Here is a 112,602-nt window from a genome sequence, read left to right on the forward strand (position 1 = left end):
TTATGGAACCCTTTTTTCTAAGAGTGTATACTGTAGGCCTACATTTTGTTTGAAACTATGCGTACCACAGTGGAGGCTCCTCAGAGGAGGAAGGGGAGGACCATCCACCTCAGTGAATTTCATACAAATAAAAATAGTGAAACATTAAAAAAGTTATCCTTTTTAGATAAAACTGTACTAAATATATTCACATCACCAAATAATTGATTAAAACACTGGAATGGAGGTCTACAGTAGCTTCAACTGCACTCTGTAGAGTAGCACCATGGTGTAGCCGGTGGACAGCTAGCTTCTGTCCTCCTCTGGGTACATTGACTTTAATACAATATCTAGGAGGCTCGTGGTTCTCACCCGCTTCCATAGACTTACACAGTAATTATGACAACTTCCAGAGGACGTCCTCCAACCTATCAGAGCTCTTGCAACATTCTCTGATCACAGGATCAGAGAATTAATCTAGTACTGAAAGCATAAGTTACAACTAGCTAGCACTGCCGTGCCTAACACATGGTGAGTAGTTGACTAAAAGAGAGAGAAAGACAAAATTTGAATAGTTTTGAACAAAGTAATTTCTTCAAAAATGAAGAAGCAAGAGAAAAAGAGAGAGGGAGAGAGATTTTGATATATTTTGTTGTGTCGTTTTTCACTTTCACTTACTTAGCTAGTGAATGTAGCTAGCTAGTTTAGCATATTCAAAACCCCGCCTCAAACAGAGAGGGATGCTATGTTAGCTAACTGTCTATAGCTATCCAACACTGGAACTTCCAAGTCAAGGTAAGCTTTTGGTTTTATTAATTTATTGTCACCAGGACCTGCAGGTGTAACTGCTAAACTGCTTGCTGCTGACTGTAGACTGTACTGCATGATTGTAGCGGGTTTACTAACATGTTTGTTGTAGTAGCTATGTTGACTATAAAGTTATTGTGGTGACAACAATGCAGGCTGTGTGTAGCGGTTAGCGGTTATGATATGGTTTGGCTTGGAAATGTTTTTTTGCCTGGTAACTGTCACGTTCTGACCTCTATTTCTGTTGTTTTGTATTTATTTAGTATGGTCAGGGCGTGAGTTGGGTGGGCAGTCTATGTTTGTTTTTCTATGTTTTGGGGCATTTCTATGTGTTCGGCCTAGTATGGTTCTCAATCAGAGGCAGGTGTCATTAGTTGTCTCTGATTGAGAATCATACTTAGGTAGCCTGGGTTTCACTGTGTGTTTGTGGGTGATTGTTCCTGTCACTGTGTTTGTTGTCACAGGATAGGACTGTTTTGCGTTTTCACATTTCTTGTTTTTGTTAGTTTGTTCATGTGTAGTGATTTATTAAAACATGAATAACCACCACGCTGCGCTTTGGTCCGCTTCTCTTCCTCCTACAGACGAACGCCCTTACAGAATCACCCACCTACCAAGGACCAAGCGGCGTGGTAAACAGAGGCAGCAGCAACAGCAGCAGCAGGAGAAGCGACTGGTGCAGCAGGAGCAACAGCAGCAGCAGCAAAAGCAGCAGCAGGAGGAGCAACAGCAGCAGCAGCAAAATCAGCAGTGGGAGAGGCTGCACTACTTGGAGAGATGGACTTGGGAGGAGATTCTAGACGGGAAAGGACCCTGGGCAGAGCCAGGAGAATATTGCCGCCCCAAGGCCGAGCTTGAGGCAGCAAAAGCAGAGAGGCGGCATTATGAGGAACTAGCACGGCAGAGCGGATGGAAGCCCGAGAGTCACCCCCAAAAATTTCTTGGGGGGGGGCACAGGGGGAGTGTGGCAGAGTCAGGAGTCAGACCTGAGCCAACTCCCCCCGTTTATCGTGAGGAGCCAAGGAGGAGCTCAGAACCAGAGCTGGTGTTGGAGGTGAGCGAAGCAGAGACTGTGAAGGAGTTAATGGGGAAATTGGAGGAGAGTGATATGAGGGACTTGCTGGTTTGGTGCATGAGGCACGACATTCGCCCGACGGAGCGTGTCAGGGATTTAATGGCACCGGGGTCAGCTCTCCATACTCATCCTGAGGTGCGTGCGAGGGGTCTGGTGAAGACTGTGCCAGCCTCACGCACCAGGCCTCCTGTGCATCTCCCTAGCCTTGCACGTCCTGTGCCATCTCAGCACTACAGTGCTCCTAGCAGTGCTAACTGTGGCGGGCGTGGTGCTGGTCAGGCACCGTGTTATGCAGTTGTGCGCACGGTGTCCCCAGTACGCGTGCTTAGCCCGGTGCGCTACATCCCAGCTCCCCACATCTGCCGGGCTAGGGTGAAGATCCAGCCAGGGCGGTTGGTGCCAGCCCTGCTCTCAAGATCTCCAGTACGCCTTCACGGCCCGGTCTATCCGTCACCACCTCCACGCACCAGCCCTCCGGTGGCAGCCCCCCGTACCAGGCTGTCTCTCCGGCCCATCCTTACAGGGGCTTCCTCCTCTCCAGCGCTGCCGGAGCCTCCCACATGTCCGGCGCCGCTGCCGGAGCCTCCCGCCTGTCCGGCGCCTCTGCCGGAGCCTCCCGCCTGTCCGGCGCCTCTGCCGGAGCCTCCCGCCTGTCCGGCGCCGCGTCCGGAGCCTCCAGCCTGTCCGGCGCCGCTGCCGGAGCCTCCCGCCTGTCCGGCGCCGCTGCCGGAGCCTCCCGCCTGTCCGGCGCCGCTGCCGGAGCCTCCCGCCTGTCCGGCGCCGCTGCCGGAGTCTCCCGCCTCTCCGGCGCTACCAGGGCCTTCCTTTTCTCCAGCGTTGCCGGAGCTTCCCGTCTGCCCAGCGCCAGCTGAGCTTCCCGTCTGCCCAGCGCCAGCTGAGCTTCCCGTCTGCCCAGCGCCAGCTGAGCTTCCCGTCTGCCCAGCGCCAGCTGAGCCTCCCGTCTGCCCAGCGCCGCCAACGCCGCCCGTCTGCCCAGCGGCGCCAGCGCCGTCCGTCTGCCCAGCGGCGCCAGCGCCGCCCGTCTGCCCAGCGCCGCCAGTGTCGCCCGTCTGCCCAGCGCCGCCAGTGCCGCCAGTCAGCCAGGGGCCGCCAGTGCCGCCAGTCAGCCAGGGGCCGCCAGTGCCGCCAGTAAGCCAGGGGCCGCCAGTGCCGCCAGTCAGCCAGGGGCCGCCAGTAAGCCAGGGGCCGCCAGTGCCGTCAGTCAGCCAGGGGCCGCCCGAGCAGCTGCCCCTCTGTCCAGAGCAGCTGTCGCCCCTCTGTCCCAAGCTGCTGCCGCCCCTCTGTTCCGAGCAGCTGTCCCTCTGTCCCGAGCAGCTGCCCCTCTGTCCCGAGCAGCTGCCGCCCCTCTGTCCCGAGCAGCTATCGCCCCTCTGTCCCGAGCAGCTATCGCCCCTCTGTCCCGAGCTGCTATCGCCCCTCTGTCCCGAGCTGCTATCGCCCCTCTGTCCCGAGCAGCTGCCCCTCTGTCCCGAGCAGTTGTCCCTCTGTCCCGAGCAGCTGCTTCACCTCTGTCCCGAGCTGCCCCTCTGTCCCGAGCAGCCCCTCTGTCCAGTGGGGTCACTGAGAGGGGTGGCCATGGTGAGTAAGCCAGGGAGGCGGACAATAAGGCGGACTAAGACAATGGTGAAGTGGGGTCCGCGTCCCGCGCCAGAGCCGCCACCGCGGACAGACGCCCACCCAGACCCTCCCCTATAGGTCAAGGTTTTGCGGCCGGAGTCCGCACCTTTGGGGGGGGGGTACTGTCACGTTCTGACCTCTATTTCTGTTGTTTTGTATTTATTTAGTATGGTCAGGGCGTGAGTTGGGTGGGCAGTCTATGTTTGTTTTTCTATGTTTTGGGGCATTTCTATGTGTTCGGCCTAGTATGGTTCTCAATCAGAGGCAGGTGTCATTAGTTGTCTCTGATTGAGAATCATACTTAGGTAGCCTGGGTTTCACTGTGTGTTTGTGGGTGATTGTTCCTGTCACTGTGTTTGTTGTCACAGGATAGGACTGTTTTGCGTTTTCACATTTCTTGTTTTTGTTAGTTTGTTCATGTGTAGTGATTTATTAAAACATGAATAACCACCACGCTGCGCTTTGGTCCGCTTCTCTTCCTCCTACAGACGAACGCCCTTACAGTAACAGAAAGCTGATGTGTTGTGCACTGAAGTCCACAAGCGAAGGGAAAAGGTGAGAGGAGAGTGTGTGAACTTTGTTTGCGTGTGATCAGGGGTGTATTCATTCCACTAATTATTTTGAAAAAAGTTTCTTAAACAGAAGCAAACGGAACGAAACAGGGATGAACATACCTGAATTTGTCCAATAGAAACTCTCATTTGCAACTGTTGGACTAATGATTACACCCTAGATCAGCTAGAAGCAAGCAAAAGCGTGCAAGGCAGTATTGAATGTGTCAATGTCTGTCACCTTAATTACTCTCATTTTTAGGTGTAGACACACCTACTCATACAAGGGTTTTTCTTTATTTTTACTGTTTTCTACATTGTAGAATAAAATAAATAAAATAAGTTGTTTAGCTCGTTTAGCTCAGTTACCTTAGCTTTCTTGGGAACAGGAACAATGGTGGCCCTCTTGAAGCATGTGGGAACAGCAGACTGGTATAGGGATTCAATCAATCCCTATACCAGTCTGCTGTTCCCACATGCTTCAACAGGGCCACCATTGTTCCTGTTCCCAAGAAAGCTAAGGTAACTGAGCTAAACGACTACCGCCCCGTAGCACTCACTTCCGTCATCATGAAGTGCTTTGAGAGACTAGTCAAGGACCATATCACCTCCACCCTACCTGACACCCTAGACCCACTCCAATTTGCTTACTGCCCAAATAGGTCCACAGACGATGCAATCTCAACCACACTGCACACTGCCCTAACCCACCTGGACAAGAGGAATACCTATGTGAGAATGCTGTTCATTGACTACAGCTCGGCATTCAACACCATAGTACCCTCCAAGCTCGTCATCAAGCTCGAGACCCTGGGTCTCGACCCGGCCCTGTGCAACTGGGTACTGGACTTCCTGACGGGTCGCCCCCAGGTGGTGAGGGTAGGCAACAACATCTCCTCCCCGCTGATCCTCAACACTGGGGCCCCACAAGGGTGCGTTCTGAGCCCTCTCCTGTACTCCCTGTTCACCCACGACTGCGTGGCCACGCACGCCTCCAACTCAATCATCAAGTTTACGGACAACACAACAGTGGTAGGCTTGATTACCAACAACGACGAGACGGCCTACAGGGAGGAGGTGAGGGCCCTCGGAGTGTGGTGTCAGGAAAATAACCTCACACTCAACGTCAACAAAACTAAGGAGATGATTGTGGACTTCAGGAAACAGCAGAGGGAACACCCCCCTATCCACATCGATGGAACAGTAGTGGAGAGGGTAGCAAGTTTTAAGTTCCTCGGCATACACATCACAGACAAACTGAATTGGTCCACTCACACAGACAGCATTGTGAAGAAGGCGCAGCAGCGCCTCTTCAACCTCAGGAGGCTGAAGAAATTTGGCTTGTCACCAAAAGCACTCACAAACTTCTACAGATGCACAATCGAGAGCATCCTGGCGGGCTGTATCACCGCCTGGTACGGCAACTGCTCCGCCCTCAACCGTAAGGCTCTCCAGAGGGTAGTGAGGTCTGCACAACGCATCACCGTGGGCAAACTACCTGCCCTCCAGGACACCTACACCACCCGATGTTACAGAAAGGCCATAAAGATCATCAAGGACATCAACCACCCGAGCCACTGCCTGTTCACCCCGCTATCATCCAGAAGGCGAGGTCAGTACAGGTGCATCAAAGCTGGGACCGAGAGACTGAAAAACAGCTTCTATCTCAAGGCCATCAGACTGTTAAACAGCCACCACTAACATTGAGTGGCTGCTGCCAACACACTGACACTGACTCAACTCCAGCCACTTTAATAATGGGAATTGATGGGAAATGATGTAAATATATCACTAGCCACTTTAAACAATGCTACCTTATATAATGTTACTTACCCTACATTATTCATCTCATATGCATACGTATATACTGTACTCTATATCATCGACTGTATCCTTATGTAATACATGTATCACTAGCCACTTTAACTATGCCACTTTGTTTACATACTCATCTCATATGTATATACTGTACTCGATACCATCTACTGTATCTTGCCTATGCTGCTCTGTACCATCACTCATTCATATATCCTTATGTACATATTCTTTATCCCCTTACACTGTGTACAAGACAGTCGTTTTGGAATTGTTAGTTAGATTACTTGTTGGTTATTACTGAATTGTCGGAACTAGAAGCACAAGCATTTCGCTACACTCGCATTAACATCTGCTAACCATGTGTATGTGACAAATACAATTTGATTTGATTTGAAATAACACCTATGGAATCATGTAGTAACCAAAAAAGTTTTAAACAAATCCAAATATATTTTATATTTCAGATTCTTCAAATAGCCACCCTTTGCCTTGATGACAGCTTTGCACACTCTTGGCATTCTCTCAACCAGCTTCATGAGGTAGTCACCTGGAATGCATTTCAATTAACAGGTGTGCTTTCCTAAAAGTTGCTTTTGAGCCAATCAGTTGTGTTGTGACAAGGTAGGAGAGGTATACAGAAGATAGCCCTATTTGGTAAAATACCAAGTACATACTATGGCAAGAACAGCTCAAAAAAGCAAAGAGAAGCGACAGTCCATCATTACTTTATGACATGAAGGTCAGTTAATACGGACAATTTCAAACACTTTCTTCAAGTGCAGTTGCAAAATCCATCAAGCGCTATGATGAAACTGGCTCTCATGAGGACCACCACAGGAATGGAAGACCCAGAGTTACCTCTGAAGCAGAGGATAAGTTGGAGGTACCAGCCTCAGAAATTGCAGCCCAAATAAATGCTTCACAGAGTTCAAGTAACAGATACATCTCAACATCAACTGTTCAGAGGAGACTGCATGAATCAAGGCTTCATGGTAGATTGCTGCAAAGAAACCACTACTAAAGGACAACAATAAGAAGAAGAGACTTGCTTGGGCCAAAAAACACGAGCAATGTACATTAGACCGGTGCAAATTTGTCATTTGGTCTGATGTGTCCAAATTAGAAATTTTTTGTTCCAACCGCCTTGTCTTTGTGAGACGCGGTGTGGGTGAATGGATGATCTTCGCATGTGTATTTCCCACCGTAAAGCATGGAGGAGGCGGTGTTATGGTGTGGTGGTGCTTCGATGGCGACACTGTCTGTGATTTATTTAGAATTCAAGGCACGCTTAACCAGCATGGCTACCACAACATTCTGCAGCAATTCGCCATCCCATCTGATTCACACTTAGTGGGACTATCATTTGTTTTTTCAACAGGACAATGACCCAACACACCTCCAGGCTGTGTAAGGGCTATTTGACCAAAAAGGAGCGTGATGAAGTGCTGCATCAGATGACCTGGCCTCCACAATCAACTGACCTCAACCCAATTGACATGGTTTGGAATGAGTTGGATCGCAGAGTGAAGGAAACGCAACCAACAAGTTCTCAGCATACAGTGGGGCAAAAAGGTATTTAGTCAGCCACCAATTGTGCAAGTTCTCCTACTTAAAAATGTAAGAGAGGCAAGAAAATCACATTGTAGGATTTTTAATGAATTTATTTGCAAATTATGGTGGAAAATAAGTATTTCGTCAATTACAAAAGTTTATCTCAATACTTTGTTATATACCCGTTGTTAGCAATGACAGAGGTCAAACGTTTTCTGTAAGTCTTCACAAGGTGTTCACACACTGTTGCTGGTATTATGGCCCATTCCTCAATGCAGATCTCCTCTAGAGCAGTGATGTTTTGGGGCTGGTGCTGGGCAACACGGACTTTCAACTCCCTCCAAAGATTTTCTATGGGGTTGAGATCTGGAGACTGGCTAAGCCACTCCAGGACCTTGAAATGCTTCTTACGAAGCCACTCCCTCGTTGCCCGGGCGGTGTGTTTGGAATCATTGTCATGCTGAAAGACCCAGCCACGTTTCATCTTCAATGCCTTTGCTGATGGAAGGAGGTTTTCACTCAAAATCTCACGATACATGGCCCCATTCATTCTTTCCTTTACACGGATCAGTCATCCTGGTCCCTTTGCAGAAAAACAGCCCCAAAGCATGATGTTTCCACCCCCATGCTTCACAGTAGGTATGGCGTTCTTTGGATGCAACTCAGCATTCTTTGTCCTCCAAACACGACGAGTTGAGTTTTTACCAAAAAGTTATATTTTTGGTTTCATCTGACCATATGACATTCTCCCAATCTTCTTCTGGATCATCCAAATGCTCTCTAGCAAACTTCAGACGGGCCTGGACATGTACTGGCTTAAGCAGGGGGACACGTCTGGCACTGCAGGATTTGAGTCCCTGGCGGCGTAGTGTTACTGATGGTAGGCTTTGTTACTTTGGTCCCAGCTCTCTGCAGGTCATTCACTAGGTCCCCCCGTGTGGTTCTGGGATTTTTGCTCACTGTTCTTGTGATCATTTTGACCCCACGGGGTGCGATCTTGCGTGGAGCCCCAGATCTAGGGAGATTATCAGTGGTCTTGTATGTCTTCCATTTCCTAATAATTGCTCCAACAGTTGATTTCTTCAAACCAAGCTGCTTACCTATTGCGGATTCAGTCTTCCCAGCCTGGTGCAGGTCTACAATTTTGTTTCTGGTGTCCTTTGACAGCTCTTTGGTCTTGGCCATAGTGGAGTTTGGAGTGTGACTGTTTGAGGTTGTGGACAGCTGTCTTTTATACTGATAACAAGTTCAAACAGGTGCCATTAATACAGGTAACGAGTGGAGGACAGAGGAGCCTCTTAAAGAAGAAGTTACAGGTCTGTGAGAGCCTGAAATCTTGCTTGTTTGTAGGTGACCAAATACTTATTTTCCACTATAATTTGCAAATAAATTCATTAAAAATCCTACAATGTGATTTTCTGGATTTTCTTTCTCATTTTGTCTGTCATAGTTAAAGTGTACATATGATGAAAATTACAGGCCTCTCATCTTTTTAAGTGGGAGAACTTGCACAATTGGTGGCTGACTAAATACTTTTTTGCCCCACTGTATGTGGGAACTCCTTCAAGATCGTTGGAAAAGCATTCCAGGTGAAGCTGGTTGAAAGAATGCCAATAGTGTGCAAAGCTGTCAAAGCAAAGGATGTCTACTTTGAAGAATCTGAAATTTTAAATATGTATATTTGTTTGACACTTTTTTGGTTACTATATGATTCAATGTGTTATTTCATAGTTTTGATGTCTTCACTATTGTTCTACAATGTAGAAAAAAAATAGTACAAAATTAGAAGTTCATAGTGTTCAAAACTCAGTGTACAATAGCACACACATGGCTAACACAAGTTCTGCCGTGCCGGTAACTTTACCAAAGGGCTTTACTTGTCTATAGAATGTTTTTTAAACAACTTCAGCAAATAATATAGATGCCATTCTCCCTTTCTTACTGAACACTTAAATGTATATACAGGTAATAATAGAGGCTATGGTACACAATGACTTGTTTCAATTGGATAATGAGTGGGTGTTGGAGAGGCAGCAAAGAGGGAGAACGGAACTGTAATTGCATAGGCTTTTCCCCCCTTAGGACGTTAGATCATAGTGATCTGAGCTGTACAATACACCCAACTACTCCTTAACATTTTAAATGCCCGAGACTCTGTGGTCAAGATCAGGGCTTAGCGAATATATTATATTTCTTCCTTCCTGTTAAGGTTTTCTTCCGGTGAAGGAGAGGAGGACCAAAATGCAGCGTGGTTATTTCGATACATCTTTAATGAAAGATAAACACGAACAATACAAAACAATAACCGTAACGTGAAAAACCTAAACAGCCTATTCTGGTGCAAACAAACACAGAGACATGAACAATCACCCCACGAAACACTCAAAGAATATGGCTGCCTAAATATGGTTCCCAATCAGAGAATAAACACCTGCCTCTGATTGAGAACCACTCCAGGCAACCATAGACCTTTCTAGACAACCCCACTAACCACAATCCCATAACCTACAAAAAAACCCTAGACAAAACACACGACATAAATAACCCATGTCACACCCTGGCCTGACCAAAATAATAAAGAAAACACAAAATACTAAGACCTTTGCGTGACAGAACCCCCCCCCCCCAGAACTCCCGTCCGCACACCTAAACCCATAGGGCTCCCCGGGTGGGCGTCTGTTCACGGTGGCGGCTCCGGCGCGGGACGTGGACCCCACTCCAACAAAGTCTTAGTCCGCTTAATTTGCGTCCTTAGATTGCCGACCCTCGCCGCCGACCTTGGCCTACTAAACCTAACAAAGGGCCCCACTGGACTGAGTGGCAGCCCTGGACTGAGGGACAGCTCGGGACTGAGGGGTAGCTCGGGACTGAGAGGAAGCTCGGGCAGGTTGATGACTCTGGCAGATCCTGGCTGACTGGTGGCTCTAGCAGATCCTGGCTGACTGGCGGATCCTGGCTGAATGGCGGATCCTGGCAGACTGGCGGATCCTGGCAGACTGGCGGATCCTGGCAGACTGGCGGCTCTGGCGGATCCTGGCAGACTGGCGGATCCTGGCAGACTGGCGGCTCTGGCTGCTCCATGCTGACTGGCGGCTCTGGCTGCTGCATGCTGACTGGCAGCTCCATGCAGACTGGCTGCTTCATGCAGACTGGCAGCTCTGGCGGCTCCATGTAGTCTGGCAGCTCTGGCGGCTCCATGCAGACTGGCAGCTCCATGCAGACTGGCAGCTCCATGCAGACTGGCAGCTCTGGCGGCTCCATGCAGACTGGCAGCTCTGGCGGCTCCATGCAGACTGGCAGCTCTGGCGGCTCCATGCAGACTGGCAGCTCTGGCGGCTCCATGCAGACTGGCAGCTCTGGCGGCTCCATGCAGACTGGCAGCTCTGGCGGCTCCATGCAGACTGGCAGCTCTGGCGGCTCCATGCAGACTAGATTGTGAAACATACCATCTCTATACGATTCTATACGATTCTCCCATGTTATTGAAATATTCTCACTATGTCTCTACTGTGTGTTGTAATGAATTGGATCTATGGCCTTAGAGACTATCAATAGGAGGTTGTGAAATTTACTATTTTGTCTGTACAACAATATAGGGTTTCTAGTGAATCTCCTGACCTCGCCAGGTTCATGCAATCTCTCTGTGACGGGACAGTGACACATTCTGTTCTCTCTCCCCAGGCAGAGCCATTCAGCCAAAGCCTGTGCTGTGTGTGTGTACTGTGTACTAAGTTTATGGATCATGTGGGCCTACGCACCAAACCACAAATTACTTAGAAAAGGAGCATACGAAAACAATAGTACTGTCAGAGTCAGCTGTTAAAGTCTGCATGTTTTAGTCATTAAGTTGAGAAATAGCTAAGGAGTAGCCAAAGAGGACTGCTACTGAAACTTTGTCATCTCCTGTTTGCTGTTCAAAAACGTTCTCTAGAGCCCCGTTGATACCTGCTTCTAACATGCATCCTTGTCTTGATATTGTTCACATTCTGATTGTGTCCACATCTTTATACAGGTGTAGACGATGAAAATACTCATTGTGATTGTAATCAGATCTTCCTGAACACCTCTGAAGGAAGTCAGGCACTCATTGTATCTGGATATCAATCAAGTGTAAACAGATGTGGATGGTCAAACCATATAAATCATCATTATACCGCTATCTAAAATCATTGACAGGTGGCACCATTGACTTATGTCATCAATAATTGTCTTAAAATAAATAAATTCATATTATTTTGAAATAATATCTGTCAAATAATCTGCATACAGGGAGGCACCAGGAAATCAGAAAACCTGGAATCTCCCCCACATTTATTTGATTATTTGATTAAATGTACAGCATTTCTTACAAAGGGCTTACTTTGACCATAACTGACAACATTAATTCCTATGATAGTTGTTTATAGGTCACAAATAAAACTAGTTATTCTATACAGTTGAAGTCAGAAGTTTACATACACTTAGGTTGGAGTCATTAAAACTCATTTTTCAACCACAAAATAGATGGCATTATGAGGGAGGGAAATTATGTGGATATATTGAAGCAACATCTCAAGACATCAGTCAGGAAGTTAAAGCTTGGTTGCAAATGGGTCTTCCAAATGGACAATGACCCCAAGCATACTTCCAAAGTTGTGGCTAAATGGCTTAAGGACAACAAAGTCAATGTATTGGAGTGGCCATCACAAAGCCCTGACCTCTAGAAATTACCTCTAGAAATTGTGTGGGCAGAACTGAAAAATCGTGTGCGAGCAAGGAGGCCTACAAACCTGACTCAGTTACACCAGCTCTGTCAGGAGGAATGGGCCAAAATTCACCCAACTTATTGTGGGAAGCTTGTGGAAGGCTACCCAAAATGTTTGACCCAAGTGAAACAATTTAAAGGCAATGCTACCAAATACTAATTGAGTGTATGTAAACTTCTGACCCACTCACATTCTTAAAATAAAGTGGTGATCCTAACTGACCTAAGACAGGGAATTTTTACTAGGATTAAATGTCAGGAATTGTGAAAAACTAAGTTTAAATGTATTTGGCTAAGGTGTATGTAAACTTCCGACTTCAACTGTAATGAATGTAAGTTTACAAGGGGTTTCTTTACATTCCAGGACCTGCTGGGAAGAACATAACTCAAGCCAACAAAAGAATACAAAACCAACCTCTGACATTAATGCTGGCACAGCTCCCCTCCATCTATATACTGTATTTCAAACTGCACTGTAAGTCACACTCTTTAGGGATAAGCAATGTCTTTAATCTATTTGTATGAGAATAGGTCATTCCTTTATATATAAGAAAGGTACACAGTGTTCTTGACTGCATTTAACAACGCTTCTGTCCAGACTGAAATGTGGACAAGGTACAATATATTTTCACAATGTTCCAGGAAGGACAGCATTTCATGTGCCATTCTCCTTGAAAGAATTTATCCTGGGTTAGTGATTCATTTTCCAAGACAACCAACAATTTCACATTTCATTATGTAACTAATGGCACACGGCTGAATGAAGTTATTAATAGCAACTGAGGTTAAGTAACATTATGCTTCCCAGGCAACACTTACCTAATGTACTGTTCTTTTAAGTGAAAGAGATATACACCTAACAATTGTGAATTAAAAAATACATATTTGGTCCGTTAAGATTAATACATATTTTATCTTCCTCTTAGTTGTATTTATTTCACATGATCAGTTTGCAACAGTGTATCAAACTAGTGAAATCTGTATACAGGATTGCATGAACCTATAAGGCACTGTACACAGAGATGTAGTTTGTCATTTGTATTACAATGGGCTGAACTACACTCCAATGTATTCTGTAACAAGATACTTTCAAGAGCTGTATTGTGTTTTCCTTTTTTATAGCGGTTCACCATTTTGTGGCTCCCTTTCACCTTGCATTGGTATGAGAAGTCTGATAGAAATATGGTGTGATAAAAGCGTCTGCTAAATGAACTACATGAACAGACTTATGGTAGCAGGTTTAGGAGAACTTACATAGCAGGTTAGGATAATTAGGTGAAGCTGTATCCCATCTAGACATAACCCTGAAACAAGGCCAATAACAATACCCAGTGTGCTTTGCAGTTCATTTTGGCATGTGCATTTTCACATATACAGTCAGTGCATTCAACTAAGATAAACAACAACTCATCACAGTCATAGCAAGGAAAATGTTTTTGTAACCATTGCTGAGAATGTTGTTGCTGTTCGGGCTGGCTACTTGCAAATGTATTTCTGTATTTTAAAATATAAAATAAATATATTTTAATTAAAAACATTTCAAAATACAAGTATTTTGTAGTTTATTTTTGATATTTTGATCTTTATGATATTTTGTAATTGTATCTTGTAATTTCTGCCCATCTCTGACTGTACATGCAAGCAGCCCAGACATTTCCTTTCCATTTTGGCCATTTCAGAGTGTACAGTAGCAAACTCCATATATAATACACTATAAACTATATTACATCTCATGAATATACAACTTTTGATCAAGATAATACTACAACAATGAAATAAAAAAGTATTGAAATACACATTATATTACTGTTATAACAAAGGAGAAACATCAACGCGTCAGCACACAGTAAATATCCATTGTACAGTGTATTCACGTATCTGAGTTTTCAATATGTTTGCATTTTCCAGCCCCAACGGTTAAAGTTGAGATAAAGTATGTACAGAGTCATCTCAAGTTGTACAGTCATACAGTATTCAAAGTTCAAGTACAATGCACCACATTTCACCATTGAGTACTAGCAAAATCAAAACAAGTTAATCTAAGACTAAGACTATACATTAACACAAAGAGAAGATGACATACATTGTTTGGTCATGGAAACATACACTATATATGCAAAGGTATGTGGACACCCCTTCAAATTAGTGGATTTGGCTATTTCAGTCACACCTGTTGGTGACAGGTGTATACACTCGAGCACACCGCCATGCAATCTCCATAGACAAACATTGGCAGTAGAATGGCTGTACTGAAGAGCTCAAGAGGCTTTCGACGTGACACCGTCATAGGATGCCACCTTTCCAGCAAGTCAGTCAAATGTCTGCCCCGCTAGAGCTGCCCCAGTCAACTGTAAGTGCTGTTATTGTGAAGTTTTTAAAATGTATTTTTACCTTTATTTAACTAGGCAAGTCAGATAAGAACAAATTCTTATTTTCAATGAAGGCCTAGGAACAGTGGGTTAACTGCCTTGTTCAGGGGCAGAACGACAGACCTTTCGGTTACAAGTCCAACACTCTAACTCTAACCACTAGGCTACCTGCCTCCCCATGGAAACGTCTAGGAGCAACAACAGCTCAGCCACAAAGTGGTAGGCCACACAAGCTCACAGAATGGGACCGCCGAGTACTGAAGAGTGTAGTGAGTACAAATTGTCTGTCCTCGGTTGCAACACTCACTACCGAGTCCCAAACTGCCTCTAGAAGCAATGTCAGCACAATAACTGTTCGTCGGGAGACTTAACGAAATTAGTTTCCATGGCCGAGCAGCCGCACACAAACCTGAGATCACCATGTGCTATACCAAGCGTTGGCTGGAGTGTTGAAAAGCTCACCGCCATTGGACTCTGGAGCAGTGAAAACGCATTTCTGGAGTGATGAATCACGCTTCACCATGTGGCAGACTGACGGACAAATCTGGGTTTGGCCGATGCCAGGAGAACGCTACCTGCCCAAATGCATAGTGCCAACTGTAAAGTTTGGTGGAGGAGGAATAATGGTCTGGGGCTGTTTTTCATGGTTTGGGCTAGGCCCCTTAGTTCCAGTCAAGGGAACTATTACCGCACCAGCATACAATGACATTCTAGTTGATTCTGTGCTTCCAACTTTGGCAAAAGTTTGGGGAAGGACCTTTCGTGTTTCAGCATGACAATGCAGAAATGTTTTGTCAAGATCGGTGTTGAAGAACTTCACTGGTCTGTACAGAACCCTGATCTCAATCCCATCTAACACTTTTGGAATGAATTGGAACGCCTACTGCGAGCCAGGCGGTGTGTTCAGGTGTTCACATACCTTTGGGCATGTAGTGTAGTTCAGAATATTTTGTGCAAAGGAAAAGTTAATCAAAAACAGTAAACCACAAATGGATTTTAAGCAACTCTTGAGTCTTGAGATATAAACAGACCAACAAATATGAAACAGAAACTGTACGTCTGAGAGTGAGAAGTTGAGAACATGTTCACTGACATTTACTCTTGAGGTGCTGACCTGTTGCACCCTCTACAACTACTGTGATTATTATTATTATTAGACCATGCTGGTCATCTATGAACGTTAGAAACACTTTGCCATGTACTGTTATAATCTCCACCCGGCAGAGCCAGAAGAGGACTGGCCACCCCTCAGAGCCTGGTTCCTCTCTAGATTTCTTCCTCGGTTCCTGCCTTTCTAGGGAGTTTTTCCTAGTCACCGTGCTTCTACATCTGCATTGCTTCCTGTTTGAGGTTTTAGGCTGAGTTTCTGTATAGCACTTTGTGACATCGACTGATGTAAAAAGGCCTTTATAAATACATGTGATTGATTTGATAGAGATAATGCTTGGGCATTTTGAATAGGACTGGACATTCTGTATAACACATTACAGCATTAAAAGTACAGTAGTGATACTCTCCACCCTTCATCATTCTTCTCTCCAGTTAAACCCATCCATCCATCGTTCTTTCTACAGGGTGATTCAAGTGTCCTTCATAATGGAAGCTACGTGGCTTTTCTCCCAACACCCAACACACTAACACGACCAGTCACGTTGATTCCTTTCTCGGGGCCCTCCATGTGTTCCTCATGGCCTGGCCCGGGGACCCTCACACCCCAGTAGTGTTGGCCCAGGTAGGGAAGGTGTCTAGGTGGAACATGGCCCTGCCCCAGCTATTGATGGCCAGAGTGATGCACAGGATGCCGATGATGTTCATCACTATACCTGTCCTAGCCTGGGAGCGAGAGAGGGGAGGCACAACTGGGTGTGATTTCAGGGTCTGTTAGCAATCATTCATCATTCATACTGAAATCAAATTAACTATAGGACTGGACAACTGTCCCCAACTTATTAGTAAATGACAATATAAGAAGTTTCCTAAATTGATTAGGATTTGTTTGCTATTATTATTTTTGTTAATTAATAAAAAAAAGATTGACAATGCAGTAGATAATATTATCTTTGTAAAATGGTGTACTCTAACTCACCATGTCAGAAACCTTGAGGTAGCCAAATGAGAAGACGATAGCATTGGGCGGTGTGGCCACAGGTAGCATGAAGGCAAAGGAGGCACTGAGAGTACAAGGCACCATGACGTACAGAGGATTCATTCCAATGGACTGGGACTGAAATAAACACATAGACACAAACACACATTTTTAGCTGTCTGAGCCTGGGCTAAGGGCGAGTCCCAAATGGCACTCGTTTCCCTACATAGAGCACTATTTTTGATCAGAGGCCATGCGCCCTAGTCAAAAGTAGTGCACTATATAGGGAATAGGGTTCCATTTGGAGTGCATACCTAATGACAACACTCTAGTCTTCTGTGCTGCTTTTCTGCACCGTAATCACTGGCTCATAAGTATCTGATTTTAGTGTTTGTAATTCTAGGGTTCAAAATCGTCCATTAGGCGTGTGCAATAAAGATGCAATTAAGATGCATGCTATGTTGTTTGGGATCTGAGTCATGGCAGGCAGAATGGAAACGCACCACAGATTTCTCCAGAACGGTGTAGAATCACAATGTCATAGCAGAACATAGATTAGAATGTGAGCCTCTAAAGAGTTGTTTAGTCTCCCCCAAAAAATTAACACGATAGTAATTATTTTGAAAATGAATACTGGCTGGATCATTTTTCATGTCATAATTCTCATCCCTCTGTCATGCTCTTCCTCGATGGATATAATGGATGTTATATTATATAGTTGGATTCATTTTTGTATTAGTCTGTTACAGACACATAAAACAAGCAGCTAGACCCAAAAGCACACGTCCTAGTAACCTCTCTTTCCCAGACTTCTCTGTAAGTAGTAGTTGGTTCACTAACCCCATTTTTCTTCCTACAGTATTCTTCTCCCTCTTTCACTCACCCTTTTCCACACTTATGTCATCTTCATGCTCTCCTGTTGGCTTTGACCTCAATAAATTCCTCTCTCTATACCCCAGCTTGGAACATTCCGGCATGGCCCAGCTTGGGTCCTCTCTTAGTGCTTGGTCACCGGGCACAGTAATACCATTCGTCAGTATGGATGGGGGTGGGCACCAGTACAAGCCACAGAGTTTAATTGGTGTGTTTGGTAGGGTGGCTATAGAAGGAAGGGCCCAGGGAAGGGGACCACATGTATTAAACCCAAGCAACTACAGGCCAGGGCAGCCAAACAAGGACATGTAGGCTAGATTCCACTGGGAGTAGTTTCAATGCTGCACTCCTATAGGGGAGACTGGTAACTACTGCACTTCACATCAAGGAGCTGTACAGTATTGCAGCCCATTGCAAGTAGTCTACTACTACTGCTTCTGCATGTACTCTACATGTCTGAGTGTCAGAGCAGTTTACCAGACTGGACAGCTATTGTATTCCTGCTTACAGTTGTGTAATACGGTAGTATTGTGTAGTAGTGTAGCACTGTGTAGTATTGTAGTATTGTGTAGTAATATAGCAGTGCAGTATTGTAGTATTGTGTAGTATTATTGTAGTGTAGTATAGTATTGTGTAGTAGTGTAGTATTGTGTGGTGGTGTAGTATTGTGTAGTAGTATTGTGCAGTAGTGTAGTATTGTGTAATATTGTGTAGTAGGGCTTAGTATTATGTTATTAATACAGAGTTTTGTGTTGAGTCTTACCATTGAGGCGAGGACAGGTAGGAAGAGAGTGGCAGTGGCCACATTACTGGTGCACTCGGTGAAGATGGCCATCAGCAGACACAGGATGATAGCGATGGCCCAGGGTGGGATGGTGTGGAGGGGAGTCATCTGGTCCCCCATCCACATAGACAGACCTGACTCCTGCAGGGGCACATACATAACCATACAATGAGTCAAACAACCATGGCACTCTTCTTATGCTGTCGGATACATTACCAGACCCACATACATCTACATATGTACAGGTAACTGCCAAAACAAAGGACATTTGAGTAAATGAGGGATATAAAGTAGATTGAAGGCAGGTGCTTCCACACAGGTTTGGTTCCTGAGTTAACAAGCAATTAACATTGCATTAATATGCAATATTCTCATGGTGACCCAACGCCCTATTAAGACACTTTATGTTGGTGTTTCCTTTATTTTGGCAGTTACCTGTACATACTGTGTACAGTATGCAAAGACAGAAAGGTGGATTTTAGTGTACTCGTTTCCACTGAAGTGACTAAGTAAGCAGCTGATATGTCACCTGTGTGATCCCACATGATATGCCATATGTGTCATCGTATTTGGGAAGTGTACAGGGTGGAGCTGTGTTAGCTAATCAAAAATGGCCCTTTGTCACAAAGATCCTGATGAAATGTAGAATGATTCAGTTCTCAGTGGGGATCTGACTTTTTTGTTTAAAATGTTTCTGTGGAAAGCAAACAAGGATTACACCGTACAGATCTAGAATCTTAATTTGAGCCAGTTTGCTACAGCATAGAAATAATCCTGCAGCAAAAGGAAATGAATTATTATGTGGATTATAATTAATGGTCATTTTAGAAGGGGTTGCTACATTTTTCGTACAAACTTCAGAAGCCTTTTTTAACCTCAAAGTTTGAAATGTCCTGCATGTCAGGAAAGTTCTCCTGCAAGAGGGAGATCCTACATCTGTATGTACATACTGGCCCTTGTCTCTCACCTCGCTGCCCTTGGCCAGGGCGAACCCTCCCCCCAAGAGGAGAACGATGCTCCAGGGTAACTTCTTCTGGGCCACCTTCCAGGTCAGCAGAGCTGGTGTGGGGCCAGCCGGGTGCTGAAGCTCTGTAGAGGGGTTACCAAATCACTGTTACAGACATGCCATTGTAATGGTCTTCAAGTCTTCATATCCTTAGATACTAAAGTAGCATACTGAATATCAGGTACCGTGCTTGTTACATTTTATGTGTGGTTTAAAAACATGGTTTACTAGTGTCAAAGCTTCGGGACCTCCTGCAGCAGAAGCGTGGGGGCTTGGAAGGCAGGACGAAGAGAAGGACAGCGATGAACACTGCCACTGTGGCATCAGTTACATACCTGGAGGGAAGAACAGATAAAGAAAGGGTGGTGTCAGCATTCAGACACACAATTCATGTTTTCTTGCTTATTTTTTCTTGTGAAGTATTCAAGTATGTGGGAAGTGAGAAACATGACGATGCTCGTTGAAAATCTCATCCCAAAATCATGTGCATTAACATGGAGTTGGTCCCCCCTGTGCTGCAATAACAGCCTCCAGTCTTCTCTGAAGGCTTTCCACTAGATGTTGGAACATTGCTGCGGGGACTTGCGTCCATTCAGCCACAAGCGCATTAGTGAGGTCGGGCACTGTTGTTTGGCGATTAGGCCTGGCTCGGAGTCAGCGTTCCAATTCATCCCAAAAGTGTTCGACGGAGTTGAGGTCAGGGCTCTGTGCAGGCCAGTCATGTTCTTCCACAATCATGACAAACCATTTCTGTACGGACCTCGCTTTGTGCACAGGGGCATTGTCATGCTGTAACAAGAAAGGGCCTCCAACAAGTTGGAAGCACAGAATCGTCTAGAATGTCACTGTATGCTATAACGTTAAGATTTCCTTACACTGGAACTAAGGGGCCTAGCCCGAACCATGAAAAACAGCCCAAGACCATTATTCCTCTTCCACCAAACTTTACAGTTGGCACTATGCATTGGAGCAGTTAGCCTTCTCCTGGCATCGGCCAAACCTAGATTCGTCCGTCAGACTGTCTGCCAGATGGTGAAGCGTGATTCATCACTCTAGAAACGCGTTTCCACTGCTCCAGAGTCCAACGGCAGCGAGTTTTACACCACTCCAGCCGACGCTTGCATTTGCGCATGGTGATCTTAGGCTTGTGTGCGGCTGCTTGGCCATGGAAACCCATTTCATGAAGCTCCCAATGAACAGTTATTGTGCTAACGTTTCTTCCAGAGGCAGTTTGGAACTCGGTAGTGAGTGTTGCAACCGAGGACAGACAATTTTTACACGCTACAAGCTTCAGCACTCACCGGTCCCGTTCTGTGAGATTGTGTGGCCTATCACTTCGCGGCTGAGCCATTGTTGCTCCTAGACGTTTCCACTTCACAATAACAGCACTTACAGTTAACAGGGGCTGCTCTAGCAATGCAGAAATTTGACGGACTTACTTGTTGGAAAGGTGGCATCCTATGACAGTGGCACGTTGAAAGTCATTGAGCTCTTCAGTAAGACCATTCTACTGCCAATGTTTGTCTATGGAGATTGAATGGCTGTGGGCTTGATTTTATACACCTGTCAGCAACGGGTGTGGCTGAAACAGCCAAATCCACTAGTTTGAAGCGATGTCGACATCCTTTTGCATATATAGTGTATAACTTGTCCATATAATGTTTTTGTAATGGTCTCAAGTCTTCTATGTATTGATTAGGGCTGAGTCTCAAATGGCACCCTATTCCTTTTATGGCACACTACTTTAGACCAGAGCAATATGGGCCCTGGTCAAAAGCAGTGCACTATAAAGGGAATAGGATGCCATTTGGAAAGCATACTAGGCGTGTGTAATATGCTGTGCATGTACAGTGTAGTATTTATGAACAGTAGACAGCCATACTCTGCATCAGTGTTGAAGATGTATGTGGCCCAGCCTGCCACAAAGCCAGGATCTCTGGTGAACCACAGAACCACCAGACAACTGAACAGACCCAACACACTCAGCTCTCCAAAAGACATGGAGCCCAGCTGACGATGCTGCTCCTTGATCACATTGTACACAGCTATCTCTTTCTCTGTCTTTACTGCCCCACAGCCCCACGTCTTCTTAAAACTGGGAATGGAGGGAGAGAAAGGGGTTAAGACTTAAAGGGTGACTTCAGTAGTAAATTGAATTGAATAGGATGATCTCTGACTGAAAGATAAAACATGTCCTTTTAATCTGAAACTCACTTGAATCCCATGAAGACAAACTGCAGCCAGAGCCAAGCCATGGTAAGCATCAGGATCATGTTGGGGAAAGCAAAGCCGAACCAGGACGCAAAATTGATGACATCTCCATTGTTAGGAAACAGTCTGAGGGAAAACATAAAATATTATAAACATTAGCACATAAAGAAAAATATGATTTGAAAATACATGATTTGAAAGATGTACTAAAATACGCTGAGGACACAATCCATAGCTGAAGGTACCCACTGGTTCATCTGTCCCTTGAGCACCAGATTGGGGCCAGTCCCTGTGAGGGTGGCAGTGCCCCCGATGCTGGCCGCATAGCAGACACACAGCGTCATCCCCTTACACATCTTCTTCTTGTCTGCAGCTTCCTTACGCCAGATAGCCTCCACAAGTGGATCTAAACAGGTCACCACAACTGGGCAAACAGTCCAAATAGGAACATTAACATAGCCCAAGTAGTCACAAAGCAAAGAAAACTCATTTGCATTGCAAACTGCGCATACCTACGTTCCTTGATAAGCTTACTTGATAAGCCCTGAGTTCATTCAATGGATAATAACCCCTTTCAATAAACTCACAACTGAACTGTTCATTAATTTGTCCTTCTCTGCTCAGTGCTCACCATGTCCCTCTGCCTGTTTCTCCGTCTGTTTGCTGTCAGTGGGGTCCTGCGGTTGGGGGTTCTCCTCAGTGCTGAGGATCACAGGCATCTCAGTCTCTGTGTAGTTGTTGAGCTGCTCCAGAACAGCCTGGACGATGGGCACCATCATGGCTGTGGTGGCTGTGTTACTGATCCACATGGACAGGAAGGCTGTCACCCCCATGAAGCCCAGCATCAGACTGGAGAGACAGGAAACCATAAAATGACATAGAGAATCATAGGAATTACAGGATCTTTATGGAGGAAACACAGGCCTCAGCAAAGAAATGTGGAATAAGAATTTTCTGTAACACTTAACTTAAAGCATAGCATACAGGTTTAATGCTTTATAACTTGTTATAAGTAGGTATGAGCTTTTAGAAGTCCTTATAACAAGGCTTATAAAATGGTACATTCTTCTACACTCTTAGAAAAATGGGTTCCAAAAGGGTTCTTCGGCAGTCCCCATAGGAGATCCCTTTTTGGTTCCAGGTAGAACCCTTTTTGTTTCCAGTTAGAACTCTTTTGGGTTCCTTGTAGAACCTTCTGTGGAAATGGTTCTACATGAAACTCAAAAGAGTTCTACCTGGAACCAAAAAGGGTTCTTTAAAGGGTTATCCTACGGGGACAGCCAAAGAACCCATTTAGGTTCTAGATAGCACCTTTTTTTCTAAGATTGTATGCTAAAAAAATTCAAAGTCTCTCAAAGGGCTTTACTGAGATGGATCAGACCAAGTAAAAGGCAGAATACCCTCTGAAACTGAGAGAGTCAAATGTTAGGCAATATTTCCACATCATGTATAATGGCAAGGTCAATACAATATAACAAACCTGTAGATAGTCATAAAGATGAACTGATTTTCCTTATCTAGAGATAGATATAGTCCCACACATAGCAGGGGATTTGTATTGATGGGTTAGTTAGTTAGTTAGTTAGTTAGTTGAGGATCACTCACAGAGCGGGGCGCACCCCTACAAAGAGCAGCACTCGGAGGGCAATGCGTTTGTGCAGGTTCCAGTGCTCCACTGCCACCGCCACCATCAGTCCTCCCACAAACAACATGTTGGTGTCCTTCAGGTACTGCATACACACCTGGAAAACACACATAAGTGACTCATGGGTCCACGGTGCATTTGTGTATGCACATGCAAACATCTACCAATACTGTATCTACTACAACAATGTGCAGACACCATTGCAAAGTATATTGAATGTCAGTAGGCTACTATAGTACAGTTTGATTAGTATTTATTATTGAATATATAGTATTATAATTATTGAATTATATAGTATTTGTTATTGAAAGATGTCTTCACAGGCTTACGTCTTTGGACTGCATGATGCCAAACATGGGGAAGAGGACAGCAGGGAGCAGGGCAGTGACAGCCAGCGGTAAGGCCTCTGTACACCAGTACACTGCCATCAGTATGATCACATAGGCACATTCTGCCTCCTGCACAACAAATACATATCATCCAACAGGTCACCAACAGGTCAGAACATCCAACACCACCACACCTGGGAACGAATACTGCTGGCTCATACAGATGTAATACCCTGCTTCTCACAGCAGGACAATAATCCTGCAGCAACAGGAATTGTGAATTATTATTTGAATGATAATCAATAGATTTTTTTTGTTAGGGCAAATAAAGTTTGACATTTTAAAGTGAAAATTATAAACTTTAGAAGCCTTTTCAAACCTTGAATACACTACAATTTGCATTTCCTGCTGCTCGGGAATATTCTCTGCGACAACAGAGTGATCAAATTAAGATAGCAGAGCTGTACTGTTGTTAGGGACAGAAAAATCATATAACACAAAATTAACATGTCATCCTAATGGGATAGATTATAGCTGATTGGTACTGAGACATGTTGTTTGGGGTTAAAGATCACTGTGTTGTAATCCATGGCAGCACTTGTTTGTCTCAACTGTACACTGATCAGACCACACGTATCACTCAGCAGTCCTCTATGATGTGTGTGGGTGTGTGTGTGACAGATTAGTTGTGATAACGTTAGTATTGATTCGGATACACTGAAACTACACACCAAGGATAAGACAAAGATAACATACGTATAGCCCCATGTGTGATGCAGTAGTGGCAACACAAGGACAGCGTCTCAGTTTCAGAGGCAACAGGATACTCTAGTCAAAAGTAGTGCACTATAGTGAATAGGGTGCCATTTGGGATATAACCTATGACAGGAGGATTCAGTGTAACTAGTGTTCCCAGGCTGGACATGATCTGCCATATAGGATTAAAACAACAGGGAGGATGGCAGGAACAGGGAGGATGGTAGTCTAATGGTTAGGAATGTTGGACCAGTAATCAAAAGCTTGCTAGTTCAAATCCCTGGGCTGAGTTGGGGAAAAATCTGTGAATGTGCCATTGAGCAAGGCAGTTAACCCTACTTGCTCCTGTAAGTCACTCTAGATAAATATATAGATGTCTTTAAAGAAAATGGTTAAATGCTGTAACTCACTGTTCAGGCTGCATCAACAGGTGCAAGGCTCAACAAAACCTATGTTCAATGACTAAATGTCTCTCAACCACGGAATGCAGTTAGACCTGCTTCAGTACCATGTCTAATTGAAGGTTTATGATACATGTAAATATACAAACATCGTTCAAATATAGAAAACTAGTCAGAAATGACCAACTCCTTTGCATTAAACAATATCATTAAACAAAAATATGAAACCCGCTTACAAGATGCATCAAATATATTTTCGTTTAAAAACGTGTGTATAAATCTGTGCAAAACGTGTGACAATTTACATACCTTTGTTCCAATGACTAAAGGCAGCGGGAGAAGAAGTAACGGGGAAGAGAATAGAACGATCTCATTCTTCAGATTCCGAAGAGATTTCAGAAATGCTGCCATCCTTTGACTTAAGGCGATACTGTGGTAAAGAAAGTTGGAGTACTAGGGACGGGTTGTTTTGCGTCGAGCAGCTCAGGGGAAGGGAGGGAGTGAAAGGGGGAGGAACGGGGAGTCCCGCAGCAGATATTCTTTATTTTATTTAACATTTATTTAACCTGACAGGTCGGTTAACAAATTCTTATTTACAATTACGGCCTACCCCGGCCAAACCCTCCCCTAACCCGGACGACGCTGGACCAATTGTGAACCGCCCTATGGGACTCCTGATCACGACGGTTGTGATACATCCAGGGCTTGGACCCGGGTCTGTAGTGACGCCTCAAGCGCTGCGATGCAGTGCCTTAGACCGCTGCGGCACTCAGTATCCCAAAAGATAATAGGAGAGGGATGAGACCTCACGAACATAATGATGGGTAATAGGAGAGTGAAGAGAGCTCACGAACAAAAAGATGGGAGATAGACAGACAGAGAAACAGAGCGAGAGAGAGAGAGAGAGAGAGAGGAGGCTTAAGCTAGGTTTAATGGTGGTGGGATCCTGAATACCTTTACTACAACGTTTTCAATATCACATCAATTAAGATTAATGACGGATTTTGTTTCTCTCTGAGAGAATAAACAACGATAACAATTATGTAGGTAAACTATGACCAGTTATCTCAATATTTATTATATAATTATATTGAACATTTGTTTATAGCTTTTGATTACAGCTTTTTCAAATGGAACTGATAACTCAAATTCTGAAATTAGACCCTTTACTAGCTGTACACCTCATAGATAACAACACATTTACTTGCCTAAACGAATCATGTTTGCAATTGTACATGATTAGCCAAGAAGTGTAATGGTGTTCTGTGACCATTCACTGTGTAGTCCTCTGGGCTTGCACAGACAGCAGAAATCAGTCATGGAAAAAGGCATCTATTGTCAAACTTGAGTAAAAGTAAAGATTTCTAAATAGAAAATTACTGAAATAAAAGTGAAAGTCATCCAGCAAAATACTACTTGAGAAAAAGTATTTGTTTATATACAGTACCAGTCAAAAGTTTGGACACACCTGCTCATTCAAGGGTTTTTCTTTATTTTGACTGTTTTCTACATTGTAGAATAAAATAACACCTATGGAATCATAACAAGTCCATATTATGGCAAGAACATCTCAAATAAGCAAAGAGTCCATCATTACTTTAAGAAGGTCAGTCAATTCGGAACATTTCAAGAACTTTTACAGTTTCTTCAAGTGCAGTCGCAAAAACCATCAAGCGCTGTGATGAAACTGTCTCTCATGAGGACCGCCACAAGAAAGGAAGACCCAGAGTTACCTCTGCTGCAGAGGATATGTTCATTAGAGTTACCAGCCTCAGAAAATGCAGCCTAAATAAATGCTTCACAGAGTTCAAGTAATGCACACATCTCAACATAAACTGTTCAGAGGAGACTGCAAGAATCAGGCCTTCATGGTCGAATTGCTGCAAAGAAACCAATACTAAAGGACTACAATAATAAAAATAGACTTGCTTGGGCCAAGAAACACAAGCAATGGACCGGTGGAAATCTCTCATTTGATCTGTCCAAATTTGAGATTTTTGGTTCCAACCGCCGTGTCTTTGTGAGAAGCAGAGTAGGTGAACTGATGATATCCGCATGTGTGGTTCCCATCAAGAAGCACGGAGGAGGAGGAGGTGTGATGGTGCTTTTCTGGTGACACTGTCAGTGATTTATTTAGAATTTAAGGCACACTTAATCAGCTTGGCTAACACAGCATTGTGCAGCCATAAGCCATTCCATCTGTTTTGTGCTTAGTGTAACTATCATTTGCTTTCAACAGAACAATGACCCAAAACACACCACCAGGCTGTGTAAGGGATATTTGACCAAGAAGGAGAGTGATGAAGTGCTGCATCAGATGACCTGGCCTCCACAATCAGCCGACCTCAACCCAATTGAGGTAATTTGGGATAAGTTGGACTAGAGAGTGAAAGAAAAGCAACCAACAAGTGCACAGCATTTGTGGGAACTCCTTCAAGACTGTTGGAAAAGCACTCCAGGTGACTACCTCATGAAGCTGGTTGAGAGAATGCCAAGAGAGTGCAAAGTTGTCATCAAGGCAATGGGTGGCTACTTTAAAGAATCTCAAATATAAAATATATTTTGATTTATTTAACACTTTTTTCGTTACTCAACTCAGCAAAAAAAGAAATGTCCCTTTTTCAGGACCCTGTCTTTCAAGGATAATCTAAATTACTTCTCAGATCTTTATTGTAAATGGTTTAAACACTGTTTCCCATGCTTTTTCAATGAACCATAAAAGCACCTGTGGAACGGTCATTAAGACACTAACAGTTTACAGACAATAGGCAATTAAGCTCACAGTTATTAAAACTTAGGACACTAAAGAGGCCTTTCTACTGACTCTGAAAAACACCAAAAGAAAGATTCCCAGGGTCCCTGCTCATCTGTGTGAACGTGCCGTAGGCATGCTGCAAGGAGGCATGAGGACTGCAGATGTGGCCAGGGCAATAAATTGCAATGTCCGTACTGTGAGACGCCTAAGACAGCGCTACAGGGAGGCAGGACGGACAGCTGATTGTCATCGCAGTGGCAGACCACTTGTAACAACACCTGCACAGGACCGGTACATCCGAACAGCACACCTGCGGGACAGGTACAGGATGGCAACAGCAACTGCCCGAGTTGCACCAGGAACGCACAATCCCTCCATCAGTGCTCAGACTGCTCGCAATAGGCTGAGAGAGGCTGGTAGAGGGCTTGTAGGGCTGTTGTAAGGCAGGTCCTCACCAGACATCACCGGCAACAACGTCGCCTATGGGCACAAACCCACTGTCGCTGGACCAGACAGGACTGGCAAAAAGTGCATTTACGAGTCGCGGTTTTGTCTCACCAGGGGTGATAGTCGGATTCGCGTTTATCATCGAAGGAATGAGCAATACACCGAGGCCTGTACTCTGGAGCGGGATCGATTTGGAGGTGGAGGGTCTGCCATGGTCTGGGGTGGTGTGTCACAGCATCATCGGACTGAGTTTGTTGTCATTGCAGGCAATCTCAAAGCTGTGCGTTACATGGAAAACATCCTCCTTCCTCATGTGGTACCCTTCCTGCAGGCTCATCATGACATGATCCTCCAGAATTACAATGCCACCAGCCATACTGCTCATTCTGTGCATAATTTCTTGCAAGACAGGAATCTTTTTCTATTTTTCAAACTAGACACTCTAATGTACTTGTCCTCTTGCTCAGTTGTGCACCGGGGCCTCCTCTTTCTATTCTTGTTGGAGCGAGTTTGCACTGTTCTGTGAAGGGAAGAGTACACAGCGTTGTACGACATCTTCAGTTTCTTGGCAATTTCTTTCATGGAATAGCCTTCATTTCTCAGAACAAGAATAGGCTGACGAGTTTCAGAAGAAAGGTCTTTGTTTCTGTCTATTTTGAGCTTGTAATCGAACCCACAAATGCTGATGATCCAGATACTCAACTAGTCTAAAGGCGGGCAGTTTTATTGCTTCTTTAATCAGAACAACAGTTTTCAGCTGTGCTAACGTAATTGCAAAAGGGTTTTCGAATGATCAACTAGCCTTTAAAAATTATGAACTTGGATTAGCTAACACAACGTGCCATTGGAACACAGGAGTGATGGTTGCTGATAATGGGCCTCTGTACGCCTATGTAGATATTCCATTAAAAATCTGCCGTTTCCAGCTACAATAGTCATTTACAACATTAACAATGTCTACAATGTATTTCTGATCAATTTGATGTTATTTTAATGGACAAAAACTTAGCTTTTCTTTCAAAAACAAGGACATTTCTAAGTGACCCCAAACATTTGAATGGTAGTGTATATATATATTTTTTTCTCACAAAATCCATCATGGTGGACTTTATGAGTTTGAGGCAAATTTGTTCCTTGTGAGTTATATGACTTTAGTTCACATAGGGTGCAGGGGCAGACCTTTCAAAGTGAAAATTTTTAATTGCTTGTTATAGCACCACCATGGGCCCTTGGGTCTTTACCATGTTGCTAAATTGCACAATCCTGGGCCTTCAGATCGCACAGGTATTTGCATTTTTTCACCATAATGCGTCACTGCTTTAACCCCTTGCAATAATGAACTGGAACAAATACAGTAGGGTTTCTCCAGCTTTGCTGCTGTTGAACCCCTAATTTTGCATATTTTTTCCCCACCATATAAAATCCATAGAATCCCAGGTCCTTACTAACCCTGAGCTGAATCTCAAATAGATCTTATATCGCCACCTCATGGGTTTTTTGAATAGCTGCAGTTCAGTGATCCTTTGGTAATTTGTTTGCCTACCTGGATTTGTGTGGCATGATTTGTATTCTGAAAATTCCAAATTTTAACAGTAAATATAAGGGAAAAAGCTCTTTGCAATGTTTTGTGAGGAATATTATGTAGGTTTATGCGTGCTAAGTAACACGTTACAATGGCATCTTTATTGTGCCCTGGCTGAGAGCTTGATCTAAGTAACAGAAGCGCAGGACAGAGAAAGCTTGACGTGAATTGACCGTTTTTGTCAAACCCATTTGTTAGTTTCTTTTAATCTAGACATAAAACAGCACTGCAGAGTTGACCTAAAGCATTGATAGGGCATCTTTGTTATTCATAAATTATGCACAAAATAAAATGTAAAATATAGGGCCAAAATGTCTAAAACACCAAATAATCTCACAGGATTTAGACATGTTTAATGTCTCATCAAGTAGCGTAATAAATCCGGACACAATATTGCATTTTCATGATACATTTAATCCAAAACATCAGATAGAAATACTAGTATTTTTAATCAGCAGTAAACTTCATTAGAGAATGTGGGGCACCTCAGTGTGTTGTGTATTTAAAATAAAAGAAAAACAACCGTTGCTTGTTTATATTTGACACATTTAGAACAATTGTTGCATTTCAATCCAGCTGACCATTGGACTGTGGTCATGCATTGGAGTTGCTCATCTGGATTTGCTTCCTCTCTGACAGACAGCAGTGCAGTTCAAGGTCAATAGATAATGGTCTCAATCTCCCCACAGTGAATGAGGCTTCGGCTTACTTGGGTGGCCCACCAAAAGAGTGATGATAATGCTTGTCATTCTTGTCATCAATGGGGAACCGTACTTTATCTAGGTTGGCAGACCCTCCACTACTCTGCACAGTAGAAGCTCCAGGGTTAGGGTTGGCGATGACGCCCAGGAAGATTGGTGCTTGTGTCTTATCGTCCATGAGGGCAAAGAAGAAGGGCTGGTTGAGAGTAAAAGAGGGGTTGGACCGTGAGATGACCAGGCTGGTAGCTGCAGCAGCCTCTGCTCCCTCCTCAGTGATCTCCATACTGGACTTGTGCTGCACACTGGACACCAGCAGAGGGCCCTCAGCTATGGCTGCCAGGTTGGGACTAGAAAACAACTCCCCCATACCTGAGAATAAGACAAATCACACACTTAGGTATAAGAGAAAGAGTGGCAGTTCTAAAGTTTTCAAAAGACTTACAGCTTCTGGCAGTAATTTCAATTAGCGTAGAAGAATAACATGGAACAATTGTTTTAAATCTTTATCTCTCCTTCCCTTGTGCTTCAAGCCTTATTATCTGAGAATGTCTTCACCAATATACTCCCTTCACATATTAATCTATGCTGCTGATGGATCTTCCACTACTTACCAATGTTGGTCAGAGCCTCCTGCAGGTCCTGGCTGTAGTCCAGTTTGAATTTGGGCAGCTTGACCTGCATGGGTCTCTCTCTGGGCAGGCGGTTGTACAGGTCAGAAATGTTGAGCTTTGCTGCGAGGGCTGATACGTTCACCTGGCCATTCATGGGCATCACTATCAGCAGGCTCATCTGATTGTTGAAGGGGAAGCGAGCCACCTGCACAGGAAGACAAGGAGAATGATGAGAAATAGAATGTAATTTAGTGCAACAATTTTGTGCCTCAGGAAAGTAGGAAGGTGAATAGAGAAATTAAAGGAGAGAAATTACAAAAAGAAGACAATATGTCCAAAAAAAGGAGACAAATACCATTTGGGAGTCATATCTGAAATATAATATAACAGTATACAGGTACAGTATATATAAAATGTAAAGAGTGATGGATGGTAAAATGATGAAAAACATAAATAGTCAAGTGGACAAAAGGGATTGAGAGTCTTACCTGAGCTTCCAGATCATTATCAATGAGCAGACTTAAGGGATATTTGGGCCCCATCATCATGTCAACATTGACCATGTGCTTGTCGTCAATGTAGAAGACATCTTTGGAGGTAAATCGTGGGTCAAAGCGAGCCTTCCATTCTCCTATTTAGGCCAATGGGTGATTATGGAGATATTAGGGGGAAAAACATTTAAGGACAGACAGACTGATAATGCCAGGCAGGAAATATAATTGTGAATTCAGTAGATAGATACTATGACAAACCTTTGAAATGGACAGCATTGACGAGCATGAGAAGCAGATTGGGCGGCAGACTGGTCAGGAAGTCAGTCACTTTTCCATTTGTGGCCCTCTCTACCCACTCGTTGACCTCAGCCATCCCTTCCAAAGTCACTGGCTCTGAGTCATATACATCCTGAGACTGATGAATAAACTCTGGTTTGGGCTCAAACCCTGAAACAGACATCAAAAGACTCAGACAAAATCCTAATGTTATCGTGAAGTCATAAAGTCAGTAACACATCAGTACTTTCTTATTTAAATCTGGCCATTTAGAGTATTGTTTCATTCAATGTCACTTGTTTGAACTTCTGAACACTCAATCATAACATGTGTCTATTGTCATTAGCTTCCTTCCATTTCCAGGTCCGTTTCCTTTATGTTCCATTAACTTCCTAACCCTCTTACTCAAGTAACCAGTGAAGGGTTGGGGTCAATACCATTTCAACTCCCTTTCCTGCAGTCAAATGACCAAATTGCCCTCTAGTGGCCTGTTGGGTGGAATGTTATTCATATTTTTCATAATTTCATAATTAATAAACATGATTTTAAACGTTGAAAATCCAGTGTTTCTTTGTCAAATGATTTTGTTATATTTCCGTCTTCTGTGATGTATATAAACTGTAATATTGGGATGTAAAATCAAAATTCACTACATTTCAACTCTATATCTGACATGGTCTTCTTTCTTTTAAGCCCATAAATGTGTGTGAGGTGTATACTTTTGTTTCAAAGTAGATTTGTTTAAGACTACCTAGAAACACTGTGTGACCCTGATTTAGCCCACTGCAGTAAAAGGTTAAGAAAATAAACAAATTCCAATTCCAATGGTTCCTCTATGAAAAGCATTGAAGAGAATTGGAAATGGAATTTCAGTATACTTCATGAACTAACTGGAACTGAAATGGAATTGACCCCATCCCTGAAGTAGAAAGCACTCACCTGGTTGCAGGTAGACGCGTGCGGCCACTTGCAGGTCGCTCTTGCGGAGGCGTTCCAGGAAGTAGTGTAGAGACATGTGGTAGCAGGGCAGAGTGTCTCCATGGAGATGAAGCATGAGCAGCTCCTCTGTCTCATTCATGGCTCCTAAGATACATACATAGACATGATGATGTAACATGCTGCAGCTTATTGATAGTGTTATTGATTATTGGACTGCAATGTTGAGTGAACTAACACACAGGCATTTAGCTGCACATTTTATTCCTGCTGTTATCTGTACACGTGATGAATACAATTTGATTTGAGCTCTTACCATTTACAACAAACAAGTACCTATTCAATTAGGTTATGTTGAGTCTAAACGTGTCCTATGGTCAAAAGTAGGGCACTATATAGGGAAAAGGGTGCTATTTGGGACATAGGCTAAGAGGTTATGATGCTGGTACTGTAAACCATGCCAAGTACAGTTGATACTGAAAGAGTATAGATACCTACATTCCTAAAAAGTTTTAATCACTCCTAAAAAAACACCAAAAACTGAACATGTCATACCCAGAGCCAGCTGGGAGAGTGCCAGGGATATGCTGAGGGGGGATATAATGACATTGGGCTGCACAGGTCCTGTTTTCATCTGGCCCAAAAGCTTCATGCCCAGCCTCTGAATGGCACCAGCTAAGGCCTGCCTGGATTTTGGTCTGCGAGCCTGGGCCCTACAACCCCCATCCTGCCCCTGATTATCCTCCTCAGATGAGCCCCCGCCCAGGGCACTGGCTGTCACGAGGAGATGAGTGATGCTCGTATATGAGGTGGGACTTGTGTTTTGAGGCTCCTGTGTACTGGGGGCAGAAGTCCCTGATTCCTGGAAAAGTGGATTGTGTGGGGTTAAGAGAATGTAGAGTAAAAAGGCACGTGGAGGGTATGCAAGCTGTGTATTCTGCTTTGGCAACAGACCTCTTTAGGGTGGCTGGGCATCAATGGGATGAGAGGGACCAGAGGGATTGGAGCATCATTTGATACTTCTCCATTCTGCTTGAAGGGAAAAACATGGATATGAGAATGCTGCACATCATTCAGAAAAAGCACGATTGATGTTGATGATTAGTTTCAGTGCTTTACAGTTAGTCCTTGTCTGCAGACACAGAACAACAGGAGTGATAGTAGACGAAGGTCCATGTCCATGAACAGCCAGCCTGAAACAACAGAGGGTAACAAGCTATTACTCAATGAGACTGGCCCACTCAATTCCTGTCAATGGAATGAATGACAGGTGAAGGACGACAGGAAACTGACATTTAGGCTCGATAATCCAGTCTTTCGCAATGACAAACACATAACACTTCTATCAAATTCTTTAGCATGGTACAGCAGTGTATCTCATTTGAAAATAGAAAACATTACAAAACAGACTTTTCCCTGGAAGAAAACAGGTATGTACTGAGGTATATCATACAAAACATTCTCACCAGTATAGTTTTCTATTTTTTTTTTACATAATTTGTGAGGCATATTTAGAAGTCTATAATCCCGTCTCTCCCTCTAGCCTCCCTCTCTGTATGGCAACTACATTCTTCATTTAAAAACAACACCTGAAAGATGGTGACCAGGTTTAACCAACAGACCAACAGTTTAACATTTTGGGCTCTCTTGCTCTGGTAAATCTGGTTAGCGAGACCAGCAGCTGGTACCACCAGCAAGCTATACTATCTGTATCTACCTAATGGCAAGCCTTGCCACAAGTACACATTGAGAGGAAACACTTTAATATTTTATAACCAGGGACATTAACCACTTGCTATTTCTTCATAACAGACCAAAACCAGGAAAACAACATTCAAAAAACAGTTTGCAATTAAATGGAAAGTTTGGTGACATTTGGTTTAAATGAACACACATAATCAAAGGGCAACCTCAAGTGTTATACTATAATTATAACTATACTATATGTTACTATTAGGCCTACCACTATTACACCGAGGAAAAGGTTTAGCTGAAACCTTATGACTTGTATAAATGAAAGTGTAAGTCAATGAAATCATAAGCCATGTCATAAATTCCCAAATGTTCGTTCTTACCTTGACAAAATTAAGACGGGAAACCTGCTATCCTGTCTAAAGAGACACACACACACACTGAATGTGTAATAGCAGAATTCTTCCTTTGCAAAAGACTGGGAGTTGCTCAGCAGACTGTTAAATTTCAACTTTTATTGATCTGTGCTTCATATATGTCACTACTTGTTTGTAAATGTAAATATTGAGGCCGATTCAGGGGTCAAACAGTGAGCCTGACAGAGCCTGAAACTTGAAGCAACTCCAAACCTGGTATGAAGCAACTCCAAACCTGACAAAATTGGCATTAGACTGATTGGATGGGTAGAAACTGAACGTAGCTACACTGCATAACAGACAAAAGGTTTTACCACTCAACATAACACAGTAGGTGGTATCTACCAGATCACATGACTGCAGCTGAGCTGACAGACATTCTTCTAAAAAACATCAGGAGGGGACTTTATCCAATAAGAACCCTAAATATTGCGCTCTCTGAGGAGAATAAGAGAGGAGGATTTGGTGAGGACTGACATTATACAAACATTTCTGACTCATGTAAAAACCTGAAACAAGCACATTGTGTAGGTAATATTTTATTAAACCTGTTAAATAAAATGAGAACTTCTCTCATCAAAATGTTGTAATGGACATCAGTTTGACCAGTTCTGCTTATCAAGGTGTTACTTAATTCCTTTTGAAAACAAAATACATTTTTGATTATTAGACAATACAAAAGTCACAGGAACCATTAAAAAAAATCAGAGGAGCGAGCCTCGTGGGAACATGGTGACCCTTGTGGCCTGTTAAACAACTGGATGAACCAAGGTTGACGTTTCTCTCCAAAAAAGACTGTAGGATTGTGTTGAGGTCATGCATGGTAATGCACATCTTAAAAGTGCAGAGGAGCACAGACACCCTTGGGAGCAGAGTAGACTGTCTTAAAGATGGACTATGAACAGGAGTGAAAACTTTGGCAACAGGTGTTATGGTGGAACAGATAAGCTTCCCATTCAGGATAACAAGGTACATACACTTGTTTTTTCTTGCCATTCTTTTTCTTATACTGCCAATTTGTGATTACATATAAGGCATAGTTATTACAATACAAAAGTCAATTGGGTCTTGGCTTGGATTCTTTGTTCCTATGCCAGTTGATGTTATGGACAAATTAGAGTCCAAACACATTGCTTGCTTAATGTCTGAGTGCGTTTCATCATGATACATTACATAAAAACAACCTTTCTTTAATTAGGCCTACAAACGGATTATTTCTAATCGGCAACCATGGTCCAGAATTATTAAAAAGAAATGTTAACGACGCTAATATTAAACCATTAAATTGTAAAATAATCTTAAAATGTGATCGAGAATAGCTTGATAAATGGCGCTCCTTGTTGTGCAGTAGGATTTGACCATGTGACCTTGGCACACAGCAGTTACAGGTTGAAGAATCACATCGTGACTCTGCCATCCCTCTTGTCAAACCTTCAGCTCGTCTGCATTAAGTAGATGCATTAACACTTGTAAAATCAAATGGTCTTGTGTTGGTTTAATTTTTTACAATTCTGAAACAATGTAAGGTGAGAAGGCCTTCAATCTTTAGAAAGACATGGCAAACAGATTTAAAATGTATTTGTATTTTTTTCTCATCTAGAAATACAGCATAGTTATTCAGTGCACCTGATGCATGGTGTGATCTAATGTCAGGGAGATAATAATGACAGGTGTGGGTGTGTGAAATGCGAATCAGTCGTTTTTGCTGTTGGTTGATAGGTATGCATCTATTTGGAAAGTACCAACACTACATCAGAGACATGCAATGCTCCACCTTCCTGAGCACTTCCTTTTGAAAATAATATTGACCGAGTCAAGGATAAGAATCTTATTCATAATATAAGATCGAGAGATAAATGGTAAAAGTCATAATCAAGTGTTTAGTTGCCCCCTACAGTAGATCTATCCTCGAATGAGTGATACAACACTTCATCTTTATTTTGGTCGTTGACTACAGCAGAGCAGACAGGCAAAGTCCTCTCAGTTTAAGGATCATGTAAGTAGTCTTTAAGTGGTCCTCTCTCTCCTTAGTAAAAACATGTTTTGAGGACCTCACCACTTGCCTCATCAGCGAGTCTAGCCTCAATCCCACACGGGGAGGAGCGGAGAGAGGCTCAGGATACAGGCAACACGCTTTAGGAATAGGACACCTTCAGCAAAAGTCAACAGCAGAGTCTACAGCTAGCTGAGCCAGTTTGTTATATGTTAGCCCCTAAGCTAGCAGCCTGATGGCCCCATTCTCTAAACCCAGCAGCAGGAGCCTCTTGGTGGGCAGCACAGCCGGGCTGGTGAGGGTTCCACGAAAGTTCTCCAAGCTGAGCTTGGTGCTGCTGGCTGGGCTGGCAGAGATGTTCATCATGGAGTACACCCTTATCTTGTTGGCCACGGTGCCCGCCACGATCTCTTCCCCGTACAGGTCGAAGGCATGGACCGGGTTGGAGGGTCACTTGTACTGGTGGAGGGGCTTGTGTTCCAGGTCTTTCCACACAGTCAGAGTGTGGTCAGTGGACAAACTGATGACCAGGTTTCCCTCAGCAGCCCACAAAACACACAGGAGACCACAGTCAGAGAGCATCATGTGTGTGTGTACACTCACAAACACCCACACCAACCCACGCTCACACCCACACACCCATGCGCTCACCCTGACATAACTGGATTAGAAAGAGCACTTGTATATTCTTTGCCAGGACATTACACATTTTTATTTTATTTAACCTATTTAACTAGGCAAGTCAGTTTAGAACAAATTCCTATTTACAATGATGGCCTACCAACAGGCAAAAGGCCTCCTGTGGAGACGTGAGCTGGGATTCAAAATAATAAATAAATATAATATAAATATAGGACACATCACGACATGAGAGAAAACACAACACTACATAAAGAGAGACCTAAGACAAAAACATAGCAAGGCAGCAACATATGACAAGACAGCATGGTAGCAACACAACAGCATGGTAGCAACACAACAGCATGGTAGCAACACAACAACATGGTAGCAACACAACAACATGGTAGCAACACAACAGCATGGTAGCAACACAACAGCATGGTAGCAACACAACAGCATGGTAGCAACACAACAGCATGGTAGCAACACAACAGCATGGTAGCAACACAACAACATGGTAGCAACACAACAGCATGGTAGCAACACAACAACATGGTAGCAACACAACAACATGGAAGAAACACAACATGGTAGCAACACAACAACATGGTAGCAACACAACATGGTAGCAACACAACATGGTAGCAACACAAAACATGGTAGCAACACAACAACATGGAAGAAACACAACATGGTAGCAACACAACAACATGGTAGCAACACAACAACATGGAAGAAACACAACATGGTAGCAACACAACAACATGGTAGCAACACAACAACATGGTAGCAACACAACAGCATGGTAGCAACAGAACAGCATGGTAGCAACACAACAACATGGTAGCAACACAACAGCATGGTAGCAACACAACAACATGGTAGCAACACAACAACATGGTAGCAACACAACAGCATGGTAGCAACACAACAGCATGGTAGCAACACAACAACATGGTAGCAACACAACAACATGGTAGCAACACAACAACATGGAAGAAACACAACATGGTAGCAACACAACAACATGGTAGCAACACAACAACATGGTAGCAACACAACAACATGGTAGCAACACAACAACATGGTAGCAACACAACATGGTAGCAACACAACAACATGGTAGCAACACAACAACATGGTAGCAACACAACAGCATGGTAGCAACACAACAACATGGTAGCAACACAACAACATGGTAGCAACACAACAGCATGGTAGCAACACAACAACATGGTAGCAACACAACAACATGGTAGCAACACAACAACATGGTAGCAACACAACAACATGGAAGAAACACAACAACATGGTAGCAACACAACAACATGGTAGCAACACAACATGGTAGCAACACAACAACATGGTAGCAACACAACAACATGGTAGCAACACAACAGCATGGTAGCAACACAACAGCATGGTAGCAACACAACATGGTAGCAACACAACATGGTAGCAACACAACATGGTAGCAACACAACATGGTAGCAACACAACATGGTAGCAACACAACATGGTAGTAGCACAAAACATGGTACAAACCGCACAAAGGGCAAAAAGGTAGAGACAATAATACATCACACACCTGTGTGTCCATGATTGAGTCTTTGAATCCAGAGATGACCAGTTTACAGAGGAGTATCCAATGCAGTGATGTGTGCTACGTATAAGGAGCATTGGTGGCAAATCTGATGGCCAAATGGTAAAGAACATCTAGTCGCTCGAGAGCACCCTTACCTGACGATCTATAAATTATGTCTCCGTAATTTAGCATGGGTAGGATGGTCATCTGAATCAGGGTTAGTTCGGCAGCTGGGGTGAAAGAGGTGCGATTACGATAGAAGAAACCAAGCCTAGATTTAACTTTAGCCTGAGGCTTTGATAAGTGCTGAGAGAAGGACAGTGTACCGTCTAGCCATACTCTCAAGTACTTGTATAAGGTGACTGACTACCTCAAGCTCTAAACCCTCAGAGGTAGTAATTACACATGTGGGGAGAGGGGCATTCTTCTTACCAAACCACATGACCTTTGTTTTGGAGAACAAGTTTAAGGGCAGAGAAAGCTTGTTGGACACTAAGAAAGCTTTGTTGTAGAGCATTTAACACAAAATCCAGGGAGGGACCAGCTGAGTACAAAACTGTATCATCTGCATATAAATGGATGAGAGAGCTTCCTACTGCCTGAGCTACATTCTTGATGTAAATTGAGAAAAGCGTAGGCCAAGGATCAAAAATTGGGGTACACCTCTGGTGACAGGCAGCGGCTGAGACCGGATTTTCTGACTTTATACACTGCCTTCTTTGAGAGAGGTAGTTAGCAAACCTGGCCAAAGACCCCCTCAGGAGAGACCAATATTCCTTAGCCGGTCCACAAGAATGGAATGGTCTACCGTATCAAAAGCGTTGTCCTAGTCAATAAAAATAGCAGCACAACATTGCTTAGAATCAAGGACAATAGTGACATCATTGAGGACCTTTAAAGTTGCAGTGACACATCCATAACCTGAGTGGAAACCAGATTGCATACCTGAGAGAATACTAGACATCAAGAAAGCCAGTCAGTTGATTATTGACAAGTTTTTCCAGCACTTTTGATAAACAGGGCAAAATAGAAATAGGCCTTTAACTGTAAGAATCAGCTTTACTCCCCCTTTAAATAAAGGATGAACCGTGGCTGCCTTCCAAGCAATGGGAACCTCCCCAGAAAGGAGAGACAGGTTAAAAAAAGTTGGCGATAGGCAGAGTAATCCATAAATATTACAGCAATGAGGAGTCTGGGTCATCTCTGGATGGACCAGTGAGACTCAGTATAGCCTTTATAATGAGTAACTCCTGTCCATATTTACCTGAACTTGAGCCTCTAAAGCCAGAGACACAATCCTTGACCCCACCAATCAGGGTTAAGTCAAGTTTGCTCAGCTCTAGTGCTTTGTTGACTGCTTCTGAACAAACCCTCTGGGTACAACTGTCACTTGACTCACGTTAAAATTTCACCACCACCACCACCAATATGGAACAGCAGAATAAAACAGTAAGCTGCAACTCTGCCTCGTGTTTATCAGCTGACTGACTGCTGAACATTTTAGAGCCCTACATACTCCCCTGAGAGGAACATGTGAAGGACTGACTGGCCAGAGATAGTGGCTGCACCTGAAATGACATCCTATTCCCTGTATAGTGCACTACTTCTGACCAGGGCCCAAAGGGAGAGAATATAGTGGCATTTGGGATGCAGACAGCATGTCTAGCAGCAGAAACATGTTGATGGGAAAAGGGCCATTATGTAACAAAGCTCCGCAGGCCAAATAACTGACTGTGTGAGAGAGTGGGAGCAGTCAGTGCTAGGATACAAGGTTCACTTTATATCCCTCAATATCCATTGTTTATGCCGCTGGTGAAATCCAATAGCTAACCACAGTAAAAAATAATCACTATCCAACGGGAACATGAATCCGTATTGATTTGAAACCACTGCTCTAGCAATAGTCAGTGTGAAATTACCAAAAAACATGCACGTGCAGACACTGAACACACACCTACCTCCCCCCACACACACCTCTTAATCTGCAGGATGTCTCAGCACCAGGCCTGTGCGTGCGTCTAGCAGCACGATGAAGCCAGAGGAGAAGCCTGCTGCCACAGTGCGCCCTCCAGGGCTCTGCAGAGGATACGTTCATGAGTTACCAGCCTCAGAAATCAGCAACTAACTGCAGCAATTATACAGTGCCTTGCGAAAGTATTCGGCCCCCTTGAACTTTGTGACCTTTTGCCACATTTCAGGCTTCAAACATAAAGATATAAAACTGTATTTTTTTGTGAAGAATCAACAACAAGTGGGACACAATCATGAAGTGGAACGACATTTATTGGATATTTCAAACTTTTTTAACAAATCAAAAACTGAAAAATTGGGCGTGCAAAATGATTCAGCCCCTTTACTTTCAGTGCAGCAAACTCTCTCCAGAAGTTCAGTGAGGATCTCTGAATGATCCAATGTTGACCTAAATGACTAATGATGATAAATACAATCCACCTGTGTGTAATCAAGTCTCCGTATAAATGCACCTGCACTGTGATAGTCTCAGAGGTCCGTCAAAAGCGCAGAGAGCATCATGAAGAACAAGGAACACACCAGGCAGGTCCGAGATACTGTTGTGAAGAAGTTTAAAGCCGGATTTGGATACAAAAAGATTTCCCAAGCTTTAAACATCCCAAGGAGCACTGTGCAAGCGATAATATTGAAATGGAAGGAGTATCAGACCACTGCAAATCTACCAAGACCTGGCCGTCCCTCTAAACTTTCAGCTCATACAAGGAGAAGACTGATCAGAGATGCAGCCAAGAGGCCCATGATCACTCTGGATGAACTGCAGAGATCTACAGCTGAGGTGGGAGACTCTGTCCATAGGACAACAATCAGTCGTATATTGCACAAATCTGGCCTTTATGGAAGAGTGGCAAGAAGAAAGCCATTTCTTAAAGATATCCATAAAAATTATATGTTAAAGTTTGCCACAAGCCACCTGGGAGACACACCAAACATGTGGAAGAAGGTGCTCTGGTCAGATGAAACCAAAATTGAACTTTTTGGCAACAATGCAAAACGTTATGTTTGGTGTAAAAGCAACACAGCTCATCACTCTGAACACACCATCCCCACTGTCAAACATGGTGGTGGCAGCATCATGGTTTGGGCCTGCTTTTCTTCAGCAGGGACAGGGAAGATGGTTAAAATTGATGGGAAGATGGATGGAGCCAAATACAGGACCATTCTGGAAGAAAACCTGATGGAGTCTGCAAAAGACCTGAGACTGGGACGGAGATTTGTCTTCCAACAAGACAATGATCCAAAACATAAAGCAAAATCTACAATGGAATGGTTCAAAAATAAACATATCCAGGTGTTAGAATGGCCAAGTCAAAGTCCAGACCTGAATCCAATCGAGAATCTGTGGAAAGAACTGAAAACTGCTGTTCACAAATGCTCTCCATCCAACCTCACTGAGCTCGAGCTGTTTTGCAAGGAGGAATGGGAAAAAATGTCAGTCTCTCGATGTGCAAAACTGATATAGACATACCCCAAGCGACTTACAGCTGTAATCGCAGCAAAAGGTGGCGCTACAAAGTATTAACTTAAGGGGGCTAAATAATTTTGCATGCTCAATTTTTCAGTTTTTGATTTGTTAAAAAAGTTTGAAATATCCAATAAATGTCGTTCCACTTCATGATTGTGTCCCACTTGTTGTTGATTCTTCACAAAAAAATACAGTTTTATATCTTTATGTTTGAAGCCTGAAATATGGCAAAAGGTCGCAAAGTTCAAGGGGGCCGAATACTTTCGCAAGGCACTGTAAATTCAATCAGCAATTAATGAGCAGGTGTGTCCAAACATTTGACTGGTACTGTATATAAATTATATTTATGTTCTATATTTAAGGGAAGAGCATTGACTCACTCTGGCATGTCAGGCAGGCAAAGAATAGGAAGATTAGAAGCAATAGGAAAAAGCTATTCTATTCCATAACACTGATAAATAACATGGCATAATAAGTCAGAAAAGCATGGTACCGCCCCAAATGGCACCCTATCCCTTACATAGTGCACTACTTTTGACCAGACCACTAGATTAGCATAAAAAGGATGGAGACTAAACAGGGAAGTGAGCAGGGTAGTTTTTCTCTGGGTTTGGTAGGTACCTGCAGGCCTGGGTCGATGAAGTGGAGGAGAGTCTGCACTGGCAAACACTACACTACAGTGAGGAGCAGGCATGGTGGTCACTGCTGTGATGGCGATCTTCACATCCAGGGCCTCATAGTAGCAGATCTGTTCACCTGAACACACACGGGAAGAGCAGAGCTTTATTTCATACTTCATGTATGTTTGGAAGCTTTCACATTTTATTTACCTAATTTCTTATTATATTTAAATATGTAGTGGAATTAAAATAAAATCACTCAGTTAAATGAAAATCATTCTGTGTACTCCAACAAAACAGAAGCAGAGTCAACTCAACAGGTCTCCTCCCCACTGACCTGTGAACTGGTCCCAGAGGTGCATGGTGGCGTCACAGCTGACCACCTCCTTGAGCGCCTCCAGATGGCTAACACAGAACAGAGACTTCTTATGATCTGTGTAGGTCAGCCTTGGCTCCACCTCCAGCGTCCCGTCGCCGTGGTTATAGAGGGGCCACAGCTTCACTGTTTTGTCCGTGCTACCAGACAGGAAGTATTCCTCCCCAGCAAGTGGAGCCAATCACATGCCCAAATGGTCCAGGAAGCTCTGCAGGCGGATCTGGTGGAAGTCAAAGTGGGGATCCTGCTGGTTGAGACCGATCTCATACTGCCAGCAGGCCAGCCAGTTGCCCTGCAGGGAGAAGCCACCGCGAGGGAGCTCCTGTTTCAGAGCGCTGTCCTCTGGGGTAGGATCCACCACCCAGGAGGAGGAGGAGGAGGAGGGGCCTAGGGATGGAGTGGTGATGGTGGAGGCAGACGAGATGACAGGCTGAGTATGACTAGGCCGGGGGTGGCTCCAGTTGTCTAATGAGCCCAGGATGGGGCTCCCACCCCCCAGGGCCTCCTGGATGTGGTTGCCCACCAGATGGCTGCCAAAGGTGCCTGACTCTGGGAGAATGTCTGAGCCCAGGGGCGTGGAGGAGTAGGGGGCAGGGAAGGGGCGGCCCACATGGCATCCCAGACCAGGGAGGGGCCAATGGAGCAGGTGGTGGGGGGCATCTCTACCCTGTCCTTGGACCCTGCTGGGGGGGTGGCATCAGGACTGCCAGGACTCACCCTGGAGTGGTAGGACTGGGCCAACCTCCAGACCAGCTCGTGGTTGGAAACCAGCTTATGAATCGCTACATCTCCTGGGAGGGCCAAAGGACACAATGCTTTGACAACCATCAAGAACATGCAGTTGAAGTCGGAAGTTTACATACGCCTTAGCCAAATACATTTAAACTCAGTTTTTCACAATTCCTGACATTTAATCCAAGTAAAAATTCCCTGTTTTAGGTGAGTTAGGATCACCACTTTATTTTAAGAATGTGAAATGTCAGAATAATAGTAGAGAGAAAATCATTTATTTCAGCTTTTATTTATTTAATCACGTTCCCAGTGGGTCAGAAGTTTACATACACTCAATTAGTATTTGGTAGCATTGCCTTTAAATTGTTTCACTTTTTCAGTTCTGCCCACACATTTTCTACAGGATTGAGGTCAGGGCTTTGTGATGCCCACTTCAATACCTTGACTTTGTTGTCCTTAAGACATTTTGCCATAACTTTGGAAGTTTGCTTGGGGTTGTTGTCCATTTGGAAGACCCATTTGCGACCAAGCTTTAACTTCCTGACTGATGTCTTGAGATGTTGCTTCAATATATCCACATAATTTTCCTGCCTCATGATGCCATCTATTTTGTGAAATGCACCAGTCCCTCCTGCAGCAAAGCACCCACATAACATGATGCTGCCACCCCCGTGATTCACGGTTGGAATGGTGTTCTTCGGCTTGCAAGCCTCCCCATTCTCCTCCAAACATAACGATGGTCATGATGGCCAAACAGTTCTATTTTTGTTTCATCAGACCAGAGGACATTTCTCCAAAAAGTACAATCTTTGTCCCCATGTGAAGTTGCAAACCGTAGTCTGGCTTTTCTATGGCAGTTTTGGAGCAGTGGCTTCTTCCTTGCTGAGCGGCCTTTCAGGTTATGTCGATATAGGACTCATTTTACTGTGGATATAGATACTTTTGTACCTGTTTCCTCCAACATCTTCACAAGGTCCTTTGCTGTTGTTCTGGGATTGATTTTCACACCAAAGTACATTAATCTCTAGGAGACAGAACATGTCTCCTTCCTGAGGGGCATGATGGCTGCGTGGTCCCATGGTGTTTAAACTTGCGTACTATTGTTTGTACAGATGAACGTGGTAACTTCAAGCGTTTGGAAATTGCTCCCAAGGATGAACCAGAGGTCTACCGTTTTTTTCTGGGGTCTCTGCTGATTTCTTTTGATTTTCCCATGATGTCAAGCAAAGAGGCAGAGAAAGAGTTTGAAGGTAGGCCTTGAAATTCATCCACACGTACACCTCCAATTGACTGAAATTATGTCAATTAGCCTATCAGAAGCTTCTAAAGCCATGACATTTTCTGGAATTTTCCAAGCTGCTTAGAAAGGCACAGTCAACTTAGTGTATATAAACGCCTGTCCCACTGGAATTGTGATTCCGTGAATTATAAGTGAAATAATCTGTCTTTACACAATTGTTGGAAACGTTACTTGTGTTATGCACAAAGTAGATGACCTAACAGACTTGCCAAAACTACAGTTTGTTAACAAGAAACTTGTGGAGTGGTTGAAAAACAAGTCAATGACTGCAACCTAAGTGTACGTAAACTTACCACTTCAACGATGTAAGAAACATATAGAATTCAGATTTTAAGTTTGTATGCATTTAAAAAATAGTTTGTGCGCACGTGTGTCTCACCTATGAAGGCAGTAGAAGGGGATGTGGGAGGTGTATGCCATCTCAGGGTTAAACATGGCCTGCAGCTCCTCCAGAACCCCCAGCTCACACGTCACCTCTGACCCCTCCGCCGTACACACATCCAGCAAGGTGCATTCTCCCACTTCCCTGCAGGGGGAACTCTCCATCTGCGCCACACAGAGGACATCTCAATGGAATTAAATAATTTTTTTAAAGTCTCAGAACTTAACATACGTTAGGAGACTGAGCTCACATCAAAACTGACATATTTTAATTTCCTGGCTTTTAACCAGCCTAACTTCACTTAAAATGTTTTTGTGTTTAATATATACTGTGTCAGAATGCCTACCTTCCAGTAAGGCCAGTGTTTCCCTGTCCCTGTAGGCACTGCAGCAGGGAGAAGACAGTGAAGAAGCGTTTCAGGGTTTCTACCATGTGTTGCTGCACCATCTCCCTGCCGATGCGCAGACAGATGAGTCATCAGGCACACAGCCGAACGTGTCTGCACTCCACTGGGGAACCTGAGGACAGAACACGGAGTGGCAGATTCAATAGAACACTGTTTAACATTATACCCAATGTCTATTTTATTTCAATGTAACACTATGAATTTATGTGGGAAATAATGTTTCCTTGCATGTTTCAGTCTCCAAGGTCTGATGATACACTGAACAAAAATACAAACATGTAAAGTGTTGGTCCCTCCTTTGCTAAGATAATCCATCCACCTGACAGGTGTGGCATATCAAGAAGCTAATTAAACAGTATGATCATTACACAGGTGCACCCTGTGATGGGGACAATAAAAGGCCACTAAAATGTAAAATGTTTTGTCACACAACACAATGCCACAGATGTCTCAAGTTTTGAGAGAGCGTGCAATTGGCATGCTGCCTATAGGAATGTCCACCAGAGCTGTTACCAGAGACCTGAATGTCCATTTCTCTAACATAAGCCGCCTCCAACTTCATTTTAGAGAATTTAGCAGTAAGTCCAACAGGCCTCACAACCATAGACCATGTGTAACCACACCAGCCCAGGACCTCCACATCCAGCTTCTTCACCTGCGGGATCGTCTGAGACCAGCCACCTGGACAGATGATGAAACTGTGGGATTGCAAAACCGAAGAAATTCTGCACAAACTGTCTCAGAGAAGCTCATCTGCATGCTTGTCGTCCTCACCAGGGTCATGACCTGACCACAGTTCGGCATCGTAACCGACTTCAATGGCCACTGGCAAGCTTGAGAAGTGTGCTCTTCACAGATGAATCCCGGTTTCAACTGTACCAGGCAGATGGTAGACAGCATGTATGGTGTCATGTGGGCGAGCGGTTTACAATGTCAACGTGCTGAACAGAGTGCCCACGGTGGTGGTGGGATTACGGTATTGGTAGGCATAAGCTACGGACACTGAACACAATTGGATTTTATCGATGGCAATTTGAATGCACAGAGATACAGTGATGAGATCCTGAGGCCCATTGTCGTGCCATTCTTCCCCCGCCATTACCTCATGTTTCAGAATGATAAGGCACAGCCCCATGTCACAAGGATCTATACACTATTCCTGGAAGCTGAAAATGTCCCAGTGCTTTTACGGCCTCACGCATTTCTGTTTTAACCCTGTAACCACGTGGATTTTAAAAAAAAATAGACGTTCATCCATAATAAGTCGAATTTCAAAGGTAAACTTTGAGATCTAGTTGAGTTGTTAGTATGTACAGTGCCATTCAAAAGTTTGGACACACCTACTCATTCAAAGGTTTTTCTTTATTTTTACATTGTAGAATAATAGTGAAGACATCAAAACTATGAAGTAACACATATGGAACCATGTAGTAAAAAATAACAAAATTAAAAATATATACTTCACATTTGATTCTTCAAAGTAGTCACCTTTTGCCTTGATGACAGCTTTGCACACTCTTGGCATTCTCTCAAACAGCTTTACGAGGAATGTTTTTCCAAAAGTCTTGAAGGAGTTCCCACATATGCTGAGCACTTGTTGGCTGCGTCTCCGTCACTGTGCGGTACAACTCATCCCAAACCACCTCAATTCTGTTGAGGTCAGGTGATTGTGGAGGCCAGGTCATCTGATGCAGCACTCCATCACTCTCCTTCTTGGTCAAATAGCCTTTACACAGCCTGGAGGTGTTGGGTCATTGTCCTGTTGAAAAACAAATGATAGTCCCAATAAGCGCAAACCAGATGGGATGGCGTATCGCTGCAGAATGCTGTGGTAGCCATGCTGGTTAAGTGTGCCTTGAATTCTAAATAAAATCACTGAGTGTCACCAGCAAAGCACCCCCACGCCATCACACCTCCTCCTCCATGCTTTACGATAGAAACCACACATGCGGAGATCATCCGTTCACCTACTCGGCGTCTCACAAAGACACAGCGGACTCATCAGACCAAAAGGACAGATTTCCACCGGTCTAATGTCCATTGCTCGTGTTTCTTGACCCAAGAAAGTAGTGGTTTCTTTGCAGTAATTCAACCATGAAGGCCTGATTCACTCAGTATCCTCTGAACAGTTCATGTTGAAATGTATCTGTTTCTTGAACTCTGTGAAGCATTTATTTGGGCTGCATTCTGATGTGCAGTTAACTCTGGGTCTGAGAGTCAGTTTCATGAGAGCCAGTTTCATCATGGTGCTTGATGGTTTTTGCGACTGCATTTGAATAAACTTTCAAAGTTCTTTACATTTTCCAGATTGACTGACCTTCATGTCTTAAAGTAATGATGGACTGTAATTTCTCTTTGCTTATTTGAGCTGTTCTTGCCATAATATGGACTTGGTATTTTACCAAACAGTGTTATCTTCGGTATACCACACCTACCTTGTCACAACACAACTGATTGGCTCAAATGCATTGAGGAAAGATATTCCACAAATCAACTTTTAACAAGGCACACCTGTTAATTGAAATGCATTCCAGGTGACTACTTCATGGAGCTGGTTGAGCGAATGCCAAGAGTGTGCAAAGCTGTCAAGGCAAAGGGTAACTACTTTGAAAAATCTCAAATATAAAATATATTTAGATTTGTTTAACACTTTTCTGGTTACTACATGATTCCATATGTGTTATTTCATAGTTGATGTCTTCCCTATTATTCTACAATGTCGAAAATAGTAAAAAAAAAAAAAAAAAACAGGTGCCATTAATACAGGTAACGAGTAGAGGACAGAGGAGCCTCTTAAAGAATAAGTTACAGGTCTGTGAGAGCCAGAAATCTTGCTTGTTTTCCACCATAATTTGCAAATAAATTCATTAAAAATCCTACAATGTGATTTTCTGGAGAAAAAAAAATCTCATTTTGTCTGTCATAGTTGAAGTGTACCTATGATGAAAATTACAGGCCTCTCATCTTTTTTAAGTGGGAGAACTTGCACAATTGGTGGCTGACTAAATACTTTTTTTCCCCACTGTACATATGAGATGAGTAATGTAGAGTATGTAAACAAAGTGGCATAGTTTAAAGTGGCTAGTGATACATGTATTACATAAAGATGCAGTAGATGATATAGAGTACAGTATATACATATACATATGAGATGAGTAATGTAGGGTATGTAAACATTATATTAAGTAGCATTGTTTAAAGTGGCTAGTGATATATTTTACATCAATTTCCATCAATCCCCATTATTAAAGTCGCTGGAGTTCAGTCAGTGTGTTGGCAGCAGCCACTCAATGTTAGTGGTGGCTGTTTAACAGTCTGATGGCCTTGAGATAGAAGCTGTTTTTCAGTCTCTCTGTCCCTGCTTTAATGCACCTGTACTGACCTCGCCTTCTGGATGATAGCGGGGTGAACAGGCAGTGGCTCGGGTGGTTGTTGTCCTTGATGATCTTTATGGCCTTCCTGTGACATCGGGTGGTGTAGGTGTCCTGGAGGGCAGGTAGTTTGCCCCCGGTGATGCGTTGTGCAGACCTCACTACCCTCTGGAGAGCCTTACGGTTGATGGCGGTGATAGAGCCCGACAGGATGCTCTTGATTGTGCATCTGTAGAAGTTTGTGAGTGCTTTTGGTGACAAGCCAAATTTCTTCAGCCTCCTGAGGTTCACGACACTGTCTGTGTGGGTGGACCAATTCAGTTTGTCCGTGATGTGTACGCCGAGGAACTTAAAACTTACTACCCTCTCCACTATTGTCCCATCGATGTGGATAGGGGGGTGCTCCCTCTGCTGTTTCCTGAAGTCCACAATCATCTCCTTTGTTTTGTTGACGTTGAGTGTGAGGTTATTTTCCTGACACCACACTCCGAGGGCCCTCACCTCCTCCCTGTAGGCCATCTCGTCGTTGTTGGTAATCAAGCCTACCACTGTAGTGTCGTCCGCAAACTTGATGATTGAGTTGGAGGCGTGCATGGCCACGCAGTTGTGGGTGAACAGGGAGTACAGGAGAGGGCTGAGGACGCACCATTGTGGGGCCCCAGTGTTGAGGATCAGCGGGGTGGAGATGTTGTTACCTACCCTCACCACCTGGGGGCGGCCCGTCAGGAAGTCCAGTTCCCAGTTGCACAGGGCGGGGTCGAGACCCAGGGTCTCGAGCTTTATGACGAGTTTGAAGGGTACTATGGCGTTAAATGCTGAGCTGTAGTCGATGAACAGCATTCTCACATAGGTATTCCTCTTGTCCAGATGGGTTAGGGCAGTGTGGTTGAGATTGCATCGTCTGTGGACCTATTTGGGCGGTAAGCAAATTGGAGTGGGTCTAGGGTGTCAGGTAGGGTGGAGGTGATATGGTCCTTGACTAGTCTCTCAAAGCACTTCATGATGACGGAAGTGAGTGCTATGGGCGGTAGTCGTTTAGCTCAGTTACCTTAGCTTTCTTGGGAACAGGGACAATGGTGGCCCTCTTGAACCATGTGGGAACAGCAGACTGGGCTAAGGATTGATTGAATATGTCCGTAAACACACCAGCCAGCTGGTCTGCGTATGCTCTGAGGGCGTGGCTGGGGATGCCGTCTGGGCCTGCAGCCTTGCGAGGGTTAACACGTTTAAATGTTTTACTCACGTCAGCTGCAGTGAAGGACAGTCTGCAGGTTTTGGTTGCGGGCCGTGTCAGTGGCACTGTATTGCCCTCAAAGCGGGCAAAAAAGTTATTTAGTCTGCCTGGGAGGGAGCAAGACATCCTGGTCCGAGACGGGCTGGTTTTCTTTTTGTAATCCGTGATTGACTGTAGACCCTGCCACATACCTCTTGTGTCTGAGCCGTTGAATTGTGACTTGTTTGATTGCCTTGCGGAGGGAATAACTACACTGTTTGTATTCGGTCATGTTTCCGGTCACCTTTCCCTGGTTAAAAGCAGAGGTTTACGCTTTCAGTTTCACACGAATGCAGCCATCAATCCACGGTTTCTGGTTAGGAATGTTTTAATAGTTGCTATGGGACCGACATCGTCAATGCACTTTCTAATGAACTCGCTCACCGAATCAGCGTATTTGTCAATGTTGTTGTTGGAAGCAATGCGGAACATATCCCAGTCAACGTGACCGAAGCAGTCTTGAAGCATGGAATCAGATTGGTCAGATCAGCGTTGAACACACCTGAGCGAGGGAGCTTCTTGTTTTAGTTTCTTGTCTGTAGGCAGGGAGCAACAAAATGGAGTCGTGGTCAGCTTTTCCGAAAGGAGGGTGGGGGAGGGCCTTATATGCATCGCGGAAGTTAGAATAGCAATGATCCAAGGTTTTACCAGCCCTGGTTGCACAATCAATATGCTGATACAATTCAGGGAGTCTTGTTTTCAGATTAGCCTTGTTAAAATCCCCAGCTACAATGAATGCAGCCTCAGGATACGTGGTTTCTAGTTTGCAAAGAGTCAAATAAAGTTAGTTCAGGGCCATCGATGTGTCTGCTTGGGGGGGGCGGGGGGGGGGAATATATATGGCTTTGATTATAATCGAAGAGAATTCCCTTGGTAGATAATGCGGTCGACATTTGATTGTGAGGAATTCTAAGTCAGGTGAACAAAAGGACTTGAGTTCCTGTATGTTGTTATGATCACACCACGTCTCGTTAACCATAAAGCATACGCCCCCGCCCCTCTTCTTACCAGAAAGATGTTTGTTTCTGTCGGCCCGATTTGTGAAGAAACCAGCTGGCTGCACCGATTCCGTTAGCGTCTCTCGAGTGAGCCATGTTTCCGTGAAAAATCCTTGTCAAGAGACTAGACATTGGCGAGTAGTATGCTAGGGAGTGGTGCGCGATGTGCCCGTCTCAGGAGCCTGACCAGAAGACCGCTTCGTTTCCCTCTTTTACGACGTCGTTGTTTTGGGTCGCAGGCTGGGATCCATTCTGTTGTCCTGGGTGGAAGGCAGAACACAGGATCCGCTTCGGGAAAGTCATATTCCTGGTCGTACTGATGGTGAGTTGACGTTGCTCTTATATTCAGTAGTTCTTCCCGACTGTATTTAATGAAACCTAAGATTACCTGAGGTACCAATGTAAGAAATAACACGTAAAAAAACAAAATACTGCATAGTTTCTTAGGAACGCGAAGCGGGGCGACCATCTCTGTTGGCGCCGGAAGTTAACATCCTTGTAATGTTTCTACAATTTGGAGTCCACCTGCGGTAAATTCAATCTACTGGACATGATTTGGGTTTCCTGAGTGGCGCAGCGGTATAAGGCACTGCATCTCAGTGCAAGAGGCGTCACTACAGTCCCAGGTTCGATTCCAGGCTGTATCACATCGGCCATGATTGGGAGTCCCATAGGGCGGCGCACAATTGGCCCAGCATCGTCTGGGTTTTGCCGGGGTAGGCCGTCATTGTAAATAAGAATTTGTTCTTAACTGACTTGCCTAGTTAAACGATTTTCCCATGATGTCAAGCAAAGAGGCACTGAAGGTGAAGGTAGACCTGAAATACTTCCACAGGTACACCTCCAATAACTCAAATTATGTCAATTAGCCTATCAGAAGCTTCTAAAGCCAGGACATCATTTTCTGGAATTTTCCAAGCTGTTTAAAGGCACAGTCTACTTAGTGTATGTAAACTTCTGACTCACTGGAATTGTGAAACAAACATATTATTTCACTTATAATTCACTGTAATAATTGTTGGAAAAATTACTTGTGTCATGCACAAAGTAGATGTCCTAACCGACTTGCCAAAACTATAGTTTGTTAAAAAGAAATGTGTGGAGTGGTTGAAAAACAAGTTTTAATGACTCCAACCTAAGTGTATGTAAACTTCTGACTTCAACTGTATATAATCCCTGATTTAATAGGGATATCCTCATTTAATAGGATCTCTATCATAAAGCAGTAAAATGTATTTTTAAGTGTAAACTGCTTGATCGTTTCATATTTCAACCAGGACAATAGATAGTGTGGTTACTTGGTGTTTTCTGTAATATAGTATGTAACAACTGTTACAGCAAACTCTCTCAGTATTTGAAAATCCTGTCCTTTCGGTGCCAACTATCCATCAATTACTCACCAATGTAGCAGATGGTGAGCAGCCGGAGCAGATTCCTGGCCACATATCGAGACGTCACTGTGGGTCCAAGCTTTGCAGACAGCCATCTAACGGTCTTGCAGACCGTGTCTGCAGGGAGAAATCAGTTATCAGTGTTATACAGTCAACACAACAATAACAACTGATATTCTCGGCACCCAAAACCAAATCTCTCACTAATCAATTTGGGTTCTGGACGAAAATGCTTTGCAATCTCTCCTAACAAAATCCACCACCTCTGCCAAAGCCCAATCCCAGTGGGGGTGAGATATCAAACACAGTGAGCATCTAAAACATGAAATCTGCTGCCATGACCGTTCATGTGGGGGTAAAGTTCAGTTCAGCATTAATTTGTCCTAGCCTGGGTAAAAAAATATGTTTGTGCTAAAATTCACTCCAAACATTGTTTGGCATAAGACAGAGCACTTTACTCCTACCTACATGTACAAATTACCTTGACAAGCCTGGACCCCGCACATTGACTCGGTACCGGTACCCCGTGTATAGAGCCTCATTATTGTTAGGTATGTTATGTGTGTATGTATGTATGTATGTATGTACGAATGTATGTACAGTGCCTTGCGAAAGTATTCGGCCCCCTTGAACTTTGCGACCTTTTGCCACATTTCAGGCTTCAAACATAACGATATAAAACTGTATTTTTTTGTGAAGAATAAACAACAAGTGGGACACAATCATGAAGTGGAACGACATTTATTGGATATTTCAAACTTTTTAAACAAATCAAAAACTGAAAAAGTGGGCGTGCAAAATTATTCAGCCCCTTTACTTTCAGTGCAGCAAACTCTCTCCAGAAGTTCAGTGAGGATCTCTGAATGATCCAATGTTGACCTAAATGACTAATGATGATAAATACAATCCACCTGTGTGTAATCAAGTCTCCGTATAAATGCACCTGCACTGTGATAGTCTCAGAGGTCCGTTAAAAGCGCAGAGAGCATCATGAAGAACAAGGAACACACCAGGCAGGTCCGAGATACTGTTGTGAAGAAGTTTAAAGCCGGATTTGGATACAAAAAGATTTCCCAAGCTTTAAACATCCCAAGGAGCACTGTGCAAGCGATAATATTGAAATGGAAGGAGTATTAGACCACTGCAAATCTACCAAGACCTGGCCGTCCCTCTAAACTTTCAGCTCATACAAGGAGAAGACTGATCAGAGATGCAGCCAAGAGGCCCATGATCACTCTGGATGAACTGCAGAGATCTACAGCTGAGGTGGGAGACTCTGTCCATAGGACAACAATCAGTCGTATATTGCACAAATCTGGCCTTTATGGAAGAGTGGCAAGAAGAAAGCCATTTCTTAAAGATATCCATAAAAAGTGTAGTTTAAAGTTTGCCACAAGCCACCTGGGAGACACACCAAACATGTGGAAGAAGGTGCTCTGGTCAGATGAAACCAAAATTGAACTTTTTGGCAACAATGCAAAACGTTATGTTTGGCGTAAAAGCAACACAGCTCATCACCCTGAACACACCATCCCCACTGTCAAACATGGTGGTGGCAGCATCATGGTTTGGGCCTGCTTTTCTTCAGCAGGGACAGGGAAGATGGTTAAAATTGATGGGAAGATGGATGGAGCCAAATACAGGACCATTCTGGAAGAAAACCTGATGGAGTCTGCAAAAGACCTGAGACTGGGACGGAGATTTGTCTTCCAACAAGACAATGATCCAAAACATAAAGCAAAATCTACAATGGAATGGTTCAAAAATAAACATATCCAGGTGTTAGAATGGCCAAGTCAAAGTCCAGACCTGAATCCAATCGAGAATCTGTGGAAAGAACTGAAAACTGCTGTTCACAAATGCTCTCCATCCAACCTCACTGAGCTCGAGCTGTTTTGCAAGGAGGAATGGGAAAACATTTCAGTCTCTCGATGTGCAAAACTGATTGAGACATACCCCAAGTGACTTACAGCTGTAATCGCAGCAAAATCTGGCGCTACAAAGTATTAACTTAAGGGGGCTGAATAATTTTGCACGCCCAATTTTTCAGTTTTTGATTTGTTAAAAAAGTTTGAAATATCCAATATATGTCGTTCCACTTCATGATTGTGTCCCACTTGTTGTTGATTCTTCACAAAAAAATACAGTTTTATATCTTTATGTTTGAAGCCTGAAATGTGGCAAAAGGACGCAAAGTTCAAGGGGGCCGAATACTTTCGCAAGACACTGTAGTTCTTTCTTCAGCAAAGACCAGAGATCATATGATAAGCACATATTCAGTTTCTAACCGAATAATAAAACATGCAATCATTATCTTTTCCTGTTTTCTGAACAGAATGAGTTCTATAATTCAGAGAATAATTCTAACAGATCTAGAGCATGTGGTTCTGGTTCTGGAGCTCAGAGCAGAATTCTAGAATGAGACTGCAGGAGAGATGAGTGGTTAGGTGTTGATATCCTCTCACTCAGATAGGCTTATTATACACTCTGCTAAACTCACATCTACCCACTCGCTCTCATACTCACACATACACACAGTGTGGTTATGATATGTTAGTAGAATCTCACCTAAAAGGATCTTCTGCTCTTTTTCCTCCGAGTCCTCACACGGGTCATGCTCTTCCTCCTCCTCCTCCTCTCCCACCATGTCTTTCAGTGAGTCCTCCAAATCCATGCCATTGATAAACTCACCCTCCAGGGTGGCCACTGTCTCCTCTGTGCAGCCAGATAACGTCAGTTCTAGGCTGGGACCACTGCCCTCCCATGTCCCTCTCTCCTTCCCTTCCTCAGTCTGTCTCAGTCTCTTCCTCCAGCTCCTCTCCCTCGCTGGCCTGCTTCAAGACCTGGCTGCTGTCAGCTGACTTCAGACTGGTTCAGTCCCAAGTGGAGTCGGCGTCTCCGATAGAGACCTCGCTAGTGCTGTCCTTGTCGCTCAGTTTCCCCAAGCTCAAATACTCCAGGTCCTGCTCGTTGCCTCCTACTGGTGAGTTCTGACACTGCAGTTTTCCCCCAGTAACTCCCCTGCTCCATTGTTGACGTAGAAGCCATTCTGGAAGTCTTCACCCTCTGAGAGGAACACCTGGTCGTTGAGGCTGACACCTGAGGAGTAGTCCATCAGCCCTGGATCTCCCCCCACCCCTACAACCCCAGCCCCTCCACTGCCCCCACCACCTTCCCACTCACAGAGCCTGAGGATGGCCTGCCTTACTGGTAGTCCTCCTCCTCCTCCTCTCCCAGGTCAAATGCCCCTCCCCTCAGGTCTTTGCTGGCCTCCCTTTGGGGCCCGAAGCCCGAGCTGCTGCTCTCAAAGCCAGAGATGATCTGGAGCACATGTGGCAGGAGGCTGGACAGGAAGGCCTGCAGACCCAGTCTGACAATCAGCTGCAGAACCAAGCAGTCTTTGTAGAGGTAGAAGCAACCTCTGAGGCACCGTGAGATCTAGTACACACTGACCAGGGGCTTCAGAAGATACTTGGTCACGGGCCCTGTAGACATAGTAGGTGATGTCTGACAACACGTCTGAGATGTGATGTGGCACCTGTAGGTGTTCAGACTGCCCTGAACCACCGGCGCCTACAGACCCACCCAGACCCAGGCCTCCTATAATACTGCCTGCCCACCTCCGTAAGCCACTGCTGCTGCAAGGGCCTCTTTGGTCATCTCATAGGTAAAGTCCAGCTGCTTGTCTCCTTTGTTCAGCCTGAACTTGGACCGCCTGAGGTCCTGGAACCTCCCATATGGCACAGTGAAGTCCACCATCCAAGGCAGGATAGGGTGGTAGTTAGGGTCTCCCTCCCGCCGTCCAGCTAACTTGTTCAGCTCCATCAGGTAGCGGAAGTTGCTGACTCTACCATGGACCCAGTCCAGGACCAAGGACTTGAGCTCATCAAAACAATCTCTGCACAGCCTCTTATCACGGTCACACCTGGTCCCTCACCTTGAAGCTTCTTGGGACTTTTCCCTCTGTAACATAGCAGTCAGCCTCTCTGTCCTCCCCCAGCTTTTCATAATGGGCCAGGGTGACCTTGAGGTGGCTGCAGAGCTGCTCGTCCACCGCTATGTTCTGCAGGGAGAGCGCTCCACAGGATAGCCCCGACGCCTGACAGGCCCGCAACGCGATCAATAACTGGTAGAGGATGAACCGCACTTTGGCATGGCTGTTGGTCAGCTTGGCTGGGCTGTAGCTGGCGACGTCGTGGAGTGAGTACTGGGTGTAAGGGAGAACCACGTAGAGCATCTCTGCTGACTCCAGTAGGCACTTAGCAGAGAGAACGTTAGGACACAGTTGGTCTGAGGGGAGCTTAGTGAAGGAGGAAGAGCTGGTTGGGGAGAATGGGTTGTCTTTCTCCTTGTCTCTGGCAGGGGAGAGGGATGAGACAAATGTAGAGCAGAAGAGCTTCTGCAGCACTTGGCACAAAGTATCTATGGCTGCTACATGCATGTGCTCTGTAGCCACTGCATAGGGCTGCACGTGGCTGTGATGAGCCTCGCACCACAGGATTCTGTGAAAGGACCAAAACAGATGAATAGCATAGCGACTCTCAACCATGTTTTATCACACATTATTAAATGCATTACATTTTCAGGACAAAATTGTACAATTCATTTATTAGGAGTTTCACATTTTAACTACTTATATGTAAGTGCTTAAAATACTGTATAATGCTGTTATTTCGCAATTACCCCCTCCAAAAAATGTACGCAATTAACTGGAACGATACCTGAAATAACATTGTGATACCCCCTACATGGTCTTCATGAAAGAATCCTGGGAGACTAATTGGCAGCCTGGGTCCCTTGCCAGCCTGTAGCTCAGCTTGCTTTTCCTCAAGCCCTGGATGCGCACACGGGTCCAGCCAGGAGGCAGCTTCACCAGGGAGCGCTAGAGGTAGGTGCAAATCTCAGGCTCTCTGGCGCTCTCTGAACGGGCACAACGGATGCCCCACCTCTCCCTTAGGCCCATCACCCAGCGGGTGGGGACCAGGGCCACCAGCTCTTGAGGCCGGGCCCTGGACCCAGCTGCCAACGGTCCAACCCTAGGTCCTTCCCTGCAGCCGACACTAGCCACTCCATGGTAACCTACTCATCCAGGTCTGACAGACTGTCCTCCCAATGGCTCCCTCCAGCACAGAGGAGGACTCTCTCACTCTTCCATTGAAAGAGGAAGTGTCTGACGATGTTTCCTGTGAAGACATTTGAAATAGAATATCAATTATCAAGTTGCATTACAATTCTAAACAAAATTCTGGTAAGATGAACCTGGTTAATGGTTTAACGGTTGAAAAAAAAAATACAAGTCTCCATAGAAACAAGACTCATTAATTTTACACTAAACCAACAAGCGAGCTTGTCAAGGGGTGGTGCTGCTGACATGAATGATAAGCTGCTACTGCTTATCATCTACCCTGTTGCCTATTCAACTTACCCCTACCCGTATGTACTGTACAGTGTACATATCTACCTCAATTACCACGTACCCCTGCACATCGACTCATTATCATTACTCATTGTGCATTTATGCGTTGTGGGGTGGCAGGTAGCCTAGTGGTTAGAGTGTTGGGCTAGGAACCAAAAGTTTGCTTGATCGAATCCCTGAACTGACAAGGTACAAAAAAATCTGTCGTTCTACACCTGAACAAAGCAGTTAACCCACTGTTCCTAGGTAGTCATTGTAAATAAGAATTTGTTTAACTAGGCAAGTCATTTAAGAACAAAGGTTTTAAAAAATACATTATCTGCATTGTTGGAAAGGGCCCGTAAGCATTTCACTGTTTGTCTACACCTGTTGTTTACGAAGCATGTGACAAATCAAATGTGAGGTTGTGAATTTTAATGGCTTGTTAGGATACACTCAACTCAAATGATTCGCCTACTGCTGCCTAGAAGAAAATATATCCAGCCAGTTAAGCAACACAAGTGCAACAAGTGAAAGCTCAGTGGAAGAAGACAGTATATGACGATGTGAGCTGCTAGTTATCATGCCACTTCATCTTCCACTGAGCCATTGGACAGGCAGTAGGAGTCATGGGAGCAGAGCTTAGACCCTCCTCGTCTCCCCTTAGGCTATCTGCAGAACGCTTTTACTACATGCCACTCCCACCACGCGTCACTTACTACTGCCATTGAGCTGCTAGCTAGCTGGGACAGGGTTTCCCATTGAGCTGCTAGCTTTGACGTCTCCCCTCTGGTCTGACATCCACTGTTTCTCAGTGTCGGATCCAGGTCGATGCCCCTCCCATTTTGTGGTCAACTGAACTGATCGGTTTTCAACTGAATCAGTGTCTGCTGGAACTTCTGCATACTTTGGGCTGTGCACTCAAAGTTGTTGACAATGTCCAATACTTTTGTCCATGTTAAATTCTCCCGATATGCCATGCTTAACATCTTACCACGCAGCTCATTACTGGCAACTCCATAAACTATCTGGTCTCTCAGCTGCTCCTATTGTGCAGCCCCAAACTCACATGTAGCCACCAGTCCCTCTTAGCGATGCTATATACTCAGCTAACGTCTCTCCCGCTGAATGTTTCCTATTCCGTTCTTGTTGTTTTTTGATAAAGAGCAATTACATATGCATGTAAGATCTCTCGTCCTCAAACCACTGCAGTGTGCGAATTGTAAAGTATTTGGCTATGTTTCAAGTGTGTGCAGACAAACAGAGAATACTGAAGCACGACGGTGTTGCAATTGTGGTGGGGTTCATGATCCTTAGTTCTTGGAGTACACTGTACAGTGCCTTGCAAAAGTGTTCACCCCCTTGGTGTTTTTCCTATTTTGTTGCATTACAACCTGTAATTTTAAATAGATATTTATTTAGATTTCATGTAATGGACACACAAAATAGTCCAAATTGGTGAAGTGAAATGAAAAAAATTACTTGTTTCAAACAATTCTGTGGTGCGTGCATATGTATACACCCCCTTTGCTGTGAAGCCCCTAAATAAGATCTGGTGCAACCAATTACCTTCAGAAGTCACATAATTAGTTAGATTGCACACAGGTGGACTTTATTTAAGTGTCACATGATCTGTCACATGATATCAGTATATATACACCTGTCTGAAAGGCCCCAGAGTCTACAACACCACTAAGCAAGGGGCACCACCAAGCAAGCAGCACTCTGAAAACCAAGGCGCTCTCCAAACAGGTCAGGGACAAGGTTGTGGAGAAGTACAGATCAGGGTTGGGTTATAAAAAAAATATACGAAACTGAACATCCCACGGAGCACCATTAAATCCATTATTAAAAAATTGAAAGAATATGGCACCACAACAAACCTGCCAAGAGAGGGCTGCCCACCAAAACTCATGGACCAGGTAAGGAGGGCATTAATCAGAGAGGAAACAAAGAGACCAAAGATAACCCTGAAGGAGCTGCAAAGCTCCACAGCGGCAATTGGAGTATCTGTCCATAGGACCACTTCAAGCTGTACACTCCACAGAGCTGGGCTTTAAGGAAGAGTGGCCCCAAAAAAATAAGCAAACATATTTGGTGTTCTCCAAAAGGCATGTGGGAGACTCCCCAAACACATGGAAGAAAGTACTCTGGTCAGATGAGACTAAAATTGAGCTTTTTGGCAATCAAGGAAAATGCTATGTCTGGTGCAAACCCAACACCTCTCCTCACCCCAAGAACACCTACCGATGAAAAATATCCCCACAGCATGATTCTGCCACCACCATGCTGTGGGGATATTTTTAATCGGTAGGGACTGGGAAACGGGTCAGAATTAAAGGAATGATGCATGGTGCTAAATACAGGGAAATTCTTGAGGGAAACCTGTTTGTCTTCCAGAGATTTGAGACTTGGACTGAGGTTCACCTTCCAGCAGGACAATGACCTTAAGAATACTGCTAAAGCAACACTCGAGTGGTTTAATGGGAAACATTTAAATGTCTTGGAATGGCCTAGTCAAAGCCCAGACCTCAATCCACTGGAGAATCTGTGGTATGACTTAAAGATTGCTGTACAGCGGAACCCATCCAACTTGAAGGAGCTGGAGCAGTTTTGCCTTGAAGAATGAGCAAAAATCCCAGTGGCGAGATGTACCAAGATACTGCAAGACGTGCAGCTGTAATTGCTGCAAAAGGTGGCTCTACAAAGTATTGATTTTGTGGGCGGGGGATAGTTATACACGCTCAAGTTAAGTTTTTTTGTTTTATTTCTTGTTTCACGATAAAAAATATTTTGCATCTTCAAAGTGGTAGGCATGTTGTGTAAATCAAATGATACAACCCCCCCCCCCCAAAATCCATTTGAATTCCAGGTTGTAAAGCAACAAAATAGGAAAAATGCCAATGGGGGTGAATACTTAAGCAAGCCACTGTATTGGAGAGTTTGGCTGAAGACACTGGTAAAGAGTAGTCGACTGTAATGTGTTAAGGGGAACATTAAATAAATCTGTTCTGTTTATTATAAGTACGCTCTGGAGTTTTCAGTAAAAGATCCCAGCATCTTAGGATGCAACAAACCACACCAGGAATTCTCTTCACGTATTCAACCTGAACATCCGTAGTCACCCCTGAGATGACTCCTTTGACGGGTCCTCTACTACAATGTTCAAAACATAAAACTTCTGTTGTGTGGATTCTTTTGAGGCCCACTGCTATCTTCCTCCGCTTGTCAAAAATGCAATTCATCAAAACAAAACCACTATTGGTCACTGACCGACTCCACTTTTCCAAGCTCATACTTCACCATTTGACACCTCAAACAGTTTCCCGCATATGCATCCTTACCACAGATAACGATAGACCAATGAGAATTAGAACAACTTTGCCCTAACTCAACAACCGCATCCCAACAAGAAGCGATTCATTATCATTTACACACGTATCCTCCACTCCAATTTTCGACAATATTCTTTTTGTTCCAGTTTTCGATTTTACTGTCGTCCATTCAGAACATTCGTCTTCACCAAATTTACTTTGACGCTCTGCTTAATTCTAACTCAATCACTTCCTCGCCAGAGATGAAGCCATTCAATACTTCTGTGTTGTGAAGACAGGCGTAATGGGAGGTCCGTGGACTATTACTTGAACATTTAGGCCTATTTGTTGTGCCTGGTCCCTAATTTATAAACCTGAGATTTCTCAACTAAGTTTTGCCAAAACATATACTGAACAAAAATATAAATGCAACATTTTCAACAATTTTACTGAGTTACAGTTCATATAAGGAAATTAGTTAATGGAAATGCATTCACTAGGCCCTAATCCAGGGACGGAACTTTTTTTCCACATTCTGAAATTGCATTTTTGTCCCTGCCAGTTTTAACATGCTAATGTGATACAAAACGAGGTAAAGGTGTGCTTTAGGACCATGTGGACGCCTTCGAGCGGCCGGGTAGTTTGTTTGGAGTGTTTATCCTATTGGATAATAATTAAAAAAAAAGATGTTCCCACTTCTAAAACCAAAGTGCCACCCCTGCCCTAATCTATGGATTTCACATGACTAGTTAGGGGCGCAGCCATGGGTGGGCCTGGGAGGGCATAGGCCCACTTACTTGGGAGCCAGGCCCAGCCAATAAGAATGAGTTTTTCCCCACAAAAGAGCTTTATTATATACAGAAATACTCCTCGGTTTCGTCAGCTGTCTGGGTGGCTGGTCTCAGACGATCCCTCGGGTGAAGAAGTTGGATGTGTTGGTTACACATCGTCTGCGGTGGACGTACTTCCAAATTCTCTAAAATGTTTCTAAAAGGTTCACTTGTGTAATGATCATGCTGTTTAATCAGCCTCTTGATATCCCACACCTGTCAGATGGATGGATTATCCTGGAAAATGAGAAATGCTGATTAACAGGGATGGAAACAAATTTGTCCACAATATTTGAGAGAAATAAGTTTTTATGAGTATGGAAAATGTATTTTCTTTTATTTCAGCTGATGAAACATGTTTACATGTTGCGTTTATATTTTTGTTCAGTATATTTGCACATTACACTATTTGTTGGATGGGTCGGCAGGTAGCCTAGTGGTTAGAGCATTGGGCCAGTAACTGTAAGATTGCTGGATCGAATCACCGAAATGACAAGGTCATTCTGCCACTGAGCAAGGCAGTCAATGGGAGACACAACTCTCAATGCATTGACTCAAATTGATGTAAAACAATGTGGTTTGTGTTTTAGGAGGGGTGGACTTACCATTAGGCAACCACACCATCAGGGTGCTTCGTGAACTTGGCACTATTTTGTTTAATATTACATTATTTATTGTGGCAAATGAATCAGTTTCACTTTTAACTCCAGCTTTTGAACGGCGGTTGGGACTATTATGAGCCTGTGACAGAAAGCTAACACTCTCAGGGACATGCACGTCTTCGATTTTCCTAAGACGCTCACAAGCCATGCAGGACCCGTTAGAAGGGACTGTGACAAAACTGCAGTGGTGTGAAGTAACTGATAAACAATATATGGGCGGGGCGGATCAATTTATGCTTGATCTGAAAATGTTTATGGAGACTCTATGGACGGTTTTGGCGCATACAGAGGTCAAATTGAGCTTCATACCACATTACTTTCCGCCTCCCAAATTTTGTAACAATGCAGAGGGCTCTACATAGCTCTGCATTGACATGATTGAAGGTTGAAGGTAAGTGGGGGCGTGAGGTCCTGTATAAACACAAACTCACTTCCTTGACAACTTCTTTCACAACATCTCTGCTCAGCGAAGCACAATATATTTGAATGCCCTGACTTCTTCAGAAGCCATATCGCCCGTAAATGATTGACCATGTAGCGCCTTGTTTTCCTTCAACAAAGACAGTTTCATAAATGTTGCAGGATTTGCAGGACATCTAATAAAATGAGCAGCTATTAACTGTTATTTTGTGTTCTTATAAAGCAATTTTTGGCATTGCAATGCCTTACTATATAAACACTTTTTTACACGTTTAACCAAAGTGTCATAGAGGCCCGTTGGCTCGTCAGTTTTTTATTTTACTGCCTGTTGCTAAAGGTGGTCCTAAATCTATAAGAGAAACCGGAAGACTTAGCAGTAAATTACGCGATGACGTCATGAACAGTTCGCGCGTTCAGGCATACATTTGGCGCCACAGATGCAACACTGCCACTGTAGAAGTGAGATTGTCCTTTCTTGAGTTAAAACATACATATTTTTTTTTACCCTAAATACCTATAAACTCAGCTTCAACATGCTAACAAAGGGAGCGATAGAGGTAGGTGGTGGCATTTTATGACATCCCAGAAAGCATGCAAACAAAGTGTTCCCAGCATTGAGGAAGATGGTTTTCAGACGGGGACTGTGCACTGAGTGCTGACTTGCTGCTTTGTTGAGCTAGCCACAATGCTAGCTTACGTTAGGTAGCCATCTATATATATTTTTCATCTCTCTCAAGCTGTGTTCTACTCTTTCAACAGGACCTAACCAAAGGCTCTAATGATTTACCAAACCCCATACTTCAATTAGTGGTGAGTATGAATGGACGTGGAAGTAGCTAGCTAACGTTAGCTCGCTAACTTTAGCGAACTTAACCTGTTAGTTGGCCAAGTTAATAGGGCCAACTGTTGAAGAATGACTACTGGCAATGTCAACAATTAGCTAACTTGGACAGTATGGACATACAACATTTAAGACAAGAATATTCCCCAATATGGTAATACAGATTTCGACCACTGCTAGATTTGTCGACATTGACCAAGATCATTTCGACCGCACTCCTGTATTCATATTCTTTCAGAACATCCGTAAAATTGATGGAGGCAGTGGACCAGCCCGCTTTCGTCTGATGATGAGTGATGGACAGCACTCAATGTCTTGTGAGTAGAACTATTCCAAATCCACTCCACCACCTGTTCAAAGTACACTCAGAAATGGTTGTAGGGCAGGAGGCAGGTGACCATTACAGGTGGCACATTTTTATTATTAGACATTTTGTATTTCTCCTTTCTCTAACCAGGTAGGCTAGTTAACATGTTCTTATTAGCAACTGTGACCTGGCCAAGATAAAGCAAAGCAGTGTGACGCAAACAACACAGAGTTACACATGGAATAAACAAACATACATTCAATAACACAATAGAGAAGTATATTTACAGTGTGTGCAAATGAGGTAAGATAAGGGAGGTTAGGTAATAAATAGGCCATAGTGGAAAAATAATTACAATTTAGCAATTAAACACTGGAGTGATAGATGTGCATAAGATGAATGTGCAAGTAGAGATACTGGGGTGCAAAGGAGCATAAATAAATAACAGTTTGGGGATGAGGTTGTTGGATGGGCTATTTACAGATGGCTATGTACATGTGCAATGATCTGAGCTGCTCTGACAGCTGGTGCTTAAAGTTAGTGAGGGAGATATGAGTCTCCAGCTTCTTTTTTGCAATTATTTCCAGTGATTGGCAGCAGAGAATTGGAAGGATAGGTGGCCAAAGGAGGAATTGGCTTTGAGGGTGACCAGTGAAATATACCTGCTGGAGCACGTGCTACGGGTGGGTGCTGCTATGGTGACCAGTGAGCTGAGATAAGGCAGGGCTTTACCTAGCAAAGACTTATAGATGACCTGGAGCCAGTGGGTTTGGTGACACAAATGAAGCAAGCTAAACGTACATAGCATTGCTTTGTGGTAAAGGCATGAAAAGAAAACTAATGTTTTCTGTTTGAATAAGATATGCCAGTATTTTAAATTAATGCATGGTTCAAATTGTATTGGATATATAGTAAATGTCAAGGTATCAGTTTAAATTAAAGTCAAGGATATTTTTAATGGAGATGTTAGAGACCTGCCAAATGAAGCTGTTGAGAAACTGCACCCCATTTTTGTAAACCCATAGTGCAATCCTGTCGTAATCTGAATTACACCAGGAGCTAGACTTCAAAGACAACAGGGTAAATCAAAAGGGGTTTTAGTCTCTTTCCACAGAAAATATCAAGGTAAATCGCTGACAGGGGCACTTTGGTGTGTTTTGTGCTGTGGATGTGATTTATGCTGTGGATTGCCTAGGGCAAACCAGCAGTAGGTAGTCAGCATTCAGTAAAAGGAATAGAGAGCTGGAAGTCGTCAAAGAAAAAAACATGAATCAATTTCTTCCTTTTAATTTGGCATAGTTTAAGAAGTATTGTGATAACATAGTCATGAAAAAATAAGACCTATTAAGGAACATATTTTTGGGATCTAAATCTATTCTCATCCCAGACTAGACTGAGCTGCAATTGGCTCTGTTCCATGTTTACTACCAAGGATCGCATGTTGTTTGTATCTGTCAGTGATGGGGGTTTAGTTGGTCGATGCATATCATCAGCTGTCATAGACAAAGACAGACTAACACAAGCAATGGGCGTGTGCGGTGGGTGGCCACCCTCTACAGCACTGCCGATGTTTGTGTTGGTCTGTCTTGTCTCTAACATCTCTATCCCTCCTGTAGCGTTCATGCTCTCCACCCAGCTCAACCCAATGACTGAGGACAACCGACTAGCCCCAAACTGTATCTGTCAGCTGAAGAGGAGCGTGACCAATGTCTTAAAGGATGGACGGTATGTTGCTTCTATCTTTTGATCTTTTCATGTTTTCCTGCCTACAGAATGACTAACCCTTTTCTTTCCATTTCTATTGAAAACATGGTTTATTCAAATAACTTTAATGTAGGCTAGCTGTTCATGTAGGTCCTCCTTGTTGCTGCATCATTTTTCTCCTTTCGATAGATTGGCTGAGATGAGTCACAAACTTTTAGAGCTGTTAATATGGGGACACATACAATGGATATGCAGATACACACATATATACCTACATACATATATATATACACACACACACACACTTGAAGTCGGAAGTTTACATACACCTTGGCAAAATACATTTAAACTCAGTTTTTCACAATTCCTGACATTTAATCCTAGTAAAAATTCCCTGTCTTAGGTCAGTTAGGATCACCACTTTATTTTAAGAATGTGAAATGTCAGAATAATAGTAGAGGATGATTTATTTCAGCTTTTATTTATTTTATCACATTCCCAGTGGGTCAGAAGTTTACATACACTCATTTAGTATTTGGTAGCATTGTCTTTAAATTGGGTCAAACGTTTCGGGTAGCTTCCCACAATAAGTTGAGTGAATTTTGGCCCATTCCTCTTGACCGAGCTGGTGTAACTGAGTCAGGTTTCTAGACCTCCTTGCTCGCACACGCTTTTTCAGTTCTTCCCACAGATTTTCTATATGATTGAGGTCAGGGCTTTGTGATGGCCACTCCAATACCTTGACTTTGTTGTCCTTAAGCCATTTTGCAACAACTTTGGAAGTATGCTTGGGGTCATTGTCCATTTGGAAAACCCATTTGCGACCAAGCTTTAACTTCCTGACTGATGTCTTGAGATGTTGCTTCCCTCCTGCAGCAAAGCACCCCCACAACATGATGCTGCCACCCCCGTGCTTCACGGTTGGGATGGTGTTCTTCGGCTTGCAAGCCTCACCCTTTTTCCTCCAAACATAACGATGGTCATTATGGCCAAACAGTTCTATTTTTTTTGTTTCATCAGACCAGAGGACATTTCTCCAAAAAGTATGTTTTTTTATCCACATGTACAGTTGCAAACCATAGTCTCATTTTTATGGCAGTTTTGGAGCAGTGGCTTCTTCCTTGCTGAGCGGCCTTTCAGGTTATGTCGATATAGGACTTGTTTTACTGTGGATACTTTTGTACCTGTTTTCTCCAGCATCTTCACAATGTCCTTTGCTATTGTCCTGGGATTGATTTGCGTGGTCCCATGGTGTTCATACTTGCGTACTATTGTTTGTACAGATGAACGTGGTACCTTCAGGCGTTTGGTTCACTCTTGGGAGCAATTTACAGACTTGTGGGGGTCTACAATATTTTTTTCTGATGTCTTGGCTGATTTCTTTTGATTTTCCCATGATGTCAAGCAAAGAGGCACTGAGTTTGAAGGTAGGCCTTGAAATACATCCACAGGTACACCTCCAATTGACTCAAATGATGTCAACTAGCCTATCAGAAGCTTCTAAAGCAATTAGATAATTTTCTGGAAATGTATACCCTGTTTAAAGGCACAATCCACTTAGTGTATATAAACTTCTGACCCACTGGAATTGTGATTAAGTGAAATAATCTGTCTTTAAACAATTGTTGGAAAAGTGACTTGTGTTATGCACAAAGTAGATGTCCTGACCGACTTGCCAAAACTATACTTTGTTAACACGAAATTTGTGGAGTGGTTGAAAAATGAGTTTTAATGACTCCAACCTAAGTGTATGTAAACTTCTGACTTCAACTGTATATTAAACACATGGTTGATAAGTCTTTGGAATATTATTTACGAAGCAGCTGTTAATCTGTTTTTCTTTTCAGGCGTGTGGTGGTCATACTGGACATGGAGGTGGTGAAGTCTGCTGATGAGGTGGCTGGGAAGATCGGAGAGCCCCAGCCTTACGTGGAAGGTGAGTCTTCAGCCCATACTGCATTTCTAACCATCACCATATCATACGGCTTAGGGGGACAGAAGTTGAACAAATGTTTGAATCCAAACATGGATATAGCCTACCATGTTTAATGTGCAGTTTCCTTGAGTTTTGACCTTTCACTTGCTCCTCTCCCTTGCAGGTCAGAGTAAAACCCCACCGTCAGCCCCCAATCCCTCAGTCCACCCCCTGCAACCCCAGAATGGAATTGATGGTATACAACTCCTGATCACTCACTTTGCTTTTAAATCTGTCTTTTCACATCATGTACCAGGAGTTGAATTGAGAGGTTGGGTCATTAATGGACTGTTTTCTCAAGATAAATTCCTGATGTTTTGCATCTATATATATTTATTTAAAATGATTTGGAAGGTTACAAAACATTTCAATGTAGGTTATTTTCTTTCAGTTTACAGTAGATGGCAGCATTTATGCAAAATGGACAAATGTTGGTTAAAATCCTCAGATCTACTGAACATATGACCGCTGCTGTTCTTGTCAGAAGGCTTAGCTAATTTACATTTGCCTCTTGGGTATATACAGTCATCTGTAACATTATACTTATCCTACTAAGATGGTAGTTGACCCATGTGATGCTGATAAGCACAAAATATTAGGTCTATATTCTGTCTCTTTGTTGAAAATAAGCCAGTAAAATCAGTCTTAGAGAAATGCTGCTGGTGAACCATCTGTACGTCACACAGGTTATTATTTCCAGTAGTCCAGATGTGCTCGTCAGTCAGACTGTAAATTTGGTTTTGAATTGGGTGTGATCTGAGTATACAGTAGTATTGATGGTTTTCAGCTCTTTCGACGGTTCCCTTTTCGTCAGGTAATTAGGTAAGCACTTGGTTATAATTAGTACTGAAATGAAATGGTGATCATGATGAGATGGTACGTGATGGGTAGCCTAATTATCAATAAAATGCTACTGTCATTGATTCCAAAATATACATGTTTTGTTATTCTACTTTAATTTAGCATGTATTTTTACTAATGCTCCCTAAATAGGTCTAAGCGAAAGTGTGCAGGTAATTAAATTAATGCTTAATTCTAAACCCATCTCTTTGTGACTGAATAACCATTTCTAATCATTGCACATTACAAGTGTTTACCCAGTTATTTCATGAAAATATGCAGGGCTAAAGGAAGCTTTTCTTAGTGCTAACCTACAGTATCATAAGGCATTTTGTGAACCATGACAGATGAACTCTTAGCCCAATCTACTGCTTCAGGAGCTTATATCATCTTGTGGTCCAGGTCATAGGTATTCATCCCCCTAATCTGATGTCAGGGAATTGAAGTAGTGATGGTGAGCTGCATCCTCATCAGCACAGTTATTATTGTTCAGTTGTGTGGCTGTGCTGCTGGATCTGGGGGCTTAATTACTAGAAATGCGGTGGTTGGCAAAGTGGACTCTGAGCTGTAATCCAAAGTGTGAGACGCACACAAATCAAATGTGCAGCTAGCGCTTGTCCGGACAGAGAAACCTCAAAGTCAGGCCTCATGCACCAATTTCCTGTGGGAAGAGCAGCTTTGGTTTGTTATTTCACACTTCTGTCTGCTTTGAGTCTGATATGTGAATCATCGTCTCTCTCACAGAAACATCTCATACTCACACAACTTAGTTGGGGGGGTTGTCTCCTCTCCTACTATCCCAAACCTACCGCAATAAATCCACTACTCTTCCTGATTACGTTTTTCTGTGATGCGAGACTACTTTCATGAAGTGAGATAATTACATTGATCAAGGAGTTGTGATCCAAAGAAATTAGATTTTTGAAATTCAGCCCTGATGAATTATAGATGTCTATTCTTTTGAGTTTGCCACTCCATCACTGCTCTCTATATGTACCAATAACGCCTCAGTTCTCTTTTTAATTTCCCTATCTATCATAAGGCTCCATGAACAAAGGTCCCAGCAGAGCGTTTGGGGGGAAGAAGGGCATGCCTCCGTCTGCCATGCCCAGCACTCCTGGGGGATCCTCCAAAGTTGTGCCCATCGCCAGCCTCAACCCCTACCAGTCAAAGTGAGTGGTCTTCTTATACCCGTCTATGGTTGAGTCCCACATGGCACCATATTTCTAATGTAGTGTACTACTTTAAAGTAGTGCACTATATAGGGAATAGGGTGCCTTTTGGGATGCAACCTATCACTTTGATGACCATCTCAAACAACATGGTCTCTTGAGTCATTATAATCCTGTTGTACCATACTCTTTAGTCATATAACTGAATGACAGTCTGATGTGTCTGTGTGATAGTTGTTCAAGGTCTTTTCAAGGACTAGATTTCCATCCAAAAACTACGTTAACATTGGTTATTTTCTGTCAGGTGGACCATCCGAGCCCGTGTCACCAACAAGAGCAACATCCGCACCTGGAGCAACTCTCGTGGGGACGGCAAGCTGTTCTATATGGAGATTGTGGATGAGAGTGTGAGTAAATGCTGACGAAAAGGTTTTCTCGTGTTGGATCGTGTGGAGCTAGTCCGTAGCTGACTGTTGTGTGTTGATGCAGGGAGAGATCAGAGTGACTGCCTTTACCCAGGAGGTGGACAAATTCTACAGCATCATCGAGACTGGCAAGGTGAGAGGAACTGCCTCCTATTAATGATGCTTATCCACCATATGTCTGTCACTGGTAGATTTTGGTGAACTGAGTAATCAATCTCAATGTGCTGAATTGGATATAATAGGATATAATGATACAAATCAAAGATGAATGATTCCCTCCAAAATGAGTCACACGACAGTAGCAACATGATCCTCTGCTTCAGATCCTCTGCCAGGCTTTATTTACTGCCTACATCAGTATTCAGCTGAAATGAATCATGTGTCCAGATCTATTTTAGATTTGAACCTTCTTTGATCCATGTCCAGGTGTTCTACATCTCCAAGGGATCCCTGAAGATCGCCAACAAGCAGTACTCATCCCTGAAGAATGACTATGAGATGACCCTGAATGGAGAGTCCACCATCATTCCCTGTGAAGACACCCAGGACGTACCCATGGTGCAGTGCAACTTCGTCTCCATCGCCGACCTGCAGGCCCGAGAAAAGGACACCATTTTGGGTAAGGTGCAGGTGTAGCAAAGGAGGAGCGAAGGGGATGGGTGGTCCAGGCAGGATTGGCGGGGCATGATAACTGTCATTAATAACAGACTTAGCTTATTATTATTATTATTATTATTATTATCCTATCATAGGGATAGCTTCAATAGAGTAGTAGGGCAGCGTAGGGGAGATGGATGCGCTAGGGAGGTTGGGGTAATTCTAAGAGCAGATATAAAAGTCATTAATGACGCTGATGACAGTAATGGCCTGTGGTGCCGATTGACTTTGGGCCCTATGGCAGAGAGGGAGAGAACTGGTAAAATGAGTTAGTAATAAGCTATAGTCAGCATCCCAAATGGCACTCTATTCCCTATATAGTGCACTACTTTTGATCAGGGCCTATATGGCACCGGTCAAGAGTGGTGCACTGTGCAGGAAATAGGATGCCATTTGGAACTAATCCTAAATTGTAATGATGGTAATATAATAGACTCCTTGCAGCTTGTCGTCTAGCTGTCTAGTCATTTCTCTTCAGGACCAGCAGGCGTCGGCCCAGCCAACCTCGTGATGTTGAAGACATCTTAAGCATGCTTAAATCAGTTGTAACCTAGCAAGGACTGGACGAAAGGGTTAAGATGGCAGAGTATAGGTTGCTCCCAAATGACACCCTGTTCCCTATATAGTGCACTACGTTTGACCAGAGGGCCCTGGTCAAACGTAGTGCACTACACTCTTAACCACTAGGCTAATGAAAATAATTATTTAGGATGTAAAGTGATTTTTAGATCAGTTAGTCAGCAGTGTCCGACTGCAAATGAGTAGAATTCCATCTCAAACATGGCCATAGTCTACTGTGCTCATGATGTCACCTGTGTTGAAAATATGTTCAACTATCTATGGACATTTTCACATAGTGGGGAAAAAAAGTATTTAGTCAGCCACCAATTGTGCAAGTTCTCCCACATAAAAGATGAGAGGCCTGTAATTTTCATCATAGGTACACTTCAACTATGACAGACAAAATGAGAGAAAAAAATCCAGAAAATCACATTGTAGGATTTTTTATGAATTTATTTGCAAATTGTGGTGGAAAATAAGTATTTGGTCACCTACAAACAAGCAAGATTTCTGGCTCTCACAGACCTGTAACTTCTTCTTTAAGAGGCTCCTCTGTCCTCTACTCGTTACCTGTATTAATGGCACCTGTTTGAACTTGTTATCAGTATAAAACCTCAAACAACCTAGTGAATGACCTGCAGAGAGCTGGGACCAAAGTAACAAATCAGTAACACACTACGCCGCCAGGGACTCAAATTCTGCAGTGCCAGACGTGTCCCCCTGCTTAAGCCAGTACATGTCCAGGCCCGTCTGAAGTTTGCTAGAGAGCATTTGGATGATCCAGAAGAAGATTGAGAGAATGCCATATGGTCAGATGAAACCAAAAATATTACTTTTTGGTAAAAACTCAACTCGTCATGTTTGGAGGACAAAGAATGCTGAGTTGCATCCAAAGAACACCATACCTACTGTGAAGCATGGGGGTGGAAACATGCTTTGGGGCTGTTTTTCTGCAAAGGGACCAGGACGACTGATCCGTGTAAAGGAAAGAATGAATGGGGCCATGTATCGTGAGATTTTGAGTGAAAACCTCCTTCCATCAGCAAGGGCATTGAAGATGAAACGTGGCTGGGTCTTTCAGCATGACAATGATCCCAAACACACCGCCCGGGGAACGAAGGATTTGCTTCGTAAGAAGCATTTCAAGGTCCTGGAGTGGCCTAGCCAGTCTCCAGATCTCAACCCCATAGAAAATCTTTGGAGGGAGTTGAAAGTCCGTGTTGCCCAGCAACAGCCCCAAAACATCACTGCTCTAGAGGAGATCTGCATGGAAGGAATGGGCAAAATACCAGCTACAGTGTGTGAAAACCTTGTGAAGACAGAAAAGTTTGACCTCTGTCATTGCCAACAAAGGGTATATAACAAAGTATTGAGAAACTTTTGTTATTGACCAAATACTTATTTTCCACCATAATTTGCAAATAAATTCATAAAAAATCGTACAATGTAGGAGAGAGCTGAGCCCCACTGTACATATTATAAATATTGATCACGTGTCTGGTTCTCCACGGTAATGCTGCTCAGAGTCGACTGTGCTAATGACGTGATTGTGTGTTTTTTTTCCAGATGTGATTGGAGTGTGCAAGAGCGTGTCCGACGTGACCCGCCTCAACACCAAGAACAACCGTGAGGTCTCCAAGAGGACGCTCAACCTGATGGACCAGTCTGGTAAACTGGTGGAGGTCACCCTGTGGGGAGAGGAGGTGAGGACTGGGGGACAGACACTAGCGCAGCCATAGATGGTCTATATGCGTCTGGACACAATGGGACAGTCCTGCTGGATAAAGAGAGGATGAAAGTCACTTTCTCTCATGCTGGTGACATGCTGTAGCACCTTCATTGTGTGCTGTACACACCTGCATTACGTTTGTGTCCCTGTGTCTTGTCAGCCAGAGCCCCAGGTAGGGCTACAGTACACCTCTCCTAATTGAAAAAATGTTGTGAGCCGTGTGCTTCCCTGTGTTTGGAAATGTCTGTTAAGCAGTTTGAAGAGGGAGAGGAGATTTGAGCACTGGGCTCTCTCTCTGTCTCTCTCTGTGTGTTTTAATAGAAGCTGATGTGGTTGAAGTCACTGAGAATATACCCTGTCACAGTGTGATGAAGGAACCCAACTCCTGCAGTTGATTTTATACGTGGCTCAGTGGGGCTATGCTTAGTTTGCCACAATTCTTTCATTCTGACAAGCTACAGCACACTGTTCCCTCTGTTTGTTCTGCAGATATCCCCTATCCGGGGGCACTGGCAGACGTACACAACATGTATAGTTTATAAAGAACAATAAGCTTTAGTAAATACACAATTGCAAGAATATTTTTTCACTTTATTTTACTCCCCCGGTGCTGATACACTACATACCCAAACGTATGTGAGCACCTGCTTGTCGAACATCTCATTCCAAAATCATGGGCATTAATATGGAGTTGGTCCCCCCTGTGCTGATATAAAAGCCTCCACTCTTCTGGGAAGGCTTTCCACTAGATGTTGGAACATTGCTAGAACATAATGGCCCCAGAACATTATTCCTCCTCCAAACTTTACAGTTGGCACTATTTATTGGGGCTGGTAGCGTTCTCCTAGCATCCGCCAAATACAGATTAGTCTGTCGGACTGCCAGATGGTGAAGCGTGATTCATCACTCCAGAGATTATATTTCCATTACTCCCAAGTTCAATGGCTTTACACCACTCCAGCCGACGCTTGGCATTGGGCATGGTGATCTTAGGCTTGTGTGCAGCTGCTTGGCCATGGAAACCCATTTCATGAAGCTTCTGACGAACAGTTATTGTGCTGACGTTGCTTCCAGAGGCAGTTTGGAACTCGATAGTGAGTGTTGCAACCGAGGAGAGACTATTTATACGCACTACTCGCTTCAGCACTCGGTGGTTCTGTTCTGTGAGCTTCTGTGGCTTACCACTTCGCGCCTGAGCTGTTGTTGCTTCTAGATGTTTCCGCTTCACAATAACAGCATTTACAGTTGACTAGGGCAGCTCTAGCAGGACTGAAATTTTACGAACTGACTCGTTGGAGCTGACTCGTTGAGCTCTTCAGTACGGCCATTCTACTGCCAATGTTTGTCTATGGAGATTGCATGGCTGTGTGCTCGAGTTTATACACCAGTCAGAAATGGGTGTGGCTGAAATAGCCGACTCCACTAAATTGTGTAGTTTTGCACATAAAGTGTATATTATTGGTATCCTCAGTCAACCTACCTGTTCTATTTGCAGGCAGAGACCTTTGATGGCTCTGGGCAGCCCATCCTGGCCATCAAAGGGGCCAAGCTGTCGGACTATGGGGGCAGATCTCTATCTGCTTCGTTCAGCAGCACCATCATGGTCAACCCCGACATCCCTGAGGCATACAAGCTGCGGGGCTGGTAAGTGTCTGTCTCATCTCGACCCAAATAGCTTTAGGTTCTAACAGCCTCTGTGAATGTGTTATACAAGAACAGCCTGGGTATCTATGGAGCCACTATTGGGTCATATTTTGGTTTTAAAAGACCTGGAACGAATCTCTCACATCCTCTGCTCCACTGTTGAGAGAATTCTAAAGGAATTTGAATGTTAAATATCAGATACCCCAAACCCTGAGAGGGGTGCGTGCTCTGGCTTGTATCATCTAGATTAGCCTACCTCCGTTTGTGAAGATGTGGGGGGGTTACTTCAATGAAGCTTTACATATGATTGCAAATCATTCTTAAACTGTGGAAAATGCCTTCTCCTACTTATCTGCCCTTCAAAAGAAGCCACAAATGACATGTGCACACATTTGTCCTTGATTGTGGTGATGGGAGCGTTTGTTTTGATCACATTGACTGGGCAGAACATAAATATTTTATTTCATATTAATGTCAATAACTAAATTCAAAAGATATTTGGAAGTAACCCTAAAGCCTATATTTGTAGCCAATCTGTAAATGGCACACCCAACTACCTCATCCCCATATTATTACTTACCCTCTTGCTCTTTTGTACCCCAGTATCTCTACTTGCACATCTATCACCCCAGTATTAATGCTAAATTGTAATAATTTCGCCTCCATGGCCTATTTATTGCCTTACCTCTCTACTCTTCCTCATTTGCACACACTGTACATATATTTTTATTTTCTATTGTGTTATTGACTGTACGTTTGTTTGTAACTCTGTTTTTGTCACACTGCTTTGCTTTATCTTGGCCAGGTCAGTTGTAAATGAGAACTTGTTCTCAACTGGCTTACCTGGTTAAATAATGGTAAAATAAAACAATTTTGTAGTGAAACCTAAAGCCTATATTTTATTGGAACAAATATATATAGGTCCAAGTCGAGTTTTTTATGTGAGAGTGGTTATTTAGGGAAAGGGGTAGTTGGTAGCACATCCACATGCAGTGGTTTAAGATGGCAGACACTATCACAGAGGAACAGGCCCCTCCTGTGTTATCCCTTGAAAACGCCCTATTGGCTGCTCCAGCAAAGCAATGGGGAAACTGTTACTATGACTCATTCATTCATATTTTCTTTGCGTTCTCTTGAGAATTCTTGTTATTCATTACTTACATAATGTTATTCACTGTGTACCATATCCCCAAATAAATACTCCGCTTTTCCAATCCCATATCTAGTTGGGAAGCTAGGCAGCAGTTTAGTTAAGTTGATATCAAAGCAGTGTCTTGTCAATGGCCGGCTAGAAGCATAAAATTGGGATCTTGTAATTCAGTGGGTAGAAGCAGGGTTGGAAAGGCAGTCTGCTAGATGTGAATGGATGGAGGAGGCACGGTGATCACAGGGATCGGTGTCCCTTCCACGGGATGGTTGAGCTAATGTAGGCTAATGCGATTAGCATGAGGTTGTAAGTAACAAGAGAATTTCCTAGGACATAGACATATCTGATAATGGCAGAAAGCTTACATTCTTGTTAATCTAACTGCACTGTTTTAAAGTAGCTATTACAGTGAAAGAATACCATGCTATTGTTTAAGGAGAGTGCACAGTTATGAACAAGTTATTAAGGGACAGCCATTGCTCCTATTTAACCTTCACCTCAGCTCTCTGGCACCATGATTGATCTGTCCCTCCTCCTTCAACATCCTCTTCTCCCACTCCACTCTGACAACAGACCATGCCTGGCCCCCAGTCAGACAATTGAAGGAAAAATGTCTCAAAAGTGGAGATTCAATCGATTCTCACCCAAGGTGCTATTTTATTTACCTTCCAACAGCAACACCGGCCACACACTCCCCAGGGAAATAAGATGAAAGGAGGCTGAGAAATGAAATGGAAGGAGACCCAATAACAATTTCAATTTATATTTTGGCACGTCCTGTGCGTCTTGACATGCTCAAATTCCACTTCCCTGTGCCTTAGAAAAAAAGGTTGGGCCGCTGTAATTATTTTTGAGCGGATCAGAAGCCTTGATCTGCATAATGAGAGCAGTGAAATGTGACTACATAGCGGGAGGGAGAGAGGGGTGGCAAGTCAACAAAATATGCTCATATCTGCCACTTCATTGGGTGTCTGGGTTGTGGTGATTTCTGATTACAGCTTTATCTCTCCCTCACGACTACCCTTTAAAAGGTTGTTGTCAAGTCACTGGATCTCAGACGTTTCTTGGAAACAGTTTTGGTATTATTTGTTTTTTTCAGTATGATAAACACCCTGTCCTATAAACATTTAATGGACTGAGCTATAGAGAATTGTTACTAGTTGGGCATTTGAATGATATTTGGCCATTTGAGGTCATTCCCCAAACATAATGTGGTATTACATGCTTCCTATTCAAGAGAATTCTGTACCATTTGTCTAAGTGGAAACCATTTTGCATTAAATCGTATAGCTTGTTTACCAATATGGCATTGGATAATGATGTGGATGTAGTGGAGCGACTGCGAGAATCTCCCATGTTTCCGCCTGCTCACTTCAACGCAGGTGTTCCACTTCCTGCCCTCTGAGCTGTGTGAGCTTCCTTCATTTTCTCTGATGTCTCAAATGTCACTATTACCTACAGTGGGGCAAACAAGTATTTAGTCAGCCACCAATTGTGCAAGTTCTCCCACTTAAAAAGATTAGGCCTGTAATTTATCATAGGTACACTTCAACTATGACAGACAAAATGAGGAAAAGAAATCCAGAAAATCACATTGTAGGATTTTTTTTAATGAATTTATTTGCAAATTATGGTGTAAAATTAGTATTTGGTCAATAACAAAAGTTTATCTCAATACTTTGTTATATACCCTTTGTTGGCAATGACAGAGGTCAAACGTTTACTGTAAGTCTTCACAAGGTTTTCACACACTTGCTGGTATTTTGGCCCATTCCTCCATGCAGATCTCCTTTAGAGCAGTGATGTGTTGGGGCTGTTGCTGGGCAACACGGACTTTCAACTCCCTCCAAAGATTTTCTCTGGGGTTGAGATCTGGAGACTGGCTAGGCCACTCCAGGACCTTGAAATGCTTCTTACGAAGCCACTCCTTCGTTGCCTGGGCGGTGTGTTTGGGATCATTGTTATGCTGAAAGAACCAGACACATTTCATCTTCAATGCCCTTGCTGATGGAAGGAGGTTTTCACTCAAAATCTCACGATACATGGCCCCATTCATTCTTTCGTTTACACGGATCAGTTGTCTGGTCCCTTTGCAGAAAAACAGCCCCAAAGCATGATGTTTCCACCCCCATGCTTCACAGTAGGTATGGTGTTCTTTGGATGCAACTCAGCATTCTTTGTCCTCCAAACACGACGAGTTGAGTTTTTACCAAAAAGTAATATTTTTGGTTTCATCTGACCATATGACATTCTCACAATCTTCTTCTGGATCATCCAAATGCTCTCTAGCAAACTTCAGACGGGCCTGGACATGTACTGGCTTAAGCAGGGGGACACGTCTGGCACTGCAGGATTTGAGTCCCTGGCGGCGTAGTGTGATACTGATGGTAGGCTTTGTTACTTTGGTCCCAGCTCTCTGCAGGTCATTCACTAGGTCCCCCCCGTGTGGTTCTGGGATTTTTGCTCACCGTTCTTGTGATCATTTTGACCCCACGGGGTGAGATCTTGCGTGGAGCCCCAGATCGAGGGAGATTATCAGTGGTCTTGTAGGTCTTCCAATTCCTAATAATTGCTCCCACAGTTGATTTCTTCAAACCAAGCTGCTTACCTATTGCGGATTCAGTCTTCCCAGCCTGGTGCAGGTCTACAATTTTGTTTCTGGTGTCCTTTGACAGCTCTTTGGTCTTGGCCATAGTGGAGTTTGGAGTGTGACTGTTTGAGGTTGTGGACAGGTGTATTTAATACTGGTAACAAGTTCAAACAGGTACCATTAATACAGGTAACGAGTGGAGGACAGAGGAGCCTCTTAAAGAAGTTACAGGTTTGTGAGAGCCAGAAGTCTTGCTTGTTTGTAGGTGACCAAATACTTATTTTCCACCATAATTTGCAAATAAATTCATAAAAAATCCTACAATGTGATTTTTTTTATTTTCTCATTTTGTCTGTCATAGTTGAAGTGTACTATGATGATAAATTACACGCCTCTCATCTTTTTAAGTGGAAGAACTTGCACAATTGGTGGCTGACTAAATACTTTTTTGCCCCACTGTATATAGTGTACTACTTTTGACCAGAACATGTAGTAGTGTACTACAAAGGGAATAGGGTTTCATTTGGGACGCAGACACGCCAGTCACTTGTCACATGGACAGCCAGCAATAACGAACCTAAGTGTTTTGTTTTCCAGTGCAACGCCTAGCTGCTGTGGGATGATGCATGTCCTCAAGGACAAGTGGGCTCCTGTTGGTTTGCAGGCATCCATCAGTTAGGCCAGGTGAACAGTTCAGAGGATGTTGATATGAGTCCTGACCTCAGCCCGAACATGAGGCTACATGATATATTATTTTTGGATGATATTATACTGAACAAAAAACTATATGCAACATGTAAAGTGTTGGTCCCATTTTTAATGATCTGAAATAAAAGATCCCCAACATTTTCACACAGCTTATTTTGCTCAAATTATGTGCACAACTTTGTTTACATCCCTGCTAGTGAGCATTTCTCCTTTGCCAAGATGATCTATCCCGCTGACAGGTGTGGTATATCAAGAAGCTGATTAAACAGCATGATTATTACACAAGTGCACCTTGTGCTGGGGACAATAAAAGGCCACTCTAAAATGTGCAGTTTTGTCACAACGCAATGCCACAGATGTCTCAAGTTTTGAGGGAGCGTGAAATTGGAATGTTGACTACAGGAATATCCATCAGAGCTGTTGCCAGAGAATTGAAAATAAGCTGCGTCCAACATCGTTTTAGAGAATTTGGCAGTACATCCAACCGGCCTCAACTGCAGATGATGTGTAACCACGCCAGCCCAAGACATCCACATCCGGCTTCTTCACCTGCGGGATCTTCTGAGGAGGGGGAGTCTGTAAAAAAAAAAAAAAGCCCTTATGTGAGGAAAAACTCAATCTGATTGGTTGGGCCTGGCTCTCAGGTGGGTGGGCCTTTGCCCACCCATGGCTGCACCCCTGCCCAGTCATATGAAATCAATAGATTAGGACCTATTTCATTTATTTAAATTGATTTCCTTCTATGAACTGTAACTCAGTAAAATCGTTGCAATTTTATTTTTTTGTTCAGTGTATGTCAATTGATCTAAAGAATTATATTTTACTTTTTTTTATACTGTAGGTAGCGTTAGCTACCGCAAGTCTGCTGTACCTGCACCAAAACTCCTGTATTTTGCCTTCATAGTTTGCATCTTCTTTTTAAATAGTGAGCCAATGTGTTTTCAGCACTTTTATTTCGCTGACTGATCAAAACAAATGTTATCATGCTGTCTTGTCTCTGCAGCAGACATATAATGAGCAATATATTTGAGATCTCAAATTGCAATAAAATCGCAGTGTTGAATCGCAATATCAAATCGTGAGAATCGCAATACATATCCCTGGCAATTCCCAGCCCTACATGATGGTTTGCTGTCTAAGGATGGAATAGCCTCAAATATGAAGTAAAATGTTGTATTGAGAACAATGTATTTTTGCTTTTCAAGTAGTACGGAGCAATACGTTGACTAAAACTAGGTTAGTAGTGAATGATTTAGTGATTTTAGGCCTAGCACATCAGTGCTTGTTTAATACTTTCAGTATTCTGGTAGAGAAGGATGTTGATCATCAGTGAGCCATGCTTTCAGCAGTTTGCATCCTAAATTTCCCCCTGTTCCATATATAGTGGATTCAGGATTCAATTTGGGGTGCTAGCGATCTGTCCACAAATGAAGAGGCCTTTTTTATGTGAACATTTTCATCTTGCAAGCATTGAAAACCCAGCGCTTTTTACAACTGAAGAACAAAGGCAAACTCTGAGCCTTTTGTCAGAGCCAAGCTCTTGAAAACATTATTTTGCAAAGTGTAGGTGTCTTAATTTGATCATTTTTGCTGCAAACTCTTTGGATTTCTGTATCTATCTATCCCACCCTGGGTAAGATGTTGACTGAAACACATGCAGTGGATCAGTGGTTCTGCTCAGCCGATCCCTATGTGTGCTGGACTGAATTAAAAAAAACTGCTGCTCTCCCTTTTTTAATGTCAGACTAATTCATCTTATAGAGAGAAACTGTTTTAATTTCCTCAAACAAGAATGCCACACTACGCAGCAATTATCTTGAGCCTTGATTTGGTTCTGAGCTCCATAATTATATATATATATATATATACACACACACACACACAGTGCCTTGCGAAAGTATTCGGCCCCCTTGAACTTTGCGACCTTTTGCCACATTTCAGGCTTCAAACATAAAGATATAAAACTGGATTTTGTTTTGTGAAGAATCAACAACAAGTGGGACACAATCATGAAGTGGAACGACATTTATTGGATATTTCAAACTTTTTTAACAAATCAAAAACTGAAAAAGTGGGCGTGCAAAATTATTCAGCCCCTATACTTTCAGTGCATCAAACTCTCTCCAGAAGTTCAGTGAGAATCTCTGAATGATCCAATGTTGACCTAAATGACTAATGATGATAAATACAATCCACCTGTGTGTAATCAAGTCTCCGTATAAATGCACCTGCACTGTGATAGTCTCAGAGGTCCGTTAAAAGCGCAGAGAGCATCATGAAGAACAAGGAACACACCAGGCAGGTCCGAGATACTGTTGTGAAGAAGTTTTAAAGCCGGATTTGGATACAAAAAGATTTCCCAAGCTTTAAACATCCCAAGGAGCACTGTGCAAGCGATAATATTGAAATGGAAGGAGTATCAGACCACTGCAAATCTACCAAGACCTGGCCATCCCTCTAAACTTTCAGCTCATACAAGGAGAAGACTGATCAGAGATGCAGCCAAGAGGCCCATGATCACTCTGGATGAACTGCAGAGATCTACAGCTGAGGTGGGAGACTCTGTCCATAGGACAACAATCAGTCGTATATTGCACAAATCTGGCCTTTATGGAAGAGTGGCAAAAAGAAAGCCATTTCTTAAAGATATCCATAAAAAGTGTCGTTTAAAGTTTGCCACAAGCCACCTGGGAGACACACCAAACATGTGGAAGAAGGTGCTCTGGTCAGATGAAACCAAAATTGAACTTTTTGGCAACAATGCAAGATGTTATGTTTGGCGTAAAAGCAACAGCTCATCACCCTAAACACACCATCCCCACTGTCAAACATGGTGGTGGCAGCATCATGGTTTGGGCCTGCTTTTCTTCAGCAGGGACAGGGAAGATGGTTAAAATTGATGGGAAGATGGATGGAGCCAAATACAGGACCATTCTGGAAGAAAACCTGATGGAGTCTGCAAAAGACCTGAGACTGGGATGGAGATTTGTCTTCCAACAAGACAATGATCCAAAACATAAAGCAAAATCTACAATGGAATGGTTCAAAAATAAACATATCCAGGTGTTAGAATGGCCAAGTCAAAGTCCAGACCTGAATCCAATCGAGAATCTGTGGAAAGAACTGAAAACTGCTGTTCACAAATGCTCTCCATCCAACCTCACTGAGCTCGAGCTGTTTTGCAAGGAGGAATGGGAAAAAATGTCAGTCTCTCGATGTGCAAAACTGATAGAGACATACCCCAAGCGACTTACAGCTGTAATCGCAGCAAAAGGTGGCGCTACAAAGTATTAACTTAAGGGGGCTGAATAATTTTGCACGCCCAATTTTTCAGTTTTTGATTTATTAAAAAAGTTAGAAATATCCAATAAATGTCGTTCCACTTCATGATTGTGTCCCACTTGTTGTTGATTCTTCACAAAAAAAATACAGTTTTATATCTTTATGTTTGAAGCCTGAAAGGTGGCAAACGGTCGCAAAGTTCAAGGGGGCCGAATACTTTCGCAAGGCACTGTGTGTGTGTGTGTGTATGTATGTGTGTGTGTGTATATATATATATATATATATATATATATATGAGATTCCCTTGTCTTTGAAATAGACTTTACAGATTGCCATGAAATCTGTGTTCTTTTTTGGGGAGAAATATGAACTATTGTGCATGAAAGAAACATGGATTTGTCTTTAAACAGCATCGAATGTGATTCCTGTGGTGCTCCAGTAATTTAGGGCACTGTCTTAGCCCCACTCTATTGCATAATTGAAATGCTTAAAGATTAATTTAGCTAGATTAATTAAAGTGTTCCTTGCTCAACTGGTGCTGTTTTTTCCTCGGCTTTTTGCAACTTTGGTGCATGCTCATTTAGTGCCCTCATTATTTAGGCATTTAAATGATTCATAACGATAATTTATTTACCTTATCATAAACCACATCTACTTAATTATAGCTTAGTCTAGTCAATTACCCTGCTCTTCCCCAGTATCAAGTAACACCCTGAAAATGCCTTGACTGCTCAGTTGCTATTTGGGAGGATTTAGATAAAATAAAAATAAAATCTAATTTGTTTCTCTAATTTTGTGCTAATTTGTTTCATAAGCAAACGTGAAATGTTTCCTTACTGAGCCATCCGGTGCATACCGTAGCAGCCTTTGTCCATTAGATGGCATCACAGGCTACACAGACACATCTAGAGTGGCTCCTTCTCTCCTCTCCCCCTCCCCTAGCTGTCTGGACAACTGTGTCTCTATCTGTCACTCCATCTTGTCATTCTTCCTCTTGTTCCTTTCGTCTTGTTGTCCTATTGCCATTGCTCACTTAGTGATACTTGGCTACTCTCACTCTTTCTGTTCTGTGTTTTCCTGCAGTCACTGAGTCATCTGATCTCCCTTACACACCACAGACAAGACAGGATGTGTCCCAAATGGCACCTTATTCCTTTTATAGTGCACTACTTTTGACCGGAGTCCTATGGGCCATGGTCAAAAGTAGTGCACTATATAGGGAAATGGGTGCCATTTGGGATGTGGAAATCCTGCTACCCACTAGTGGAGCTGCTCAGCTCACTGCAAAAATTAATTTGTCCTTTTCATCAATTAATAAAATAGCATCAACTTTTTGAGTGCGGGGACCCTCTACTAATGAAACAGCGCACCAGTTAGTGATTTCAAGAACCTTTTGATTGCCCTCCTCTCCTCACACACTAGAAGTGTGCTGTTGCTGTTCAGTCGTTCTGCCTAGCTTGTGCTCAGTGCTCCAACATAACGATTCATATTTTTGATTTTAAACAAGTAGTTTAACTCTGTGGCTATTCTACTTGGTCTCTCTTCTTTTTCTCTTGTCAGTAGTTTGTCCCAGCATTGCAGTGGTGTAAAAATACTTTAAAGTACTACTTAAGTCGTTTTTTGTGTTATCTGTACTTTACTATGTATATTTTTGACAACTTTTACTTCTACATTCCTAAAGAAAATAATGTACTTTTTATTCCATACATTTGACCTGACACCCAAAAGTACATTTTGAATGCTTAGCAGGACAGGATGCCCCTGGCTATCCATACATAAAAAATGGCGCCGTCGGCTTGCTTAAAAGAAGGAATTTGAAATTATTTATACTTAAGTATATTTCAGCGATCACTTTTACTTTTGATACTTTAAGTATATTTAGAACCAAATACTTTTAGACTTTTACTCAAGTAGTGTTTTACTGGGTGACTTACCTTTAATAGAAAGTCACTCAAATAAAAGTATATATACTTTTCCTCAAGTATGACAATTGTGTACTTTTTTGCACCACTGCAGCTTAGTTCCCTCCTGGCGCAAGCTTATCTGTCCTTGTTTTTCATTTCACAAAAGTCTTGTGATTCAGACCATTTGTTATGTTGGAATAGAATACATGGTCATATTTACAACCCTTATCCCATTGGTAATTACCTCCCATGTACTGCGTCATTCAACTTCACAACTACAGAGTGAATGCTTGAGCAGACCTCATGGATGCCTAATCATATCTGCTGTACGTTTTCCGCCAGTCAGAGACGCATCATGAGAGCCATAGCTGGAGACAGGGAAGGAACCGTGCTTACAGAAGGGTTCCTGTCATGCATAGCTGCTCTTTCTCCTTCCCTCTGTCACATGCTCTATGTCATGTCTCCCTGCCGTCCTGTCCTTGGCCGTATGGCTCGTTGTGATGGGGTGCCATGCTATGCACATGAATCTGTTCTTTCCCTTTTCTTCTTCTTGTTGTTGTCTCTCTTCGTTGGTTAGTCTCACTTCATCCACTCTCTGCGCATCTCCCTGCCTGCCTGTCGGTCCACTGTTGTACATCTTCTGTCAGCTCCAATTTGTCCTGATTTTAGTTTCCATCAAACCCACTGACTTACTATACCCTGCCTGTTGTAGCGCTTTCCTACAGAACAATCTTCTGTTTGTCTTCCTTTACAGTCTGCGTTACATAGTCTCCTGGGTACGTTGCTTAGCATTTTGTTCATTATTTGTAACTGTCAAAAATAATGACTTGAAATCAGATATACGTTAATGATCATCAGCTTACCTACCAGGAGTTTGGATTAGAAAACGCCATAAATGTTTAATTCCTTTCATTCTGTTCCAGCCTATTTCTCTTGGTGAAACACCAGCAGCTTCATGAAAGGAGTTGTTGTTAATCAGAAACAAGTATTTTCAGGTGTATTTCAGAACTTGGTTGATGTTGTTTTTAATGCATCAACAGCCAGGTGTCAGGCCCCCTATCAGTACGAACACCAGTAGAATTATAACAAAGCAGGAATGGTAGTACAGAGATGAGGGAATAGGTGCCACAGGAAAGAATTGCACACGTTTTTCGGTGATTGGGTGGGAGAGGAAATTGGCAGAGGCCATAGTGGCCGGGCCACATGCTTGCAGGCCATTAATGGGGATATTTTCAATTAGTCATGCTTCCTAGAGCAAATCCCGCTCCCTGTATTTACAGCCCCTGTCCCCTCACCCCCCACAGCTCTACACAATACCTCCTAGCAATAGATTACTCAGCTCTATTGATCTCTTGCACAATTCCAACCTGAGTGTTTGTTTATTTATTTATTTTTCCCTTTCCCCTGCTCTCCTCCCCCTATTCTCCATCCCTCTCTTCTCTCTCCTTCTCCCTTGTATTGTGTGAATCACCTGGAGGTAACGCTGAGTGAAAATTGGTTTCTGATTCCCCCATCACTGCTGTTGATTCATTTCACAGCCACTCTCTCTGCCACTCAGCCTGGTTTGCCCTCAGCACAGACAATTTTTGTGTCCCAAATGGCACCATATTCCTTATTTAGTGCACTATATAGGGAATAGGGTGCCCTTTTTAGGATGCAACCTAGCTCAGCTTTGTCAAACAGGCATGGCTATGTTGGCCAGGATGGGTTTTGTTAAAATAGTACTAGACAACAGACAATTCACTAGGCTACAAGACGGTGGTCTACGAGGCACTAGGCTACAAGACGGTGGTCTACGAGGCACTAGGCTACAAGACGGTGGTCTACGAGGCACTAGGCTACAAGACGGTGGTCTACGAGGCACTAGGCTACAAGACGGTGGTCTACGAGGCACTAGGCTACAAGACGGTGGTCTACGAGGCACTAGGCTACAAGACGGTGGTCTGCGAGGCTACAAGACGGTGGTCGGCGAGGCTACAAGACGGTGGTCTGCGAGGCTACAAGACGGTGGTCTGCGAGGCTACAAGACGGTGGTCTGCGAGGCTACAAGACGGTGGTCGGCGAGGCTACAAGACGGTGGTCGGCGAGGCTACACGACGGTGGTCTGCGAGATGGTGGTCTGCGAGGCTGCAAGACGGTGGTCTGCGAGGCACTAGGCTACAAGACGGTGGTCTACGAGGCTACACGACGGTGGTCTATGAGGCACTAGGCTACAAGACGGTGGTCTACGAGGCTACACGACGGTGGTCTACGAGGCTACAAGACGGTGGTGTACGAGGCACCTCTGTATTACACTTGACTTCTTTTGTCTTTTCTATTGAGATTGATGGGGTTGTTTCTGCAGTGACATAAAGGTCACTGCATTGCATTGACTAAAGGTGTGTGTGTTTAACTATGTCCATCCAGGTATGATAAGGAGGGCCACTCTATGGCTGGCGAGTCTCTGACAGAGGCGAGGACAGGTGGAGGAGGAGGAGGGAACACCAACTGGAAGACCCTGGCTGACATCAAGACAGAGCACCTTGGACACGGAGACAAGGTTTTTTGTGCACGCACACACTAACATACTCTGTTGTAGACAAACATGTACATCAGTCTAAAATGTATTTTTTCTTGACTTGATTCAAAGCAAGAATATTCAAGGACAAACTGAAAGACAATATCGAATACAAGCGTTCTCTTCTTTGAAGGTGGGAAGTAGACCAACCTGCATTGTGGATCCAACACACAACAGCATCTCTATCTCAGTCACCATGAAACACTGGAACCTTGTCACTTCATCCTGGCTTTCCAAGGATTCTCTTTTCTTGGTTAGCAGTCATGATAAGTCTTTGTAATCAGAGCAATTCATTAAAGGACTGTGCTACTGGATCGCAAGCTTATTTTTAAAGCAGAATGCTAGCTTGCTTCTGTCCAAAATGTGACCCTGTTCCTTACATAGTGTACTACTTTTGGCCAGGGCCCAATGGCACGCTATTCCCTATGGGACCTGGTCAAAAGTAGTGCATTATATAGGGAATAGGGTGCCATTTGTGATGCACCCTACGGTATTCTGATGATCTCCCTCTCGTTAATCACCAACATAGTAGGTGTCCTCTGCTGCCCTCTCCCTACCTAGGTATGTGCTTTGTGACGTCACATTTATCTCCCATATTGATTGTGAAGATAAGTGGCTCCATTCATTAATCTTGGTAATGAAGTGATTGCTCTCATATGAGTCAAGTAAAATATGTGCTTGAAATTTCAGCTTCTTATTTTCATTTTATGAGAAGGGTGGAAAGGTGTATAATTCATCTAAGGTTATGAAAACTGATATATTTAATATTTGTAATGTAAAACTATATTATTTAATCCTGGGCCTTGGTTATTAACCTCCGTTTTGGGATAAGGGATGAGAGGATTTTAATTATGTTTATTTGACTGACTTTGTGAGGAGTTCTCTGGTTAGAAGGGCACTGGGAGAGGGGGGGGGGGGGGTCGACAGGGAGGGATGGGATGGTACAAAAGCTCAGGATTGACTGAGAGAGATGGAGAATCCAAATCAAATTGTATTTGTCACATGCGCCTAATACAGCAGGTGTAGACTTTTCTGTGAAATGCTTACTTACAAGCCCTTAACCAACAATGCAGTTCAAGAAATAGTTAAAGTATTTATTAAATAAACAGAAGTTGATTTAAAAAAATAAAATACAAAAATAACAGTAACAAGGCTATATACAGGGGGTACAGAGTCAATGTGTGGAGGTACAGGTTAGTCGAGGTACAGTTGAAGTCGGAAGTTTACATACACTTATGTTAGTCATTAAAACTTGTTTTTAAACCACTCCACAAATTTCTTAACAAACCATTATTTTATTTCACCTTTATTTAACCAGGTAGGCAAGTTGAGAACAAGTTATCATTTACAACTGTGACCTGGCCAAGATAAAGCAAAACAGTTCGACACATACATGGAGTAAAACAAACCGTCAATAATAGGGTAGAAAAATAAGTCTATATACAATGTGAGCAAATGAAGTGAGATAAGGGAGGTAAAGGCAAAAAAAGACCATGGTGGCGAAGTAGAACACTGGAATGGTTGATTTGCAGTGAAAGAATGTGCAAAGTAGAAATAGAAATAATGGGGTGCAAAGGAGCTAAATACAGTGCCTTGCGAAAGTATTCGGCCCCCTTGAACTTTGCGACCTTTTGCCACATTTCAGGCTTCAAACATAAAGATATAAAACTGTATTTTTTTGTGAAGAATCAACAACAAGTGGGACACAATCATGAAGTGGAACAACATTTTTTGGATATTTCAAACTTTTTTAACATCAAAAACTGAAAAATTGGGCGTGCAAAATTATTCAGCCCCCTTAATTAAGTTAATACTTTGTAGCGCCACCTTTTGCTGCAATTACAGCTGTAAGTCGCTTGGGGTATGTCTCTATCAGTTTTGCACATCGAGAGACTGACATTTTTTCCCATTCCTCCTTGCAAAACAGCTCGAGCTCAGTGAGGTTGGATGGAGAGCATTTGTGAACAGCAGTTTTCAGTTCTTTCCACAGATTCTCGATTGGATTCAGGTCTGGACTTTGACTTGGCCATTCTAACACCTGGATATGTTTATTTTTGAACCATTCCATTGTAGATTTTGCTTTATGTTTTGGATCATTGTCTTGTTGGAAGACAAATCTCCGTCCCAGTCTCAGGTCTTTTGCAGACTCCATCAGGTTTTCTTCCAGAATGGTCCTGTATTTGGCTCCATCCATCTTCCCATCAATTTTAACCATCTTCCCTGTCCCTGCTGAAGAAAAGCAGGCCCAAACCATGATGCTGCCACCACCATGTTTGACAGTGGGGATGGTGTGTTCAGCTGTGTTGCTTTTACGCCAAACACAACGTTTTGCATTGTTGCCAAAAAAGTTCAATTTTGGTTTCATCTGACTAGAGCACCTTCTTCCACATGTTTGGTGTGTCTCCCAGGTGGCTTGTAGCAAACTTTAAACAACACATTTTACGGATATCTTTAAGAAATGGCTTTCTTCTTGCCACTCTTCCATAAAGGCCGGATTTGTGCAATAGATGACTGATTGTTGTCCTATGGACAGAGTCTCCCACCTCAGCTGTAGATCTCTGCAGTTCATCCAGAGTGATCATGGGCCTCTTGGCTGCATCTCTGATCAGTCTTCTCCTTGTATGAGCTGAAAGTTTAGAGGGACGGCCAGGTCTTGGTAGATTTGCAGTGGTCTGATACTCCTTCCATTTCAATATTATCGCTTGCACAGTGCTCCTTGGGATGTTTAAAGCTTGGGAAATCTTTTTGTATCCAAATCCGGCTTTAAACTTCTTCACAACAGTATCTCGGACCTGCCTGGTGTGTTCCTTGTTCTTCATGATGCTTTTTGCGCTTTTGACAGACCTCTGAGACTATCACAGTGCAGGTGCATTTATACTGATACTTGATTACACACAGGTGGATTGTATTTATCATCATTAGTCATTTAGGTCAACATTGGATCATTCAGAGATCCTCACTGAACTTCTGGAGAGAGTTTGCTGCACTGAAAGTAAAGGGGCTGAATAATTTTGCATGCCCACTTTTTCAGTTTTTGATTTGTTTAAAAAGTTTGAAATATCCAATAAATGTCGTTCCACTTCATGATTGTGTCCCACTTGTTGTTGATTCTTCACAAAAAAATACAGTTTTATATCTTTATGTTTGAAGTCTGAAATGTGGCAAAAGGTTGCAAAGTTCAAGGGGCCGAATACTTTCGCAAGGCACTGTAAATACGGTAAGGGAAGAGGTAGTTTGGGCTAAATTATAGATGGGCTATGTACAGATGCAGTAATCTGTGAGCTGCTCTGAAAGCTGGTGCTTAAAGCTAGTGAGGGAGATAAGTGTTTCCAGTTTCAGAGACTATAGTTTTGGCAAGTCGTTGAGGACATCTACTTTGTGGATGGCACAAGTAATTTTTAACAATTGTTTACAGACAGATTATTTCACTTATAATTCACTGTATCACAATTCCAATGGGTCCACCGGAAAGAGCGGTCACGACAACGCAGACAAACATTCCAAATTATATCTATAATGTCCACAGAAACATGTCAGATGTTTTTTATAATCAATTCTCAGGGTGTTTTTCAAATATCTATTCGATAATATATCAACCGGGACAGTTGGCTTTTCACTAGGACCGGGAGTAACAATGGCCGCCTTTCAATTTTGCGCACAACTCACTCTGAGAGCCCCTACCTATCCACGTACGCAATGTGGTCGTTCACGCTCATTCTTCAAAATAAAAGCCTGAAACTATGTCTGAAGACTGACACCTTGAGGAAGCGATAGGAAAAGGAATCTGGTTGATATCCCTTTAAATGGGAGGGTATGGAACATGGAGTTTTCAAAATTGAAGCCACTTCCTGGTTTGATTTTTCTCAGGGTTTTGCCTGCAATATCAGTTCTGTTATACTCACAGACAATATTTTTACAGTTTTGGCAACTTTAGTGTTTGCTATCCTAATCTGTCAATTATATGCCTATTCTAGCAACTGGTCCTGAGAAATAGGCCGTTTACTTTGGGAACGTTATTTTTCCAAACATAAAAATAGTGTCCCCTAGCTTCAAGAGGTTAATGCAAGCATTGGTTTGTGGTCATAAGTAGACGGCTACAAATAATATAGATAGTGTGGTCTACAGCTTATCATGAGGTATTCTACCTCAGGCAAGCAATACCTCGAGACTACTTTAATATTAGACATCGCGCACCAGCAGTTTTTGACCATTGGAAACACACCCCGCCCCTGGTCTTACCAGACATAGCTGCTCTGTCCTGCCGATGCACGGAGAAGCCAGCCAGCTCTATATTATCAATGTTGTCGTTTAGCCAAGTCTCGTGAAACATAAGATATTACAGTTTTTAATGTCTTGTTGGTAGGACAGTCTTAATCGTAGATCGTCCAGTTTGTTTTCCAATGATTGCACGTTGGCCTATAATACGGAGGGTAGTTTTAGTAGGTTTACCTACTCGTCATGCGAATTCTTACAAGGCACCCTGCCCTCCTCTCCCCTTTTCTCCATCTTCATGCTGATGGCGGGGATTTGGGCCTTGTCTCGACAAAGCAGTATATCCTTCATGTTGGACTCATTAAAAAAAAGTTGTCTAGTTCGAGGTGAGTAATCGCTGTTCTGATGTCCAGAAGCTCTTTTTGTTCATTAGAGACAGTAGCAGCAACATTATGTACCAAATTAGTTGCGAACAATGCGGAAAAACAAACAAAATAGCAGCCATCCCCTCCGGTGCCATTATACTAGGAGAGGGGGACAATAGTAGAAAAGCTCAGGCTTGACTAACAGACACATGTGGACGGAGTGAGGTGTTGGAGAATGGATAGAGGATTTTGGGGTATAGACAGGCTTGGGTCAAAGAGCATGTGAGAAAATGTCCTACCGTAGCAAACGGAGGGGAAAATGGGGCATGTTGTTCCAAATATATAGGCCTAGATAAATAATAGAAGAGCAACACTCGACTGGAAACCGATTTGTGGCTAAACCTCTACCTGTTTGTGTGCATGGAGGATGTTGGGGCATTGCTGTCGTGATTGGCTCAGTGGCTGGCTGGGCTCTAGTCCTGGTTCTGCTGCTCTCTCATCTACTCTGCAGCTCTCCAGGGCCTGGTGTCACCAAGTCTCAGTATAGCGCTCTTATTGTTCATTTTTGAATCCTGACGCCCCTCACATTGTAGTGTATGGACACTATAAAGGCTAACCAGTTACTTGACACGCCCCTCACATTGTAGACCTTGTAGGTTACTTGCACACATTAATGCCATTTTTGTGGATTAATATAATAGTTTAAAACATTTCCATGCTTTGGAAGGGAAAAACGATTTCCCTAGAATCACATGGGCACATCTGAAATCAGGCTACCTGATAGATAGGTCAATTCAGAATATCGCTAATCAAAATAGACGTTCTACCACTGTTATTTTGGTAAATCCTTTTTTATTCTGGTTTCGGCATATACATTTAGATGTGTGAACTGTTTTTAAGATGTCTACTTTCAGTTTTTCTGAACTTCTCTCGCGCATAAGAGGGAGGCTACCGGTGCTGGCACATACGCAGACCCATTGTTTTGTTTAACCTTTATTTAACGAGGCAACACATTCTTATTTACAATGACTGCCTAGGAGCAGTGGGTTAGCTACCTTGTTCAGGGGCAGAACAACAGCTTTTTTTACCTTGTCAGCTCGGGGATTCGATCTAGCAACCTTTCGGTTACTGGCCCAACGCTCTAACCACGAGGCTACCTGCTTTCCCACCACTGGAACACTGATTAAGCTGTTTACATGTCCAAATAATTTGAAAGATTGCTCAGAAAACCAGGTGTTTAAATCACCTTATGCTAACTTCCAGTTTGGCCTTTCGCCAATGTTTTTTAAAAATAGCATAGTAAAGTGCCTGTAAACGTTGTCATTATCTCATTGTAGAGTAGGCAGTTGGCAATATACAGGCGATCCAGTATGAGCATTGCTGATTCACTAGTTCCTTTGACCTTCACCAGAGTCCTCCACACTATCCATTAGCCCCCTGTTGGGTTAAGGAGCTTTCTCCTGGCATTAGGCTGTGGTGCGAGAGGAGAGAGGAAGGGAGAGGTGTGACCCAGGGCTCTGGTTCAGCCTGTAGTGTCTGTGTGTGATGAAGGCTGGGGTTGACAGAGAAGCTGACTCGAGCTCAGTCTGTCCTACTCGTACTGTTCCTGCTCAGCCCGTAGAGACTCTGAGACACGGGGTCACAAGGTCGGCCCTCTCAAAGCCCTCCGCAAGTCAGCGGCAATTAATTGTCCCTGTCACACAGTCTCTGTCAGAACCCCCAATTTCCACAACACCGACTTGCCCTGTCGACAGCGAATGGCTAACCCCGTCCACAGTCCGCTCCTTCCCGGTGGCTTGACACTGCCTGCGTATGTAAAGCCTTGTGACAGAGACAAGAGAAAAACGTCTTCAGTAGTCTCTTCTCTCTCTCTGTGGTAAGTGACATGGTAATTGCGGAGGTATTAACTTGGTTAATTAGTGCTCTTTGGGGAAGCTGCAGTGTGGGAAGGAAAATATGAGGTGTTTTAAAGGTAGATTCCATGTGTTGAAAAGGGAGAGATTTTTCTCTCATTTGTCCACTGTCATTGATTACTCCCCAAGTGTTTTTGTGGTCTGAAGTGACATAAAATATAAATTGTCCTTCTGTGCAATTTAATTGTGGCTGAATTCCTTAGGCATATTGACAGTGGCCAGCAGTCAGCCTATGGGGAGAGAGCGAAATCAATTACCACCAATGTGGCGGAAACGTTCCCTTTTAGTTTTTCTATTTATTTCCTTTGAAAACTGGAGGTTAAGACTTTGCCTGGGGCCTCCATCTAGATTGTGAACTATAGAGAGAAAGAAAGAACCTCTTGCATGTGGAATTCTCAATGAAGTGCACCAGGCAGAAATGTCCTGTTTCCTGTCCCCTGCTTTCCTTTCTGTACGCCAGGCAATGTTCCCCTCCATGAATATGAATCAGGACGTCCAGGCTATTACAATCCCCTGTTGTAATCCTACTCTAGGTCATTATTGTGTAAGGGAGTGTTATAGGTTTTTTAAAAGAGCACACCCTGTTTTGTCCTCTGGATGAATCCTAATGACTGACTTATGAAGGTGCTTGGCCTCAGAGGTTTTCCTGTGTGTGTTTCCATAATGAGATATTACTGTGTGGTGTTACCTATAGGCCCTGGTCGAAATGAGTGTACTACATAGGGAATAGGGCGCTGTTTGGGATGTAGACTGTGTTAAGACGTGGAGGTGTCTGCTCCTCTCTCTCCCCTTCAACGTGATCCTGTTTTCACCTCACTGGGCCTCTTGTCACCTCATTGTCACATGGTGACGAGCAGTAGAAGGGGGACTGACACGCAGAGGAGGAGAGAGATTCCACCTGTCTGTGGCAGAAAGGCGTATGAAGTGCTGGGTGGGGGTATCGAAACAGAGCTCTACAACGTGTTGACAGAACGAGAGGCGACCCTGTTGACACTGAGTCACGTCATTATGTTGCTCCTCCCACAGCCCTTTCTGTCCATCTCCATTTATAGATTTTAGGACTCAGCGCTGGGAAATTCTCAGCAGGTGCTTGCTGCTCTCCGACAGGCTAGGAAATATTCTGAAAGGCTGTTTATGTATATTGGGGTTATAAACTTTGCATATGCCCCATAAAAAAAGATGAGGCAGCCTGCCTTTGTGTTTGTGTTTGGAGCTATGCTATGCAGATTGCTGTTGGATTGTTATTCTTGCATCCCACTGCAGTAATGTTTCTCTTTTAATATGAATATTCTAGTTGATGTTCTTTAATGCTTATTAGTTGTTAGTTCTGCGCTGTGTAATGTCATGAACCTTATGTAGAAATCATAGACCAAACCTGCACATTACAATATGGCCTGCCACAAAACATTTACATTTCAAAAGGATTGGCTGAATGATTCTCGTGTGGTTGTGTCCGTCCGGGCGGACTCCTTCAGCTGCAGGTATAGCAGTATGATCTTCCACAAAACATGTGAAGTGTACACTTTTTACAAGGACTAAGAAGTATACTCAGTAATGTTGGCTGTGTCTCTCTCTCCAGGCAGACTACTTCAGCTGCATCGCCACCATAGTGTACATCCGTAAGGAGAACTGTCTGTACCAGGCGTGCCCTAGTCAGGACTGCAATAAGAAGGTGGTGGACCAGCAGAACGGCATGTTCCGCTGTGAGAAGTGTGACAAAGAGTTCCCCAACTTCAAGTACCGACTCATCCTCTCTGTGAGTGGCTCAGCTCTGTCTAAACCCTCTGTCTTTCTGGCTGGATTCAGAACGCAGTCAGAGGACCCACACACACGTTGCTGCGTCGCACTCTGCCACCCTATTCACCCTCACTGTGACAGTTTCTGCCCGCTTCTGACCCTTTCCCCTAGGCCTCTATTCATTCTCTCATCCTCACAGGACCCTTGGTGGGGCTGTGTCTGCTGTGGCCGGGTGTGTCTTCCTCTGGGGGACTTGTATACTGCCTCTCATTACTCTGCCTCTTGCGCTTTTTCTCTGGCATGCACACTTTCGCTTTCTGTCTTCCTCCCTCCTTTCACTCTTCTCGCTCGTCTTCACACCCCTTTCTTTCTTTCACTCTCTCCTTCCTTCTGGGCACAGTTTTCCCCTCTTCTCCCAGGACTCCAGCCAGTCTTCCCCTGTCGTTCTACTTCTCTGACGGTCCTCAACTCTCCCCGTCGGATCTCTTTACACTCATGTTTGAAGATTATTTAAGGCCATTTTGTTCTCGCTGCTGCAGGTGTTAAATAGTGGCTGGCTATTTCAGATTCATGTTTTGTTTTGTTGGAAGTCAGGATTATGTTGAGTTAATTGCTCTATTTCCCCCCATCGATGTTGAGGCATTTTTTTTCTCTGCTTGTTAAAAATAGCAGCATTAAAATACTACCTCAATTAGTCAGCAAACGAGCTCTTGCAGCCAGACATCTAAAATAAGCTGCTTTTCTATTGTTTTGCACCTCTCGCCAGTCAACATATTGCTTCTCTTCACAGAACTGGAACATAAGCTGGGAATATCCTACCACTGCGCGCAGCTCTCATCACACGTACACCTTGGTTCTGCTGGTGCCAAATGGAGAGTTCTAGAATAATGATTTTCCCAGGAGTATAAACTTGTGCAATCGACAATACATTGAATATTCAGCATCAACGTGACATCATTAACAATAATAAACCAAAGTATCAAATAAATCCCTGAGAAGCCTACATTTTTAATAGACTGAATGCATTCCAAATGGCACCCTATTCCCTATGTGTTGCACTTCTTTTGACCAGGGCCCATTGCACTCCTGTCAAAAGTGGTGCACTATAAAGAGAATAGGGTGCTATTTATGTTGCAACCTATGATCAACAAAGCCCAGATGACCTTTGACTTTCCAAAGTACTCACTCCTAACATGTCTCTCTGTTCCTCCTCCTGTCCTGCAGGCCAACATAGCAGACTACGGGGACAACCAGTGGGTGACCTGCTTTCAGGAGAGTGCTGAAGCCATTTTGGGACAGAACGCTGCTTACCTAGGGCAGCTCAAGGACTCGGTGAGCCTGCCTGCCTGTCTCCCTCTCTTCCCGTCTGTCTGCCCGCCTGTCTCCCTCTCTGCCCGCCCGCCTGTCTCCCTCTCTGCCCGCCCGCCTGTCTCCCTCTCTGCCCGCCCGCCTGTCTCCCTCTCTGCCCGCCCGCCTGTCTCCCTCTCTGCCCGCCCGCCTGTCTCCCTCTCTGCCCGCCCGCCTGTCTCCCTCTCTGCCCGCCCGCCTGTCTCCCTCTCTGCCCGCCCGCCTGTCTCCCTCTCTGCCCGCCCGCCTGTCTCCCTCTCTGCCCGCCCGCCTGTCTCCCTCTCTGCCCGCCCGCCTGTCTCCCTCTCTGCCCGCCCGCCTGTCTCCCCGCCTCTCTGTCTCCCCGCCTCTCTGTCTGCCCGTCTCCCTCTCTGGCCGCCCGCCTGTCTCCCTCTCTGCCCGCCCGCCTGTCTCCCTCTCTGCCCGCCCGCCTGTCTGCCCGCCCGCCTCTCTGTCTCCCCGCCTCTCTGTCTCCCCGCCTCTCTGTCTCTCTGCCCGCCCGCCTGTCTCCCCGCCTCTCTGCCCGCCCGCCTGTCTCCCCGCCTCTCTGCCCCCCCGCCTCTCTGCCCGCCCGCCTGTCTCCCCGCCTCTCTGCCCGCCGCCTGTCTGCCCGCCCGCCTGTCTGCCCGCCTGTCTCCCTCTCTGCCCGCCTGTCTCCCTCTCTGCCTGCCTGTCTCCCTCTCTGCCCGCCCGCCTGTCTCCCTCTCTGCCCGCCCGTCTGTCTCCCTCTCTGCCCGCCCGCCTGTGTCCCTCTCTGCCCGCCCGCCTGTCTCCCTCTCTGCCCGCCCGCCTGTCTCCCTCTCTGCCCGCCCGCCTGTCTCCCTCTCTGCCCGCCCGCCTGTCTCCCTCTCTGCCCGCCCGCCTGTCTCCCTCTCTGCCCGCCCGCCTGTCTCCCTCTCTGCCCGCCCGCCTGTCTCCCTCCCTGCCCGCCCGCCTGTCTCCCTCTCTGCCCGCCCGCCTGTCTCCCTCTCTGCCCGCCCGCCTGTCTCCCTCTCTGCCCGCCCGCCTGTCTCCCTCTCTGCCCGCCCGCCTGTCTCCCTCTCTGCCCGCCCGCCTGTCTCCCTCTCTGCCCGCCCGCCTGTCTCCCTCTCTGCCCGCCCGCCTGTCTCCCTCTCTGCCCGCCCGCCTGTCTCCCTCTCTGCCCGCCCGCCTGTCTCCCTCTCTGCCCGCCCGCCTGTCTCCCTCTCTGCCCGCCCGCCTGTCTCCCTCTCTGCCCGCCCGCCTGTCTCCCTCTCTGCCCGCCCGCCTGTCTCCCTCTCTGCCCGCCCGCCTGTCTCCCTCTCTGCCCGCCCGCTTGTCTCCCTCTCTGCCCGCCCGCCTGTCTCCCTCTCTGCCCGCCCGCCTGTCTCCCCGCCTCTCTGCCCGCCCGCCTGTCTCCCCGCCTCTCTGTCTGCCCGTCTCCCTCTCTGCCCGCCCGCCTGTCTCCCTCTCTGCCCGCCCGCCTGTCTGCCCGCCCGCCTCTCTGTCTCCCCGCCTCTCTGTCTCTCTGCCCGCCAGCCTGTCTCCCCGCCTCTCTGCCCGCCCGCCTGTCTCCCCGCCTCTCTGCCCGCCCGCCTGTCTCCCCGCCTCTCTGCCCGCCCGCCTGTCTCCCCGCCTCTCTGCCCGCCCGCCTGTCTCCCCGCCTCTCTGCCCGCCGCCTGTCTGCCCGCCTCTCTGCCCGCCCGCCTGTCTGCCCGCCTGTCTCCCTCTCCCCGCCTGTCTCCCTCTCTGCCCGTCTGTTTGCCCGCCTGTCTCCCTCTCTGCCCGTCTGTCTCCCTCTCTGCCCGTCTGTCTGCCCGCCTGTCTCCCTCTCTGCCCGCCTGTCTCCCTCTCTGCCCGCCTGTCTTCCTCTCTGCCCGCCTGTCTTCCTCTCTGCCCGCCTGTCTTCCTCTCTGCCCGTCTGTCTCCCTCTCTGCCCGTCTGTCTCCCTCTCTGCCCGTCTGTCTCCCTCTCTGCCCGTCTGTCTCCCTCTCTGCCCGTCTGTCTCCCTCTCTGCCCGTCTGTCTCCCTCTCTGCCCGTCTGTCTCCCTCTCTGCCCGCCTGTCTCCCTCTCTGCCCGTCTGTCTCCCTCTCTGCCCGTCTGTCTCCCTCTCTGCCCGTCTGTCTCCCTCTCTGCCCGTCTGTCTCCCTCTCTGCCCGTCTGTCTGCCCGCCTGTCTCCCTCTCTGCCCGCCTGTCTCCCTCTCTGCCCGCCTGTCTCCCTCTCTGCCCGCCTGTCTCCCTCTCTGCCCGCCTCTCTGCCCGCCTCTCTGCCCGCCCTCTCTGCCCGCCCTCTCTGCCCGCCTGTCTCCCTGCCTCTCTGCCCGTCTGTCTCCCTGCCTCTCTGCCCGCCTGTCTCCTGTCTCGCTCCTTCTCTGTCTGGTTCAAAGCCTGGCCTGAAGGGAGGTGCTGAACCCCAGGCACGTCTAATCTAGCCTGTCCCTGCCAGCCTAAACAGGCTGCTGTGCCGTGTGGTCTCTGTAGGCCCTCACACAGCCTCTATAACCCAAGGACTTCTATTGAAATAATCATAAGTGTTTTTTTAACAAAAAAAATGTTGCGCTACATTATTATTTTATTTTTAATTAGTTGGAAAACGGCTTTGATTTAGAACCAGCCATCTTGATTAAAACAATGGCTTTTTAATGGAAACGAGCAAGTTTCTGATTGTCATTAATGTTAAATTGATCCCATTTTGTTAATTTTCAATCAGAATGAAGCTGCCTTCGAGGAGATCTTTCAGCAGGCCAACTTCCACACGTTCGTTTTCCGTAACAGAGTCAAGCTGGAGACCTACAATGTAAGTAGTGTCTGACAGATATGGGATTTTGGGATCCAATACCATGCTTATTTTTGGGAGGCAAAGTAGGCTATACCTGTTCCAATTTATCGGCCGATGCATTGTTTTTCAGACGTGATATGTCTCTTCAAAGATACCTTTGAATGTGATTTCTTACAATCGAACAAACATTATGAAGTGAACAGAAGTACTCAGATTAGCATGTTTTTGTTCATTTGTCAATATCGGTGGTATATGATAGATCTAAAATAGAGGGGAAAAAGCCCAATATCAGCTGATTTGTAATCAGTCAACCGATATATTGATTTGACTCTAAATGTATAAAATGACAGACATCAGGCTTGGGCGGTATCCAGATTGCCATATCTTTACGCCATACCATATTCAGTAATACCGACACTGAAAACAAGGGGCACTCTTTTCAAACCCCACTGATACTCTGTAATCCGAAGGTTAGCAATTCTAACAAGTACATGTGAAATCCTGTAGAAAATGCTAACTAAATGCTAATGAGCACATTGCAAACATTTTGTACAGATTCTGACTTAAATTATACAAGTAACAGTTTGCTGCACGCACAAAACAAATATTAGCTAGTAAGGCTCTTGATCCAGGAGGGGATTCTCTGCTGTTACCAAGCGAGTGCTTGATTTTGGAAGAAGCTAAACAGATGGATAGCTAACTAGCTACTAAATTAGCAAACCAAATGCACAACTGCAGAGCATTTAGCACGTTTTAGACAGTTAACTTAATAGTTATAAGATATTTAGCTGGCAAATATTTAGTTGTGAGTTCTGTAACTAGATCAGTTGGCGCATGCTACACGACAAGGCTCCGGTCTCTTGTCATTGTGTTGTAATAATGTAACAGGTGAAATGTAGAACGCAGTGTTCTTCATCTCCTAACGTATTACACAAATTGACTGTAGGTATTTACTTTAAAAAGTAGCAACAAATGTTCAACTTTATTAAATTGTAAAAAATGATCCGTGCTATTGACAGTATTGAAAAACCATAATGTGGCTTTTTCCTAATGCCCGGGTATACTGCCCAAGCCTAACAGACATTTATTACTTCAAATCAGAGCGTGTTGCCAACAATGAGGTAGAGGTTGTCTGGTTCCATTCCAGTCGTCTGGATGGGAGGAAAAAGAACACAGACACACATCTTGTTCAGAGGTTTGACAGAATGACAATTTATTGAGATCGGTATGTAAACAGCTTCTTTCTATGTTCAGCTGTGTGTGACGTTCATATTCCAATTGGCCTGACAAATATCAGCATTTAGCTGTGGCATTTCTCCTTCTATTGGTTGAATTGCCTCTTCTCTCCTCTCCTTCCATCCCTTCGTCTGTGGATAGAGACCACAGAATAGAACAGACGGTGGGTTTTCTTGAGACGACAGCTCGTTTTCAGGGGCTGTGTGAAAGGTGCACACAGATTAGTTGTGGTCACCCTCTCCTGGAAGCTACACAGATGGAGCCTTGTTTTGAGGGCACAGCATAAAATAATTGATTGGTTTGGGACTGAGAGCAGGGAGAGTTGGAACTCTGCCAGGGAGGCCCATTAACAACAGAAGAGTAGAGACCACTGTCTGTCACAACGTGTGTGTGAACACACTCACCTCAGCTTACAGGAAGGAGCCTGCTGTTTCAAGGATGTCCTGGCCATTGCCTCAAGCAAATGTTTCTTTAACATATCTGGTTATTCTGCTTCAAGCCAATTTTCCTTGAGAGGAAAAATAATCTGTTTTTCTTACTTTGAGTCGCGTAGCTAGGTTGTAGAGCATGTTTTCTGATGTAGGATGAACAATGTAAGGGTCTCATAGTCTCATATTGACATTAGGGCTGGGAATATAGCATCATATGGTTAATGACTCATACGGTTTCTGCGAAAGCAAACAATGCTATTATCTGAGGATAGCACCTCCGTAAACAAAGAGAAACCATATTTCAACCCCCCAGGCGCGACACAAAACGCAGAAGTAAAAATATAATTCATGCCTCACCTTTGACGTGCTTCTTTTGTTGGCACTCCAATATGTCCCATAAACATCACAAATGGTCCTTTTTGTTTGATTAATTCTGTCGATTATATATCCATATATCCATGTCCATTTATTTGGCGCTTTTGATCCAGAAAAACACTGGTTCCAACTTGCACAACGTGACTACAAAATATCTCAAATGTTACCTGTAAACTTTGCCAAAATATTTCAAACTACTTTTGTAATACAACTTTAGGTATTTCTTTACGTAAATAATCGATACAATTGAAGACTGGATGATCTGTATTCAATACAGGAAGAAAACAAACTGTAGCATGCTTTCTGGTCACGCGCCTCTATCTAACAGTACACTTCAAGTGACCCTCGTTCAAGATGGCTGTACTTCTTCATTACACAAAGGAATAACCTCAACCAATTTCTAAAGACTGTTGACCTGGATTCCCAATGAAAACCCATTGAAAAGAGTTACCTCAACAACAACAACAATCTGAATGGTTTGTCCCTAGGGTTTTGCCTGCTAAATAAGTTATGTTATACTCACAGACATGATTCAAACAATGATTCAAATAATATGCATATCTTTACTCAAGAAGCAGTTTGCTTCAGTCATTTGAGATTGTTTTCTCATCTAATTCTGCATTATACAAAGTCGCTGTCAGCACTTCCAGAGGTGACCTTGTGGCTACCTACCTGCTGCTCTGACCACAGACAGACTACCAGAGACATGATATTGTGTTGATGGAAGAGATGCAGCTTAGCCATGTCTGCTGACAATATATTTGATCATTGTGTGAGGAATCAGGTGGTGAGAGAAGCCTAGTTTATAAATAACAATGATTAGCCTATACGTGATCGTAACCCAGCTGTAACTTTGTACAGTGCTCTTATTCCCTCCCCCAAGCTCTCACTTTTCTCTCTTGGTCCAGACAGTTTAGTCCTTGTAACTTGTTTAGTCTGTTTCCAGTGCTTGGTTGTCTGGGTCTCAAGTGGTTGTCTGGGGGACATTGGAGAAAAGAGAGCACATCGGACATAAAACCATGTTAAGTTCTCAAATAGATGTCTGCCTTCCATCCATTTCCAACCCATGACAGGCCGAGCCCAGTGCAGTAGTACTACGAAAGGAGAAGCAGAGAAGTGCTGTGGATTTGCATAGCAAGCAGCAGTCTGATTCTCCTCGCTTTGCCCACATAAATCCTGCCTTTCTGGCAAGATGTGACCAACACTAATCGCTTGACAAACTCTGTCACACTCGCTTGTGGGGCTGCAGTGCAGTAGGCTCGTGTGTGTGTGTGTGTCTGAGAGACCTGTGCGTGAGAGGAGTGTGCTCTGGGGGAAGAAAAGGGAGGTGAGGGTGAGTTGGGGGACTAAAGCAGAGTGACGAGGGAGGGACTTACTCATTAGATGGTAGAAAATGACGAGGGACCATTTCCAGACCACCCTTCGTCTCTGCTGCTGTGTCTGTTTCAGAGCCGCTGCACACAGGATGAAAAGACTGAAGCCCTTTTCATGTGTGATTTGGTTAGTCAGGTTTCTGCTCCCACTATCTCCCATAGCAACGCTGGCACACTTAGTACTATTAACGAAAGGACTCATCGGAACTGCACTGTGTATCTGTGGGGTGTGTGTGCACTTTGTAGGGATGCTGGGCAGCTTATGAAACATGCTCCCCCCTATTGTCAGGACAGCGGAAGTCCCCACCCATCTTTTGAAAACGTCTGAAACCCTACCTCTTTAAAGAGTATCTTAAATATATCCCACAGTGACACCCCCCCCCCCCCCCCCCCCCCCCCCCCTCAAATGTAAAATAGTTGTATGTGTGGTTGGAACAAACGGGGCCTGAGCTGTCTGAAGCCTGAGTGTAGAAGCACAGACACACGATTTGTCACATCCATCACACATATGCTGGTAAGCTAACCGAGCTGAGCCCCCCCCAGCCACACTGTGTCAGCATGTAAACCGAGGTGGGGGCAGCACAGCAGAGCACAGGACTGACACTACACCACAGCCCTGTCAGAACCGCTGTCTTCGGGCTAGTGTCTACACCTGCTGCGACCAAGACCTCTGCTAGAGATGAGGACGTATCTGCTGTAGTATAGTTCATGGAGTGGACTTCTTCTATGAACAGTCACAATGCAACCATGGTTACATCATTCTTGTTTCTTGCTGTAGAAATGAGAAGATATCCATTGCAGCTAGCACTTCAATTCAATGAACAGGGAACAATTAAACCATGGTTCAATCATTTTTTTGGCTGTAAAAATATTACAGTAATAACTAGTATTGTAAACATGGGAGGTACTCAGTGGACCACAGGCTGCAGATGTCTGCAGAAGTCAAACCCCACATGGCTGAGGTCATCCGCTGAACCATAACGTTACTCTATACCTTCTCAAGCGTTCCATCTGGCCCTGGTTAGAGGCAGATAGGAGAGTGTGAATGCACTAACATCCAGACTGCATAAATAGCTTTTTAGCTGAACCTAATGGAGTGAGTGCATCGTAACCACAGGGCAGATCGTAACCACAGGGCAGATCGTAACCACAGGGCAGATCGTAACCACAGGGCAGATGGTCCTTTTTAATCCCATGTGAGAGAGAGGAGTGCTACAATACCTCTTCTCTCTTCTTCCTACAACACCCCCATTTCCTTCTGTCACGCACCCTATGACACCCTCCCTCACCCCGCTCTGCACCTTGCCTCGCCACCTGCACATACATTAGCACAGCCAAGAACAATGCGCACCCTGCTCAGGAAATGGGTATTTCTCCTCTGAGAAAATTCTAGATCAGCAATTGATTGCAGCATTTTGATCTTTTGTGTTCACTGTGTACAATTAGCATTTTAGCAGCAGCATAACTATTACCCTAGCCTGAGGATTGTTCTGTAGAGATCTGCAAAGAGAGAGCGACTGTAGTATGGTGATGACTGTCGAATCTAACCTTCTGCTGGGTCACATTCATTATCCACATAAACAGAATAAAACTGACAAACGGAGGGACTACTTGAACTACCAGTCCAATATGAAACACATATTTTAGCTTTCCGTTGGAAAATGTTTTGCTACGGTGTGCACTTATGCCCTGTGTTTTGTAAGGCCTGCTTAGAAGGATAGGATTCCCTCTTAGTGAGGGGACAAGAAGACGGGGGCTTGTTTTCTCTCAGGCTCTAATAAGAGTGAGTCAATTGAAAGGAACATGTATTTTTGCCCAGGCTCGATGGGGCTCTGGTCAAAAGTAGTGCAGTATGTAGGGAAATGGGAATAGGGTGTCATTTGGGACGTAGCCGGTGACTGTAGCCGCCTCTTTAATGAGTGATGGACCAGGTGGATGACCTTATCTACTCTCGACAGATGCGGAGGTGGGGAGAACATTTAAACGCTGTCTCTGTCGCAGTGCACAGAGGTTGCATCACCGTCCATTTAAATGCCAGGTTTTAAATACTATTGAAATATCACATTTTCGAACGTGTTAGAGAAGTAGGCTAATCTCTCTGGTACCAGGCCGCCTGCCTACTTAGTGCTGCTTTCTCTGGCTGAACCAGTCAGACACCTGTGGTGAATCCTTTGTCCTTGGCTGAACAAGCTTGTATAACATGCATTCCAGTAAAAGTCCAAACAGACCGTGTAGTCCAACAGTTAAAAGCAGCGGGTGTCCGGTCTATTGACCACAGAACCTCGGCTGTCTTTTTCTGTTAATTTGCTAATGGTTCTACATGTTGAATGGCCACTGTTCGTTGACACCCAGCAGGTGATCTACTGCACATGGCCGAGGTTTGTGTTGGTTTGTCTTCCCTCGAACACACTGGGTGCGTCCCAGTAATATACTACTTCCCACAAATCTAAAGCATTGGATTGGTGGAGGCATGGGCTATAGAGAATTTCCTCCACACTTCTTGTACCAGTCATTTACTTTGAAATCAGTGAAGGGAAGTGAATTAGTTCACACTTTGGGAGGAAGGAGAGATAATTGGGAGGTAGCTAGTGTAGTGAATGGACACTGAGGGGGACATCATGTAACATCTATTCCATGTGTTCCCCTGTCCCTTTAGGATGAGTCCCGGATCAAGGCCACGGTGATGGAGGTGAAACCTGTGGACCACAAGGAGTACAGCAAGAGACTCATCATGAACATCAGGAAGATGGCTTCCGCCCAATAAGAACGCTCGCTTTGCCCCCTCGGCTACGTTCAAGCTTCGCCCCCTGATCTGCAGCCGCAGCACTTCCCAACCTGCCAGACTGACTGTGAACCAGTCCTAGGTTTCATCCCAAATGGCACCCTATACCCTATGTAGTGCACTTCTTTTGACCAAAAGTAGTGCACTACATGGGGAATGGGGTGCCATTTCAGACGTAACCGAAGTGTTACTATTCTATACTTTTTATTTAGCTGTGTCCATGTACCTCTGTTACTCTGTAAGTCACTGCACTTTGAACATGTTAACTATGCTGAATGTACTGGAGGTTTGGTTTTGTCTTCTTGGCCCAACCAGTAATCTTGAGAGAGTGCTGCTGTGGCAGGATTATATCGCTCTGTGTTATGGTGATGGGTGGGGGGTGACTTCTGAAACTGCTGACATTTTGGGTTGTGGATTAAATGGAGGGAGGGATGAATGGTGCCTGGGATGGGACAGTCTTAACCACAGAAATCATAGCTGTGTGGTCTGTGTTAAGTCAGCTGTTATTGCATGGGTGTTTTGTATACGCAGAGGGGTCTGTACTGTAGCTAGCACTCTGTCACTCACTCCCACCATCACTATGCCTGGACCTATCCATCCCTGATAAGAGCAGTGATTTTCTAACTCTCTCACACACACAGCAGGCAGAATGCAGGAAATGCGCTGTACTGTATTTATGGTTTATGGTTTAATTTTTGTTATTATTTTCAGTACCTGTTAGAATATTTCAGACAGCAATAATTGGCATTTTTCTTTACATAGATTTGGTCAGTTGATTACATAAAAATAAACCTGTTTGTGACCAAAAGTGAAGGAGTTGTCAGGTGTGTTTTTAAATGAATGTTTTCTGCTTTGTTCTGTTGACATATATGAATAAAGGGCCCAGTTTAATGTGGTGTGTTAGAATGCTCGGCTGGAGTGTAGCCAGATAAATATGTCTGAGTGTAACCATGTTGTACAGCAGGCAGGTTAACCAGGTCTCAGCCCATTTAAAGATCAGGCAGTGGGGTGGGGGCCATGGGACAGGTCTGGAGCCTTAATCTTTGTTGCTGCATTTTAAAAGAATTATTCAGTAGCTGGCTCACAGTGCTCTCTGGACGCATCCCAAATGCTACCTTATTCGCTTTACAGTGCACTAGAGCCCATAAGGTTCTGGTCCAAAGTAGTGTACTATATAGTGAATAGGGTGCCAATTGGGACGAACATCAATCTCCAGAGGTGGAGCTCAGATGTGCCACTGATACCCTCCTGCAGTCTTGACTTCCATGTTGTATTAAAGCAGAACATCAGTAAAGCTCTTCTTCCACATTTTTCTTCTGATAACCATCGCGTTTCCACTGAACGCTGCATCTTCGGCCCATTGTGTGTAGCTGAGATGGATTAAAGCTGTCTTCCCGCTGTTCAAAATGTTGTTCTTTTTAGCTGTGCCTCATTGCTTGAGTTTGTCTTTGTGTCTCCCTCCCCCACCTCTCAAACTGACACCCTCTGCTTCTTTATGTGGTGATTTCCCCCAGGAAGACTTCCTAGAGGTTTCCTCTATATAACGCTGCTGTTGTCATTTGTTGGCTGGGATGGCTGTTGTATTTTGGCTCTGAAGATAACTAGTGTCAAAGCCGAGCGGATCGGTTTGTGAATCCCCCCCCCCCACATACTCTCGGCCTGTCAGTCACACATGTAACGATGGAAATAACCTCTGGGCTCAGTGAGGGGTGAGCCAGTGATTGTCGCTGAGCTCAAACACTTAATTCCGTGACGCACTCACACATTTTGACGGTTTTGTGGAGGCAAGTCTATCACATAAATAGTTCTTACATCCTGCATGTAGACTACTAATTTAAAACATGGTGTTTTACGAATAATATCACTTCATTCAAGCTTATCCTGAGGAGTCGTCACAAGACGCCAGCCTTTTACACCTAGCTAAATGATTTCCATCCAATTTCCTTTATGCCATGCAGACTTCCAATTAGATAGAACATTCGATTTTAATGCAGTTTCACAATTGATTTTACACTCGTTAGCATGACACATATTGGCTGACACATTCAATTAAACTGAATTACATTTCTGTGTAATAATCAGAATTGGTTCCCACTCAACTATTACCTTGAAAACAGATGGGGCCCTGGGGGTTGGTAGGTGAGCTACAGTGGGTATGATAAGTATTCACCCCCCTTGGATTTCTTAACATTTTGTGTTACAAAGTGGGATTCAAATGGATCTAATTTAATGATCGTCACAAAATACTCTAATTTCAAAGTGGAAGATAAAAAAATGATCAGCTTAATGAAAAATATAATACTAAGATACCTTTATTAGATAAGTATTCACCCCCCCGAGTCAATACAATTTAGAAACACCTTTGGCAGCGATTAGTGACCTGAGAGAATTGGGTAAGTCTAAGAGCTTTGCATACATGGATTTTGCAACATTTATACTTACCAATTATTATTTTCACATTTATTTAAACTCTTGTCAAGATGTTTGAGATTATGGTTACAAAGCAATTGTCAAATCTTGCCATAGTTTTTCAAGCAGATTTAAGTCAAAAATGTAACTTGGCAACTCATGAACAGACACTTTCATCTTGGTAAGCAACTCCAGTGTAGATTTGGCCTTGTGTTGTAGGTTATTGTAGTGCTGAAAGGTGAATTCACCCCAGTGTCTGGTGGAAAGCAGACTGAAGCTGGTTTTCCTCTTGGATTTTTCCTGTGCTTAGCTCTAACCAGTTTATTTTTATCCTGCAAAACTCCCCTGTCTTTGCCAATGTCAAGCATACCCACCACCATGCCTCAAAATAAGGAGACAGTTACTCAGTGATGTTGGATTTGCCCAAAATAAAAAGTGTGTTCCTTTGCCAACTTTTTTTGCAGTATTACTTTTGTGCCTTGTTGCACACAGGATGCATGATTTGGAATATTTTTATTCTGTATAATTGTATTCTTGTTTTCTCTTTTAGGTCATTATTGTGGAGTCAGTTTTAAAATCACCAATGGCCTCATGGTGACATTCCTGAGCAGTTTCCTTCCTATCCTGCAGCTCAGTTCAGAAGGACAGCTGCATCTTTGATGTGTCTGGGTGGTTTAATACATCATCCACAGCATCATTATTAACTTGACCATGCTTATAGAGATGTTCAAATCAAATCACACACCAAAACTGGATGGCAAATGTTCAGTGTCAGATGTGTTATTATGACCCGTCTACCAAGCACTGCCCTTCTTTTTGAGGCTTTCGAAAAGCTCCCTGGTCTTTGTATTTGAATCTGTTCTTGAAATTCAATACTTGACTGAGGGACCTTACAGATGTATGTATGGGGGACAGAGGAAGGGGTAGTCATTAAACAATTGTGTGAACCCCTATTTCACACAGAATGAGTCCATGTGCTGTAGCTTGTGTGATTTGTTTGGCCAAACTTGACTTACAAACTAATTTAGCCTAAACAAAGGGGGGTGAATACTTATGCAGCGACTATATTTTTGTTGTTTAATTTGTAATTGTAGAAATGTGTAGAATTTTCATGTCACTTTGCCATTATGGAATATTTTGTGTAGATCAATGACAACAAAAATCACAATGAAATCTATTTCAATCCCACTTTGTACGGCAACAAAATGTGCACAATCCAAGGGGGTGAATACTTATTATACCCACTGTAAGTGGAGAAATCACAATCAGTCGGGCCTCAATGTACTGTAGTGTAAATCAGTCTTTCAATTGAATGAATGAATAAACAAAAACTATATTGAAGCACATAGGAAGGAGTTAGATTGTCATCAGCATCGGAAACAGGACTGTACAGACACACAAGCATCAGACTTGGGATCAGAGGACATTTCCCATATCTCACCCTAGATGCTACACTACTGTTAAAGTATATATATCTGCTAAGACGTCAAGTCTCTATTGAACAGGTCAGACAGATGAGTGGGATCTGTGTAGCACCAAAATGGCTGCTTCTGGCTCCCTGGGGCATGGCATCCCCTACGCTCCACTTGCAGGGTTCAGAGTACCTAGGAGTTCTATCTAAACCTGGTTAAGACCTCAAACCTCTCTGATTACCTTGAAGGCATGTACCGTCTTGCCCTCCTGACTGTGACAAGGCTGACTTTTATAGATAGTGTGTGCAGTGCTTCCAGCCTGGCTAAGCACACTGTGATGGGTGGATAGGATAGTGTTGTAGGGCAGTGCTGTCTGTTATCAACAGCTGCTTGGTGAGAACCTTTGACTGCCAACGCTGGTGCTGCTCATCTGTTTCACTCAGATGGTAAAGAATTTGATGAGTCTCTGTTCTTATAGAGAATTTTGATTTGTGAGATAAATTCTAAATAAGCAGATTTATGTTCCGCACCTGTAGAGGACACTTAAACTGGAAAAAACAGTTGATATGCAGATTTTCTATGCAGTAGATCGAGCACTGTAAACAGTATGAACCTGGTTACCCCTGATGCATTTACAAATATACTGCTTGTAGATTTATGTATTTTTTTTTACCTACTTTTAGCTGGCATTAAGTACAACACAAGTGAATCTTGTCATGGTTCCCCACCCTCTCTGGTTTCTTTGAAAGATGTTGACAATTTACAGATGTGAGGGGAGCAGTATTGTCATTTATGTATACCAGACACTGAGGGGGGTCCATGTGTTCACGTAGCTAGGGGTTGACGGCTGAAACAGTTTTACACATGCAGTGTCAAACTGGAGCAAGTGTGGGGAGAACGTGAAGAAGAAGACAGGTGTGTGTGTGTTGGTGTGTTTGTGTACATTCATGTGCACACATTTGTATGTGACTCAGGGGAAAGAATGGTCTGTTTCTGAGACAAGCACTTCAGCATTCATGCTGGGTAAGAAACAATGAACTCTATGTGGAGTCAATGACATATGTTCATAGAAACTGGTGTAATGGGGCCATTAGAGAAATACAATCTGCTCTGTGACTGACTGTCCACTACGTACTGCACCAAACTGGATGGTAAATTTGATCACCGAGTCCAAGGCCCCAATACAAATAATCGGATCATCTATCGGTCTAATCTTAAAATGGGTCCATAATTGAGACCCTGAAATGGGGAAATAAAGTAATCGAATCATAATAGACTAACCATGTAACTTTTCGGACAGTGTACTGTATGTGTGAGTGAGTATGAGTCAGCTATTGGCTACCATTGTTTTGGTGGTAATTGCACACTGTGAAGCTCTCCATTTGCGTCCATAACTGCAACCTATTCCTATTTAGTGCTCTACTTTTGACCAGAGTCCTGGTCTAAATTAGTGCACTATATACGGATTAGGGCACCATTTGGGACACACAGCTCCAGTCCTTGTTTGTTGTGATGCTCCATGCGTCCTCTCCTCTGGCTCAGCATGTGCCCGGTGAGCCCTGGTGGGTTGGTGATGCATGCTTTGCTGAGCTGTGCTGAGCTGAGGAAGCAGAGCGTTAAGGCCCACAGGCCCCAGCATGGCCCTGACACCATGGAGACAGATGGCCAGGAGGCCCTCTGGGGTGCTGCTGTAATTGTAATGGATGGAGCGCTGTGTTTATCTCTCAAGATTCATGGCCCTGGCTGGTGCCCCTTCGCTAGTACCTAGGGGTGTGTGTGTGTGCATGCGTGACTGTGCACTGTGACTCTGTGCCCGTCACTAGTACCTAGGGATGTGTGTGTGCGTGCGTGACTGTGCACTGTGACTCTGTGCCCGTGTGCCCGTCACTAGTACCTAGGGGTGTGTGTGTGCGTGCGTGACTGTGCACTGTGACTCTGTGCCCGTGTGCCCGTCACTAGTACCTAGGGGTGTGTGTGTGTGCGTGCGTGACTGTGCACTGTGACTCTGTGCCCGTGTGCCCGTCACTAGTACCTAGGGGTGTGTGTGTGTGCGTGCGTGACTGTGCACTGTGACTCTGTGCCCGTGTGCCCGTCACTAGTACCTAGGGGTGTGTGTGTGTGTGTGCGTGACTGTGCACTGTGACTCTGTGCCCGTGTGCCCGTCACTAGTACCTGAGGGAGTGTGTGTGTGCACGTATCCCTGTGGTTTCTTAAAGGATTTACCCCAGTGTTAAAAAAATACAGTGGTGGAAAAAGTACCCAATGTCATACTTGAGTAAAAGTAAAGATACCTTAATAGAAAATTACTCAAGTGAATGTCACCCAGTAAAATACTACTTGAGTAAAAGTATTTGGTTTTAAGTATACTTAAGTATCAAAAGTAAATGTCATTGCTAAAATATATGTATGAAACATTTAAAATTCCATATATTAAGCAAACCAGTAGCCACAATTTCCTTGTTATTTTTTTATTTACGGATAGCCAGGGGCACATTCCAGAACTCAGACATAATTTACAAACAATGCATTTGTG

The 112,602-nt window shown here is 44.0% G+C and overlaps 3 protein-coding genes and 1 pseudogene across 7 annotated transcripts; 1 reads left to right on the forward strand and 3 right to left on the reverse strand.

Moving 5' to 3' along the window:
- Positions 1-13,710: 13,710 nt before the first annotated feature.
- On the reverse strand, positions 13,711-25,347 carry LOC110507775 (Na(+)/citrate cotransporter-like). Its single transcript, XM_021588002.3, has 12 exons — positions 24,933-25,347; positions 23,467-23,595; positions 23,098-23,234; positions 22,124-22,341; positions 21,742-21,916; positions 21,496-21,618; positions 21,164-21,376; positions 19,510-19,616; positions 19,243-19,364; positions 18,255-18,416; positions 16,619-16,756; positions 13,711-16,365 (listed from the first exon to the last, which is right to left on the reverse strand). Exons 1-12 carry the CDS (start codon positions 25,032-25,034, stop codon positions 16,240-16,242), a joined length of 1,752 nt encoding a protein of 583 aa, XP_021443677.3. The 5' UTR covers positions 25,035-25,347; the 3' UTR covers positions 13,711-16,239.
- Positions 25,348-29,800: 4,453 nt separating this feature from the next.
- On the reverse strand, positions 29,801-34,845 carry serpinf2b (serine (or cysteine) peptidase inhibitor, clade F, member 2b). Of its 2 annotated transcripts, XM_090223433.1 has the most exons (9): positions 34,501-34,845; positions 33,545-33,618; positions 33,380-33,454; positions 32,981-33,287; positions 32,429-32,572; positions 31,472-31,660; positions 31,208-31,350; positions 30,720-30,924; positions 29,801-30,477 (listed from the first exon to the last, which is right to left on the reverse strand). In XM_090223433.1, exons 2-9 carry the CDS (start codon positions 33,605-33,607, stop codon positions 30,113-30,115), a joined length of 1,491 nt encoding a protein of 496 aa, XP_090079559.1. In that variant the 5' UTR covers positions 33,608-33,618; positions 34,501-34,845; the 3' UTR covers positions 29,801-30,112.
- A 1,900-nt stretch (positions 34,846-36,745) lies between these two features.
- LOC110507129 (WD repeat-containing protein 81-like) lies at positions 36,746-57,672 on the reverse strand (annotated as a pseudogene). Its single transcript, XR_016492429.1, has 8 exons — positions 55,643-57,672; positions 53,084-53,191; positions 46,131-46,153; positions 45,633-45,799; positions 45,537-45,541; positions 43,183-44,036; positions 42,847-42,981; positions 36,746-36,936 (listed from the first exon to the last, which is right to left on the reverse strand). The product of XR_016492429.1 is annotated as a WD repeat-containing protein 81-like (transcript).
- A 6,048-nt stretch (positions 57,673-63,720) lies between these two features.
- Positions 63,721-107,061, forward strand: LOC110507776 (replication protein A 70 kDa DNA-binding subunit). Of its 3 annotated transcripts, none has more exons than XR_016492456.1 (17): positions 63,721-64,252; positions 64,455-64,505; positions 64,775-64,853; positions 66,460-66,568; positions 68,395-68,483; positions 68,647-68,718; positions 70,405-70,534; positions 70,839-70,941; positions 71,024-71,092; positions 71,386-71,578; positions 73,744-73,880; positions 75,402-75,550; positions 87,588-87,720; positions 95,808-95,984; positions 96,756-97,297; positions 99,983-100,069; positions 106,123-107,061. XR_016492456.1 is itself a non-coding variant. In XM_021588003.3 (17 exons), the coding sequence occupies exons 1-17, from the start codon at positions 64,229-64,231 to the stop codon at positions 106,228-106,230; spliced, it is 1,818 nt and encodes a 605-aa protein (XP_021443678.2). In that variant the 5' UTR covers positions 63,840-64,228; the 3' UTR covers positions 106,231-107,061. The 3 variants fall into 3 exon arrangements, 2 of the variants coding, with proteins under 2 accessions (XP_021443678.2, XP_090079735.1); XM_021588003.3 differs by having other exon boundaries at positions 63,840-64,252; positions 97,190-97,297; XM_090223609.1 differs by lacking the exons at positions 95,808-95,984; positions 96,756-97,297; positions 99,983-100,069; positions 106,123-107,061 and adding an exon at positions 87,872-88,422 and having other exon boundaries at positions 64,069-64,252.
- The last annotated feature ends 5,541 nt before the right edge of the window (positions 107,062-112,602 follow it).

Source organism: Oncorhynchus mykiss, chromosome 27, assembly GCF_057628025.1.
Source record: "Oncorhynchus mykiss isolate SJ-2025 chromosome 27, ASM5762802v1, whole genome shotgun sequence".
NCBI lineage: Eukaryota > Metazoa > Chordata > Actinopteri > Salmoniformes > Salmonidae > Oncorhynchus > Oncorhynchus mykiss.

Coding starts and splice junctions, on each gene's coding strand:
- LOC110507775 (XM_021588002.3), bottom strand. CDS start 25,034: ATGGCAGCATTTCTGAAATCTCTTCGGAATCTGAAGAATGAGATCGTT. Junction 21,377..21,495: donor TTTGTCTTCATGGGATTCAA/GTGAGTTTCAGA, acceptor CTCCATTCCCAG/TTTTAAGAAGACGTGGGGCT. Junction 19,365..19,509: donor GTCCCGAAGCTTTGACACTA/GTAAACCATGTT, acceptor ACCCCTCTACAG/AGCTTCAGCACCCGGCTGGC.
- serpinf2b (XM_090223433.1), bottom strand. CDS start 33,607: ATGGACATGGACCTTCGTCTACTATCACTCCTGTTGTTCTGTGTCTGC. Junction 33,288..33,379: donor TGCCCAGCCACCCTAAAGAG/GTCTGTTGCCAA, acceptor CCACTTTTCCAG/GAATCAGGGACTTCTGCCCC. Junction 31,661..32,428: donor ACGCGTCTACCTGCAACCAG/GTGAGTGCTTTC, acceptor TGTCTGTTTCAG/GGTTTGAGCCCAAACCAGAG.
- LOC110507776 (XM_021588003.3), top strand. CDS start 64,229: ATGCTAACAAAGGGAGCGATAGAG. Junction 68,484..68,646: donor GCCCCAGCCTTACGTGGAAG/GTGAGTCTTCAG, acceptor TCTCCCTTGCAG/GTCAGAGTAAAACCCCACCG. Junction 70,942..71,023: donor TGGAGATTGTGGATGAGAGT/GTGAGTAAATGC, acceptor GTGTTGATGCAG/GGAGAGATCAGAGTGACTGC.